This window comes from Pyrus communis, chromosome 13 (assembly GCF_041283825.1).
Source record: "Pyrus communis isolate YQ-2024b chromosome 13, ASM4128382v1, whole genome shotgun sequence".
NCBI lineage: Eukaryota > Viridiplantae > Streptophyta > Magnoliopsida > Rosales > Rosaceae > Pyrus > Pyrus communis.
In genome coordinates, this window is record NC_142577.1 from 6,014,055 (window position 1) to 6,158,233 (window position 144,179).

Consider the following 144,179-nt stretch of genomic DNA (forward strand, 5'->3'; position numbering starts at 1 on the left):
GAGTACTTGCATGGAGGTCTACTCACATGTCAAGCAAGTAACTCTGAAGGTTGGAATAATGTAAGTAATCCTTTGACCTAAGACATCATAGATGTCTAATGGTTAGGTCCTTGATCTTTGATCATGTCAAACGACATTCCATTGGAGTGTCCACGACATTGTTGGGGTTAAGGTATCTAAACATGTAGGCATGTGAATGATCAACAAGGAATCTCTGATCCTCGTTATGAGAGGAAGAATACTCTGAGATATGATTCGGGAATCTTCGGCCGAAGTCTCGAGCGTAATGAAGGAAAACGTTCCTATGCGACTCAATTGAATCATATAAGAAAGCATAATCACATTAGGGGTTTGACATAGTATATCCATACCCTAGTGATGTGATTGAGAGTATTGTTTTAGAGAAGGATCGAATTACATTGTAATTCCAACTGAATAGGTTCTCCGAATAAACTTCTACATTAGCTTGGGTAGCCATGATATGTGTTTAGATGTCACTCATGGCTTGTGAGTTCTTCTAGATGATTAAATGTAGTCATCAAAGAAGAAGGTGAATTAAAAGTAAGTTTTAATTCACTAAGTGGATGGATTAAATATAATCAATTGGATTGGTGCCAATCACCTCACTGCCTTGCTAATTAGAACCTAAAAGATTGTTCACCAATACACTCTTGTAGTGAGTAACTAATGGATGATGTAAATAATTAATTGGATTAATTAAGTGTTGTGATTAATTTAGAAAGTCTAAAGAAATCATAAAAGCGATAAAAGATCGTTTTGGGCTTAAAGAAATGTTCGGGTTTAATTGGGCCCATTGGGCCTAAACCCATTGGGCTTTTATTCAAGCCTTGGATGACTTGAAATAATAAAAGCCCAAGGCCCAAACAACACTAAGAAGGCCGGCCAAAGAGAGGGAGAGAGAAGGTCAATTGTTGACTTGTTTCTTTATGTTATAAAAGGAACTTTATAATGAAAGTTTAATGGGGGTTTTTGTTTTTGTGTTCAAAACAACAAAAGAGAAGAGAAAATAACTCTCTCTAACACTCAAAGGGCCGGCCACCATAAGGGGATTTTAGCTAATCATTTTATCACCCATTTGGTTATTCCTTCATCCTTCTCACTACACTAGTGGGTGAGGATCTTTAGAGGTTTTCAATTTTGGAAACTTGAAGAGGACCTAGGAGCACTCATTCTCAACAAAGTGGAGGAGGCAAGGAGGGAGGCTAGGCTCAAGGAGTTCAAGGAGCAAAGAGCTTGGAGGTGGTCCATCTTTGGTCTAAGATCTAGATCAAGAGGTATAAAACTACTCCTAAATTTTGTTCTTCAATAAATTATTTTTGATGCATCATAAATAAACCTATGAATCTTGAAGGGGATTTTCATGACTAGAGCTTTGATATTAATTGATGACATGCTTCCGTTGTTTTCGTATATAAATTTTGAATTGTATATGCATGCTAGTCAATAGAAATCCCACATAAATCTCATATTTTCCCTTCAGTCTGCAAATAGCAGGTGGGATAGAGTCGGACAAGAAGGCAAAGGAGAATCCTGGAGAGGGCACCCACCTCACATTGGCAATCGATAAGAGAAGAAAGTCCCTCGGTGACAAAGAGAAATAGATATGGAGATAAATGATCCTCTTGCCTTAAACCCTTTTTGGGCTTAAAATAATCACCACCTATTCCAGTGAAAGAAACCGAGAAGAAGACCGTTTTAATGTAAATCATGGCCAAAGGAACCCATCTTGACTGAAAACCCATCATAATTAGGACCACCTCTAAAAATTCCCATTCAACTCGGTCATATGCTTTATTCATGTAGACTTTCAGAGCCAGTTCAAAGCTAAATTTTGATTTTTTATGCTTATGTAATTGAAAGCCTTATGAGCAAAAAAATTGTTGTCTTGGATCTGGCAACCCAGGATGAAAACACATTGATGATGAGAGATAAGGCTAGGGAGGTGAACTTTAAGCCTGTTGGCAACAAGTTTGGTTAGGATTTTCTACGAGAAATTACATAGGCTTATTGGACGGAATTGGGTGATTGATTTGAGAGTGGCCACCTTAGGAATGAGAGCAGTATTTGTGTGATTCATTTTAGGCGCCAGAAGACAATGCAAAGAAAACGTGGAAATAGCCCTTGCTAAAATACTATTCGACATTCCACAGCAAGACTGATAGAAATTACTGTGGAACTTGTCGAGTCCTGCAGCTTTCAAGCCACCCATCTGAAAAACAACACACTTAATCTCCTCTAGCTCAAACAATTTGAGAAGATCATTATTTATAGAATCATGCACCACTGAGTCCAACCCGATAAGAACAAGCTAGAGGTCTTTCAGACCATTAAAGATAAACAAATTTTGAAAATAAGTATCAATATATGAACGGACTTCATCCAGCCCCTCTAACCAGATGTCACCCTCCCCTTTCAATCCAAGAATCCCATTTTTGCCATCTATCAACAATAGTTTGGTGGAAGAAAGAGAGTCTTATCACCCTCTTGAATCCAATTTATGTGGGAACGTTGAAGCCAATATAATTCCTCATTTCTCCAAGCCTCACCAATTAATTTAGTGGTAGAGCAATGAATAACCTTCTTGATGGAGATGTTGGATTGGTGGTCGTTCTCTTTTATGATTTTGAGAAGATGATTGATTGTTCTCCTGTTATTTGAAATTTTTTTGCGCTAAGAAGAAAGTTTCGAAGAGCAAGAAGACAAATTACAAGACCAAAAGTACATATAAGATACTTCCATATTATCATCCCATGCACTTTTTACCATATTATGGAACTCCGAGTCCCTAAGCCAAGAAGCTTCCATAGAAAAAAGCCTAGGGCTGTGAAAAACAGGTGATACATAATGAATGATTAGTGGTCTACAATCTGAAGCAATAAACAGTCTACGAGTATCAACAGTGTTTGACCAATTATGAATCCAAGAAGTGTTTATGATCGCAGGATCAAGCCGCTCCTCGATTCGACCACACTTCTCCTAATCACGCTCCTAGTTGAAAGAATGACCCGAGAAGCCTAAGTCAATCATGTCTTTTTTCTACATGAAATTTTTCAAAAATCTAGTACGCCTAACGTCCCAATCTCTGCCACCACGCTTTTCATGGGCCCACATGATTTCACTAAAATCACTGACACATAACCAAGGGAGCCCCAAAGCTAAAAGAGACGAAACGTCATTCTCCCAGAAGCTACGTTTTTGGTGATTGTGAGAGGTTTATAGAACTAAGATATATGGATAGGAGTAGCCACATTGGGCATTTGCAAAAAGTTATCAATGACAAAAGTAGTAGTTGAATGGACATGAACATAAATACAATCTTTCCACCACAGGCATAGACCACCCGACCTACCTAAAGTAGGGACAAAAAATTTCATTACTATAACCAAGGGAATGGCCCAACTTTTGAACACCGTTATTCTTGCATTAAGTTTTAGATAAGAAAATAATTGAGGGCTTATCTGTATTTGCTCAATTAAAGCATCCACTGTTAAGTCTTGCCTAATCCTTTAACAATTCCAAGCAAGGTAGATAATTTTGGCCATCGTGGCTCCCTCGGGCAATCCAGCAGTGCCCTAGAGAATAAATGAGTTCTCCAACCCCACAGTACATGCTCTGCCAGCTCCATCCAGGTAATGAGAAGATGATGCAGCTCACCCAATGTCATTTGAATCACTCATAGAGTAGGCATGCTAGGTGGTTGCGAGACAGGAGAGATCGGCACGTCCATAGCAGGAAGATTTATGACCGCAACCACAAGCAGTGGTAGTTGGTGCAAGGCTTGCAGGAAAAATAGTTTCCACAACCATGGGAGAAAGAATTTGGTTCCGTAAGAAAAGGGTCTTTGCTTTCTTTGCACTTGTGTCTGAGTCAATCCGATTAGCCAAATGCTTATGCACGTTCTTGGACAAAGAAGGACCAAGGGACTGACCACCTAGGGTGTTGAAAATGATGCTTTGGTTTGTGGTAGAGATAATGGGGTAGATGAGGCTTTGGGTGGGAGACATGAGATTGGGTATGCCACTGGTAGAAAGGTTCTCATGCTTGGATTTGGGTAAGAAAGAGGTGAGAGTGATAAGGTTGTTGTGATCCATTGAAAGATCCATAAGGCTAGCATTGGTACAAATGGCCCCATTGGAGAACACTTACTGGTAGAAAAAATGGCCTCTTTCATGAAAGGAAGATGAGGGAGAAGTAGGTGATAGGGAAGGTCGCATGATATTTAGTGCATGCCTCATGGGAGCTGACACAATGGGATTGCCTAAAATTGATTTGGTTGGGGACAAAAAGGATATTGGAGAGTGGGAAGAGTTAAACTGCCAGTTGGACTTTTAGGCTGACGTAGCTTTGTGATATGTCCTTTGCAGGAAGTCAAAGGCAGAAAGATTTAGTGAGAAGTTTGTGCTGGGTCCCAAATAAGGTGCCAAAGAAGTCTTGGGAAGGTGTAGAGAGAGATTAGTACTTGGTCCCAAAATGGTAAGATGATCTAGGGGTGACAAGCTAGAGAGAGGGAGGGTTCAGCCACCGCGTCATGCTCGTGGGACCCAAAAGGAGTCAAGCTTAAAGCTTCACCCATGGTAGGTGGCTAAGAGGACGAAACTGCTTCCCATGGAAGGCTATATGAGTCTTGCCGAGTTGACGATTTCTACCTCTGACCTCTGCGACTGGTAGCCCCAAATGAAGATGAAGGAACATGGTGGATTTTTCTTGGTCAGACATGATCACCCACCCTTTTTTTTTTTTTTTTTAAATACGGGTAATCAGTGTTTGCATTTACCACTTCAAATTCATAGTATTCGAAATGGCCAAGCCTTTCACACCAGAAACAGAACTTTAAGAGTTTTTTGTATTTGAACTCCACCCTTGTATGACCCCCATCTTGTCTTTGCAACCAAAACCCATTGGATAAATGGTTTTTAGCGTCCACCTTTAAACAAACAAGCAAGAAATCTTAGACTTCATTTGGTCGAACAAAAGGATCATCAACAACAATAACTTATCCTAAATGTTGACAAAAAGTTTTAGCATTATCAAATGAGAAATCTTCCAAGGGCACACCATACATTTGGACCCAGTAATAAACCCTAAAGGACCAGATTTCCTCAACGGCCAGACGAGAGGGCCTGCAGTGAATTGTTAGACAATCTGCAACATGTTGGAAATGTGCCCTAAAGCCAACCATATGATGATACTTTACAAATATTTCACATATTAAACTAATCTTGTTTAATATAAAGGGCAAAGATTATTGTTTAAAGCCGTCTCATATAAATATTGAAGGAAGATTTGTGAAAAACAAGTTCATTTGAGCAACATCAACAACATGCAATTAACAATTAAAAGACGGAATCATGTTTATATGCACTCAAAAACAAAACTTAACCCATGAACTTCAAAGCCTAGTAGATAGGTGAACCAAGACTCAACTCAAAACAAAGTGAGTTGAGAAATCAATACCTTTGTAGATTCCTCTTTGCATAAACAAAGGCTAATCACCCAAAGAGAGGGCCTTCATTCCTTGCATCTTAGATCCATGGATTTGGATGGATGAAAAGGTTTCTCCAAGTTCCCAAAATTGAGAACCTCTAAGTCTCCACACCAAGGCATAATGAAGAAGAAATGAGTGACCTTGAGGAAGTAAGATTGCTAGATGTTTTCCTCAAGGGTGGCCGAAATTTTAGAGAGAAAGGAGAGCTTGTGTTCTCATCCTTTCCCCAAAAATAACCCTTAATGAATTTTGGCTATTAAGTCACACTTATACCTTAATTCATTTGAGTGGCAAACTTGTAAATAAGTCCAAAACCCACTCTTTCTCTAAATGGCCGGCCTTAGGGTATTCATTGGGCTATTTGGGCCTTTGTGAATCATTATTCATTAAGTTGTCATACAACTTAAGTCAATGGACTTGACGTTCGAAGCCCATTGGGTCTTAAGGTCCAAAACTATCTCGAGGTCTTCAACGAACTAATTCGTTTGATTAATAATCATATTAATTAATCCTTGCCATAAATAATTAAACCATTTAATTATTCTTACTCATCTCCGTTGAATCTTCAATCTCTACCTTACACGGTGTACGATCCATTAGGTTCCTTTTAGCGAGGCAGTGGGCGATTCAAACTCTTTCAAATCGATTGTGAATTGAAACTTACTTTCAATTCTCCCGTTAGTGATAATACACTTTTAGGGCTTCCACAAACCATGGTTGACGCCTAGCAGCATGTCATGGTTACCCAAGCTAATCAGAAGAGGTGGAGAACCTATTCAGTTTTAGGATTACAAATGCAATACGGTCTTTCTCTAATACAATACTCTTGACCACATTGTTTGGTTTGATAGTTTATTCATGTCTACTATCCAATGTGAGTCTCGTGCTTATATGATTACCTTGAATGTGATTTGGAACACATTCCTAAATCTCATTCATACTTTGGCCAAAGATTCTTAATCATATCATAGAGTATTCTCCCTCAAATAGTTTGAAGGTTAGAGATCCCTTGTTGCGCATTCACTTGCCTCCATGGCTAAGTGGCTTAACCCCAACAATGCCGTGGACACCCTCCTGATGGAGTGACTTTGACATAATCAAAGATTAAGGACCTAACCACAAGACAACTGTGATGCCTCAAGTCAAAAGACTAATTTGCATTATCCCAACCATGAGTTCTCATGTGACATGAATATGAGAACTCTTCGTTGATCGTGTTCAGTGAACTCATTCTCTATTGAGCACCTACGTACTTGTCTTGATGTCACACACACCAATGACTCGAGACTAGTCACTCTCCCTGAGAGAAGACATAGCACGTACTGATCTTAACGGACTGTCAATGCCCAATTGACAATCCTATGATCAGGAACGTTTAGGATGTGTCAACGAAAGAATGGTCTCATGAATCTAACTTCTTTAGATCGCATTCTTCCAATCACATATTCCTTGGACTTATCGTTTAAGCATATAACATTTATATGAGACGGCTCAAACAATAATCTTTGCCCTTTACATTTAAACTACATTAGTTTGAAATGTCCGTAAAGTATCATCATATGATTGGTTTTAGGGCACATTTCCAACAAATATTATATGCTTAAATGATAAGTCCAAGGAATATGCAATTGGGAGAATGTGATCTAAAGAAGTTAGATTCATGAGACCATTCTCTTTCGTATACATATCCTAAACGTTCCTGATCATAGGATTGCCAATTGGGCATTGATAGTCTGTTAAGATCAGTATGTGCTATGTCTTTTCTTAAAGAGAGTGACTAGTCTCGAGTCATTGGTGTGATCGACACCAAGACAAGCATGTAGGTGCTCAATAAAGAATGAGTCCACTGACCGCGATCAACAAGGAGTTCTTAAACTCATGTCACATGAAAACTCATGGTTGGGATAATGCAAAGTAGTCCCTTGACTTGAGGCATCATAGTTGTCTTATGGTTATGTCCTTAATCTTTGACTATGGCAAAGTCACTCCATCAAAGGGTGTGCACGGCATAGTTAGGGTTAAACCACTTAGCTAGAAAGGCAAGTGAATGCACAACGATGGATCTCTAACCTTCAAATCTTTTGAGGGACAATACTCTATGAATGAGATTTAGGAATTCGTTCCAAATCACATTCAAGGTAATCATATGATAACTCATATATTTCATGCATTTATACCATCTATTTCTAGTCTCTTTGTGATGTTTTTGAGCTTAACTGGTTGCATTTTACCTTATTTTGTGTTAGTGTGCAGTTACATGTACTCTAGGATCAATTTGAAGGCAAAAGAAATGAAAACATGCCATTTTTGGGGTTGACCTTTATTCAAACGTGGAAAGAAGTTTAGTGGCCTGTTTTGAAGCCCAAATAAAGAATCCAAGATGAATCTGACTTGTTAGAAGACCAGGAATAGAATGAGAAAGGAATTAGGATATCTAGCCTGATTTGGAAGTACCAAATAAGGCAGAAACGTGCAAAATAAAGGCTAAGCTACTAGGATCACTTTGGAAAATCTTGCAGCCCCATTTAGCATATAAATACTAGTGTTTTAGATCACTTTTAGACAAGACCCCCTTGAGGGTGTCTAGAGCTCTCTCTCTCTTCTCTTTCTTTAGCTTTTCTTCTAGAAACACAATCCTATTTCCCTTCACCATCCACTGCTACCAAAGAAACCACACAGCCGAGCTGTTCTTGGAGAAGTTTAACATCAGAATTGCTTCAAGGGGGTTTCTTCTATGAACTTTAATTTCACTCATGTTATTCTTGATATTTACATATTTTGTAATCATGTTGTGTAATTAAGTTCATAGCTGGGGATTTCGATGTAGCCTTGCAAAACTACTGATAACTCATATATTTCATGCATTTATATTATCCTTTTCTAGTCTCTTTGTGATGTTTTTGAGTTAAATTGGTTGCATTTTACCTTATTTTGTGTTAGTGTGCATTTACATGTACTTTAGGATCAATTTGAAGGCAAAAGAAGTGAAAACATGCCATTTTTGGGGTTGACCCTTATTCAAACGTGGAATGAAGTTTAGTGGCCTATTTTGAAGCCCAGATAAAGAATCCAAGATGAATCTGGCTTGTTAGAAGACCAGGAGCAGAATGGGAAAGGAATTGGAATGTCTAGCCTGATTTAGATGAGCCAAATAAGGAAAAACGTTCAAAACTTTGGAGTAATGGTTGGAATCACCTTACAATTAGCTACAACCCCATTTAGCATATAAATACTAGGCTTTTAGATCACATTTAAACAAGCCCCCCTTGGGGTCGCTCAGAGCTCTCTCTCTTCTCTTTCCTTAGCCTTTCTTCTAGAAACAAAACCTTATTTCCCTTCACCATCCCCTGCCACTGAAGAAACCATGCAGCCGTGCTGTTCTTGAAGAATTTCCATATCAGAATTTCTTTAAGGGGGTTTCTTCTATGAATTTAATTTCACTCATGTTGTTCTTGATATTTATGTATTCTGTAATCATGTTGTGTAATTAAGTTCATAGCTGGGGATTTCGATGTAGCCTTGCAAAACTATTCTATGTTATTAAGTTAAAGCATTTGATTCATCAATCTGTTTTCTTGTTTCATTCACTGATTTTATAATTTAATTTGTTTGTTTATCTTAAGGTTTGATCACCATTAGGGTTTCTTACAGATTATTTGATCAAGATTATAGTACACATCATGCTTCATCTTAGTAGACATGTGAATGAATGAAGAAACTGCTATGCATACATCCTGCCACGTGATTTCTTTGGTCCTTTGAAGTTTTCTTGTTCTTAATGGATTCTTAGTTGGTAATCTAAGTGGAACATCACAACGAGGTTGCAGATTAGGAGTACTTGATCACACCCACACATCAAATGGATGATCTGATGTGATATATAATAGCACACAAATTAAACCCTCTTTTTGACAATTGTAGTATAGATATAAGTAGGGATCGTTATAGGCCGGGGATTAGGAGGGACTGCTAATCTAATGAAAACTGGCTCAAAGATACAAAAATATGCTTCAAAACACTTAAACAAACTCAAAAGACTCTTGACTAAACTTATATGACTCAAAACAAACTTAAAAGACTCAAAACAACACAAAACAATCAAAAAGACACAAACTAGACTCTAGGACTCAATTTGGACGAAAATAGAATTGGTTTTGACTCAAAATACTCAAAAACACACTTTAGGACAGATTTGAAACAAGTAAGTAAAGGGGATTGGGTTTTTGACGAAATTAGAATAAAAACAAGTAACTAAAAGACTTAAATGAGATTTGGACGAATTTGAGAAAAACAATGGATGATTAGATAGCTAGAGGATACTTTTCCACACATGATACATTCAAACACAAATTGATTTCCAGTTGCTTTTTCGATAAACCATGAACCTCAACACCCTAGATTAACCGTGACATCACTAATTAACCCTCAAATTTTCCTTTAGTTATTGGATTGGATGACATCATATGACAACCCAAAGCATTCTTCACAAGTTCCCTACATGACATCATAATAGAGATACAATCAAAGATCATTACGTTCATAATAGAGATACAATCAAAGATCATCCATTTCAAAAATTTGATGCGAACTAAGTAAGCACACAAATTAAAACCCTCTTGTGACAATTGTAGTAAAGATGCAAGTAGGGATCGTTCTAGACCGGGGATTAGGAGGGATTACTAAATCACTTGGAAACTGACTCAAAAACGTAAAACAAACGTTAAAAACAATAAACTAGACTCAAAGAATGTAAAACTAAACAATAAAATACTAAAACAAATCAAAAGACTCAAAGAATACAAAACACTTATAAACACAAACTAAGACACTTTCTAACTAAATTGGACACTAAAGTAAAGGGGGATTGAGGTTTTGATGAAAATAAATTAAATGCGCAAATTGTAATTTAAAGGCAGAAGTTAAATATGAATGTGATGAAATATGGAATGAATGCTAGCTAGAAGGTTCTTCTCCACACATGTCACACTTGCATACACTTTGATTTTCAGTTGGTCTTTCGATGAATTATGAAACTCAACACCCCGAGTTAATTAGGTCCGCTTAAATTAACCGTCAAGTTTTCCTTAAGTTAGTGAATTGGATGGGTTAGCGCAACGCAATTCAAAACATTCTCCAAAAGTCCTTTACGTGAAAAGCACAATAAAGATACAATCAAAGATCATTAAGCATCATGAAAACTATAAGTGTCGACGAGGCATTCGTTACTATGATGAGCATGAAACTAGTGCCAAGAATTCATTTAACGCGATTGTTTATAAGCAACCTCCACTACTTGTGAATATAAATTCATAACTATTAGGTGAAACTCACTTATATTCTAGCGTCATATTCATGCATGAAAATTAAGCGTGCACTCTCAATAAACATACATAAATAAGTTATCGATCAAGCAGTTAAACAAATTGAATTCACCAATCATGAAATTCCAACCAAAAGTAATCAATTCATATTGCAAGCATAAACATGGTTTCGAATCACCCCCTAGCTAACTAGGGGGATTTAGCCTCTCATATTCACAACAAGAAAAATAAAATTGAATTTAAACATAAAGAACAAAGGATGGATTACACCTAGAACGCCCAACGAATCCACTTGAATTTCTGCGCGTCGAAGCTCCTCTTTCCTCTTCTCCTTGCTGCGACAGTGAGGTTAAATGGTGATTTTGGGTGATTTTCTGGTTTAGGAATGGGTTTAGGGAAGTGTGGTGGTGTGGCAAGGGTGTGTGGATGGTGTGTGAAGGTGTGGAAGGTGGTGGAGAGTGGAGGAAAAGCTGCGGCAGGATAGAATATGGGATATGGTGGCTGCGGCAGATTTTGATAATGTGGAAGATGGCTCGGCAAAAATGGAGAAAAATAGGATAGTTGCGGCTGTTTGTATGAATGAATATATAGGGTTGAAATAATCTGAATGGTGGATGGAAGGTGGTGCGGACAGGTTGGGAATTATCTGATGGTGTTGCGGCTGTTAATGAATAAGGTTATATGGATGCTACGGATGATAGGGAGAAAAGGTATAAAGTGGTGGCTGCGGCTATTTTTTAATTCATTAGGGTCATGGTGGCTGATTCATGTTTTTCAAATGGATGCATGGTTTTGGGGGGTTTAATGGGAATAAGTGGCTGAATAAAGAATGGAATGAATGTGATATGGTAAGGTGGCTGCGGCAATGGAAGAAATTGGGAGAGTGTTGCGGCTGGTTGTGAAAATAAATTAGGGTGTGAATAATGGGAAAGAATGGATACGGTTTATGGAATAATAATTAAAATGAGATGGTGGCTGCATGATGTGAGAAAAAGGATGGGGTTTTGCGGCTAGGGTTAGGAAAATGTATGATTTCAGAAAACTAACCCTAGCTTATTTAAAATTAAATCAACGGCTTACGAAAATAGGAAATTAAAACATAAATATAAAGGTGCGGCTAGGAAGGGAAATAGGGCTAGGGCCTTGGTTTTGTGTCCTAAAGTGCCTATAAGGCCGTCAAAGTGGCTAGAAGATACGAACGTTTAAGTTTAGGAAAGGTTACCAAAACGGGAAACTTAGGGTTAACTTTCCTAAAATAGGAAACCTTGTTTGAGTAGGATTCCTCGTTTTGGTAAGAATTCATCGTTGGAGTAGGATTTCGTCGTTTCTTCAAGTCTTCAACTCATTCGTTCCTCTTTCGCTCCAAAAGACTCCAATTTGCATCTTCTTGCACACTTTGGCCTTATAATCTGAAAATACACAAAAGTGGCCTTAAACACTAAAACAACTAAGTAAACACAACATAAATGCACGAGAACAAGCTAATTAAGTCGCATGAATATGCTCCTATCAACATCACTAATTAACCCTCAAATTTTCCTTTAGTTATTGGATTGGATGACATCATATGACAACCCAAAGCATTCTTCACAAGTTCCCTACATGACATCATAATAGAGATACAATCAAAGATCATTACGTTCAATAAAAATCATAAGTATTGACAAAGCACTTGTAACTATGACATCATGATACTCATGCTAGAAATTTACTTAACATGATTGTGAAAACAACCTTAACTACTTGTGAATATAAGTTTGTGACAATTATGTGAAACTCCCTTATATCCTAGCACCAAATTGAAGCATGCAAATCAAGTAGGCCTCCCTAATCAACATAAAAGAATAAGTTATCCATCAAACAGTTAAGTAAATTGCATTCACAATTTATGAAATCACAACTGGACTTAATCAATTCATATCATAAATATAATCATGGTTTCAAAGCCTCCCCTAGCTAAAACGAGTTTAGCCACTCATGTTCACAACAAAACAAAGGAAAATTGAATTAAACATTGAAAACAAAAGATAGAGTACACCTAAAAACGTTCCAACACTCCAACTTGAATGCACAAACGTCCAAGGCTTCTTCTTCTTTTCTTCTTCCTTGCAAAGCTGCGACACAAGAGCTTTTGGGTAATTTTGGATGGATTTCTGGGTTGTGGATGGATTTAGGTTGGTAGGGGGGCGCGGCAAAGGTTTAGGGATGATGTATGGGTGGTTGGGTGAAGGTATGGAAGTGTATGAATGGTGGAAGAATGGTACAAAGCTGCGGCAAATGTTGGGAGACAGGATGAAGGATGGCTGATTGTGTGAGAAAGTGATTATGGATGTCTAGAGTCTCTAATATGTGCAGCATATTGTGTATATATAGAGGGAGAAAGGTTAAGGCAATAAGTAATTAATTTGGGAAGGTTTTAAGACTCCAAATCCTCCAAGAAAAGGGTAACAAATCAGAATCCTAAGAGAAAAGGAAAGGAAAGTTGCGGCATTGACTAGAAGAAAAGGGGAAAGAAGATATGTGGCAGATTTTGGAAGAAAAGGGTAAGAAAGGTGTGGCTCCATCTTGGACTGGGATTAGAGCTTTTAGGACATATATTTAAGTGTCCCAAATTGATTAGGAACCCCTTTTGATAGCTGGAAATTAAGTAGGAAATATTAGGATTGACTAAGTCAAAACAAGGAAGTTTGACTCATGTTTCCTTCTTTGTGATTGATTCCTTTTCTTCCAAGTCTTGAATTAATTTCTTCCATCTTCTTAGCAGATTCCTAGCCTCCTTTGGACTTCAATTTCGTCCATCCATCTTGCTCCAAGCATATGTTATCCAATTGATGCCCAAAACAGCTCCAAAATGCACCAAAATGCACTTTCTTGCTACTTTAACCATGTGGACCTACAAACACACGAAAATAGCTTAAAATACTAAAATAACTAAGAACTAACAACATAAATGTAAGAAAACAAGCTAACTAAATCACCTAAATATGCTTCTATCATGATCATAAATGAGTAAAACGAACCCTAGTTGCAGATTGGTGAGTTGAATGCGTTTTGACTTTATTTTCATGGAATTGGCTTGTAATGGTGAAATCGGTATCCGTAGTTCCATTCCCATTATTTCTAAATCAACCTATCATTTATCTTTATCTTGCATTTTAAAGTTATTTTAGTTTTCAATTGAAAAATCTAAATTCTGTTTGCATTTTCATTGTTTAGTTAGGGTTCACATAAAGCTAGTAATTTGTAGAGGTCTAATCAGTCACTGTGGTTCGACACCCTTACTTATGCTGTTATACTGTCCTTATATTTACACTTGAAAGGAGCACAACAAAATTTTGGCGTCGTTGCTAGGGACTGATTTCAGTCCCCTATAATTCCTTGCTTTATAAACCCTATATGTTTTTCTTTTCTTAGTTTAGATTTTTAATTTACATTTTAGGTTGTTTAATTTCAGGTGGTATAGAGAGATGTAAAATGAACCCTAGTAGCAGATTGGAGAGTTGAATGCATTTTGACTTAATTTTCATGGAATTGGCTTGTAATGGTGAAATCGGTATCCCTAGTTCCATTCCCATTATTTCTGAATCAATCTGTCATTCATCTTTATATTGTGATGCATTTAAGTTATTTTAGTGTCCAAAACAAAAATCTAAATTCAGTTTTCATTTTCATTGCTTAGTTAGGGTTCACATAAAGCTAGTCATTTGTAGAGTTCTAATCAGTCCCTGTGGTTCGACACCTTTACTTGTGCCATTATACTATCCTTGTATTTGCACTTGAAAGGAACACAACAAAATTTTGGCACCGTTGCTGGGGACTGATTTCAGTCCCCTATAATTGCTTGCCTTATAAACCCTATTTGTTTTTTTTTTTCTTAGTTTAGATTTTTAATTTACATTTTAGGTTGTTTAATTTCAGGTGGTATAAAGAGATGTACAACAAATGTCCGTTATGTGCTAAAACTGGCTATCCTCTTCAATTTTTCCCAAGGAGAGATGAGTTTCCTACGTTTGTCTGAGATCACTCACACAACATGTGTTTCTCTAACCAAGAGCCACTACAACCACTGTCAAACACATATAGCCCTGCTTGGAAGAACTCTGATCATGGCTCTTGGAACAACATACAAGCTCCAAATCAAACATTTGCACCTCCCCCACAATAGACCCCCTTTGACACTTCATTGGAGGACACTTTGAAGCTACTTGCTCAAAACACTTTTCAGGTTCAACAATCAACGAGTAGCATGATTCAAGAACACTCCACTGCACTTACCAAGTTAGAAATTCAATTGGGGTGGATTATCCAAGCGTTAATGAACAACAACCTTGGGGTGATGGTCAAGATGTGAACATTAAACAATCATTGGAATCTAGCTGTGCCTATATACATAGAGAAGATCTTGAACCTGAAGTTCTTTCCCAATTTGCTAATTCACTTGAATTTTTTTCAAAAGTTATGTTGGATTCTCCTTGTTATTTGACATCTTTGCAGGTGCCATCTTTGGAGTCTTTTGGAGATGATTTGCTGCCATATCAAGATGAAAACATATTGAAGTTGGATGACAAATCATTGCTGCCCATTCATTATAAGAAAGATGATTCGGAGCTAGACGATGAGATTGCTGCCTTGAACGAATTTCATTCATCCTTAGCAGCCACAAACTCATCCATTGAAATCATTGCTTTAGCCACATTTTCAACAATTTTTGAGGATCTGCTTCTTCACAAAGAGAGACGAAAACACCATCACAATCAAGTCCTTGTGGAAATTCAACGACCATATTCAAAGTCCCTCGAAAGAAACCACTTCTTTCGACCAAGGTTCGAAGGTACCTTGACTTCCTGCCACCCTAGGCGTTCATCCATCATACCAAACGAGTCTTGCCTAGACATTAAATAAAGCGCTTTCTTGGGTTTGTGGTCTTTCCTTTCATTTGTGTTTTTTAGTTTTATTTTATTTTCATTCTACATGCTCTGCGTATTTGCACTCCATGCATTCCATTCATTTTTAAGCATCAAGGACAATGCTTAGTTTACGTTTGGGGGTGTGGGATTGAAAATTTTCGTTTGTTTTTAGTTTTGTTTAGGTTTGCTTTTGCTTACTAATGTGAATGTATATGAGGGCTATGTTTATAAACAATACTACAGTGTTGTCATGAAAAAGTTTCATATCTTATTTTCTTTTACAAAGTTGTTACTCTAGGAATTATGATGGTAAAAGTAATATGCTCAAATTCTGGAAGAAGAATAGTGGAGACTACCCTAGTGAGTTATTTTGAGCCTATTTGCTTATTTGACAGGGTTTAAAGTGTTTCTGCTCCTATCTTTTTCTTTCAACTTCACTTTAAATGATCTCATTATTTCTTTTCAATTTAATGCTAAGAATAATCCTATGTTGTAGATACCATGTGTTTATTATCACCTATGAATGAACTCAATGAGACGATGTTAGGCTATGCATGTTTTAGCCACCAAAAGGCCAAATTCCCTACCTTTATGTGTGTACCATTACCCCGTTTTGAAGCCAAACACTTTTAGCCTTTTTCTTTTCTCACCACTATATTTCCCTACTCATTCATGTCAAACAAAGATACTTAGCCCATTACAGCCATACCCTATAGTCCGGGGAATACCAAAGTGATGAAGACAAAGATAATGATTAAGCTCTACATCAAAAAAGTGGCATGTACCGAGGTAACATGTGCTGGAATTGCAAAATAAAAGAAGTTCCAAAATAAAATGAGAAATGGAAAGAAAAAAAGAAGAAAAGAAATGAAAAAACATGATCAAAGAAAATGCAATTTCCAAATCCTTTCACTATCACACATGGGTCCTGGACACCAAGAACAAACAAGTAAAGTCAATTAAAGAGGTGAGCTCGCTGGTTTCACAAGGAAGACACTTTGGTATGTTCCAAGCTTTAGTATTTCCTATCCCTTTTTTTTTCCATAGCCCCTTGCCTAAGCCTTACATTACAACTGTGTGAAAGACCTAGTTGATCTTTGAGGATATATTTATGGGTGATGGTAAGTGTGTGTGTGTGTTATCCATATTCTTAGTGTTTGATTCATTTCATGAGTCAGTTCAGAAATTGTGCTTTTATTTCGTATTTCATATGTGAGAATTTTGATTCCCTTTCACATAATTTCACTCACATATGTTTGTAGAGAGACTACACCTTAGGATATGAGTGAAAATTTGAGTGATATCTGTGAGGAATAGAGTTGAGGTGAATTCTATCTTTAGCATTTGAGTATGGTGTCTTTGAAGTCATGAATCATGGAGTAATATTTTTACACTTTACGAGGATACGATTCTTTGAAGTGGCAAACTTTTGGTTTGGATGTATGACTAAGCTTTCATTGGTTCTTATTAGTTTGTTTCAAGTATGCTGATGCGTTACGAATGTGACACACAAATTAAACCCTATTTGTGACAATTGTAGTAATGATGTAAGTAGGGATCGTTCTAACCGGGGATTAACTAGGGGTGCTGAACACTTTAAACTGACTCAAATAAATAAAACTAACCTTTAAAACACTTAACTCACTTAACAAAAACTCAAAATAAGTCCACAAGACTCCAAATACTTAAAAACACAAAATAAGATAGATTGTAATGACTAAGACTAAACAAAATATGGGGGTGATTGAGGTTTTGACGAAATTAAACTAAAATGCACAGATTGCAATTAAGGGCAGAATGTAAATATGAATGTGATGAAAATATGGATGAATGCTAGCTAGAAGGTTCTTCTCCACACATGTTACACTTGCATACAAGATGATTTTCGGTTGGTCTTTCGATGAATTATGAAACTCAACACCCCGGGTTAATTAGGTCCGCTTAAATTAACCGTCAAGTTCTCCTTAAGTTAATGAATTGGATGGGTTAGCGCAACGCAATTCACAACATTCTCCAAAAGTCCTTTACGTGAAAAGCACAATAAAGATACAATCAAAGATCATTAAGCATCATGAAAACTATAAGTGTTGACGAGGCATTCGTTACTATGATGAGCATGAAACTAGTGCCAAGAATTCATTTAACGCGATTGTTTATAAGCAACCTCTGATAGGAGCATATTCATGCGACTTAATTAGCTTGTTCTCGTGCATTTATGTTGTGTTTATTTAGTTGTTTTAGTGTTTAAGGCCACTTTTGTGTATTTTCAGATTACAAGGCCAAAGTGTGCAAGAAGATGCAAATTGGAGCCTTTTGGAGCGAAAGAGGAATGAATGAGTTGAAGACTTGAAGAAATGACGAAATCCTACTCCAACGATGAATTCTTACCAAAACGAGGAATCCTACTCAAACAAGGTTTCCTATTTTAGGAAAGTTAACCCTAAGTTTCCCGTTTTGGTAACCTTTCCTAATCTAAACGTCCGTATTTTCTAGCCACTTTGAAGACCTTGTAGGTACTTTAGGACACAAAACGAAGGCCCTAGCCCAAATTCTAGCCTAAGCCGTGCCTTTCTCTAATTCCCTTCCCTTGCCGTGCAAGGGGGGGCACTTTTAGGCCCTTTTATGCATTTAAACCCTAACCCTAATAACCCTAGTTCTACAATAAGTTGCAGCCGCACCCTAATTCAAATTGTTGCACTTTAATTCATTTTTTTTTCAGCCACCATAATTTCCCACCTAGCCGTGACTACACACATAACCCTAATTCCCATTCATGCCATTTATTATTCAGCCACCATATCATTTTTTATTCTTATTAGCCGCACTTTTTCCCAATTAAATTTCAGCCTTTCTCCATATATTTCCCCCCTAAGCCGCAAGCCATTCCCTCAATTTCCCCCCCCAAAAACCGTGCATCCATTCTAAAAACATTAAGCAGCCACCATTGACCCTAATATTCTATTCCATGTTTCCTCCCTAAGCGGCAAGAATTCACACAAAACAACATAAAAATCTGCAGCCACCAACATTCCATGCACTCCATTCATTCCCATTATTAAAACCCTAACCCGTGCACTACCATTCAACCTAATAAACCAAAAAGAAAATCTGCCGCAGCCACCATATCCCATATTCTTTCCAGCCGTGCTTTTTCCCAACCATTCCAGCCACCATACCAACCTTCCTCCATCACTCCACCACCTTGCCACACCACCACACTTCCCTAAACCCATCCCTAAACCAGAAAATCACCCAAAAACACAATAAACCTTCTCTGCCGCAGCAAGAAGAAAGGAGGAAGAGGACTTTAAATCGCGCAGAAATTCAAGTGGATTCGTTGGGCGTTTTAGGTGTAATCAATCCTTTGTGCTTTATGTTTAAATTCATTTGTAATTCTCTTTTTGTGAACATGAGAGGCTAAATCCCCCTAGTTAGCTAGGGGGTGATTCGAAACCATGTTTATGCTTGCAATATGAATTGATTACTTTTGGTTGGAATTTCATGAATGGTGAATTCAATTTGTTTAACTGCTTGATCGATAACTTATTTATGTATGTTGATTGAGAGTGCACGCTTAATTTTCATGCATGAATATGACGCTAGAATATAAGTGAATTTCACCTAATAGTTATGAACTTATTTTCACAAGTAGTGGAGGTTGCTTATAAACAATCGCGTTAAATAAATTCTTGGCATAAGTTTCATGCAATCATAGTAACGAATGCCTCGTCAATACTTATAGTTTTCATGATGCTTAATGATTCTTGCTTGTATCTCTATTATGCAATTCATGTAGGGAACTTGTGGGGAATGCTTTGGGTTGTCGCATGCAATCATCCAATTCATTAACTTAAGGAAAACTTGACGGTTAATTTAAGCGGACCTAATTAACCCGGGGTGTTGAGTTTCATAATTTATCGAAAGACCAACTGAAAATCATTTTGTATGCAAGTGTAACATGTGTGGAGAAGAACCTTCTAGCTAGCATTCATTCCATATTTCATCACATTCATATTTAAATTCTGCCTTTAAATTACAATTTGTGCATTTAATTTATTTTCGTCAAAATCTCAATCCCCCTTTACCTTAGTGTCTAATTTAGTTAGAAAGTGTCTTAATTTGTGTTTATAAGTGTTTTGTATTCTTTGAGTCTTTTGGTTTGTTTTAGTGTTTTATTGTTTAGTTTTGCATTCTTTGAGTCTAGTTTAGTGTTTTTAACGTTTGTTTTACGTTTTTGAGTCAGTGTCCAAGTGATTTAGTAATCCCTCCTAATCCCCGGTCTAGAACGATCCCTACTTGCATCTTTACTACAATTGTCACAAGAGGGTTTTAATTTGTGTGCTTACTTAGTTCGCATCAACCTCCACTACTTGTGAATATAAGTTCATAACTATTAGGTGAAACTCACTTATATTCTAGCGTCATATTCATGCATGAAAATTAAGCGTGCACTCTCAATAAACATACATAAATAAGTTATCAATCAAACAGTTAAACAAATTGAATCCACAACTCATGAAATTCCAACCAAAGGTAATCAATTCATATTGCAAGCATAAACATGGTTTCGAATCACCCCCTAGCTAATGGGGGGTTTAGTTCCTCATACGTACAAGACAAAGATAAGTAAATTTAACCATTGAAATCAAGGAGAGAAAACACCTAAAAATTCCAACAACTCAAACTTGAATTGTATGAACGTTTAGGCCCTCTTTTCCTCCTCTTTGTTGTGGCACAAGGTCTAAGGACAGGTTTTGGGGTGGTATTTGTATGGAGGAATGGATGTGTGATGGTAGGATAGTGTTTTGGAGGGATGGGGAGTGGTTGGAGTGGCTGCAATGGAGGAGAAAAGGTGCAGAAAATGGGGGAAATGCTGGAAATGCTGCAATGTTATGCACGGCAAAGGCTTCCTCTCCATAGGTGATGGGATTGCATGGTTTTATAAGGAGAGAATGGGAGAGAATGTGAGAGAATGTGGCTGAATGATTAAGAGTGCATGTGGCTCTATGATTAAGAGTGCATGTGGCTGAAATAATGAAGGGAATGAATGGAAAAACAGCTAGGGAATATGGAAGTGAATGTGCTGCAATGATGATGGGAGTTGTGGCTAAATTATAGAATGGGAAAGCATGTGGCTGAATGGATTAAAGAGGGAATGATGATGGGAGAGCATGTGGGTGAAAGCTAGGGTGATTGGTGGCTGCAATGATGAAGTGGGAAAGTTGGAAATGCAAGGGGGGAAAGCTGGAATGGGTGGTTATGCACGGCAAGGGATGGAATAATGTTATGGTGGCTGCTAGGGTGAATTAGGGTGAAATAAAATATGAATGAAAGCGAATAAATCAGAATAGGGCTGCAATGGTTAAAGGGCTAGGGTTTAAGTGCATAAAATGGACCCAAAATGCTCCCCCTTGCACGGCAAGGGAAGGGAAATAGGGTTAAGCCCACGGCAAGGTTGTGTAATTGGGCTAGGGCCATTGTTTTGTGTCCTAAAGTGCCTACAAGGCCTTCAATTTCGTCCAACACTTTGGCTCCAAGCATAAGCTATCCATCCTTAGCCCAAAAGTGCTCCAAAAGGCTCCAAAATGCACTTCTTTGCTCCTTTAGCCCTTAGAACCTGAAAACATACGAAAATAACTTAAAAGACTTTAAAGAACTAAGAAATAACAACGTAAATGCACAAGAACAAGCCAACTAAGTTGCCTAAATATGCTCCTATCATATGCTCTAACCAATTTGTTTGCAGAGTCTGTAGATGTTTGTGGGGGTCATCACTGTAAACCCTTAAGAGACACAACTTCTCCGACAAGGGACAACTAGAGGTTTAAAGGCTTGTTGAACATGCTCAGTGAAATCGTTTAGTCAGCGAAAGTGGTATCGTTAGATTTTATTGTTTTTGTGTGTTTTTAGTTATAGTTTTGCTCGGGGACTAGCAAAAACCAGGTTTGGGGGTATTTGATCACTCATATATTTCATGCATTTATACCATCCTTTTCTAGTCTCTTTGTGATGTTTTTCAGTTAAACTGGTTGCATTTTACCTTATTTTGTGTTAGTGTGCAGTTACATGTACTTTAGGATCAATTTGAAGGCAAAAGACGTGAAAATATGCCATTTTTGGGGTTGACCCTTATTCAAACGTGGAAAGAAGTTTAGTGGCCTGTTTTGGAGCCCAAATAAAGAATCCAAGAAGAATCTGGCTTGTTAGAAAACTAGAAGCAGAATGGGAAAGGAATTGGAATATCTAGCCTGATTTGGATGAACCAAATAAGATAAAATGTTCAAAACTTTGGCTTAATGGTTGAGATCTCCTTACAATTAGCTACAACGCCATTTAACATGCTTTCAGATCACATTTACACAAGCCCCCAATGGGGTCGCTCAGAGTTCTCTCTCTTCTCTTTCTTTAACCGTTCTTCCTAAAACAAAACCCTATTTCCCTTTGCCATCCGTTCCTATGGGGTCCCTATTTCCCTATTTCCCTTCGCTTCAAATGGGTTTCTTCTATGAATTTAATTTCACTCAAGTTGTTCTTATATTTATATATTCTGTAATCATGTTGTGTAAGTAAGTTCATAGCTGGGGATTTTGATGTAGCCTTGCAAAACTATTCTATTTTATTAAGTTAAGGTATTCGATTCATCAATCTGTTTTCTTGTTTCATTCACTGATTTTATGATTTAATTTGTTTGTTTATCTTAATGTTTAATCACCATTAGGGTTTCTTACAGATTATTTGATAGAGATTATAGTACACATCATGCTTATTTTTATATATTCTGTTATCATGTTGTGTAATTAAGTTCATAGCTGGGGATTTCGATGTAGCCTTGCAAAACTACTCTGTGTTATTAAGTTAAAGTATTCGATTCATCAATCTATTTTCTTGTTTGATTCACTGATTTTATAATTTAATTTGTTTGTTTATCTTAATGTTCACCATTAGGGTTTCTTACAAATTATTTGATCAAGATTACAGTACACATCATGCTTAATCTTGGTAGACATGTGAATGAATGAAGAACTACTATGCATACATCTTGCCATGTGATTTCTTTGGTTCTTTGAAGTTTTCTTGTTCTTAATGGATTCTTAGTTGGTAATTTAAGTTGAACATCACAACTAGGTTGCAGATTAGGAGTACTTGATCACACCCACACATCAAATGGATGATCATAAATGAGTAAAACGAACCCTAGTTGCAAATTGGAGAGTTGAATGCGTTTTGACTTAATTTTCATGGAATTGACTTGTAATGGTGAAATTGGTATCCGTAGCACCATTCCCATTATTTCTAAATTAACATTTCATTTATCTTTATCTTTCTTGCATTTTTAAGTTATTTTAGTTTTCAATTGAAAAATCTAAATTTAGTTTGCATTTTCGTTGTTTAGTTAGTGTTTACATAAAGTGTAACATCCCACATCGACCAACGGAGAGGGCGTGATGTATCTTATATGTACATGCCCACCTCAATATAGCACGAGGCCTTTTGGGGACTCACTGGCTTTGGATTTCATCAGAACTCCGATATTAAATGAGTTTGGGTGAAAGCAATCCTAGCATGGGTGACCTATTGGGAAATTCTCGCGTGAGTTCCTAAAAACAAAACCGTGAGGGCATGGCCTAAAGCGGACAATATCGTGCTATGGCGAAGCCGGTCTGAGATGTGACAAAATGGTATTAGAACCACTCTGCCGTGTGGTGCGAGTGTGCCGACAAGGACGTAAGGCCCCTGAGGGGGGGTGGATTGTAACATCCCACATCGACCAACGGAAAGGGGGTGATGTGCGTTATATGTACATGCCTACCTCCATATAGCATACGACCTTTTAGGGACTCATTGGCTTCGGATTCCATAGGAACCCCAAAGTAAAGCGAGTTTGGGCGAGAGCAATCCTAGGATAGGTGACCCATTGGGAAGTTCTCGCGTGAGTTCCTAGAAACAAAACCGTGAGGGCGTGGCCCAAAGCGGACAATATCGTGCTACGGCAGAGCCGGTTTGGGATGTGACATAAGGCTAGTAATTTGTAGAGGTTTAATCAGTCCCCTGTGGTTCGACACCCTTACTTGTGTCATTATACTATCCTTATATTTGCACTTGGAAGGAACACAACAACTACTCTATGTTATTAAGTTAAAGTATTCAAACTACCAAACTGTGTTCTTGTTTCATTCACTGGTTTTATAGTTTAATTTGTTTGTTAATCTTAATGTTTGATCATCATTAGGGCTGCTTATGAGTTATTTTATCAAGATTATGGTACACATTATGCTTAATCTTCGTAAACATGTGAATGAATGAAGAAACTGCTATGCATACATCCTGCCAAATGATTTCTTTGGTTCTTTGAAGTTTTCTTGTTCTTAGTAGACATGTGAATGAATGAAGAAATTACTATGCATACATCCTGCCATGTGATTTCTTTGGTTCTTTGAAGTTTTCTTGTTCTTAATGCATTCTTAGTTGGTAATCTAAGTTGAACATCACAACTAGGTTGCAGATTAGGAGTACTTGATCATACCCACACATCAAATGGATGATCATAAATGTGTAAAATGAACCTTAGTAGCAGATTGGAAAGTTGAATGCATTTTGACTTTATTTTCATGGAATTAGCTTGTAATGGTGAAATCGGTATCCCTAGTTCCATTCCCATTATTTCTGAATCAATCTATCATTCATCTTTATATTGTGATGCATTTTAAGTAATTTTAGTTTCCAAAACAAAAATCTAAATTTAGTTTTCATTTTCATTGCTTAGTTAGGGTTCACATAAAGCTAGTCATTTGTAGAGTTCTAATCAGCCCCTGTAGCTCGACACCTTTACTTGTGCCATTATACTATCCTTGTATTTGTACTTGAAAGGAACACAACAAAATTTTGGCGCCATTGCTGGGGACTAATTTCAATCCTCTATAATTGCTTTATAAACCCTTTTGTTTTTCCTTTCTTAGTTTAGATTTTTAATGTACATTTTAGGTTGTTTAATTTCAGGTAGTATAGAGAGATGTACGACAAATGTCCGTTATGTGCTAAAATTGGCTATCCTCTTCAATTCTGCCCAAGGAGAGATGAGTTTCCTACAGTTATCCGTGAGCACTCACACCGTCTGTGTTTCTCTAACCAAGAGCCACTGCAACCATATAGCCTTGCTTGGAAGAACTCTTATCATGGCTCTTAGAAAAACATAGAAGCTCTAAATCAAGCATTTGCACCTCCATCACAGCAGGAATCCTTTGACACTACTTTGGAGGACACTTTGAAGCTCTTTGCTCAAAGCACTTTACAATTTCAACAATCAACGAGTAGCATGATTCAAGAACACTCCACTACACTTACCAAGTTGGAAATTCAATTGGGGCAGATTGTCCAGGCATTAAATGAACATCAATCCGGTGGTGATGATCAAGAACAGAAAGAAAAACAACCAAAGGAAGCTTGCTATGCATATTTTCATAAGGTTCCTGAGCTTTACGAAGATGAAGAGCCTTTCATTCCTCCCAAGCCATATGTTCCACCAATTCCTTTTCCAGGGAGATTTGTCAAACAAAAGCATGATGAGTCAGCCATAGATGTGCTTGGTGAAACTGTGCCGGGCATAGTGCTTGAAGCTTTTCCTCTATCCTCTAATTTAATTGAATGTTTTTCAAAATCTGTGCTGGATTCTCCATGTTGTTTACATCTTTTTAGGTGCCATATTTGGAGTCTTTGGAAGATGATTTGTGATGCGAACTAAGTAAGCACACAAATTAAAACCCTCTTGTGACAATTGTAGTATATGAATAAGTAGGGATCGTTCTAAACCGGGGATTAGGAGGGATTACTAAATCACTTGGAAACTGACGCAAAAACGTAAAACAAACGTTAAAAACACTAAACTAGACTCAAAGAATACAAAACACTTATAAACACAAATTAAGACACTTTCTAACTAAATTAGACACTAAGATAAAGGGGGATTGAGGTTTTGACAAAAATAAATTAAATGCACAGATTGTAAATTTAATGCAGAATGTAAATATGAATGTGATGAAAATATGGATGAACGCTAGCTACAAGGTGCTTCTCCACACATGTCACACTTGCATACACTTTGATTTTCAGTTGGTCTTTCGATAAATTATGAAACTCAACACTCCAAATTAACCGTGAATTGCACTAATTAACCCTCAGTTTTTCCACAAGTTATTAAGTTGGATGATTGCATACGACAACCCAAAACATTCCCTACAAGTTCCCTACATGAATTGCATAATAGAGATACAAGCAAGAATCATTAAGTTCTATGAAAAACATAAGCATTGACGAAGCATTTGTTACTATGAATTGCATGAAACTTATGCTAAGAATTCATTCAACGCGATCGTTTTCAAGCGACCTTCACTACTTGTGATTATAAGATTGTAACTATTTGGTGAAACTCCCTTATAATCTAGCATCATATTCATGCATGAAAACTAAGCGTGCACTCTCAATCAACATACACAAATAAGTTATCAATCAAATAGATGAACGAATTGAATCCACAACTTATGAAATTCCAACCAAAAGTAATCAATTCATATTGCAAGCATAAACATGGTTTCGAATCACCCCCTAGCTAACTAGGGGGATTTAGCCTCTCATGGTCACAAAAAGAGAATTACAAATGAATTTAAACATAAAGCACAAAGGATTGATTACACCTAGAACGCCCAACGAATCCTCGTGAATTGGTGCGCGTCGAAGCTCCTCTTTCCTCTTCTCCTTTCTTGCGGCAGAGATGGTCTATGGAATTTCTGGAGGTTTTTCTGATTTGGGAATGGATTTAGGGAGGTTGGGTGGTACGGCAAGGGTGTGTGGAGGTGTGGAATGGAAGGAGAATGGATGGTGGTGCTGCGGCAGAGAAGGAAAAACTGGAATTGGTGTTGCGGCTGTTGATAAAAATGGGATAATATGCGGCTGTTTTTTTTTTAGAGAATGGAAGTATGGTGGCTGCGGACAGGTTGAATCAATGGGAGAATGGCTGAATATTTTATTTAGGGTTTTTGGAATGCACGGGTTGTGAGGGAGTAAAATGGGATGGCTTGCGGCTTAGGTTAGATGATGCGGCGAAGAAGAATAAAAAATGATATATGGTGCTGAATAAGAAATGGCATGCATGGGATTTATGGGAGAATTTGGGAGAGTCTTTTTGGGAAGTCACGGCTGAGAAGAAAATATAAAAATCTGGTGGCTACGGCTTAGGGAATGAATTATGGGAATGTATGGTTATGGTGGCTGCGGCTAAAGGACTAAAAAAATTGGAGAGAATGATGGCTGTGGTTTGTGAATTAGGGTGAATAGAGTTTAGGGTTTAATGCATGGATTTGGGCCTAAAATGCCCCCCCTTGCACGGCAAGGGAAAGGACTTGGGCTAAAGCCCACGACATTGGGTGTTAAGGGCCCTAGGGCCTTCGTTTTGTGTCCTAAAGCGCCTACAAGGACTTCAAAGTGGCTAGAAAATGCAGACGTTTAAGATTAGGAAAGGTTACCAAAACGGGAAACTTAGGGTCAACTTTCCTAAAATAGGAAACCTTGTTTGAGTAGGATTCCTCGTTTTGGTAAGAATTCATCGTTGGAGTAGGATTTCGTCGTTTCTTCAAGACTTCAACTCATTCATTCCTCTTTCGCTCCAAAAGGCTCCAATTTGCATCATTTCATGTAATATGTCCTTTAACCTGAAAACACATGAAAGTAGCATAAAAGACTACTTTAACGAAGAAAACATAACAAAAATGCATAAGAACTAGCTAACTAAGGCGCATAAATATGCTCCTATCAAATTCCCCCACACTTAGCTTTTGCTAGTCCTCGAGCAAAACAAACAAAAGAAAACAAAACAAAACAAAACAAACTAACCAAAACAAAACCTAAACCTTCCAACGTTTGCCTCAGGGATTTCCAATGAAACATGACATGTCAAAAATCATTACTCACATAGCTTTTAGTCTTCCTTCCCCTCGAGCACATACTTAATCATAGTCACCATTCACTAGTTCGCATTTAATCAATTAAAACACATTTTGAATGTAGTAACATGCCTTAGAGAATTCCCTCAATTCCTCACTAGTTATGCACTCAATTTTCACTCAGATTTTCTGACTACACACCCTACACTAGTTATATGTGAGAAGATTGATGTAAACATGAAAGACTAGTACTCACATATGTTATAACAAAGAATCACAATTTCTGGAGTAATTAAACGTGTTTAGATATGATCTCATGAATGGAATGCTACTACTTAGATGCGAGAACCAGTGACACCATATGCTCATACCAAATTCAAACTCCACAATTGAAATGCACAACACTCAAGATAGAAGTCAAGGGTTGTAACGGGGCTTAGGGTATTGGCTAACAAGGAAAGGTAGGGAAAAACAAAAGTTCTTTAAGCAATAATAAGTAAAGTAATGAAATTAAGACCTAGAATTCCCTTAGAATGCAGAAATCAACTTTTAAACAAATAGGGGAGATTCAAACAACTCTTAGGGCCTAATTCATTGTTTTGGGCCCTTACTTCATCAACCAATACTTTTCAACTATTTTCAACTCTTTTTCCACTTTTTTTTCTTTTCTTTTTCTTTCTTTCTTTCTTTTTTTTTCTCTCTTTTTTTTTTTTTTTTTTTTTTTTTTTTTTTTTTAACCGTGCCTATGGCACAAAAACTCACATGAATACACTTTCCCGCACACTTATTTTCTGCACACATTAATCAAAGGGAATTCATTCATGCTTACTATGCTTCAAGAACAAGGGTACGGATGGTCCTAATCTAGGCTAGGTGAAGATAATGTGGGTTAACAAAGAAAGTAGGCTACACAAGGCTCAACGGGGTTAAATCCTACAAAACAAATGAAAAGGGAAATATGGCAATTTGGCTATGGTGTTCACTACACCACTTCATCTTGAATACGTGTTATGCAAATCAATGACATGCTTTGAATGAAATGGGCATGAGTTCTAGCATTTGGAACTAAGTGATGAAACGCCTTCTAAGTAGTAACCAAGCAAAGAATAATGAGATCATGCAACGACTTAGAAAACAATGATGCAAAGATTATAACTCTCCAAATAACGTTTAGGCTCAAGTCTCACAGGGATGTAGCGTTTGTTTAAGTTCCTTCCTTTAAGCATGTTACAAAAACTGATTTTTATCATTTGTGATTACATGTGAATTCGTAAACTATAACGACAACCAAGCATAAACCAAAGAGTATATCAAACGTCCAACCATGTTTGTAACTTTCTTTAACCATCATGCAATTAAAAACCAAATCCTCATCATTGTGTTGGAAGGTGACCTACGACACAAACAAACACACAAAAACAACTCTTTTTGGGTTTTTCAAAACAATTTTTCAAATTTTTATGGTATTTTCGGATTTTTAAGACAACACACTCTAAAACACTCTAAAATAGCTTAAAAACACTTAAAAACAGCAAAGAACAAGTTTAAACATGTTAGGTGGTAATACCCTACGAATTTCATGCACAAATATCTCAAAACAGAATGTTACCCCCCCCACACTTAAACTAAACATTGTCCTCAATGTTTTAGACACAATTAAAAACACAATACACATAACATAAAGTAAGCAACAAAGGAAAGGGTTTAGGGACGCAAATCTGTGTGTGGAGCGATTCCCAAGTTCTTCCTTTGTTGATTGCATGGGTTGCCTCCCACGAAGCGCTTGCTTTAACGTCTTCCAGCCGGACGAAACTTCCATTCAAACTTTACTAGGGCCCACGGCTTCCAAGGGTATGTCATCCACGGCATGCTCCACAAAGGTGTCATAATAGGGCTTCAAACGATGCCCGTTCACCTTGAATTCATGTCCCGTTTTCAAGCTTTGGATTTGGACTGCACCATGAACAAAAACATCAGTAATAACAAATGGTCCAATCCACTTAGAACGTAACTTACCAGGAAACAAACGTAAACGGGAATTGAACAATAGCACTTTCTGCCCAATTGAGAATGATTTCCCACGGATCATGTTGTCATGGAAAGCTTTGGTCTTTTGCTTGTAAATGCTTGCATTATCATACGCCTCGTGCCTTATCTCATCAAGCTCATTTAATTGCCATCTCCTTTGACTTCCTGCTTCATCGAGGTTCATGTTAAACTTCTTGATGGCCCAAAGTGCTTTATGCTCCAATTCAACGGGAAGATGGCACGCCTTGCCATAGACAAGTCGAAAGGGGGACATCCCAATGGGAGTTTTGTACGCCGTACGATACGCCCAAAGTGCATCATCTAACCGTAAGCTCCAATCCTTCCTTGTTGGCCCAACAGTCTTCTCAAGTATTTGCTTGATCTCTCGGTTGGAAACCTCGGCTTGGCCATTCGTTTGAGGATGGTAAGGTGTAGAAACCTTATGGGTGACATGGTATTTCCTCAATAACGCTTCAATGGTCCGATTGCAAAAGTGTGACCCTCCATCACTAATGATCACTCGTGGCATTCCAAACCTTGCAAAAATGTTAGTTCTAATAAACTCTGCAACCACTTTAGAATCATTAGTCCGGGTGGCCTTGGCTTCCACCCATTTTGACACATAATCAACCGCAAGCAAAATATACATGAAACCATACGATGAAGGGAAGGGACCCATAAAATCAATACCCCAAACATCAAAAATTTCAACATTTAGGATAGAAACCTGCGGCATTTGGTCCTTTGCACTAATGCCACCCATTCTTTGGCATTTATCACATGTTAAGCAAAATGTTCTAGCATCCTTAAAAATACTAGGCCAATAAAATCCACATTGTAACACTTTGAGGGCCGTGCATTGTGTGCCAAAGTGCCCTCCACATGCATATGTATGACAAAAACTCAAGATTGAATGACATTCAGAATCATGCACACAACGACGTATAATCTGATCGGGACAAAATTTCCATAAGTATGGATCATCCCACACATAAAACCATGCATCATGCCTAAGTTTATCACGTTGGTGCCTATTGAACTCACTTGGAATACGTTTTGACACCCAAAAATTAACTATATCGGCATACCAAGGTGTACTAACCTTTATGGACAGCAATTGTTCATCGGGGAATGTCTCTGCAATGGGTAGGGACTCCTCATTATGCACCATTCGGCTTAGGTGGTCAGCCACCACATTCTCCACACCCTTCTTATCCCGAATCTCAATGTCAAACTCTTGTAAGAGCAAAAGCCATCGAATTAGTCTAGGCTTGGCCTCCTTCTTCGTGAGCAAATACTTGAGAGCTGCATGATCAGTAAAAATAATAACTTTAGTCCCAAGTAAGTATGACCGAAACTTATCTAATGCAAATACCACAGCAAGTAATTCTTTTTCAGTGGTTGAGTAATTTAATTGAGCATCATTTAATGTTCTAGATGCATAATAAATAACATGAGGTTGTTTGTCCTTTCGCTGCCCCAAAACAGCACCAATCGCATAGTCCGAAGCATCGCACATCAACTCGAATGGAAGGCTCCAATCTGGAGGTGTGATAATGGGAGCCGAAGTGAGAGCCTCCTTGAGGTGCTTGAATGCCGTGGAACATGCTTCATCAAACTCAAACGCCACCTCTTTTTGCAGCAATCGGCATAATGGCTGTGCAATCTTTGAGAAATCCTTTATGAACCGCCTATAAAAACCTGCATGGCCAAGAAACGAACGAACCTCTCTAACCGAAGTTGGAGAGGGTAAGTGACGAACAAGGTCTACCTTAGATTTATCTACTTCAATGCCTTTTTCAGAAATAATATGGCCTAGAACAATACCTTGTTTAACCATGAAGTGACATTTTTCCCAATTGAGCACAAGATTTGTTTCAACACAACGGTTCAAAATCAAACTAAGATTACTCAAACAACCATCAAATGAATTACCAAACACACTGAAATCATCCATAAAAACCTCAATAATTTTCTCGACATAATCAGAAAATATGCTCATCATGCATCTTTGAAATGTAGCAGGTGCATTACATAAACCAAATGGCATGCGACGATAAGCAAATGTACCAAAGGGGCATGTAAAAGTAGTCTTTTCTTGATCATTCGGGGCAATAACAATTTAATTATAACCAGAATATCCATCAAGAAAACAATAAAATGAATGACCCGCTAACCTTTCCAACATTTGATCTAGGAACGGCAATGGGAAGTGGTCCTTCCTCGTGGTAGCATTTATCTTCCTATAGTCCGTGCATATGCGCCAACCGGTTTGGATTCGGGTGGGCACTAGCTCATTCTCCGCGTTCTCCACAACCGTCACTCCAGATTTCTTCGGCACACATTGGATCGGTGACACCCACTTACTATCCGAGATTGGATAGATAACTCCACAATCTAACAGCTTGATTATCTCCTTCTTCACAACTTCCATCATCGGAGGGTTAAGACGGCGTTGAGCCTCTCTAGTTGGTTTGGCCCCCTCCTCAAGAAATATGTGATGCATGCATGTAGCGGGACTAATACCTTTGATATCGGCCAACGTCCAACCTAGGGCAGATTTGAACTCCTTCAAAACACGCACTAGTTTCTCCTCTTCTTGTGCCGTGAGTGATGAAGAAATGATGGCCGGTAATGTCTCCTCTTCCCCCAAGAAAATGTACTTCAAATGGCCCGGTAATGGTTTGAGATCAAGGGTAGGTGCCTGAATGATAGATGGAAGCAATTTGTTAGTCGAAATGGGAATGGACTCACGGTTAGTATACTTACCATCAAGCTTAGGTGAGGACTCAAGGGCAGCCACAACTTCAAGTAATTCCTCACTAGGGGGCACGGCATAGGATGACTCTGTATGCCGTGGGCATGCATGCAATCTGTCCCCTTTGTTTTGAGTTCCATGCCTCGTGTAATGACTTTTTCAAGCGCATCGTCATTCAAATCGTCGAGATATCCCTGCGCCAAAGAGTCAATTATATCAATAGAAAAGCATGAATGATCCTCACTAGGGTATTTAATGGAATCAGAAAGATTAAAATTAACAACTTCCCCATCGAATTCCATGGACAAAGTTCCACTATACACGTCAATCTTCGTCCGGGCCGTCTTCATGAATGGCCTTCCAAGTAGAATGGGCAGCGAAGGAGCATGGTCCGATTCATCCATTTCAAGGACATAGAAATCCGCCGGGAAGACCAAATGATTAACCTGTACAAGAACATCTTCCAAAACTCCCTTTGGATAGGCGTTAGATCTATCAGCCAATTGTATTATTACCCCTTCATTTTTCAATGCTCCTAAGTTCATAGATGCATAAATGGAATATGGCATAACATTTATAGAAGCACCTAAATCAAGCATGGCAGATTCAAATCTAGTATTCCCAATGACACAAGGAATGGTAAAACTACCTGGATCCTTGCATTTGGGCGGTAGTTTGCGTTGCAAGATGGCGGACACATTCTCACCTACCTTTACCACTTCCTTGGTCGACATCCTCTTCCTCGTGTTGCAAAGCTCCTTTAAGAACTTGGCATACCTCGGGACTTGCTTGATTGCATCCAACAGGGGTATGTTCACTTGAACTTTACGAAACGTCTCAAGGATGTCCTTTTCAGCTTCTTCTTTCTTCGTTTGCCTGAACCTACTAGGAAAAGGGACATTCGAAGGGAAAACATTAGTAGGAACTGAATTTAACACATTTTTACCTTTATTGGCCGAATTGGACAATTTGGGGTCATTTGAAGCTTGCGGCAAAGGTATGTCCACCTTTGCTGTGGGTTGCCTTGATTCCTCCTCTTCGATTCTTCGTTTTTCATCCTCTTCGGGGCTTGATGGTGATGGTGTAGGACCTGCCCCGACTTCTTTTCCACTTCTCAATAGTATGGCCTTTGCGCTTTCGAAGCCTCCCTTCGGATTTGGAATGGTGGAACTAGGGAGTTGTCCGGGATCTCGAAACTTACCTACAAACTCGGCAATCTGCCCAATTTGTTTCTCAAGTTGATCCACCCTCTTATCTTGGTTTTGCATAGCCTTCGCTTGATCTTCCTGCCCATTAGACAACTTAGTTAGTATCTTAAGAAGTGCATCATTGTCAAGAGACGTACCTGAGGCACTTGGGCCGAATTGGGCTTGATTTTGGGGTGGGCCGTAGGTTTTGGGAAAGAACCCCGGAGGTTGTTGCCTAAAGCCTCCTTGGTTCTGAGGTTGCTGGGAATCCCTCCACTTGAAATTTGGGTGGTCTCGCCACCCCGGATTATACGTGTTGGAGTATGGATCATGTCTTGACTGATTTTGGCTTTGAAACCCAATGGCATTCGCACTCTCCCATCCGCCATTCTCGATGAGTTGAGGACACTTTTCAGAGGCATGTCCTTGGATAGAACATACGCCACATACCACAGGTCCTTGCATCTTCATTCCCTCGGCCATCTGTGAAACAATAGAAGTAAGATTAGCCAATTGTGAATGAAGATCGGACGTTGAACTTACCTCATGTACTTGGTGCCGTGGGGGTCCTCTTTGGCCTACTCCCTCATACTGTTGAGCATTCAATGCTCGGTTCGCGATCAAGACCTTGGCATCCCTGGGCGTTTTGTCCACCAATGCTCCACCCGCCGATGCGTCAAGCATTTGACGTTCTAGAGGTAGGAGCCCCTCGTAGAAATATTGCAAGAGCAACTCCTCCTTCATCTGATGCTGTGGACAAGAAGCAACCAGTGATTTAAATCGTTCATAATACGAAGGAAAAGACTCACCTTCTTCTTGCTGGATTCCGCTTATCTTTTTGCGTAGGAGGATGATGCGAGAAGTTGGAAAGAACTTCTCCAAGTACGCTCTCTTCATACTCTCCCAAGAAGTGACAGTGCCGGGAGCTAACTCATATAACCAATCTTTGGCTTTATCCATCAAAGAGAATGGAAAAGCCTTCATCTTCAAGATATTCCCGTCAACAGTGACGGGAGTCATACTAGAACAAACTACTTCAAATTCTTTCAAATGTTTGTTAGGATCTTCCATGGACAAGCCATGGTATTTAGGAATATGATGAAGCAAACTTGACTTTAATTCAAACTCATCCGTCTTACCATGGGCAGCCGTGGGGTATTGAATGCACAAGGGTGCGACATTATCCAAACCTGAGGCGGAAAGCTCCTTGAGTGTACGGTTGTCCACCGCCATGCCTTGGACTTCTTCAAATATCCCTACCGTGGGTTCCTCAAAGATCCCTGCCGTGGGTTCTTCTTCCTCTTCTAGGCCTTGTTCGTCAAGCTCAGGTTCCGGGCTTGGCGGATTTGATTCGTGATGCTTCTTCCTTCGCCTCAAAGTCCTCTCAAAGTCACTGTCAAAGTCCGAGATACGCTCACGAATCGGTTGAGAACTCCGAGTCATGCACTAGTACATAAAACAAGAAAAACAAAACAAAATCAGAAACTTCAACAAAATAAATAAATAAACAGAAAGTAAACAATCCAAGGGATTAGCAAAGTTGCTAATCCCCTGCAACGGCACCAAAAATTTGATGCGAACTAAGTAAGCACACAAATTAAAACCCTCTTGTGACAATTGTAGTATATGAATAAGTAGGGATCGTTCTAAACCGGGGATTAGGAGGGATTACTAAATCACTTGGAAACTGACTCAAAAACGTAAAACAAACGTTAAAAACACTAAACTAGACTCAAAGAATACAAAACACTTATAAACACAAATTAAGACACTTTCTAACTAAATTAGACACTAAGATAAAGGGGGATTGAGGTTTTGACAAAAATAAATTAAATGCACAGATTGTAAATTTAATGCAGAATGTAAATATGAATGTGATGAAAATATGAATGAACGGTAGCTACAAGGTGCTTCTCCACACATGTCACACTGGCATACACTTTGATTTTCAGTTGGTCTTTCGATAAATTATGAAACTCAACACTCCAAATTAACCGTGAATTGCACTAATTAACCCTCAGTTTTTCCACAAGTTATTAAGTTGGATGATTGCATACGACAACCCAAAACATTCCCTACAAGTTCCCTACATGAATTGCATAATAGAGATACAAGCAAGAATCATTAAGTTCTATGAAAAACATAAGCATTGACGAAGCATTTGTTACTATGAATTGCATGAAACTTATGCTAAGAATTCATTCAACGCGATCGTTTTCAAGCGACCTTCACTACTTGTGATTATAAGATTGTAACTATTTGGTGAAACTCCCTTATAATCTAGCATCATATTCATGCATGAAAACTAAGCGTGCACTCTCAATCAACATACACAAATAAGTTATCAATCAAATAGATGAACGAATTGAATCCACAACTTATGAAATTCCAACCAAAAGTAATCAATTCATATTGCAAGCATAAACATGGTTTCGAATCACCCCCTAGCTAACTAGGGGGATTTAGCCTCTCATGGTCACAAAAAGAGAATTACAAATGAATTTAAACATAAAGCACAAAGGATTGATTACACCTAGAACGCCCAACGAATCCTCGTGAATTGGTGCGCGTCGAAGCTCCTCTTTCCTCTTCTCCTTTCTTGCGGCAGAGATGGTCTATGGAATTTCTGGAGGTTTTTCTGATTTGGGAATGGATTTAGGGAGGTTGGGTGGTACGGCAAGGGTGTGTGGAGGTGTGTGGAGGTGTGGAATGGAAGGAGAATGGATGGTGGTGCTGCGGCAGAGAAGGAAAAACTGGAATTGGTGTTGCGGCTGTTGATAAAAATGGGATAATATGCAGCTGTTTTTTTTTTAGAGAATGGAAGTATGGTGGCTGCGGACAGGTTGAATCAATGGGAGAATGGCTGAATATTTTATTTAGGGTTTTTGGAATGCACGGGTTGTGAGGGAGTAAAATGGGATGGCTTGCGGCTTAGGTTAGATGATGCGGCTAAGAAGAATAAAAAATGATATATGGTGCTGAATAAGAAATGGCATGCATGGGATTTATGGGAGAATTTGGGAGAGTCTTTTTGGGAAGTCACGGCTAAGAAGAAAATATAAAAATCTGGTGGCTACGGCTTAGGGAATGAATTATGGGAATGTATGGTTATGGTGGCTGCGGCTAAAGGACTAAAAAAATTGGAGAGAATGATGGCTGCGGTTTGTGAATTAGGGTGAATAGAGTTTAGGGTTTAATGCATGGATTTGGGCCTAAAATGCCCCCCCCTTGCACGGCAAGGGAAAGGACTTGGGCTAAAGCCCACGACATTGGGTGTTAAGGGCCCTAGGGCCTTCGTTTTGTGTCCTAAAGCGCCTACAAGGACTTCAAAGTGGCTAGAAAATGCGGACGTTTAAGATTAGGAAAGGTTACCAAAACGGGAAACTTAGGGTCAACTTTCCTAAAATAGGAAACCTTGTTTGAGTAGGATTCCTCGTTTTGGTAAGAATTCATCGTTGGAGTAGGATTTCGTCGTTTCTTCAAGACTTCAACTCATTCATTCCTCTTTCGCTCCAAAAGGCTCCAATTTGCATCATTTCATGTAATATGTCCTTTAACCCGAAAACACATGAAAGTAGCATAAAAGACTACTTTAACGAAGAAAACATAACAAAAATGCATAAGAACTAGCTAACTAAGGCGCATAAATATGCTCCTATCAATTTGCTGCCATTTCAAAAGGAAAAAGAATTGAAGTTCGATAATGAGACCTTGCTGCCATCTCAAACAAAGGAAGAGGATATGGTCTTGCATTTTATTCACAAGGAGAGACACAAACGCCATTATAATCAAGTCCTTGTGGAAATTCAACGCACCATATTCAAAGTCCCTCGAAAGAAACCACTTCTTCCGACCAAGGTTCGAAGGTACCTTGACTTCTTGCTTCCCTAGGCATTCATCCATCATACCCATCGCGCCTTGCCTAGACGTTAAATAAAGCACTTGCTAGGAGGCAAACTAGCTGGGTTTGTGTTCTTTCCTTTTATTTGTGTCTTTTAGTTTTATTTTATTTTCATTCCACACGCTCTGCCCATTTACACTGCATGCATTCCATTCATTTTTAAGCATCGAGGACAATGCTTAGTTTAGGTGTGGGGGTGTGGGATTGAAAATTTTCGTTTGTTTTTAGTTTTGGTTAAGTTTGTTTTTGCTTAATAATGTGAATGTATATGAGGGCTATGTTTATAAACAAAACTACAGTGTTGACATGAAAAAGTTTCATATCTTATTTTCTTTTACAAAGTTGTTACTCTTGGAATTATGATGGTTAAAGTACCATGCGCAAATTCTGGAAGAAGAATAGTGAAGATTACCCTAGTGAGCTATTTTGAGCCTATTTGCTTCTTTGAGAAGGTTTAAAGTGTTTCTATTCCTATCTTTTTCTTTCAGACTCACTTCCAATTATCTCATTATTTCTCCTTGATTGAATGGCAAGAATAATCCTATGTTGTAGATACCATGTATTTATTATCACCTATGAACGAACTCATTGAGGCGATGTTAGGCTATGCATGTTTTAACCACTAAAAGGCCTAATTCCCATCCCTTTGTGTGCTCCATTCACCCTTGTTGCAGCCAAACACTTTTAGCCTAGTTCTTTCATCACCCACACCAAACTCTACTCATCTTAGCCCATTACATCCATACCTTATAGTTTGGTGAATACTAAAGTAATGAAGACACAGATAGATTGAGCTCTAGATCAAGAACGTGGCGTGTACCGAGGTAACATGTGCTGGAATTGCAAATAAAAAATAAAAAATAAAAGTTACAGAAAAAAAAAAATCAAAGAAGATGCAATTCCCAAATCTTCCCATTATCATGCATGGGTCCTGGACGCCAAGAACAAATAACAAAGGCCAATTCAAGTGAAAAGCCTGCTTATTTCATAACAAAGACACTTTCGTATGTCCCAAGCTCTAGTATTTCCTATCCTTTCTTTCATAGCCCATAGCCTAAGCCCTACATTATAGCCTTGTGAAAGACCTAGCTGATCTTTAGGGATGTATTCATAGGTGCTGGTAAGTACATGTGCTATCCATATTTTTAGTATTTAATTAATTTCATGAGATCTGTTCAGAAATTGTGCTTTATTTCACATTTCATATGTGAGAATTTTTTAATCCTTTTTACATAATTTCACTCACATGTGTTTGTGGAGAGACTACACCTTAGGAACTGAGTGAAAATTTGAGTGATATCTGTGAGGACTAGAGTTGAGGCAAATTCTATCTTTGGCATTTGAGTATAGTGTCTTTGAAGTCTTGAGTCATGGAGTAATATTTTTACACTCTACATATGATACGATTCTTTGAAGTGGCAGACTTTTGGTTTGAATGTATGACAAAGCTTTCATTGGTTCTTATTAGTTTGTTTCAAGTATGTTTTAACCAATTTGTTTGCAGAGTCTGTAGATGTTTATGGGCATCATCACTGTAAACCCTCAAGGGACACAACTCCTCTGAATAGGAACACCTAGAGGTTTAAAAGCTTGTTGCACATGCTCAGTGCAATCGTTTAGCCAGGGAAAGTGGTATAGTTAGATTTTATTGTTTATGTGTGTTTTTAGTTATAATTTTGCTCGAGGACTAGCAAAAACCAGGTTTGGGGGTGTTTGATAACTCATATGCTTCATGCATTTATACCATCCATTTCCAGTCTCTTTCTGATGTTTTTGAGTTCAACTGGTTGCATTTTACCGTATTTTATGTTAGTGTGCAACATGTGCTTTAGGATCAATTTGAAAGAAAAATAAACGAAAACATGCCATTTTTGGGGTTGACCTTATTCAGACATGGAAAGAAGTTTAGTGGCCTGTTTTGAAGCCCAAATAAAGAATCCAAGATGAATTTGGGTTGTGAGAAGACCAGGAACAGAATGGGAAAGGAATTGGGATATCTAGCCTGCTTTGGAGGTGCCAAATATGGAAAAAAACGTGCAAAATAAAGGCTAAGTTGCAGGGATCACTTTGGAATATCTTGCAGCCCCATTTAGGATATAAATATTAGGGTTTTAGATAAGTTTTACACAAGCCCCCCTTGAGGGCCCCCAAAGCTCTCTCTCTCTTCTCTTTCTTTAGCCTTTCTTCTAGAAACAAAACCCTATTTCCCTTCACCATCCACTGCCACCAAAGAAACCATGCAGCCGCGCTGTTCTTGGAGAAGTTCAGCGTCAGAATTGCTTCAAGGGGGTTTGTTCTATGAACTTTAATTTCTCTCATGTTATTCTTGATATTTATATATTTTGTAATCATGTTGTGTAATTAAGTTCATAGCTAGGGATTTCGATGTAGCCTTGCAAAACTACTCTATGTTATTAAGTTAAAGTATTCAAACTACCAATTTGTGTTCTTGTTTCATTCACTGGTTTTATAGTTTAATTTGTTTGTTAATCTTAATGTTTGATCACCATTAGGCCTGCTTATGAACTATTTTATCAAGATTATAGTACACATTATGCTTAATCTTGGTAGACATGTGAATGAATGAAGAAACTGCTATGCATACATCCTGCCATGTGATTTCTTTGGTTCTTTCAAGTTTTCTTGTTCTTAATGGTTCTCATTTGGTAATCTAAGTTGAACATCACAATGAGGTTGCAAATTAGGAATACTTGATCACACCCAGACATCAAATGGATGATCATAAATGAGTAAAACGAACCCTAATAGCAGATTGGAGAGTTGAATGCATTTTGACTTAATTTTCATGGAATTGACTTGTAATGGTGAAATCGGTATCCCTAGTTCCATTCCCATTATTTTTGAATCAATCTATCATTCATCTTTATATTGTGATGCATTTTAAGTTATTTTAGTTTGCAAAACAAAAATCTAAATTTACTTTTCATTTTCATTGCTTAGTTAGGGTTCACATAAAGTTAATTATTTGCAAACAAAGATTGGAAAAAGTCAATTTTGAATTTAATAATAATAAAAAAGAATTTTAATAAAAGTAATTTAGGGAAAGCAACTAATAACCAATTAAAAAGAAAACAAATCAAAGAGAAAGTTTTGAGAAAAAAATTTGGAAAAGCACTAGGGTTCCGCCATCCCCTTAATAATCCTATATAGACTTACTAATTACTTATGAATTACCCATGCAACATTGAAGGTTTGGTTTCCCTAATGCATATTCTGCTCATGGTATTCAAGCTAGAATGTATATCAAACATGTAATTCGTTCGTGGTATTCAAATCAAATATAAATATGCATGTGTGACATCCCACATCGTCCAGGGGTGTGATCCTTATATGTATATTCCCATCCCTACCTAGCATAAGGCCTTTTGGGAGCTCACTGGCTTCGGATTCCATGGGAACTCTGAAGTTAAGCGAGTAGCGCGCGAGAGCATTCCCAGGATGAGTGACCCATCGGGAAGTTTGATGCGAGATTTATACGCACACAAATTAAACCCTCTTCTTGACAATTGTAGTATAGATATAAGTAGGGATCGTTCTTAACCGGGGATTAGGAGGGATTGCTAAACACTTGGAAACTGACTTAAAAACTCAAAAACAAAGTTTAAAACACTAAACTTGACTCAAAGAATGCAAAACTAAAAGTTAAAACACTTAAACAAACCTAAAACCCAAAACAGCAACTAGAAGACTCAAAACTGCCTAAAAACACTAACTAGGCAGTTTCTGACCTTAAACCCAAATTTGGACGAAATTAAGTTGTAACTTGACTCAAGACTCTTAAAAACACAAACTAAATTGATTTCTAACTAATTTGACAATAAAGTAAAGGGGGATTTAGGGTTTAAACTAAATGAACAAATTGTAATTAAAACAGAATGTAAATATGAAATTGATGAAATGGAATGAATGGATGCTAGCCAAGGGGTTCATCTCCACATATGTTACACTTGCATAATAAAAAGATTTCCAATTGCATTTCAATAAACCATGATGCTCAACACCCCAAGTTAACCGTGATGCACTAATTAACCTTCAAATCTTCCTAACGTTATTGAATTGGATGATTGCATACGACAACCCAAAACATTCCCCACAAGTCCCCTACATGATTGCATAATAGAGATACAAGCAAGAATCATTACGCTCTATGAAAATTATAAGTGTTGACGAGGCATTCGTTACTATGATTGCATGAAACTTATGCCAAGAATTCATTTAACGCGATTGTTTATAAGCAACCTCCACTACTTGTGAAAATAAGTTCGTAACTATTAGGTGAAACTCACTTATATTCTAGCGTCATATTCATGCATGAAAATTAAGCGTGTACTCTCAATAAACATACATAAATAAGTTATCAATCAAATAGTTAAACAAATTGAATCCACAACTTATGAAACGCAATTAGAAGTAATCAAATCAAAATGCAAGCATAAACATATATTTCGAATCCCCCCCTAGCTAAGGGGGGGTTTAGTTCCTCATACGTACAAAACAAAGAGAATTGAAATTAAACATTGAAATCAAAGAAACGCCTAAACATTCCAACAACTCAAACGTGAATTGTATGAACGTTTAGGCCCTCTTCTCTTCCTCTTAGTTGTAGCATAAGGTCTAAGGATAGTTTAATGGTGTGGATGGTTTGGGGAGTGGTGGAAATGGAAGAAATGGAGGAGAAGTGGAAGGGAACCCACGGCAACAACAAGGTTGCTGTTTTTGTGTTTGTGTTGTGGTGTTGTGTATGAAATGAGATGATGTTGTGGCTGAAATGGATGCTTATTTATAGGTAAATAAGAGGGAACATGACAGCTAGGAAGTGGGTGGAAATGTGGCTGCAATGATGGTGAATGATTATGAGTGAATGCATGTGGATGTGGCTAGGTTGGAAAGCTGGAATTGTGATGGGAGATGCATGTGCTTTGACAGAAATGAAAGGGATAATGCACGGCTTTGAGAGGAATTGTGCTGAAATTGAATGTGAAAGCATGTGCAATGAATATGTGGCTGCATGTGTGGTGCAATGATGAAGGAATAATCTGAAAATGCAAGGTGAAATGAAGTGGAATGACAATGGCATGTGGAATGGCTGGAAAGTGTATGAAACTCACGGCAATGATGGTGATTTTCTGGTGGTGAATGGTAATGCAATGTGTTTGCATGTGAATTAAAGCTATGTGAATGATTAGGGTGAATGTGCATGTGCTTTGACAGCTAGGATGAATTAATTAAAGGGAGTGCATGTGGCTTGGCTGGAATGAATGGAATGCAATCTGAAATGGGAGATGGAATGGGATGCACGGCAATGATGGTGTTTGTGTGAATGATGGCAGATTGTGTGGGTGAGTGATTAGGTTGGAAATGCATGTGAATGCAAGGTGTGAATGATTATGAGTGCATGTGGGTGAATTAAAGGATGGAATGCATGTGAATTAGGTTGGAAATCTGATGGGAACTCACGGCATTAAGTGGAGTGAAATGATTGAATGTTTAATGGTTGCATGTGGCTGAAATGAAGTGTGTATGCATGTGCACGGCACAAAGGGAAATGGTTTTGGTGAATGGCTGATTAGAATCTAAGGTGAATGGTGTGTACGGTTTTTGGGAGAGAAAGTGTGTTGGATGATTTATGGAGATGCATGTGGATTAAAGGAATGCATGTGCAATGGATATAGGAAAGGTTTAAATGTCCTAGAACTAAAGGGAACAAGGTTCCAACACTTTGGTCTTCAATTAGGTCTTCAATTTCGTCCAACACTTTGGCTCCAAGCATAAGCTATCCATCCTTAGCCCAAAAGTGCTCCAAAAGTCTCCAAAATGCATCTTTTTGCTCCTTTAGCCCTTTGGACCTACAAACACACGAAAATAGCTTAAAGTACTAAAATAACTAAAGAAACATAACGTAAATGCACGAGAACAAGCCATTTAAGTCGCATGAATATGCTCCTATCAAAGTTCTCTTGTGAGTTCCCAGAAACAAAATCATGAGGGCGTAATCGGGGCCCAAAGTGGACAATATCATGCTACGGTGGTGGAGCGGGCCCGGGAAGTGGTCCCCTCCAGGGCGGGATGTGAAAATTTGGTATCAGAGCCTAACCCTGGCCGTGGTGTGCTGATGAGGACGTCGGGCCCCTAAGGGGGGTGGATTGTGACATCCCACATCGCCCAAGGGTGTGATCCTTATAAGTATATTCCCATCCTTACCTAGCACGAGGCTTTTTGGGAGCTCACTGGCTTCGGGTTCCATGGGAACTCCAAAGTTAAGCGAGTAGTGAGTGAGAGCATTCCTAGGATGGGTGACCCATCAGGAAGTTCTCATGTGAGTTCCCAGAAATAAAACCGTGAGGGCGTAGTCGGGGCCCAAAGCAGACAATATCTTGCTACGGTGGTGGAGTGGGCCCGAGAAGTGGTCCTCCCTCGGGCCGAGATGTGACACATGACTCATTACGCTTTGTGAAAACCATTTGAAAAACCATGCAACCCCTAGAACGTGGTATTCACCCTGGTGGTATTCTATCACATCCCGGCCTGGGGCGGATCACTTCCCTAGCCCACTCCACTACCGTAGCATGATATTGTCCGCTTTGGGCTTACCATTCCCTCATGGTTTTGTTTTTGGGAACTCACGAGCAACTTCCCAGTGGGTCACCCGTCATGGGATTGCTCTGGCCCCCTTCTCGCTTAACTTCGGAGTTCCTACTGAACCCGAAGCTAGTGAGCTCCCAAAAGGCCTCGTGCTAGGTAGGGATGGGAATATAAATATAAGGATCACTCCCCTGGGCGATGTGGGATGTCACATATTCCGATCGAATTGCATCCAATTACTTATCTAAACATCCTAATGGTCACGAATCATTAAGGCACAAAAATAGTTTAAAGCACAGTGATTAATAATTCAAAATATGCATGTATAATATCATAAGCAAACTACATATTCATGCTCAGGCTCAGGCTCAGAAATCACCCTAGCAAAAGAAAATTAGTTATGCATGCTCATAATTAAAATCAACATAATTGTATTAAACTAGAAAAAGATTGAAAACACCTTGTAAAATAAAGTTTGAAAATCTCTAAACTTTAGCCAAATTCTTCTCCCCAATCTTGCGTACGTTCCAACCCTAAGGCTGGCCAAAAAGGTTTATTTATACTACTCTAATTAAATCCTCCTAGTAAAAGCTCTTAGAATCCAACTAGGAAACCAAATAAATTCAAATAAAAGAGGAAACATAATCCCAAATTGACTTGGTAAATTGGCCCAAAATTCTGCACAGCCACGTTTTAGACCCAAATCAGCTTCGAAACTGGCCCAAAATAGTTGGATCTAAAGCTTGGACTATTCCAAACACTTCTCCACAAGGCCACGAACCTATCCGATGTCATCTTGGGCTCTAAAAATGCAATTAAAACCCAGATGACACACCCCGACCCAGAAAGTCCACTTGGAATCGGAATCGAGCTGTGCTGGCCGACACCTGGAAGGTGACGAAGCCATAAAATGTGATAGTGCATAAAAAGTGAATAAATTTGAATCTAAAAGTGTCTAAGTACCAGAGTGCGCTACGAGTGGGAGCGAACCCATTTCACACGCGATGCCAGAGCATAAGTAAGGTACAGTAGTGTGGGTAAGAATCATACCCTAAAAAATATCCATCAATACTAAGATTCGCCACAGATTCTTGTCGATACAAACTCAGCAGCTAAAACCTGGAGGGCACCAAACAGAAGGTGTGATTAAGCAATAAAACCAAGCTTCCCAAAGTTATTACCTCTCTAAAAGTAATGGCCCTAAATGTAAAACCCGTATCGTTTTCCATAAGACAGTAAAACATATATACATATATCCAAACCATACTCAGAAATGACCAAAACCACAGTTTGCCATCAACTCCACCATACATTAATAAGTAGGCCAAATGAACTAAATCAATACAAAGTGATATATCAGTCAGAGTCATCTAAAATGACTTGTACAACTTATCCATATCTCATCAATCATGGCTAGCATATAAGTCGGAGTCACCTATAGTGACCTGTACGACTTATCCACATCTCATCAATCATGGCTAGCATATAAGTCGGAGTCACCTATAGTGACCTGTACGACTTATCCACATCTCATCAATCATGGCTAGCATATAAGTTGGAGTCACCTATAGTGACCTGTACGACTTATCCATATCTCATCAATCATGGCTAGCATATAAGTCGGAGTCACCTATAGTGATCTGTACGACTTATCCATATCTCATCAATCATGGCTAGCCAATAGCTCAATAACTATACCTGCACACGAGTCGGAACCACCTAAAGTGGTCTGTACGACAGGACTGGGTGTAAATAAATACGCTCAAGTGCTACGATCACGTGAAGACTGGGCGAATAATCGCGGGTCACCTACGAGTCGGAACCACCTAAAGTGGTCTGTACGACAGGACTGTGCACCTACCTTGGATCCAAGGTGAGCGTGTGGTGCGGGAGGTGAACATCACGTGAAGGACTGTGCCCGACTATGGGCGGGAGCACTAACACCGAGGGTGCAGGTTATGAGCTCTCAATGCATCTCAATATAACATATGCAACTCATGGCAATCAGTACGACAGTATCGAAGTTGCCTAACTCATAACTGTAGTCATGCTATAACGCAATCGATTCAACTAGTACCATAAACTCACCTGAACTTACCTGGGTGTCCTGAGTTCACCTTTGCACTTGAAAGCATTCCCAATGATTATATGCAAGTAATATACATATGGATATATCATGATGCAATCTACTACTCAACCATGTCGTAGCATTTTCAATTATAAACAATATGGTGTGAAGTGTACAATCAGTAACGCCCTACTCCCAAACTACTTATTTTCAGGGATAATTATCCATGACAACCCAATTAACTCTAATTTAACTAACTAATTCACAAAACTAAAACTTGTCTTTACCAATTTCCTTCGCATTACTCAATTTCCCAAGCAAGGCTTTTGTCTCAAATATTTTATGGTTGCATCTAACGTCTCGTTAGACTGCCTACGTACCCTAGACAGGGATCAAGCCATTCGTAGTTCATATAGGTACTTCAAGCATTCACAATAATTATATGAAGGTAATATACCTAATCAATTTAAAAGTGTCGATAGAACTCTCAATAATATGCACAATAAAAAGGAAAAGATCCACTCACCTGGAGTCCACGCTATATTTCTCTAGCGCACGCATCGAGACGTCCTGAATGATCAGTCCCTGTGGCCAATTATCAAATCACATCTTAGAACTCTTATCCGTAGAATACGTAATTCACATAAAACACAACCTCAACGACATTCTAAAATAGTTTGATACCCATTGACCACAAGTCAACCGTCGATCAAAGATCGACGGTAGGGTTTACAACCCTGTATAACTTGACCTGGAAGATCCGCATATCAGATTTCCAATCCGCAACTCCCAACGATCCACAATATGTTTCTTGAATAACATATTAAAATTTCATTACGATCCAACGGCCAGATCTCCGCCAATTGCCTAAAACAAGTGGTCGTCAACATTTATTTTACTAACTTACAAATCCAATTCAGGAAGATCCGTAAGTCGGATTCCCGATCCGTAAATTCCTATGATCTTTAAATATTACGTATTATAATGTATCCAATTTTGGTGACGATCCAACGGTCGGATCATCGATTCACATTTTTATCAAGTAACGTATCGTAACGAATTTAGGTTCCAACTATCAACATACGTCATTCAAATGAAAAAACTGAATTCAAGACATTTTACATAGCCTAAAAATAGCATTGGCGGCTCACTGGCCACGCGCCGCCGCGGGTGGCGGTCGGTCGCCCCGACTCGCCGGAAAATCCAACTATTTCCAAAAATTCTCAAACTTCACAGAAATGAAGATCTCAGTGAGTGGAGAAACTTTCATACCTGCCACGAAGTCCAAAAGTGGCCGGAAGATGGTCAATTTTGCCCACAAAGCCGGCGGGTGCCTAAAACTTCCCGACGTCGATTCGTCGTCTACGGTGGTCCAACGGGGTCAAGGTTGGTTGGATTTTGCTCCTGGGATGATGGGCTACAAAGCCCAAGTGGTGGCATCGGCCATCGCTTTGCCAATTTGCCAGAAAATCGAAAAGGGTGGCCAGAGCACCATTGATTTTCGTCAACTTTCGTGGCCTCAAACCGCCTCATACCATGGTTAATCAAGGTGGTTCTTGGGTGGGTTTTGTAGAGGGGAATGAGAGCTTCAAGATGGTGGTGGTGGTATCGAAAAACTCCACCGGAGTTGGCCGGAATCGGCCTTGGAAAATGGGTGGTCGCGAGTGGGAAAAACCCACGGGAAAGCTGGGATTTTTTTTTTTTTTTTCTTTTCCTTTTTCTGATTGGGCTTCACCTTAAATAACCAATTTCTGATTGGGGATTTAATTTAATTAACACTAAACCTTGAATAACCAATTTCGAACGTCCGTAACTATACCGTTATAATCCGGACTCGCAAACGGCTTTCGCCTATGCGTTCACATCCACGAGTATTATGAGAATATGTTAAAAGAATAAGTTATATGTCTCTCTAGACGATGGTCAACAGAAGTCAAAGTCCTTGCTTCTAGGGCAATTTCGTAACTTCACGCTTTTAAAATAAAATAAAAACGTAAAATTTGGAACGGGTTGTCACACCAGAAACGCCACTTTCTAGCAACACGCACTGCTTCTGTAATAAATATCCAAAAAATAACTGCTTGGTAGAAAATTCCCAAATTTTGATACGAAGAAGCCAAGAGACACACGAATGTCCTCCAATTTGAATTACTCCAAAATTCATCGATTTGATCATATTTTGCTCCAGAGGAATTCGAATGTCCTATATTAAAAATATAAAGCAAAGTATCAAAATTCTACTAAAATAATTACCAAATTATACTAAGAATAGGATAATATATCATATAATATTGACTCATCAATATGCATCTATCATCACATAGTAGAAATATTTTTGGCTGCATATTTCAACAAATTATTCTAAACTCAGCGGAATAAATGTGAAAGGTTAAGAGAAAGTTGTGGACTAAGAAGGTTATGTTCCACAGGGAAGACTTACATCTTCGCTTGAGTCTCCAAATTGTGGCTGATGGAAGGTAACATCAACAGCAAACAGTAGTCCCACAGTGCTTTCATTTATATCAGGAACAGTGATTCCCTCCACAAAACTTGAGACTATGTTGTAAACACGAAAATTCTGCAACAAATTAAAGGAGAACACGTGTACAAAGAATATTTGTATTAATGAAAGTTGTAGGGCTTCAATCTCTATTTACAAGTTTCCTCTGATTCGATATCCAGAAGATGTGTAGATGTGTAGGTTGTTGATCTAAGGGTCGCGATAGCTTGATCTCAGATGAATAGTTGTGCAAGGTTTTGGCTTTTGGTGATTTGAAGGATCGGCACGGATAGTAGTGCTTGATGATTCTTTGAAGGCTTGATGAAAAACACATAACTATTTGAATTCTTCCAAGTATTTTCGGGATTTGGTGTGCTTGCGCTTTGGCAACGTCTGGATGCTTGAATGATCTCTCCATCCCTTTCATTTGTCTTGGGGCCTTGTGAGACACATGGTGCATGTCACGTATAGCTTGGCAAGTTGAAACTTTAATGCATTAGTGAACATTTATTTCACCAAAATTTTGATGTCTACAAATGTCCCCACTTCAAGGCACCACATGTAGAATGTGCATTTTGAAGTCTCTCTACATAGTGAATGTAATTTGACCATTGTACTTTGAAGTCCTTCAACGTCGATGTCAATTCAAGGGCCATTGAGGCTTGATCTTGAATTGGGCTGGAAATTTCTTCAAGGGTCGTCGAGACTTGATCTTGAATTGGGCTAAAAGTTTCTTCAAGGGCCTTGAGGCTTGGCCTTAAACGAAAGGGGACCACGAGGCGCTTCACGTGGTACGTGATCTTCAGCTTTGGTTGTGGATGAAACGGCACATGTTTACTGTGCTTGTTGAATTTCCTTGAGCTTGATGAAGAACACAGGTGTTTGCTTTGACCAGAGAACATTATGGTTTCCTCCAAAGGTCTGAATTTACTTCATTTCTCTAGAGCTAAATTTGATTTAAGGGTGGTGGTTTCTTGAACTTGAATCAAACTTGTGATTTCTTCAAGCGTCGTCGAGGCCTGGCCTTGAAGGAAATGGGACCACGAGGAGTTTCATGTGGTGGGTGGTCTTCGACTTTAATGTGGATGAACCGACATGTGTATTTGTTGCACTTGTTTATTCTCCACGAGCTTGATGAAGAACACGAGTATTTGTTTTGGCCAGAGAGCTTTCTGGAGTCAATTTGATTCAAGGGTGCTAAACACTTGATCTTGAGTCGAACTTGCGATTTCTTCAAGGGCTATCGAGGCTTAATCTTGAAGGAAATGTGATCACAAGCGGTTTCACGTGGCGAGTAATCTTCAACTTTAATATGGATAAACCAGCACATGTATTTTGTTCTTCATAAGCTTGATGAATAACACACTTGTTTAGATGTTGGAGAGATTTCTGGATGTTGAGGGCTTCGACTTGCTTCCTTTTTGGCTCTCCCACCCATGAGTGAGTGCCTAATATTTATAGGCAAAGAATTAGGCTTGATTTGAAATACCTAATTAGAGCATTAGGCTCAGCATGTTGCCCTGCCATGGTGTCGTACACACACACACACACGTGTGTGTGTGCCCGCATGTGTGTTTATAACTATATATGTGTGTGTATAATACGGCACCATGACCTTTTTTCCTTATTTTATTTTATTTTTTTGTTTGCTTTCCACACTTCACCATCACTTAATTTACTTTATCATTTTTTTTTCAAAATTTTCTTTTCTCCTCGAGATATTTTTTTTTTTTTTTTTTGCTCCCTTCATTGCCCTAAGTTGATTGCCTTATTAGTCTTCCTTCGATTGGCTATTGATTGCCTTATTGATCTTCTTCGATTGTCTGATTTGATTACCTTATTTTCTTCTTATTCCTTTTGATTGACAGAGTTTTTTTCCAATTTCTGTCCTCTTCCAAGCAACGAGGGTCAATAAATAGACCAAGTAGACCTAGCATTTTAGATCCGACTTGTTAACCCGACCTGACTCGTTAAAACCAGTATTTGGGTGGGTGCTTAACGGGTCAGGTTGCTAACGACTGAACCCGTTAATCAACCATTAAATAATAGGTCATTTGGGGTCAACTTGCCAAACCTGTTAGCCACCCGTTAACGCTAGTTATTGAGGACTTTTGTGTAATTTCAATAGACATAACGAAAAAAACCCTCGCTGACTCTCACCATCTCACACTCTCGCACACTCTCCACTATTCTCTGGCTCTCCTTGCTTTTATATCCCCTCGCACCTTGCTCTCTACTTTGTCTTCAATCTAGTATGACTCACCTCTTGTTCTTTGAATGTCATGAGGTTTTGATCATATTTTGTGTTTTCCTAAATTGGGTTTAATTCTGTATGTGAAATTTTAGTCTTGGTTAGTGGTTTTGGTTCTTAAAAGTTGCTTCTTGGGATTGAAAGTTGTGATCTGGGTAGTTGGGTATTGAATCCTGAAGGGCACTAATCAGAACTAAAGCTGATCTCCTGAGTTGCTGAGGAGACACCAAAGTTGCAAAATCCAACCAAAATCCTACATTTACACCTATATAGTTGATCTCATGAGTTCCTTATGTAAGGGTTATAATATTTGTATTGACTACTCTTTGTAAGATTTTATTATATTTATATGGGTACTTCTAAATGTGTTGGACCCTCATGCTTGAAATATTGATTAAAATATGTATAATTTGTATTGGGATGCAAAAGTATAAAAAAATAAAATAAAAAAGAATTAAAAAAAAAATTGTTAACGGGTGATCCGTTAGCTTAACGGGTTGTGTTAGGGTAACCTTTTATCTTCATCTGACCCGTTTTACAAGTGACCACACCCTTATCGCACAACCCAACCAGCTTTTCTCTAACGTGCGCGAGTATAAGCAGATAGAGTCGCTGAACGCATTTCACACAATCTCGCTATCGGATGGATTCAATTTGTCGCTACTATTCGAGGAGAAGTGTTGTGTTCCTTTCAAGTGCAAATATAAGGATAGTATAATGGCACAAGTGATGCGAACTAAGTAAGCACACAAATTAAAACCCTCTTGTGACAATTGTAGTATATGAATAAGTAGGGATCGTTCTTAACCGGGGATTAGGAGGGATTGCAAAATCACTTGGAAACTAACTCAAAAACGTAAAATAAAGTTTGAAACACTAAATTAGACTCAAAGAATGCAAAACTAAACAATGAAACACAAAAACGAATCAAAAGACTCAAAACTGCCCCAAAACACTCAAAACTGCCTTAAAATCACTTTCTGGGCAGTTTTGAGCACTTTGGTAACTTTGGACGAAATTGGGTAATAGAATGAATCAAAATGCTTAAAAACACAAACTAAGATACTTTCTAACTAAATTGGACACAAAAGTAAGGGGGGATTGAGTTTTTGACGAAATTAATTAAAATGCACAGATTGTAGTTTAAAGGCAGATTGTAATGAATTGAATGAAATTATGGATGAATGCTAGCTAGAAGGTTCTTCTCCACACATGTCACACTTGCATACACTTTGATTTTCAGTTGGTCTTTCGATGAATTATGGAACTCGACACTCCAAGTTAATTAGGTCCACTTAAATTAACCTTCAAATTTCCCTAGAATCATTGAATTGGATGAATATGCATCGCAAACAAATTATTCCTAACAAGTTCTCTATATGAACAGCATGATAAAGATACAAGTTAGAATCATTACGTTCTTTGGAAATTATAAGCATCGACAAGGCATTTGTAACTATGAAAAGCATGATACTCTTGCCAGGAATTCAATTAACGCGATTGTTTATAAGCAACCTCCACTACTTGTGAATATAAGTTCATAACTATTAGGTGAAACTCACTTATACTCTAGCGTCAAATTCATGCATGAACATTAAGCGTGCACTCTCAATAAACATACACAAACAAGTTATCAATCAAACAGTTAAATGAATTGAATCCAACATTCATGAAATTCCAACCAAAAGTAATCAATTCATATTGCAAGTATAACCATGGTTTCGAATCACCCCCTAGCTAACTAGGGGGATTTAGCCTCTCATGTTCACAAAAAGAGAATTACAAATGAATTTAAACATAAAGCACAAAGGATTGATTACACCTAGAACGCCCAACGAATCCACGTGAATTGGTGCGCGACGAAGCTCCTCTATCCCCTTCTCCTTGCTGCGGCAGTGAGGTTAAATGGTGTTTTTGGGTGATTTTCTGGTTTAGGGTTGGAGTTATGGTGATAAGGTGGTGCGGCAAGGTGGTGGAGTGATGTAGGGAGGTTTGTATGGTGGTGGAAAGTGGTGGAGATGGCACGGCAAGGCTTGGAAGTGGCTGGAATTGGCTGCGGCAGGTTGGGAAATATGTGGAAGTTGGTTGGAATGGCAGGGGAATGGCACGGCAATGGAGAGGATGGATGGGTTTTGGTGATGGTAGCTGCGGGTTGTGAATGAATTAGAGAGGAATTAGGGTGTATGGATGGTGTGGAATGGTGTATAAGGTGGCTGGAATGGTGGAGGTAATGCACGGCCAAGGTTGTGGGTGATGGTGGCTGCACGGTTTTGGGAGGAAATTGGGAGAGAATATGGGATGGTGGCTGCGTATGGATGAATGAATGGGAGCACGGCTTAGGGTGTGAATGTGTATGATGCACAGATTGATGGGCAAAAATGGGAAAAAGTGGCTGAATAGAATTTTTGTAGAATGGGAGTGACGGCTACAAGGTTGTAGGTTAGGGTTTATGAGTGAATGGCTGAGATGATTTTTGTATGAATGAATCAAAGGCTATGAATTAAAGGAAGAGTATGAGAGAGTGCGGCTAGAGTGGGAAAAAGGGATTTTGGCTGAAAATTAAAAGAATGACAAGTAATAGGGTGCGGCTGCATGTAACTAGGATGATTAGGGTTTAGGGTTAGGGTTTAAAGCATGAATTGGGCCAGAAATACCCCCCCTTGCACGGCAAGGAAAGGGAGTTGGGTTAAAGCCCACGGCAAAAGGTTTTAAGGGCCTATGACCTTCGTTTTGTGTCCTAAAGCGCCTACAAGGACTTCAAAGTGGCTAGAAAATGCGGACGTTTAAGATTAGGAAAGGTTACCAAAACGGGAAACTTAGGGTCAACTTTCCTAAAATAGGAAACCTTGTTTGAGTAGGATTCCTCGTTTTGGTAAGAATTCATCGTTGGCGTAGGAATTCGTCGTTTCTTCAAGTCTTCAACTCATTCATTCCTCTTTCGCTCCAAAAGACTCCAATTTGCATCTTCTTGCACATTTTGGCCTTATACTCTGAAAATACACAAAAGTGGCCTTAAACACTAAAACAACTAAGTAAACACAACATAAATGCACGAGAACAAGCTAATTAAGTCGCATGAATATGCTCCTATCAACAAGTAAAGATGTCGAACCACAGGGACTGATTAAACCTCTACAAATTAGTAGCTTTATGTGAACCCTAACTAAACAATGAAAATGAAAACTAAATTTAGATTTTTGTTTTGAAAGCTAAAGTAATTTAAAATGCAAGAGAAGATAAAGATGAATGATAGATTGATTCAGAAACGATAGGAATGGAACTAGGGATACCGATTTCACCATTACAAGTCAATTCCATGAAAATTAAGTCAAAACGCATTCAACTCTCCAATCTGTAACTAGGGCTTGTTTTACTTATTTATGATCATCCATTTGATGTGTGGTTATGATCAAGTACTCCTAATCTGCAACCTAGTTGTGATGTTCAACTTAGATCAGCAAGTAAGAATCCATTAACAATAAGAAAACTTCAAAGATCCAAAGAAATCACATGACAAAATGTATGCATAGCAGTTTCTTCATTCATTCACATGTTCACCAAGATTACGCATGATGTGTACAATAAGCTTGATCAAATAATTCATAAGCAATCCTAATGGTGATCAAAGATTAAGATTAACAAACAAATTATACTATAAAATCAGTGAAAGAAATAAGAACACAGATTGGTAATTTGAATACTTTAGCTTAATAACAAAGAGTAGTTTTGCAAGGCTACATCGAAATCCCCAGCTATGAACTTAATTACAGAATATATAAATATCAAGAACAACATGAGTGAAACTAAAGTTCATAGAAGAAACCCCTTGAAGCAATTCTGATGTTAAACTTTTCCAAGAACAACGCGGCTGTGTGGTTTTTTTGGTGGCAGCGGATGGTGAAGGGAAATAGGGTTTTGTTTTTGGAAGAAAGGCTTAAGAAAGAGAAGAGAGAGAGTTATGGGCAACCTCAAGGGGGCTTGCGTAAAAGTGATATGAAACCTTAGTATTTATACGCCAAATGGGGTTGTAGCTGATCGCAAGGTGATCGCAACCATTAAGCCAAAGTTTTGAACGTTTTTCCTTATTTGCCTCCTCTAAATCAGGCTAGATATTCCAATTCCTTTCCCATTCCGTTCTTGGTCTCCTAACCATCCAGATTCACTTTGGATTCTTTATTTGGGCTTTAAAACAAGTAACAACTTTATTTGGGCTCCAAAACAGGCCACTAAACTTCTCTCCACGTTTCAATAAAGGTCAGCTCCAAAAATGGCATGTTTTCTCTTCTTTTTTCTTCAAATTGATCATAAAGTAAGGTAAAATGCAACCAGTTTAACTCAAAAACACCAGAAAAAGACTAGAAATGAGTGGTATACATGCATGAAATATATGACTCATCAAGAAGAAGCGGCATGAGAGGGAACTACGGGAAATCAAGAGCAACTTTTCATCATTTTCAATCTTCAATTCTGGGTTGGAAAATCAAAGCAGGAGAGTTCCCTGGCTTTGTTCGTGGGCTTTGGTGGAGAAGACAAGGGAGCAAGTCAAGCATGTGGCCTCTGCTGTCGGTCGAGAAGACGAGGGAAAGCCAGCAAACTCCTTTGTGATGCCTTTGTTGTGTGATGCCTATTTTTCTTCAAGGAGAGGGCGCTTTCATTCCTTTGGGGGCCATTGCTGTTTGGTGGATATATATATATATATATGTATGTATGTATGTATATATTGCATCTATTTTTTTTATTTCTGAAATATTTTTTATTTTTGCTCTTTCTTCTGATAATTAGTTCTCTACAGGTGACAACACTTGTGGAATTCTGCGTCGTCCCCCTCGAATTCTAGTGTGTTTTACCGCTTGAGCCCATGTGTCATCTTCAAATACAATTTCCAACCGTAGGTGGCGCTTCCTTTCTTGGGTTTGTTGCGGCTTTCAGTATTGATTCTGTGATGCCTGCTGCTACGTTGCGACGTTGAACTATTGTCGTCGTTCCTGCTGTTTCACTATTGTCGTCGCTTTTACACTACTGTCGTCACTGCTGCATTATTGTCGTTGTTGTTGCCACACTATTGTCATCGATGCTGCACAGGAGTTGGAGTTGCTACACTACATGCACTGCCATTACAGCAAGGGAGTCGTTGCGCTACACGCATTACCACTACTGAAAGTGAGTCTTCTCGCTGCAAATAAGGCTACTCACCGCCAAGGAGGTTGTTCGCTGCAATGGAGTGTGTTCGCCATAAGGGAGTCGCTAGATTGGTCATATTACCATTGCTACAAGGGAGTTGCCAGCATTGTCATTACTTGCAAAGATGGGAACGCATTGTTGCCTAAGAGGACAAGGACGTGTCGTTGCCTGCGAACTTGATATTTTTTTTTGTCCTATCTTTTACTTGAGCTGCGCTTTCGAGTCTTTAACTCAACAGACTTCATATTTGTTTTTTTTGGTGCCTTACACAGTTTAGGCTTTTGCGGTCCAGGAGCATGTTTCTCTTCAAGTGTTGTATTGCTTCAAGTCACAAAACTCTACACAAGTGCAGAGTTACCCCAATTTTTTAAGGGTAACATTTGAGATCCAACTCGAGTTTGTGACCTCTTGAATGAAATCAACTTCAATCATTTTGTCAATCTCAGCTTCGTCCAGGCTTGAAAGTGCTTTGACAACGGTTTCTTGCCTCCTGTCCTCGAGTTATGGTGAAGCTTCTCTAATGTCTTCTTTAGAGACTTCTTCCTCATCGACCTCTTTGTTTGCAACATGGTAGATTTCTTAGACCATCTCTTATTCGTCATCATTTTCAACTCATTGGTTCAAAGATTGCCCAGTATGTATTATTGTGCGTTGTTTCACCTTTACTTAACCGTCCGAACTCACGTCCAATGTCGACTAACGTTTCATACGTGATGAGACTAAACTTCAAATCTTATCATCCCTGGTTAGGTTGATGAGTCTTTTTCCTTCTAAGATTGGCTGTTTTTCCTTAGACAGCTTTTTTACGACTTTAAGTCTCTCCAAGGCTAGCCTTCGTGGGGAAGAACTGGCTGCACTTTCCCATCCAGTTAGGTTGGTCAACCTATTAAACACAGAACCTCGAGAGATTAGTGCACATAGTTAATTGAAGACAGAAGTCTGGGTTTCATTATCAATGCAATCAAACACAAAAGTTCGCCCTTTTGAACCTTAAATTGTTCCTTCTGTGTCGGCTGTGTCACCTTCGTGGCTGCTCTGGGGTGAGTTTACTTAGTGTTACGGTGAAAACTTCCTTTTTGCCTTTCCTTCCTTGCTTGAGCAACTTGTGATTGCGGCTTACGCACCTTTGGCGACTCTGGCCATGACTTAATTGGTGATACAGGGTGAGCCTCGTGATCAAGGGGTTCAAGAACGACACTCGTCGTGTTTACCGTTGTCATTTCTTCAAATTCTAGCTCAATCTTTTCTTCTTAAGTGAGCTTCATGATTAATTCCTTAAGGACAAAGCTCTTGCCCAACAGATGACTAACGATGCGATGGTACTTGCAGTACTTCAGGTCTTTCACTCGATTTATTTCTTCCAGCCGTTTGCACTTGGGCAACTCGATCATTTTCTTATCGAGCAAACCCTCCAAAATTGCGGCCACATCGGAGTTAAGGAACAGGTAAGTCTTCCCCTTAAGCTCCTTCAAAGTGTGTTTGTACCTCTCTTGATCACAAAAAGGTTCATTTCACTTCACCTCCCTCTTCTTGTCTCTTGTGGAGATTTTGATGGAAGCTGTGTTGACCACCATTGCTTCCTTGGCTAGCTCCCTCATAGATTTTTCCATCTTCTGCCCAAAGACTTTGTCTTTTCTGTAGTCAACGATTGGGTTTTTCTTGCCATGATAAACGATGCTTAACTCTATGTCATGGGCGCGGGTGGTTAGCTCTTCGAAAGTCCAAGGCTTTATGCCTTGAAGAATGTAGTGTAATCCCCAACGCATGCCTTGTACACACATCTCAATTGTAGAGATCTCCAAAAACCTTTCCTTGCAATCGAGATTTAGTTAGTGTCATCGGTAGATGTAGTCGACGACTGGTTCGTCCTTCCACTATTTTGTATTTGTAAGCTTCATCAAGCTGATAGTGCAACAAATGCTGTAAAAGTGGTTCAAGAATTCTCGCTCCATCTGGTCCCAATTGTTTATAGACTAGAGTTCTAGGTTTGTGTACCAATCAAATGAGTTTCCCTTCAAATAACGGACAAATTGCTTCACGAGGTAGTCTCTCTCCGTCTCAACGTTGCTGCAAGTTTCAACAAAATGAGTGACGTTAAACTGCATAAACTTTGGTGGTTCGTATGCCGTCAACATCCACAAGCTATTAATCTTCTTGGTGTACAACTTTGACTACATCAATGCATCCTGCAAAGTGCCTCTGTATTGCGCCTTGATGGTGTTTGTGATGGATGGAAATGGAGCTTATTGATGTAGGTTTGGACTCTTGCTTTTGTTTCTCTCCAGCTTTGTCAACATGACGCACCTTCTCCTCACCATACTCCTCGCTATCTTGATTCTTCTTTGGGTCAGGGTCGACTTCTTCGTCATGATGTGACTCCAGCCATCATGAGTGTAGTGATTTGCATGTCCTTTTCCTCAACAGTCCTAGTCAACTTTGCGATGGTCTCATTCATCTATGCAAGTTGTTCTTTGATGGAGGTGACACTGATGGTCATAACCTGCACAGCTAAGGAATAGGACTCCCCTGCAGACATTAAAGGTGTTGGTGAAGTCTCCATGCAATAGTTGTTAGTTAGCAAGTTGTGGTAAAACCTTGCACTTCCACATTTGAACTCGATGACAAGGAGCACTCCCGTGAACTCTTTGACACGAAGGATCCTTGGTTGTCACTTCTAGATGCCCTCACGCGTGCCACAACAGTATGCTTTGGTGCCCCAAGTGAGGCCAGGTTGATGATGGGCTCGCACCTCTGACGTTCCCTTTGCTCCCTTAGTGGCACCAACTTTGAAGTGGGGTGTTGAAGCGTGGCGAACGCCTTTAGCTTGCTCCAAGTTGTGACTCCAATGGATTCTTCGCTTACAACGGAAATACTGACGCTCATTCCCTTGGTTGCGAAAGTGACTTGGCTCTTCTTCTAAGCCATCAATTTCGAAGTGTGTTTGGATTTCGAATGGAGAAAGAGATGAAAGGTAGAGATGGTCCCACTGGGCGTGCCAAATTTAGAAACACGAAAATCCTGCGACAAATCAAAGGAGAACACGTGTACAAAGAATATATGTATTAATGAATTTTGTAAGGTTACAATCTCTGTTTACAAGTTTCCTCTGATTCGATCTCCCAAAGATGTGTAGATGTGTAGGTTGTTGATCCAAGGGTCGCGATGACTTGATCTCAAATGAACGGTAGCCGCAAGGTTTTGGCTCTTGGTGATTTGAAGGGTCGGCACTGGTAGTAGTGCTTGATGATTCTTTGAAGGTTTGGTGAAGAACACGGAGAACTTTTTGAATTCCTCTAAGTGTTTTTGGGGATTTGGTGTGCTTAAGCTTTAGCAGTGCCTTGTGTTTATAGACTTTCCGAGCCTTGCCTACGGATGGATTTGGACTTGATTTGTGGCTTGGTTCGTGATTTATTTCCATCAATCATTCAATAAAACAATTATTTAATTTAAATAAAATCAAATAATCAATCTTGCCCAATCTGGCATTTCTATTTGCCTTAATTTAAATTAATTAATTTGTTTAATCTAAATTAAAATCAAATATTAATTTCCACCAATCGTTGACATGTTTTCTTGATGACTTGTCCGGTTGTGTTAAGTCACATGCCACGTATGCCCTGCCATGTTGAAACTTTAATGCATTAGTAAACATTTATTTCAACGAAATTTCTATGTCTACATGCACTTTAAGGCAATGCGAGATCCCGAACATTGCAGTCTAATACATGTTGAGCTGAAGTAGTATATATAGCTCCCGCAGAGATTGTATCTCCATTACCAGAAGACAATGCTGGACTATGGGCAGGGCTGGTCTGTGCACCACAGGGTACAAGAACGCTCAAATTTTCACAAGAAGAAAACCTTGCAGCATTTTTGGACATCACTACATCCATTTGGTACTCTAACTTGTGCACCCGAGAGTGCACTGTCTCGATTTTCCAAAGGACATGCTCCAAAGATTTGTCACCATCTCGATATGCAAAGAATGCCCAGTTATCACCAGTGCTAAGTTTATCAGTGTAATCCGCACTCTGTCCTGTGATTAATATCCCCTCGATAGTAATAAAATAAGTCTTTTCATTTCGGCGTCAATCTTAAGTAAACAATTATGCTTGGACAAGTGCATAAAGAAAACAACTAAACACAAGCATCAGAACACAATTTATAAAGCTGCTGTTAATTGGCAAGAATGAAAAGTCCTACAGCTATATACAAATATAGAAATACCATGCAAACGAACAATGAGGAAGAAATGACTAATGGTTAGAACTATACATGTATCACTAAAGTCATCAGCAACGGAAGTGCTATCAGGATCAGATCTTTTATTTTCTGCAATACATAATATTGCTATACTGATACAACCTGATTCGACCTTAACCGATTGCACAGGTAAAATGGAAGAGGAGTATGGAGCAAGAAGATGAAGCTGAGCGTCCAATATATTTTTGGTATATTAAAATTTTAATTCAAATGACCGTTGGGGAATAAAGGCCACAGTAGGCCGAATATAAAGTGCCTACACAAACTCTGCCAGCTGGCACTACTAACAAACTCTCATAAATACCAGCATATGAGTATCTTTTAACTAACTAAGTCACTAATTATGATTAGTTTAATCATAATCATGACATTGCCTACCCTTCAAGAACAACCTTGCCCTCAAGGTTACAACCATAAATTGAAACTACAACTTTGAACAACTGAAATAACAACTTAAAACTGGAAATTTGGAAACTGTGACACAAACTCTTAAAAATCTTCCCAAGTAGCTTCACTTTCATCCTTGCCGGTCCATTGAATCAACAGTTGCACTGCTGCAACATTCCCTTCTTGTACATTCTTCGCTGCAACATTGCTACAGGATCTGTGTGAACCATTCCATCTTTAATGACCTGTGGTAATATTGGAATCAAAGCAGCCTTGTTTCCCAGATGTTTTTTCAAGCAACTAACATGGAAAATGGAATAGATCCTGCCACCATCAAGCAATTGAATCCTATAAGCCACTAGACCAATTCTTTCCTTCACTTCAAATGGTCTATAGTACTTAGGATGCAACTTGTGGTATGAATGAGAAGCAAGGAATTGCAGTTAATATGGCACCAATTTCAAATAGACCCAATCACCAACCTCAAACTCCCTCTCACTCCTATGTTTATTAGCCTGCAACTTCATTCTATTCTGAGTCACCACTAAATTGGATTTGAGCATGGATAACAATTTATTCTTGGCCAATAGTCCTTGTTCCACCACCTCCAACTTTGCTTTCCCCACTTCATAAGAACCTAAGTGTGGTGGTGGATACCCATAAACCATTTCAAATGGTGTGAACTTTGCCGAAGTGTGGAAAGAGGTATTATAGCTCCACTCAGCCCAAGGAAGCCATTGTAACCACTTTTTAGGCTGACTACTTGTAAAACATCGCAGATATATCTCCAAGCACCTATTAACCACCTTTGTTTGACCATCACTTTGTGGATGGTATCCTGAACTCATGCACAACTTTAAGCCATAGAGTTTGAAAAATTCTTTCCAAAAAAAACTAAGAAACACGGCATCTCTATCACTAACTATAGTGGTTGGCATCCCATGCAGCTTAAACACTTGCTCCACAAACCTTTGGGCCACAATGGTAGACTTCCCTTTACATAGAGGTAATCCTATCACGTAATCCATATTGATATCTGCCCATACTTGCTGAGGTATTGAAAGAGGTTGGAGCAACCCAGGAGGAGAAACAGTTTCATATTTATTTTGCTGACAGTTTCTACATTCACCCACCCATGTTTTAATGTCCTTCTTCATTCTCACCCAATAAAACCCATTTTTTATTATTTGGTAGGTCTTAAGAACTCCTTCATGACCTGTCATTGGAGTTGAGTGATGCTCCTCGAATAACTTTTGTCTCTAGGGTGATGTAGGACTAATGACAATTCTTGATTTGTACCTAAGAAAGCCATTATCAACTTGGAACTTAGGAAATTAAGGATTCAACTGTTAACTCCAGTAGTGGCAGTGGTAAGAACCTCTTGAATTCTCTGAGAAATCCATTCATTATGTTCATTATTCCTCCTTAACTCATCCATCCAACCAAAGTAGGGATAAGTGATAGCTTTGCATTCCAGAATTTCTTCTTTTTTCTCATCAGAATCCATAGGCAAAGAACTAGAACTAGGTAGTCTAGATAGAGCATGAGCTACTACATTCTCAACCCAATGTTTATATTGTATCTCATATTCATAACCCAACAACTTAGTCACCTAGTTTTGCTGGAATGGTGTGACAGCCCGTTCCGAAGATTTTAAAACGTACACGTGAAAAGACAATTTTGCCCCTAGTGTGATTTTCGTTGTGTGGTTGTTTTTGGGTTTTTGTTGGCATGTTTTGGACCACACACACACTCTCCCACACCCCACACCCTTTTCCCCTGCCCTGCACCCTGTCCCGAGCTCCCTTTCCCTCTCATTTCCATCCATTTCGTACGGACACACCCCAAAACCCTTGTAATCTTCATAGATCGAAGAAACAAAGTGCATATCCATGCTCGTGAGGTCCGTAGGAGTCCATCCATACCCATTTCAGGTAAGGTTACCTTCGTTTTCACGTCGAACTCGAGATACTCGATTTTTGGCACTGTTCATGCACACGTAATTTCTTATGATTTTGGGAATTTCAAGCTTGTAGGAAGCATGGTGAGGCCCCTAGGAGGCTCGGGGTAGTTCGTTTGAAGGTTTTGGACGTCGGGATCGTGAGTTTCGAGATTGGCCGGAGTTGGGGGTGTTTTCTCGGCGAGATTTCATGGAATTTAGCACTTGAAAGTGGTATGAACTTGTTCCTCTCGTTGTAAGCTTCAATTTGGTACCAATTTTGTGAAATTTGGTTGAAAAACGAAGAAGATAGGACGATTTAAAGTTTTCCCGATTTTCCGGCGCCGGAGCCTCGCCGGAGAAGACGACGGAATATTCTGTCAAAACTAACGGAATATTCCTAACGCCGTTGACGGAAACCGTTAAAGATAACAGAATATTCCTGACAGCGTTAACTGACGCCGTCAGCGTGCTAGGCACGTGCGGCGGTGAAAATTTTTTTTGAAAATACGAGGATGTTCCTGAGGTTGAGTAGATCACGTTGGTGTATTCATACACCCCATTTGAGCATTGTATGAGAAGTTATTTCATAAAGTTGGTTATGTGCTTTAAAATTAACGTTTTTATAGTTGTTTCGCATATAGATGAGACCTATCCCAAGGACGAGCGTGGTCACTCAAGGCAAGGGGGTTACGACCCTTCTACTTATCAGTGAGTGGGCTTTTGGTTTTCTGTATATACCTATATACTTATACTTTTCCCAGAAATTGGTTTGAAACATTTATTCGTTTATATGCCATGCTTTATATTGCCATTTGTTTATACATTATTAGTGCATATGTGTATATATGTATGTGGGTGCTGTGGACACACAGGTAAGTGCCAGGTGAGTATGACTTATGTTATGTTTAGTAGTGTTTTGTGATACATAGAGAGCTCATAACCTGCACCCCTGGTGTTAGTGCTCCCGCCCAGAGTTGGGCACAGTCCTTCACGTGATGTTCACTTCCCGCACCACACGCTCATCTTGGATCCAAGTTAGGTGCACAGGCTTGTCGTACAGACCACTTTAGGTGGTTCCGACTCGTAGGTGACCCGCGATTATTCGTCCAGCCTTCACGTGATCGTAGCACTTGAGCGTATTTATATATTACACCCAGGCCTGTCGTACAGACCACTTTAGGTGGTTCCGACTCGTGTGCAGGTCTAGCTAGTGAGATAGAGATTTGAGCTCTAGATTCAGCCGTACAGGTCACGTTAGGTGACTCCGGCTGACAGATTATATGATATTGATATGACATTACCTGAGCACTTGCATTTTACTTTGAGGTTTTGGCATAGCATATTCCTGAGCATGACTCATATATATATATATATATTATTTTCTGCGAAGTATACAGGTTTTACAGCGAGGGGTTAGAACTTATTTATTAAATTGGTTTTTGAAAAGCTTTGTTTTTGCCCACTCACGCTTTTGTTTTGCACCCCTCCAGGTTCTAGTTGGCTAGCACGTTTGGTGGCTTCCCTGAGGATTTCCCCGGCATATCTGACAGACCACCACCAGTGTAGGACCACCTTCGAGTGTGCTTTTGTTGTGTCGTTTCCTTTTTGGACTGCATTAGGCTTCCATGCTCTGAACTTAGAGTCATGCTTGCACTTGTTTGTTATTACTTTGTGTAAAGCTAGTTTTTATTTATTCGTAATATTTATATTATTATTTTATTAGCTTCCACATTGTGCACATGGTTATGTCACTTTCACGTGACGGCCAGCATGCCCTGATCTTGATCGGGGTGTGTCAGTTTGGTATCAGAGCCTAGGTTTAGCAGTCCTGTACTTTTGTGAGTATTCTAATGGTTTTGGTGTCTTCTGTCAGAATTATGCCGCCTCGTCGGGAACCACGTCGCTCTGCTGAGCCTAGTTTCCCCGATATTGCTCAGCTGGGGAAAGCTATTGCTACAGCTATTCATTCGGCGATCCGCCCTCCCCAGAGGACTCCTCTGGAGACTATGTATAATTTGAAGTTGGATAAGTTCAAAGGCAACGAGGGTCATGAGGGTGCGGAGTGGTGGCTAGAGCATATTGAGAAGACCTTTCGTGTTTTGCATAGTCAGGGGAATCTCCCTGTCGAGAAGTGGGTAGAGACGACCTCGTGGTTTTTGGGTAAGGATTCTGCATCCTGGTGGGAACAGGAACTTCGTCGCTTGACTCCAGCTGAGAAGACTGATTGGGATGTTTTCAGTGAGTTGTTCAAGAGAAGGTTTGTGCCTCCTGAGTATATTGACCGTAAGAAACAGGAATTTACTGAGTTAAGACAAGGGAAGTTGACAGCAAATGAGTATTACTGGAAGTTCACTGATTTGTCTCGCTATCATCCAGATGTTGTTGGCAACCTAGCGGAGATGCTTCGCCGTTTCCATTTAGGCACCAAGAAGAAGTGGTGTTCGATGGCGACTACTACCCATTGTGATACCTACTAGGAGTTTTATGAGATTCTGCTGAGAATTGAGGGTTCAGAAAATATGCCGAGCGAGAGTGAGGAGGAAGAGAAAGACGGTAATCAGAAGAAAGATGATAAGGGTAAAGGTCAGGCGTCACTCGGGCCTCGTCGGACTCAGAACTTTAAGAGGGGTGGCACTAGTTCTAGCTCTTCTAGCGGTGGTTTTAGCGCCACTGATCAGGGTCATGGAGGTAGGTTTGCTGGTGGTGCTAGAGGCCAGAGGCAGGGTGATGGTGGTAGAGCAGCCCCACTTTGCCCAAGGTGTAATAATCGGCACTTTGGTGAGTGTAGGCGTGGCAGTAGTGGCTGTTTTACTTGTGGGCAGGTAGGACATCGTGCTGCAAATTGTCCCCAGAGTCAACAGAAGCCGCAGCAGACTTTCTTGCCACCACCTGCACCGATCCAGCAACTTCCTGGTCCTGGTAGTTATGGGCAGACGGGCCGAGGTGGTGCCTTTTACTATTAGGGCGATGCTGTTCCTTATGCCCCGGGACAGTATCAATATCCCCAAGACCCATATTCTCAGGGTGGTTATCCTCCGTATTCTAGCAACTATATGCCGTATCTTCCAGTTTCAGCAGGCGGTTCTCAATGGTTTCAGGGAGGACAGATTCAGCAGGGGGAGATTGCTACGAGTAGTGCGGGGTCTTCGAGGCAGTCTGGTTAGCCCAGTCAGGGGCGTGGCACTCAGAGTCGTGGTGGTTAGGCGAGCAGAGGTCGAGGTGGACGACAGCAGACCCAGGGGCGTATTCATAACATTTCCCTGCAGGACGCTCAGAACAATCCGGATTTGATCATGGGTACGTTAAATATCCTTGGTTATTTTGCTAGAGTATTAATTGATTGTGGTGCTATGCATTCTGTGATTTCTCATACATTTGCTCAAGTGACGCAACCTCGCCCCACACCTCTAGGGTATGATTTACAGTTCGTTATGCCTAGAGGGGAGAGATGTATTGTAGATCGTGTGTACCCAAGATGTCTAGTGATAGTGGAGAATGTTGTTATGCCAGCTGACCTTATCCCGTTGGATATTGTTGATTTTGATATGATTCTGGGCACAGATTGGTTGCATTTCTATCGTGCCAATATTGATTGTTACGGGAAAATAGTTACGTTCCATCGTCCTGGACTACCTGTGGTTACTTTCGTGGGTGAGCAGAGTGGGGTGAGACATGGCGTTATCTCTGCTATACGAGCGAAAAGGTTGTTATTAAAAGGTTGCCAAGGGTACTTAGCTCATGTGATGTTGGATGAGGCTGCTCCTAGTAGAGTTGAGGATGTGAGGGTAGTCAGACATTTTCCTGATGTTTTTCCTGAAGATTTACCTGGTTTACCGCCAGACCGAGACATGGAGTTCACCATTGAGTTGCTTCCAGGTACTAATCCTATTTCCTTGACTCCTTATCGTATGGCTCCCGCTGAGTTAAGGGAATTGAAAGTCCAGTTGCAGGAATTAGTGGATAAGGGTTTTATTCAGCCTAGTATTTCACCTTGGGGAGCTCCAGTATTGTTTGTGAGGAAGAAAGATGGAACTTTAAGGCTATGTATTGATTACCGGTAATTGAATCAGGTGACGATTAAAAACCGTTATCGGTTGCCACGTATCGATGATTTATTTGATCAGCTTCGAGGTGCTTGTGTATTCTCCAAGATTGACTTGAAGTCTGGATATTATCAGCTGAAGATTATTAGGGATGATGTTCCTAAGACGGCGTTCAGGACTCGTTATGGTCATTACGAGTTTCTGGTTATGCCATTTGGTTTGACGAATGCACCAGCTGCTTTTATGGATTTGATGAACCGGGTGTTCCAGCCATATTTGGATAGGTTTGTTATTGTTTTCATCGATGACATTTTGGTGTATTCTAAATCGAAAGCGGAGCATGTTTGACATCTTACTTTGGTGTTGAAAAGGTTGAGGGAACACCAATTGTATGCTAAGTTTAGCAAGTGCCAGTTTTGGTTAGACCAAGTTGCGTTTTTGGGGCACGTCATTTCAGCTCAGGGTATTTTGGTGGATCCTCAAAAAGTGGCAGCTGTGGAGAAATGGGAACAACCGCGAACCGCCACTGAGGTGAGGAGTTTTCTTGGTTTAGCAGGGTATTATCGACGGTTTGTTAAGGATTTTTCTGTGATTGCTTTACCACTGACGAGATTAACGAGGAAGGACATTAAATTTGAGTGGGATGATAAGTGTGAGCAGAGTTTCCAGCAGCTGAAATATTGTCTCACTCATGCACCTGTGTTGGCACTTCCGGATGATAGTGGTGATTTCGAGGTTTATAGTGATGCTTCTTTGAATGGTTTGGGTTGTGTGTTGATGCAGCATGGTAGGGTGATTGCTTATACTTCACGGCAACTGAAACCTCATGAGTTGAATTACCCTACACATGACTTGGAGTTAGCCGCCATTATTTTTGCGTTGAAGTTGTGCAGACACTACCTTTATGGAGAGAAATGTAAGATCTTTACTGATCACAAGAGTCTTCAGTATCTTTTTACGCAGAAGGAACTTAATCTTCGTCAGCGGAGGTGGATGGAGCTGCTCAGTGATTATGATTGCACGATTGATTATCACCCGGGTCGTGTAAAGCTTTGTTTTTGCCTACTCACGCTTTTGTGAATACGCCCCTGGTCTGCTGCCGTCCACCACGACCTTTACTCGTCTGGCCACCACGACTCTGTGCACAACGCCCCTGACTGGGCTGACCAGACTGCCTCGAAGACCCTGCACTACTCACAGCAATCTCCCCCTGCTGAGACTGTCCTCCTTGAAACCACTAAGACCCACCTGCTGGAACTGGAGGATACAACATATAGCCACCAGAATACTAGGTATAACCACCCTGAGAATATGGATCCTGGGGATATGGATACTGTCTTGAGGCATAAGGAACAACATCGCCCTGATAGTAATAGGCACCACCTCGACCCGTCTGCCCGTAACTACCAGAACCAGGAACCTACTGGATCGGTGCAGGTGGTGGCAAGAAAGTCTATTGGGGCCTCTGCTGACTTTGGGGACAATTTGCAGCCTGATGTCCCATCTGCCCACAAGTAAAGCAACTGCCACTGCCTCGCTTGCATTCACCAAAATGTCGATTATTACACCTGCGGCAAATTGGGGCCCTACCTCTACCAGCATCACCCTGCCTCTGGCCTCTAACACCACCAGCAAACCTACCACCACGACCCTGACCAGTGGCGCTAAAACCATCGTTAGAAGAGCTAGAACTAGTGCCACCCCTCTTGAAACTCTGGGACTTGCGAGGTTCGAGCGATGCCTGACCCTTGCCCTTGTCATCTTTCCTCTGGTTGCCATATTTCTCTTCCTTCTCACTCTCGCTGGGCATGTTCTCTGAATCCTTAATTCTCAACAAAATCTCATAAAAGTCCTGGTAGCTGTCACAAGGGGTAGTGGTCGTCATCGAACGTCATTTCTTCTTAGTGCCCAAATGGAAACGACGAAGCATCTCTGCCGGATTGCCAACAACATCCGAATGATAACGAGACAGATCAGTAAACCTCTGGTAGTACTCATTTGCTATCAACTTCCCCTGTCTCAACTCAATGAATTCCTGCTTTTTGCGGTCAATATACTCAGGAGGCACTAACTTTCTCCTGAACAACTCTCTGAATACCTCCCAATCAGTCCTCTTTGCTGGAGATAAACGACGAACCTCTTGCTCCCACCAGGATGCAGAATCTTTACCCAAAAACCAAGATGTCATCTCGGCCCACTTCTCAACAGAGAGATTCCCCTGATTATGCAGAACACGAAAAGTTTTCTCAATATGTTCTAGCCACCACTCCACACCCTCAAAGCCCTCGTGGCCCTCGAATTTATCCAGCTTCAGATTGTACATAGTCTCCAGAAGAGTCCTCTGGGGAGGGTGGAGCGCCGACTGAATAGCTGTAGCGATAGCTTCCCCTAGCTGAGCTACATCAGGGAAACTAGGCTCAACAGAGCGACGTGGTTCCCGACGAGGCAGCATAATTCTGATAGAAGACACTAAAACCATTAGAATACTCGCAAAAGTGCAGGACTGCCAAAACCTAGGCTCTGATACCAAACTGACACACCCCGACCGAGATCAGAGCATGCTGGCCATAATGCGAAATATATAAGCACACAAATTAAAACCCTCTTTTGACAATTGTAGTATATGTATAAGTAAGGATCGTTCTAAACCGGGGATTAGAAGGGATTGCTAAATCACTTGAAAACTGACTCAAAAACATAAAACAAAGGTTAATACACTAAACTAGACTCGAAGAATGCAAAACTAAACACTTAAAACACTAAAACAAACCAAAAGACTCAAAACAGCACCAAAACACTCAAAACTGCCTTAAAAACACAATCTGGGCAGTTTTGAGCACTTACACTAATTTGGACGAATTTGGGTGATAAATTGAATCAAAACACTTAGAAACACAAACTAAGACACTTTCTAACTAAATTGAACACTAAAGTAAAGGGGGATTTAGTTTTTGACGAAATTAAACAAAGCGCACAGATTGTAATAAAGATAGAATGTGAATACGAATTTGATGAAAATATGGATGGAATGCTAGCTAAAAGGTTCTTCTCCACACATGTCACACTTGCATACAAGATGATTTTCAGTTGGTCTTTCGATGAATCATGAAACTCAACACCCCGGGTTAATTAGGTTCGCTTAAATTAACCTTCAAGTTCTCCTTAAGTTAATGAATTGGATGGAATAGCGCATACACAATTCAAAACATTCTCCAAAAGTCCTTTATGTGAAAAGCACAATAAAGATACAATCAAAGATCATTAAGCAACGTGAAAATTATAAGTGTTGACGAGGCATTCGTTACTATGATGAGCATGAAACTAGTGCCAAGAATTCATTTAACACAATCGTTTAAAAGCGACCTCCACTACTTGTGAATATAAGTTTGTAACTATTAGGTGAAACTCACTTATATTCTAGCATCATATTCATGCATGAAAACTAAGCGTGCACTCTCAATAAACATACACAAATAAGTTATCAATCAAGCAGTTAAACAAATTGAATCCACAACTCATGAAATTCCAACCAAAGGTAATCAATTTATATTGCAAGCATAAACATGGTTTTGAATCACCCCCTAGCTAACTAGGGATTTAGCCTCTCATGTTCACAGAAAGAGAAACAAAATTGAAATTAAACATAGAGAACAAAAGATTGATTACACCTAGAACGCCCAACAATTCCACGTTGAATTTATGCACGTCAAGCTCCTCTTTCTTCTTCTCCTTGCTGCGGCAAAAAGGTTTTAGGGGGTTTTTGGATGCTATTTTGGTTTGGGAATGGTTTTAGGGAGGTGGAGGGTTGCGGCAAGGGTTGTGGAAGGTGTATGGAGGTTTGAATAGTGGCTGGAATGGTGGAAATGGTTGCGGCAGAGATGGGAGGTGGCTGGAATGGATGGAGAAGGCTGCGGATTGAAGGAAGAAGATGGAGGGTGGCTGCGGCTGATAGGTATTAGGGTGAATGAATAATAGAGTGATTCCAAGAAGATCCTAGGGTGCGGCTAGGCTTTAGATTATATAGGGTTTCAGAAAATAAAACCCTAGCTTATTTTTATTAACTAAAATTAAATCAAAGGCTTCTAGAATTAGGAAATAAAATCAGAAATTAAAAGGGAAGTGGCTGCAAGGTGCGGCTAGGGTTTAGTTTGGGCAGGATCATGTGTTTTAAGTGCATAAAATGGGACAAAATTGCCCCCCTTGCACGGCAAGGGATGGGGAGAAGGGAAAAGGCCACAGCAAAGGGGTTTAAGGGGGCTAGGGCCTTTGTTTTGTGTCCTAAAGTGCCTACGAGGCCTTCAAAGTGGCTAGAAAATACGGACGTTTAAGATTAGGAAAGGTTACCCAAATGGGAAACCTAGGGTTAACTTTCCTACTTTAAGTAGGAATCCTTGTTGGAGTAGGAATCCTCGTTGGAGTAGGAATTCATATTTCTTCAAGTCTTCATCTCATTCATTCCTCTTTTGCTCCAAAAGACTCCAATTTGCATCTTCTTGCACACTTTGGCTTTATAACCTGAAAACACACAAAAGTGACTTTAAACACTAAAATAACTAAGGAAACACAACATAAATGCACAAGAACAAGCTAATTAAGTCGCATGAATATGCTCCTATCAGGTCATCACGTGGAAATGACGTAACCATGTGCATAGTGCAGAAGCTAATAAATAGTAATAAAAGTACAAATAAATAAAAAACCCAACTATACACAAAGTAATAACATACATGTGCAAGAGTAAGTGTGAGAAACAAAGTTCAGAGCACGGAAGACCTAATGCAGTCCGGGAAAAACAACACTAAATAAACCCACCCAAAGGTGGTCCTACACTGGTGATAATTTGTCAGATAAGCGAGGAAAATCCTCTGGGGAGCCACCAAAAGTGCTAGCTAACCTAGAACCTGGAGGGGCGCAAAACAGAAAGCGTGAGTGGGCAAAAACAAAGCTTTTCAAAAACCATTTCATAAACAAAGTTCTAACCCCTCGCCGTAAAACCTGTATACTTCCAGAAAAATAGAATATATATATATATATATATATATATAAATCATGCTCAGAAATATGCCATGCCAAATGCCTCAAAATAAAATGCAAGTACTCAGGTAATGCCAAACAATGTCATGTAATCTGTCAGCCGAAGTCACCTAACGTGACCTGTACGGCTGAATCTAGAACTCAAATCTCCAACTCACTAACTATACCTGCACACGAGTCAGAACCACCTAAAGTGGTCTGTACGACAGGATTAGGTGTATATTAAGTACGCTCAAGTGTTACGATCACGTGAAGACTGGGCGAATAATGCATAATTAAACGGGCAAACATAATGCATGGCATAAAAACGTATAAACGTTTCATTTCACTTTCTGGGAAAAACATGAGTATATAGGTATATACGGAAAACCAAAAGCCCACTCACTGGTATGTAGAAGGGTCGTAACCCCCTTGCCTCGAGTGACCACCCTTGTCCTCAGGATAGGTTTCACCTATATGCAAAACAACTATAAATACGTTAATTTTAAAGCACATATCCGACAATACGAAATAACTTCTCATACAATGCTCAAATGGGGTGTATGAATACACCAACGTGATCTACTCAACCTCAGGAACATCCCCATATTTTTAAAATAAATTTTCGACGTCGCACGTGCCCCCACGCCCCGGCCAAGGCACGGCCACACGCGCCGCCCACGCGCAGGCACGTGCCTGGCACACTGACAGCGTCAGTTAACGCCGTCAGGAATATTCCGTTAACTCTGACGGATTCCTTTAACGCCGTTAGGAATATTCCGTCCAAACTAACAGAATATTCTGTCATCTTCTCCGGCCAAACTTCGGCGCCGGTGACGCCGCCGAAAAACCGAGAAATTTTCAAAACTTCGTATCTCACTCGTTTTTCAACCAATTTTCACAAAATTGGTACCAAAATGAAGCTTACAACAAGAGGAACAAATTTATACCACTTTCAAGCACTAAAACCCATGGGATCTCGCTGGAAAAACACCACCAACTCCGGCCAAACCTGCAACTTACGATCCCGACGTCCAAAACCTTCAAACGAACCACCCCGAGCCTCCTAAGGACCTCACCGAGCTTCCTACAAGCTTAAAATTCCCAAAAACATAAGAATAAACGTGTGCATGAACAGTGACCAAATCGGGGGATCTCGAGTTTGACGTGAAAATGAAGGTATCCTTACCTGAAATGGGTATGGTTGAACTCCTAAGGACCTCATGAACACAACTGTGTAATTTGTTTCCTCGATCGGTGAAGATTTCAAGTGTTGTTGTCCGTACAAGAAAATAGGAAAGGGAAAGAGAGAGGGACTCGGGACAGGGCTACGGAATAGGGAAGGGATGTGGGTGAGTGTGGGAGTGTGTGTGTGGTCCAAAATCAACCAAACAAAACCCAACAACAACCACACAACGAAACAACCATACTAGGGGCAAAACCGTCATTTCACCCCTACGGTACGAAAAGTCGAGGACGGGCTGTCACAAAAACGCCAAAACCCTTTCCTCCTTGGATTCAGCCATTTCCCCCTATATATATATATATATATATGTATATATATGAAATTCCTGCAGAGATTTAGGGGGTGCCATGCCTACCATTCACCCACTGAAGTCGCTGGAATTTTCAAAGTTCTTTCTATCTTTATTTTAATTTTCAATGTTTATTTTAGATTGTTTTTCAGTTATGATGAACATGTGTAAGTAAGTTTCTTTTTAGCTAGAGGTGAATTTGAAGCCATGATCATATCTTTTCTATAAATTGATTACATCCAATTATTGTTTCATAAAACATGAATGCGATTTACTTATCTGCTTTATAGAAAACTTATTCTTGTATATTTATTAAGGGTGCACACTTAGTTTGCATGCAGGGATTTGATGCTAGAATATAAGGGAATTTCACCTAATCGTTATGAACTTATATTTCCAAGTAGTAAAAGTCATTAGTCATGATTGAGTTAAGTAAATTCTTGGCAAGAGTATCATGCTTTTCATAGTTACGAATGCCTTGTCAATGCTTATGATTTTCACAAAACTTAATGATCTTTGAGAAGTATCTCTATCATACTTTTCATAGTTAGGGAACTTGAGAAGAATAATTTGGTTGCGTCACTAAGTCCAATTCAATGAACTTAGGAAAATCTGAGAGTTAATTAGTGATGTTCACAATTAATTTTGGGCATTGTCATTCATGGTTTATAGGAAGAATAACTGGAAATCAATTTGTATGCGTATGATTCATGTGTGGAGAAGAATCCTTTAGCTATCCTTTCATTCATATTTCATTCACAACTTAATTTACCTACTGCACTTTACTTTCGTTTTAATTAAATTCGTCCAAATCCCCCCCCCCAATCATTGTTTTGTTGTTAGTTTAACTTAATTTTCAGTTTTATAAGTTTAATTTGTGTTTATTAGCATCCCTTCTAATCCCCGGAATAGAACGATCCCTACTTACTGATACTACGATTGCATAATTTATATGGTTTAATTTGTGTGTTTGTTTCTCCACATCAAATTTTGGCGCCGTTGCCGGGGATTAGTAAAATTGCTAATCGCTTTATGTTTTTCATTTGTTTTTTCTGTTGGTATTTGATTTAGTTTTATTTCTTTGATTTCAGGTACTACAGAAACAAGACATGGCAATTGCTAATCTTCAAGCTGCGAATCTTACTTCTCTTATGTCACAGTATATTGAAAGGTCCACAATGCAAAGTGTCCCTACATTTGGTGTGTCCTATAGACAAGGATATCAAACTAATCAACATCCTCAATTAATTGAGAATGGAGGTTGGGATAGTGTCAATGCTTGGGGTTATCAAGGCCATAATCAATCAAGGAACAACTTGTTTTCCAACACTTACAATCCAGGTGGGAGATATCATTCAAATTTTATGTGGAGGGAACCTCAACAAGTTCAACAAGAAGGATATTAGCAACCATCTAAGGAGTTCTATTCAAAACCTATGCAGCCACGACAACCTCCCCCTCAACAATTCCAACCAAATTTAAGCATGTCCATGGATCATGTTCAAATTCTTCAAATACTAAATACTTCTTGTGCTTCTTTGACTCAGGATTTAGAAAACCAAGCTAAAGAGATGGTCGAATTGAAAAATCAACTTGGACAGATCGCAGAATTCATGGGACAAATTTGAGAACAAAGCGAACTCTCCAACTCAATTATTGTCAATTCAACGAGAGATTTTGAAATTGCTGAAGCTATCATTTTGGGAAGTGGTATGGAAGTTGGAGCTAAAATAAAGTTGTCCAAACATAGCCTAGAAGTGGACAAAGAGCTGTTGTCCAAAGAGGAGGAGGAAGACTCAACCACAGCAAGCTTAGAAGAGGCCTTGCCGCAGCACCTAATCATTTCTAATCTTATTGTCCCAGCTCCTCTAGCTCCACCACCACCAAATTTAGGCAAGGTTGTTCCAAATTCAATTCTTTCTAACCCCATTCCACCAAATATACCTTTTCCTCGCAGATTTATGCAATCCAAGAAAGAATAGGGAAAGAAAGACATCTTCGAAACCTTTCCAAAAATTCAAGAGAAAGAAGTGGCTAGGGAATATCTAGAATTCATCAAAGAGGATGTACTTGAGACAACCATCCCCAAGGAAGTTGGATTTTATAACATAGAACAAGTCACTACCCTCACACTAAATCTGGCTAAGTGCATTGAAATTTTCAAAGTAGTGTTTGTCCTTGAGTTCTTGTCGCAACACACAAGTAAGCCACCTCCTCAAATTTCAATTTTGTTTTCCACTAACATGTTGATTTCAATGATTCAGACACCCACTCAAGAATTTAAACCATTACCGGATCATTTCAACCTTCCATTCAAAGATCAACTCCATGCCGCTGGTCCTAGTGAGGAATAACTCTCTTTCTCTCTCATTAGCTTGAAATTCTCTCTCAATAGCTGCAGCTTTTGCCTCCTCTCTAGCCTTATCAGCCTCAAATTTCACCATTTCCCGCGCCAAAGTCAATTCACCTTGGCGAGCAAGTTCTTCCATGTACTTTGCATAATCATTCTTGGAAGAACTCCCTTTTCTCTTTGAAGCCTTCTTACCTTCATGCCTAATTGGATAACGGGTCGAACCCGACGCTTGGTCAGGGAGGAGCGTTTCGGGCACTTCTTCTGCATCATCTTCATGAACATGCGAGCCATAATCGGGTGTAGAGCGTAGAGGGGAGCTGTTCATGAAAACTTTTGGACCAACAGGCACAACTTTGAATTTAGGACAATCTTTGACAATATTCCAACATTCCCACCAATTGAATGATTTATTTTTGCTTTTGGTTTTGGCACCGTACCAAGCTTGTGCTTGAAGTTATTACACAATGCGGGAGAAGAAATAATTATAATGAAAGTAGGTAACAAATAAATAATACAAACAAATAATTATAATGTAAGTAGGTAACAAATAAATAATACAAACAAATAATTATAATGTAAATTTGGGTATAGTACAAACAAATAAATAATATATTGTTACCTGATTCGAGTAATTTTCCCCACTTTGAATATTAGTACTAGCTTGTGTCAAGGCGTCTCTCCACATACTAAACGATTGGCTAAGTAATTTCCAACGACCGAACATTGATTCTTTGGTTCTTTTCCCAACCATTTTCTCAAGATAATTGGTATGAGTAACTTCAACCCAGCTAGTACACAACGCAACATCTTCAAGAAGCGACCAATTCGTACTTGCATCAGTAGTCATTTTGTTGAAAAAAATTGAAAGTAGTTGAAAGTAGTTGAGAAAATATGAAATTGTGGTGTAAGGTAGATGATAATGAGAAGGTATTTATAGAAAAGTAAAAACAATTTTTTTTTTAAAAAAATTCAGAATTTTTTTTCGGATTTTTTATAGTTTTTTTTTCTAAATTTTTATTCAGCTAATTAGTCTCTACGGTTGGATATAAAAAAAATTTGAATTCCAACACTCCAGATTGTGCCACGTGTCACAACGGTAACTTTCCTTAATTTTAAAACTACTTTTTCTTTTATTTATTTATTTATAAACAAGATTAATATCAACCGTCGATCTCAGATTGAACGGTTGATATTAAATCAATTTTTTTTTTAATTACCATTGCAAATCGAACGACCCATTTTAAAGAGCCATTGAGATCGAACAAACAGATTGTGCCACGTGTCACAACGATAACTAAGGCAAACTGCACTGCGGGCTCCTGGGGTCTTAAATCTGTTGGCTGATGCGTCCCTACGAGTGGGTGAGGAACACGCGCCTAACAGAAAAAAAATTTAAAAATGGGACTGACGCCAGGCTGATGTCAGCCCTGCGTCAGGTCCACCTCGGGCTCGCAGGCTGGTGATTCCTCATAGGCCTGTTGCTCGAGCCTGCCCAGTCCCTCGGGCTCCCAACGCTGGAGGGCTTTAACCAGGCTATCAAGCCTTGTTTGGTCCACTGTCCCCCGAGAAATCCACAACGGTGGACTTACTCTAACAAACCCGCCTACAGAAAGCAGTAAACAAATTGAAAGCACAAAATATAAAAACAAAATATCAACCCTAGAAACTACTAGCAAAGGATGCTTCAAGTCTGGGCAAATAGTACATTAGAAGAGAGAGAGAGAGAGAAAAAAAAAAAAAAAAACTAGGCATTCAACCCCTAAATTTCAACCCCTAAACCCTAATCTAGAATTCCAACTCTAAATTAAATTTCACAAACCCTAATCTAGAATTCCAACCCTAATGGAATTTCAAACCCTAAATTAATTCTAAAATTTACCTGATCTAGGGAGAAGAGAATTGGTGCACAGTTAGTCGACATCGAGAAAGAAAGGCTCCTCTATTGTCTTTGAGGGATGAGAAGTCGAGAGAGACTCATAGAGAGATCAGAGATCACAAAGGTGATTCGTGACTCAAGTGAGTCACTTGTGTGGCCAGATTCGAAAACGAAGAGAGAAATCGGCAAGGAAGGTGGTGACGGTGAGCGAGGTTTAAGTTGAGAGAGAGAGAGAGTCAGTGTGCTGTCATGACTGTGTGTGTGAGTGAGTAGTTCTGTAACTTCTGTTCTTCAGTAGGTTTGATAAGATTCAACGGAATCAGACAGCTATTAAAATTTTAAATATATATTTAAAAATTAAATAATATATATATATGTATATATATTTCGGTTCGGTTCAGGATTATCGAAATTCCGAAAACTTTAGACCGATTCTTGTACTAAAATTTCAGGATCAGTTCAGTATTGGATAACGAAATTTTCAAGAATTTCGGTTTGGGATTTTTTCAGTTTGATTTCAGGAATTTTTTGGTTTGGTTTTGGAATTTTGGTATTTTTTGTTCCAGCCCTAAGTAAATGCATCAAAAGTAGATGTCAAAGCATTGTTGTCAAACAAGTGGGATTGCAATGCACCTTCTTCACAAAGTCCAGAAAAATTGTCAGTGTCGAACATAGTGTCAGCCAATGAGGTTGAAAATCCAACGGTTGCATAGGGATCGAGGTGGTCAGTTTCAAGATGCTGAGTGCTGTTCTGGTTACCTGTGCATTGAAGTATATCAATGCTATCAGTATCATCATCAACAAGTTGAAATATTCGACATTGATCGTATTTCTGAGAAAAAAAAGAGTTTAAATATCATAATCTCACTCCATATAATACTAAGGCCTTTTATGATAAAACTCCACACTTGACGGATTGTGTAGTTGGTAATTACCAAGTTGCCGACAATATCGATGTTATTGGAGGTGGGTCCTCGACCCTTCTCTTTGATCATTCTACATGATATTAGAGCCAGAGAGTGGGCTTCTAAACCCACGTGATGGGTGAGTCCTATTGGTTCCACGTGGTTGTCGATATGTGGATCTCTCATGTGCGACCCACTAATTGGTCCCATGTGAGGAGGTGTGTTAAAATATATCACATATACCGTATCTTTGAGAAAAAAAGAGTTTAAATATTATAACCCTACTCCAACTAATACCGAGGTCTTTAGTGATAAAATCTCACACCTGACGAATTGTGCACTTGATAATTACCAAGTTGAGAATAATATCGATGTTTTTTGAAAGTGGGCCTTCGGCCCATTTCTTTGATAATTCTACCACTTTTGGGTTGATAAATGGTTTACAGTCATGGAGTTGATAAGCCTCCATGAATGGTTGGGCAGGAACCATAGCCTCCAGCTGAGCTCAGTTTTTATGACATTAATTTACGAATGCTTCCGAAAAATCAAACATACCAACAGATTCAGGTGTAGAACAAAATAAAATGCAACAAGAAAATATTTCTTTCTATATTATATATATATATATGTTATATTAATGATGGACTATCAAAAGTTTAGGTCATTAGCATAACAGACATGCATAATTGACATACAGAGAGAGAAAGGTAGAGAGAGAGTACCAGTGAGTGGGAGTGAAACTGGGAGTGAGGAGCTGAAGAGAGAAGGTGGGGAAAGCAAGTAGCGACCTGAACACAAATGACACGATGAGCTCTAATTCCAAAGAGCATCTCCAAAGGACATGTCAAAATGTCCAAATCAGCAATAACGGTAACAAAAGACAGTATTAATGTTTTCCAACTGAGAAGCCAAATCTAATGTGGCATGACATGGATTGACATCTCTCCCATTTACTGCCAAATTCGACAACACCTTCAGATTTTTTTAATTAATTATCAAATGCTTTTTATTAATTTTTCATTGGTTTAAACCATTATCTTTTTGTTTCTTTTCATTCCCAATGCAAAGAAAATACATATGAATTATTATTTTATGTTTAAAATTTGAGATATCGGTTGGAGATCAAAAGTTTAAAAGATGCCAAAGTGTCACGTAAGTCTTTAAATTTAAATTTTAGGTTTAAAATTTGAAAGGGAGATGGTCTAATAGTTCCTAATTTCCCACTTATTCCTAGACAGAGGTAAAGTCTTCCTGCTTTTGCTAACATGTGAGAGCGTGCCTTTTGCATTTGTTAGCTTATTTTCATGTTTGCGAGAGATCTTCCAAGTTAACCAAAACACAAGGTGACAGTATACCAGGTGTTATAATATAAATGTCATGATTAATATGTTGATTTTATACTCTTCTATTCTTGGTGTGTTTTGGTGATTATTTTGGTGAGATTTTGATACTTTTTTTTTAATGTATTATCAATTTAGGACATGCGAATCATTTTTTAGCATAAAGTAATCAAATGGTGTAATTTTTTAGTGATTCCAATTGGAGCGGGTTCGTGATTCTGTCAAGAAGGTTGTGTCAAAATTTTAGAATTTCGTTCCGAAACATCTGACTGTGACGAATTAATCTATATCTAGAACGCAGTGTTGGCAGATTGGGCTGTAGAGCTTATTTGCAACTTTTGGGCTAGAAGATGATGAATTTGGACTTAGGCTCTTCTTGGAACTTGAAGAGGAGGTCCTAATCTTAAATTCAAGACGTTTTGGGCCTGTTTTGAAGTCCTAAAGATCCAGAAACGTGACTATTTATCTGCTAGGTAGATTTCCCAATCAGATTTTGATTGTATTTTTAAGTTATTCTTTTATTATTTTGTTTCCTATGAGACACTGGGAGAACTTAGTGAAGTTTTGGTGAATTTCAAACTTTTTACCTAATAAGGTGTTTTCAATCCTTTTCTACTTAATGATATTTTCTTTGGTTTTTAATATGAATATGTGTATCTAATTCCTTTTGCTCGGGCGAGGCTATGAGCCTTGGCATGAATATGTGATTTTATTAATTTACTTATGAATGGATGCATCTTGCTTTGAATTATTAATTATTGAGTTTAAACTATCTAACTAGGTTAATGCTTAGCTGCCATTAGGGTAATTAGACAAGTAATTTGTTGCAATTTCTGTTGGAACAACACCCTAAAATTGAGGAAGGCTTCTTGTAATTAGTAATTTGTATGTTCACTTAAGGCGAACATCACACTCTTAAGGGTTGCATGATTTTTCAAAGGATTTTCAAAAAGCTTAATGGGTCTTGCATATTTATATTTAATCTAAACATAACATACGGGTTACATGTTAGATATATGTTTTCGTTTGAACATCACGAGGAAAATATGCATTTGGACAACCTAACCTTCAAAGCATTATGTGGAAATTCATAAGTAATTGGTAAAATTGCATAGGATTGTTAATGGTGACGGCTAAAACCTAGTCTTTCCAATAATTGTTTTCTTCTAAAAAAAAGTTTTTCTTGCTTAGTTACCGTTTTGTGCAAATCTTCAGATTTCTTTTAATTTTTATTTTAATCTTTTAACTTTCAAAATCTCAAATTTTTTATAAAATTTGTTTTAATTAATTAAGGGTTAGTTTAATTACAAATTAGTCATTCAATTCTTGTGGAGAACAACTTTGCATGAGCAATTATATTACAATTAACTCTATTTATGTTGGTAATTAGAATCATATCAGTAGGCCTAAAAGAGTTTTAAGTTCACTAAATGAATTAATGGAGACTAATCACCTACACAAATCTATATATGAAGAAAGCAATACATACACACTCATCCGTCAACAAAGTGGATGATGACCACTTTTGAACGGAGACAAGTGTTAAGTAACAAAGGTGCTCTCTTAGAAAAGAGAAGTTGCATGCATGCATGTTATGTTAGGTTAGGGTGTGAGAAAGCACTGCAAGTTGTTTTCTCTTGAGCGATGTGGCTTGTACCCTGAAGCTTAGGAGAACACAACACATACGATACAAGGAAGAGCAACAAGGAAAGCTAGCTAATACCAACGAAGCCATATATATATATGTAATTCGGATATAGCAGGTACTATATTTATTCATTTAGGATCTATGTTTTATCTAGTGTTTAAAATATCGGTATCGATGAAAACATCAATGAACAAATTTGTGGAAATATTGACGTGTAATGACCCGTCTCCAAATTTTAAGGTTTTAATAATTTTAATTTGTGAATTTATGAAAATGCCCTTCAAAACAAATACGTTGACTTTTGTTGACTGCCTTGTCGTGTCACGTAAGATTCGTTTTCTTGGCGTATCCTCATAGTACTCATCGCTATGAGCGCGTGAGCGCAAACGGAATGTAATTTGAAGTTATAACGAATGAGTTATTAACAAACGAAGTTAGGGACAAAATCTGGAAAGCCACATGTGTGGCCCAGATTGAATAAAAGAAGAAATAGACAGTTGGGAGAAGAGATAAATGAGAGAAATGAGGGGCGGGACACCCATTCAGAAGATGAGAGAGAAGAGAGTGACCAATGGGTAAGGAGAGAAATGAAAGAAGGCGAGAAGGAAAGGAACCCGCTGTGATAGCCCGTCCCGGATTATTTGTACCGCAAGTGTGAAATGACGGTTTTGCCCCTAGTGGTTATGTTTCGTTGTGTGGTTGTTTTGGGGTTTTGGTTGGCTGCATCTGGACCACACACATGCACCCACACTCTCATCCTCATCTTCTGCCCTGTCCCGTGACTCTCTCTCTCTCTCCTTCTTCTTTTTCCTCATCCAGACAAGACAAAAAACCTTCGAAAACGTTGCAGATCGAGGTGGAAGGTTATACCCTTGTGTTCATGAGGTTCATACGAGTTCAACAATACCTATTTCAGGTAGGAAATCCTTCAATTTCACGTCGAACCATGGAACCCCGATTTTGATCATTGTTCATACATAGGTGAAATGTTGTTTTTCAGGAAATTTGAAGTTTGTAGGAAGCTTAATAAGGTCCTTAGGAAGTTCGGGGTGGTTCGTTGGAAGGTTTTGGATGTCGGGATCGTGAGTTGTAGGTTTGGTCGGATTTTGTGAAGTTTCTCCGGCGAGATTCCATTGGTTTTAGGGTTCCAAAGTGGTAAGGTTTTGTTCTACTTGTTGTAAGCTTCATTTTGGTACCAATTTCGTGGAATTTGGTTGAGAAATGAAGAAGATATGAAGTTTTGAAATTTTTTCCCAGTTTCCGGCAATGTTGACGGCGGCGGCTCTGGCGAGACTCACCGGAGAAGACAGGGGAATATTCCGTTAAGTTAACGGAATATTCTTAACGACGTCAGGTTAGTTTTAACGGAATATGCTTACTGTTGGACGAAATATTCCCTAACATTGTTAGGGATTCCGTCAACCTGCTAAGCATATGCCTGCACGTGGGCGGCGCGTGTGGACGTGCCTTGGCCGGCACGTGAGACATCGAAAAATTATTTTTAAATTATGAAGATGTTCGTGAGATTGAGTAGATCACGTTGGTGTATTCATACACCCCATTTGAGCATTGTATGAGAAGTTATTAACTAGTTTTGGTTATGTGCTTTAAATTGACGTTTTTATAGTTGTTTCGCATATAGGTGAGACCTATCCAGAGGACGAGCGCAGTCACTTGAGGTAAGGGGGTCACGACCCTTCCACATACCAGTGAGTGGGCTTTTGGTTTTCCGTATATACCTATATACTTGTGGTTTTCCCAGAAAATGAAATGGAATGTTTATATGTTTTAAAATGCCATGCGTTGTGTTTGCCTATTTACTTATGCATTAGTAGTTGCATATATGTGTGTTTGGTGCTGCGAACGCACAGGTAAGTGGCAGGTAAGTTATGGTTTATGATGATGTTTAGTAGTTATGTGAGATGCATAGAGAGCTCATAACCTGCACCCCCAATGTTAGTGCTCCCGCCCCAGAGTAGGGCACAGTCCTTCACGTGATGTTCACCTCCCGCACCACACGCTTATTGGATCCAAGTTAGGCGCACAGTCCTATCATATAGACCACTATAGGTGGTTCCGACTCGTAGGTGACTCGCGATTATTCGCCCAGTCTTCACGTGATCGTAGCACTTGAGCATATTTATTTACACCAGTCCTGTCGTACAGACCACTTTAGGTGGTTTCGACTCGTGTGCAGGTATAGTTAGTGAGTTAGGGATTTGAGCTCTAGATTCAGCCGTACAAGTCACGTTAGGTGACTCCGGCTGACATGTTACTTGCATTGTTTGACATTACCTGGTTTATTTACATTTTATGTGGTGGCATTCGACATGGCATATTTCTAAGCATGTTTTCTATGTATGTGTATATTCTACTTTCTGGGAAACTATATAGGTTTTAAGACGAGGGGTTAGAACTTTTGATAATGAAATAATTTTGAAAAACTGTGTTTTTGCCCACTCACACTTTTTGTTTTGCGCCTCTCCAGGTTCTAGTTTGGATTGCTCTTTTGGTGGCTCACAAGGAATTCTCTGCATATCTGATAGATTATCACCAGTGTAGGACCACCTCTGGGTGTGTTTAGTTAGTGTTGGTTCCTCTGGACTGTACTAGGCTCTCGGTGCTCTGAGTATTATTTTTCACACTTACGCTTGCACATGTATGTTAACTACCCTATGTGCAGTTTGGGTTTTATTTGTTCGTACTTTTATTATTATTCTTAGCTTCTGCATTGTGCACATGGTTACGTCACTCTCACATGATGGCCAGCAAGCCCTGATTTCGGTCGAGGTGTGTCACCCGCTGGGTTCCCTTTGACCTGTAACCGACCCGGCGACATCCGAGCTTTCCGATGCCATTCATGCGATTTTTCCAGTGAATCACGTCCTACCACCACTACCAAACATCTACCTAACCTCCCCTCGTTCATTTCCACCCAAAATCCACCTAGATTGACCCCGTTTTGAGGAAGAATGAAACTTGTGGGTTCCGAAGGTGTCACGGTGGAGATCCGCCCATCGTGAAAGCATCGTCGACCATCACCACTATTAAACCACTCACCTTGAACCTAAGAACAAAGCCCAAACAATTTTGGGGGCGTCGGAGTTCGAATCGAGGTCAAATCAAAGCACACCTATTATGGGGTTTCTGGCGGTTTGAGGATGATTTGGGGCATTTCCCAACCAAATTAGACTTAGCCATAGGTATAAAACCTGCTCTACTCATTGAGATCTTCATTTTTTTGAAGTTTGAGAATTTTTAGAAATAGTTGATTTTTCCAGCGAGTCGGGGCCACCAACCGCCGTTTACGGCAGCGCGAGGCAGAGGCGAGTGGGCTGAGGCATCCCTTGACTTTCCTAGACTAAATTTGATTCTCCAATTCTATATGTGAAGTCCGATTAACGAATTTCCTTCGTTTGAACCTAGTTCCAATAAGGTCTGTCATTTGATTATTATAATAATCGACGATCCGACCGTTGGATTGTCACCAAACTTTATTATGTTATAGTACGTAATTTATGAGGATCATAGAAACTTACAGATCAGGAATCCAACGTATGGATCTTCCCGAATTGGATTTGTTAGTTCATAAAATAAAACATTGACCGCCACTTGAATTTGCAATTGGCGGAGATCCAATTGTTGGATCGTAATGAAACTTAGTATGATGTTTTAGAAGCATAATGTGGATCTTTGGAATTTATGGATCGGAAATTTGAGGTGTAGATCTTTCGGATCGAGTTACGTAGGGTTGTGGACCCTGCCGTCGACCTTTGATTGACGGTTGACTTTTGGTCAATGGGTTTCAAATCATTCTAGAACGTCCTTGGGAATGTGTTTTACGTAAGTTACGTGTTCTATCGACACAAATTCTGAGTTGTGAATTGATATTTGTTCTAGGCCCGATCGTTTGTGACACCTTGATATTCGTGCTAGGGAGTTGTAGCGCGGACCTCAGGTGAGTGGGTTTTTTTCCTTTTTATATTATATATATATAAAAACTTTACGGTTTCTAGAAATGTTTTTTATTTTTTATTTTTTTTATTTTTTTTATTTTTTTATTTTTTTTTATGGAACCATGCTTTGCTTGCCATGTCGTAAATAAGTTACATTTTAAATATTGCATTGTTACACTTGTGAATTGTATTGTGTGATGATGCGGAGACTCAAGGTAAGTTTCAGGTGAGTATTATGTGATTGAATGGGTTGTATTGCATTGGTATGCACACATTTATTTAGAGCTTATCATGGCTGCACTCCAGTATTAGTGCTCCAGCCCAAGGCTAGGGTCAGCCTTCATGTGATTGTTCATCTCCCACACCGTACGCTCACCTTGGATCCAAGTCTGGTGCCAGTCTGTCGTACAGGTCACACTAGGTGACTTCGACTTGTGTGGTAGCCTAGATTGATGAGCTACAGGTCTAGTCGTACAAGCCACGTTAGGTGACTCTGACTGACATACTATTTTATATTGGTTTCACACCTGGATTACATTTATTATTATTGAGATATTATGACATGGCATACTTCAATTTTGCTGCTCTTGGGCATTGGTTTTTATACCTGCGTAGTAGTATTATTTTCTAGAAGCTATACGGGTTTTACGGCGAGGGGTTATAACACTTTCAAAAGGTTTTTATTAAAACTTTATTTTTAGACCCATTCACCCTTACTTTTCGCCCCTCTAGCTGCTAGTAGTAAAGTTTTCGTACCATGAGGATTATTGGCAAATCTTGGTGTAGGCGATTATCATTGATGGTATAATTCTCACCTTATTTTACCATATTGTACTTATGCTCCGTCACCATGTGTGAATTGGGTTCATTCCCGCTCATAGCGCACTCTTGTATTTAGGCATTTTTAGATTTAAATTTAAGGAAAACTAATGAAAAATGCTTGAAAACTTTGAGTTTAAATGATAAGGAAAAAATAAAGGATAACGTGAATAGTACGAGGATTGACTTTTTAATGTAAAAATGTTGTTTTTTGTTAAAGTGAACAGTACCGCGGGTTTTTCGTTAAAACTCCCTTAAATTTATTCACATTTTCCACATCACTACGCTTTATGGCTTCGTCACCTTCCTGGTGTCGACCAACATAACTCGATTTGGAGTCCTAGTTGACATTCCGGTTCGGGGTGTGTCATGACGGATATATCGAATATCAATATCGATATATGTTGTCTTCGATTGAAGATGATGAAAATTTAAAATAAAACTTTAGGAATTGTCAAACATTGGTTTGGACGAAATATAAGAGTTTCTTCAATATTTAACAAACATGCTAGAAATATCGACGATATATGTTGATTTTAAAATAAACTTAGGAGTTTATCCGATATGAAGTGAAGTTTAGACTTCACTCCATTTCCATACCTTTTTTTAATTTTTGAATATTTTCATAAAAATGTCAACCGTGTCGAATAAATTTAAATATTGGTTTTACCAAACCAGCCCAAGAAAGCCTAAAACAAAAAATAAAAAACAACTCTGACAAAAACAACGCTTAGTATTAAAATTGTCTCAGCACTCCTTCTACGACAAAATCAACGCTTAGTAAAATTCAACAAGCAATATTGCCGCAATTGGCTAAACAAAGGTGTGTGTGGAATATGAAAATTGCTACTACAACATATCCATCCGATATGTCAAATACAGGTGGAGGGACAAATACGTCTCCAACATTTGCTCCATCCGAAATGTTATGTTTAACTTGTAATTGACAGCAACATAAGAGACGTCAAAATTGACACAAAAAACATTCAGGCGTCATTTCAGTTTTTTAAACTAAATTAATTAATGCGGGCATTACTCTTAGCCGTCTATAATGTCGTCGTGTATTTGCATTTTATATTTTATATTCTACATTAGTTTTAGAATATGACATTTTTGACGTTAAACATGATTACCCTGTCTGTACTGGTGAGAAGGTTTATGATACGAACATTCTGCTACGATGGCTTTTTATATAATAAAAAATATGTTAATTTCTCTTTGCTTATTTTTGTATTATTGACACAAAATCTTATCATCATGGTGAACTCTATATAGGTTTCATCAGTGTTTAAAATATCGATATCGATAAAATATTGATATGTAAATTTGTAGAAATATTCGTGAATACATCAAATATCGATATTAATATTAGTTGCTTTCATCAAATAATAGAAGTTTATAATGAAATTTTTGAGATTGTCAAGCATTAGTTTGAATTAAATATAAAAGTTTCTTTGTTTAATAGATGTGTTAGAAATATTAACTATATATATTTGTAGCTTAAACTTAAAGATTTCTCCGATATAAAATGAAGTTCAGACTAACATTTCATATCTTTGTATAACTTTTTAAACATTTTTATGAAAATATCGACTGCGTTCAACGAATTTTAATTTGACATGAAATTGGGGACATATTGCAGGCGTTATTTACAAACCTCAGCTGTCTTTACCAAAGCGCCCCCGGAAACCGTTACAATCTCACCACTAAGAAGGACGTAACGCACCGTTATTACTACATGTTCACAAGGGTATTTTGTCAAGGGAGCTCCGATGATCGATGGGATTGAGACATATAAAATTAAACGCATTCAATTCAACCCAACGGTCCAACTTTGACTTCTCTCTGTACCCTCTCTCTCTAGGAAAAACTCCCTCTCCCTTTTTTTTTTTTTGGTCTCAAATGCTGGCCGGTCGCCTGGTACAAATTCAAGTCATCGCCTCGCATGGCAGTTTTCCCAAGCCCTGAAAACCCTAATCACCTCTTACTCAAAACCCTGTAATTTCTGATTCATTCAAAACTCCAACGCCATGATGGAAACGGTGTCGTTGGATTTCCTAGTCCCGTCCTTGTGGGAGATCAAGGTCACTGTGGCTGCCTCCGTCTTCGTTATCTTCGCTTACTGGTTTTTCACATTCAGAGGCAGCGGAGGCGGCTCTGCTGATCGCACACTTTCCGATAATTCCGGTGCGTTTGGGGATGCCATTGATGACAAAGACAAGGTCGAATTCACTACTTTTTAGCGTTCATACATGTGATTGATTTGATTTGATTTGATGCTTTCTGCTATGAGGAATTCTGGGTTTTCATCGATAGTCCGGTTGGTTTAGTCCTTGGTTGTTTATAATTATGTCAATTGGGGTTTTAGGCAAGTTTTGATTCGTGTTTTAACGTTTTACGTGGGTAATTTCGAGTTTCCATCAAGTAATTCTTTTGACATAGCACTGGTGAAATTTGGTTAGCTTTGTTGTAATCAGTTTTATGCATACAATTCGAGGTTTGTAGTAACTATTGACACTCTAGTGATCGAACAAAGTCAACTCAAAGTCATTTCTAATCTATCCTTGTGCGTTTCCCAACTTCAAATTTACGAATCCAGCAACCACTCCTTTGATGGCGTTAACTGAAACCAAGGGAATCTAGCTTTCTTTTTACATTATCTGCAATAGTTGGGTATAAAAGTGTCTTTGTCAAGGTACAGTGGAGCTTGCAGTAGCGAGCCCCTTTCAGAGAGTCCTGTTTTGCAGCAGAATTTTATTTTTGGAAAACAAATAGAAGAAGCATATCATTATTTTGATTTTCGGATAAAAATTAACACCAGGAAAAGGTTTAGGTTTATGAAATAATCCTTTCCCTTGGGAATGAAAAACTTCATTTGTGGGTTTTGGATACCTATGGAAAAGGTCAAACACGAAGTAGTTTTCAGTTACAAAACATGCAGTGCATTAGGGAATGTGAAAACTCATTCTGAGCTTGATTTGATCAAACAAGTACAAACTTAATTTCACTTTTTTTCTCTCGGTTAAATTTTATTTTTTGCTGTTATTGTTATTTTACTATTATCATATATGCATTTTTCTTTTCCAGTGTCCTTGATGCAAATTCACTGTGATTATAGGAAGTAAGTTATTGCGTCAGCGGACAAATGTGTAAAGAATCTAGTATTACCCTTTTGGTATAACTACGTTAGAAGTTCTATTTGTTTATAATTGCTCTACTTATTTAAAAACAAAACGAAGAGAAGCTTACTAAAGTAATGTTAGCCCCATCTACCTTCCTACACTTGTTGCAGCTACCTTTAGATTCTGTATTGTATGTGAGGGCTAATTATTAAGTACAAGAAGTTTTTTAGGGTAATAAATGTAAATCTTGATGCGATGACTGAACAAAATGATATTTTGGTTTTCTTAATTGTATAGTCTTTGTCCACTGTTTTTGAACATCCATTATGTTTGTGACATGCAGTTTCAAAGATAACGGTTTCCTTGAGTAATTTTTAACTTGTTTGACATGCAGTTCTGCACTTATTTTGTAGATCCAGTTAAAAGGAGATCTTCAAAACAGTTCTGCATATCTAATCAAGGTATTTCATGATTGATTCTGGGGTTTGTACTTCAATTGATGAAGACTTGAATATAAAAAGCCGTGTGCCTTATTTGTATATCTATTTATCTATTCATTTATGATGAGATGGTGCACTGGTTTCCAGCTGGAATTGTTGGCGGCTAAGAATCTCATTGGTGCAAACTTAAATGGGACATCGGATCCTTATGCTATGATCACTTGTGGAACAGAAAAGCGATTCAGGTTGCCTGATATTGTGTTCTTGTACCGTGCCACTTTTTGTTTAATGATGGTTAAGAACAGACACACACAATCACATGCGCACACACACACATACACACAATCATATACATATCTTATGTTTCATGAGTATGTTTTATGTACTCTTCTTGCTAATGCAGTTCAATGGTCCCTGGTTCAAGAAATCCCATGTGGGGAGAGGAGTTTAATTTTTCTGTTGATGAGCTTCCTGTCCAGGTAGGCATCATGTTTTATTACCTTATATAAAATACTTATCTTTGTTTTTCCAATAAGCTATATACAGGAAAGCTGGTTCTAATATATGTTTTTAAGGGTGCTGCGATTTCTGTGTGCCCTGCATTTAAATTAAAAAGCTAACCAATGCCTCTTGTCCTTCGGAGGGCTTTATTGATATTTTCAGGCTTGCTTATATGAACACCGATTTGTGGAAAATAATGGTGTTTATTATTTTTTTTGTATGTATTGACAGCAGTATTATGTTCGTTGCATCTGAAATTGTATTTCCTTTTGTTTGGATTAAGCTGAGAATATTGATTTTGTAGTGATCTTTTTATGTAGGATTGGTATGTTAAACTAATTTATTTTCCTACTGGCCTAGCAGATTAATGTGACAATATATGACTGGGATATAATATGGAAAAGCACTGTTCTGGGTTCTGTTACTGTTCCAGTTGAAACCGAGGGTCAAACAGGTGCAGTATGGTATACATTGGATAGCCCATCAGGGCAGGTAGTTGTTTTCTCTGCATATCACCTTTGGGTTTGGTTTTATCCTTCGTATGGCTATTAGTATTCTCACTATCCCTTATAAATTAAAATCTTGTTTTTTGCTTGTCAGGTGTGTCTCCATATAAAAACAATAAAACTACCTGTTAACTCTCCAAGGTAGTCTTTTTGGACTATTTTCCAAACCTTTTCTTTCAGTTTATCTTGAGAGGAGTTGAAGTCATCACTAGAGATTCTTGTGTGGATTCTATGGTCAAATAATTTTTCTTTTTATATCATGCCTGGAAATAAATATATTTCTCTGGGTTTCATGTGATTTTCTGTTTTGAGATGATACTACATATTGGATTTCAATCATGTTCACAGTTTCACTTTTCCCTTAACTGCACATGATGTGACCACAATTTTCTTATGCTACGGCAGCTCTTTTTCTTTTTTCTTTCTATGCATGCCTTGATTCAGTAGACTAGAACCTGAGTTAAAATATATTGCTGATGTTATTGTTGCTATCTGTAATTTATATTTCTTTATGATGTACTAATAACCATGAAATTAGTGGCAGGGCAATGAATGGCTATGCTGGAGCGAATGCTCGAAGAAGGGTACCTTTAGATAGACAAGGGCCTACGGTGGTTCATCAAAAGCCAGGGCCTCTGCAAACTATATTTAATTTACTTCCAGATGAGGTGGGTTGAGTGCACTAGTGTTTATATGTGGCACTCTTGATGATGTATATCTATTAGTATACGTGTACATGATTGTTTAATTATTTGGGTAGTTCCAGTTGAAGGATTAATTTTGGTATCTGTTTCAGGTTGTGGAGAATAGTTATTCATGTGCACTTGAGAGGTCATTCTTGTATCATGGCCGTATGTATGTCTCTACGTGGCACATATGCTTCCACTCTAATGTGTTTTCTAAGCAAATGAAGGTTAGGTTATCATTCCCTTCTTTTAAGCTTATCATAAATCATTATTTTTATATATCATGGAGAAACTAACTTAAACATATTGATGGTATATCTGATTTCTAGTTTTCTCCTATTTCTCATAATCTTTAATTTTCGTTAGTGGCTGAGCATATTCCTATATAAACTAATTTGGATTCTATAACCATCTTAGATATATCCTTTAGATTCACAAGGTCTTATTAATCTTTTCAGTGTCGTGGTGGTCAAACTTTTAATCTATAATGTTCTTTTTACTCTTTTAAGTTATGCTCATTTTGTCAACTTTGGTGCATTTTAAGTTGTTACAAGAAGCACGATAAAAAATGTTTATGAAGTCATACAGAACTGCCTCTTTTGGTGCACACGGATAAGCTCAAAATAGGCTGCTGACACTTGATTGGTTCAGAAAACAGGATGCCTTTTTTTTTCTATCCTGCCCCTGAAATATCTGAGAAATTTTGACAATTTTGATGGTTTCAGTAAAATTTTTGTGTGTCGGGTAAAAATCTTTCACTCAGTCAATATGTAGAGAAATTTTGATGATTTTGTGTTATATTCCTTGCTGGAAGATCTGAAACCTGTTTTTTCAGTTGGGTTTCTTCCTATTAATGAAATGATGTGTTTCGTTTATGTCTTGCTGTTTGGTTTGTGGCTATTTGACATATTGCATGGTGGTTTGACACTCTGTACATTTTTACAAACATGTTTATGTGATGCATAATTTGTTGAGTATTCTGCAGATTTAGTCCCTGAATTATCACCCAACTGAAACTTAAGTCCTGAAATATTTTTTTTTTCGAAAAAATCAGTCCGTAAAATCATTAAAAACTGCCAATTTAATCCCTACTATAAGACTTGAAGTTATTATATTCATTTTTCCGTCAACTTAAGTCACGTGACCTACATGTGATACCTTTTGAAGGGTAGATTGACAAATTTATAGTTTAAGGACTTATATTTCTGAAACATTAGAGTATGGAATTAACTTTGAAGGGTAAGTTAGCTATTAGATTCACAACCTATATGCAGCGTTAAGGTCTGATGGTCGAGAGAATGACAGCATTACCCTCTTAAGTGTGTCATGTGCAAGTCACGTGACTTAAATTGACAAAAAATAGGATAGAATAGCTTCGAACCTGTAGTCGGGGCGATATAGGCAGATTCTTATGAGTTTAAGAACTTAATTTTCTGAAAAAATAATTTAGGGACTTAATTTTCACTTGGATGAATATAGGGTCCTTTAACCTTTTATTTTTTTAATCTAATATACAACATTTATGGACACAGAACATCTGGTTCAGAGGGTTTGCATTTGCAAGGGCACGGTGTAAAACTTTTGATGAAGTAAAGATAAGATTAAGTATTTGTGATACAAACAATTATATTGATTGGAGTAGTGAATTATATTGCTTTATTGGCCAGACGCTGCATCTATTGTAGATACATTTTTCTAATATGAAAATGTAAAGTAAATAATGACTTGTCAAAGATTGTGCATGGGTATTTTTTTTATCATAAATGGTCCCTGAAAGTGGGATCCCTCATCATTTTGGTCCCTGTAGTTGAAGATCGGTCAATGTCATCCTTGAAGTCACTAAAGTACATTAATGTTGTCCTTCTGTTTGAATTCCTTAAAAAGTTATGTTTGTGTGCTCACTTGGCGCACGTGTAAGCATATGATGCCACGTGGATCATCCCACCAACCCCCACACCGCAAATTCCATCTCCCTTTCCGTCCCTCCCTTTTGACCCACCTTGACTCGTGATTTAATATTTTGGAGTTGTTTAAAAAAATCAGTAGCATAGCTGTGTTTTTTTTTCCAGTTTTCTCTACTATGTAATGTGTTGGGTTTTTTTTTTTTTTTTTTTTTTCTTCGCAAAAATAACTTTCAGGGACATGACCTAAAAGTCCCAAATAACTATGTAATGCTTCTATTATAGACTACTTATTTATTTATTTATTTATTTTTATTTCTTGATTCTTAGTCTTGAAAAGATAAAGATGCATGTCATTTGATTGATTTGTTGTTTAGTTGGTGTTAGTTTTGTTTCTATATGTTATTGATTGTTACCATCTATGTCAAGTAGAATCGTTTCTTTAATATCGTCTGTTTTTATTTACTTTTTGACAGGTTATCATACCGTTTGGTGATATTGATGAGGTCTCTCTCTCTCTCTCTCTCTCTCTCTCTCTCTAAGGCCCCATTGTTGATGTATTTTCAATGCTTAATCACTGGATATTTTTGGGTTCATGAAGATTCGGAGGAGTCAGCATGCATTCATTAATCCTGCTATAACAATTATACTGCGCATGGGTGCTGGTGGGCATGGTGTACCTCCTTTGGGGAGTCCTGATGGTCAGTGATCGGTTCTAAATGCTCTGTTTTTACTTTAGACAGAACTTCTCTTTTTTTCTTTGTTTCTATCATTCGATAGACTGAGTGGTGCATTGTTTTTACCAAAATAAAATATGGAGTTCTTTGCAAAAAAACAGGGTGAGGAGCTTCAGTTTTGCATTTCATTTCCTTTCTCTCTTTTTTTCTTGTTTCCCACTAATTGGTCCTATTAAGTTGGGCTTAGAACTTTGGAAATGTACTTGTTCAGAATGCAGATGTGAGGACAGTGCTTTGATTTATAGGTCGTCGCTAAATTGTGAATTTTGTTCCTAATCTTTAATATTTCTCATTTCAGCTTTCTATAAATATTGAATCATATGCATAAGATGTAATCATTTGACCTGAGTTGCATGAAGCTTCTGTAAAAGTGCCTCTTCCAGTTTCTTGATTGCATGTAAGCTTTGCAGTGTCTTTTATTTTTGGTCTTCTTTTTTCCCCTATTTTCTCCCTTTGGTGTTTGTCCTGGATATATTTTTGTTTGTACTTGCATGTATGATCAGATTGATTCACAAGAATTTGGTTTGGTGTCCCTTCTACAAAGTAAATGTACTAATAGCTGTCTGTTGGAAATTGGAATTTATCAAAAAGTATGTTCCCTTTTGTTACTATTGATAGTTAGTGGAATTTATAATTTACTCTTTCAATCATTTTTTGTCCTTTTAATTCTGCTTTGCCTTTTGTTTTCTTTGTTAGATTAAATGTAACTCTCCCTTGGTCCGGGCAAACAATGAATTTTCACTCTGTATTAACAAAATTGCTTGAACTTTATGATTAGAACTTGAAATGAAAGAAAACACCCCTTCTGTGTCAAGTGTTTGAACTTTCCCATCAAACAGAGGCCAAGTGTACAGGCTACATTATAATCATCAATCTCCTGTTCTAAATCTGGAAGTACAAAATGTCGGATACTTGTTTTATTTTAACTTATCCTCTGCTACATTTTTGTCACACTATGCCCTCTTTCGGTCTATTCCATTCAATATGCCCTCTTTCGGTCTATTCCATTCAATATGCCCTCTTTCGGTCTATTCCATTCAATCCCTGTTAAGTTGGCGTATGAGGCAGCTTGGCCCTAACTCTGGAAGTACGAAATGTCAGATACATGTTTTAGTTTAACTTATCCTCTGCTACATTTTTGTCACACTATGCCCTCTTTCAGTCGATTCCATTCAATCTCTGTTAAGTTGGCGTATGAGGCAGCTTTGGCCGAGTATTTTGGTCATTGGACACTGTTGTTGATGTTGCTAATTGGTAGTTGCCACATGGCATGGTGGGCCCACATCTCTCCATTTCTTTTTGTTTACCTTACCTTCCTCATTCTCTTGGTAATTTTGACAACCGGGTCTGGCCTCTGAGTGGAAAACCGAAGGAGTTGGGTGGTTAGGCCATGGCTTGCAGGTTGCAGAATTTGTGGGTTGGCAGATCAGATTTGGGATTGATTGTCTGGGGGGTGCCGGGTGGGTGGGGTTTGGGGTCAGGGTGGAGAGTTGGTGCGTGGGCGGGTAAGATTTGAATTGATTGCAGTTCCAATGGTCGACAGGGGGGATTGGACAGGTGGTGGTGGTGGATGTCAAGGAGAGGGATTGGGGGTTTGGGTTAGCTTGGGTGATTGCATTTGACAGCGGGTGGGGGAGACGGGTGAAGAAAGAGAGAGAAATTGCGGCCAGAAGGTGGAGTGGGTGGTCGGGGTTATAGTCTTTAGGGACCTATTTTTTTTCTTCAGTTTTTTGCTTTTTTGGTCAATCAGTTTTTTGCTTTTCAATCTGACTTCGTTTAGCTTTTTATAGGGCAAAGTGGGACAAACTGTGAATGACGGTATATCAGTTTGAGGGGGCAAATTGACTAGTATCAGGGGCCAAATGAATAATTTAACTTTCACTCAATGACATGACAGTTGGTAAATGCCATCTGTTTTAACTAGTGGACATTCTTTTGTTGGTTAATGTCTTGCACACTAGCATTTTGTTGACATGTTATTTCATATGGATTATGGTCTTTATGTTCTTTATTCTTTAGATTCTTTTTTGCTATATGAGTATTTATACTGTTGAGAAGCACCATTACAATGAATTTATCTGTTAATGTGCCATTTTCAGGTAGAGTCAGATATAAATTTGCATCATTTTGGAACAGGAACCACGTGTTTAGAGGTCTACTGCGTGTAGAAAAGAATTACCATACAATGCTAGAAGCTGAGAAGAAGGTTGATAGCATGTTTTTCATAAGTTATGATATTTTATATTAGCGATGATTATGATTATGTTGGTGTTGTATAAGTTGGATGTGGATATTTAATCATGCTCTTTTTATATAGTGCAATAGAAGCACCATTGATGGGGCGACTGGAATTATGTGGCTTTAGTGTTAAGTTGTTAACAAGATCAATTTCAGTGGCTTTAGTGTTTATAAGACCATGTTTACACATGCATTCTTTCAACATATATCTGGATGATTTTTAGCAGTAATACAACTCTGATATTTTCATATGTTATTTTTGTAGTAAATGTGAATTTCTATCTCTTATTTATTTATTTATTTATTATGCGTTAATTTACTGGTCTTTTTCCCTGCTTTGCTTGAATGGTTGGATGAAGAAATTTGTTTTTTCTGTTGTATAGGAAAAGGCAGAGTCAGCACTGCGTGCGCATAGCAGTTCTGTAAAAGGAAGTCAGGCTAAGATTCCTGAAGATATCATCCCCAAAACTGGAAAGCTTCAAGCTTTTATCAAGGAGGAAGCTGTAACCAGCATATATACTGTATGCATCGTTCTCTTTTGTCTGCCAAGAGATTAGTTATTTTAATCAGTTATTATTTATTAACAAACATTTCTTCTTCCAGGATGTTTTCCCATGCACAGCTGAAAAGTTCTTCAATTTATTGTTGAGTGATGATTCAAATTATTTGCGTGAGTATCGTTCAGAACGAAAAGACACTAATCTTGTTGTAAGTACCTTCTAATTTTAAGCAGTGCAAGCTTTGTAATTCAGAATTTCATGCATGTATTTGTGGGGCCTTGGTTACAATCTTTACCAATCCCAATATTGATTCTGATGGTTTGCTCGGCCTGGGATTATGATTGGGTTTGTGGTTGGCAAAATGTTGTTCAAGGAGAGTTGCTATCTATCTACATCTTTTGTTGATCGTTAATGTGGGATATTTGATGGTAGTGTAGTTTTTTCAATCGATGAGACTAGTGGCTTTTGCCGTACGAATTTCAAGTCTCATTTGTTGAATGAACACCGTGATAAAATATTGATGTATTTTTATTTCCTAAGATGCACATATTACTCATCGTTCTTTGTACTTTTATTTTTCTCTCTTAATGAAAGGTTTCCTATTGAAAGTCAAAAGTCTGAAATTTCGTCTGTTTTGACATTTGCAGATTGGACAGTGGCATCCTGCAGAGGAGTATGATGGTCAAGTCAGAGAAATAACATTTAGGTGCATTTGTAACAGTCCTATGTGCCCTCCAGATACAGCCATGACAGAATGGCAGCATGCTGTTCTATCACCAGACAAGATAACACTGGTGCGACGAATTCTTTCTTCCTCTGCTTCGATTATGTTGTTTCCAGTGTTCCATGTTCATAATATAAAGATAGTAACATTCTTCGTATTTATATAGTAACATTATTGCTGTATCATCAGGCCTTTCTCATGCTTTCAGCTTTTTCATTCTGGTTTCTTTCAAATTTCCTTTTGTTGTTCTGAAGCTCTTTGCTCTCAGTTTAAATATTTTCATTTCTTAATTTTTCGGAGTTTGTTCCTTGTTTAAGGTGTTTGAGACGGTGCAACAGGCTCATGATGTTCCATTCGGGTCTTATTTTGAGGTATCCAATACCTTGATGATTTTATTTTGAGGTTCAGTATCTTTTATTTTTTTCTGGGATGATATGGTGCATGTGTAATACTTTTGGAAGACTCAGATTGTTATTCCTGTCATTCATTTAAAGTCAGCTTATTGCATTATTAACATGAGACTTAATACCGATTAGCAATTTTTTTTTTGTTGTTATCTTTATCTAAATGTTTGCCAACGTTGAATCACTGTATCAGGTCCATGTTAGGTGGAGCTTGGACAGTATAGATGAGAACTCATCTAATATAGACATAAAAGTAGGTAAGGTTTTAAATACGTCTCGTATCCTCTTTGCCCTCATTAGACAGCAGTGTTATTATGCGTTATTGCTAATTACTTGTATAGTGGGATAGTTATGTTGTTGCTCCTGACGTAGTGGAGCTGGCGCATGAAACACATGAACGCTAGGCTGATATGTGTTGTTTTATTTTGGAATGTTTTGAAGAAAGTGGTTATGGGTTTTGCAACTTGTTACAGGTGTACATTTCAAGAAATGGTGTGTGATGCAATCCAAAATAAGGGCAGGGGCGATTAACGAGGTTTGTACCATGTTTTCTTGTCGTTTTAGTTGCGCGCGTTGCCTCAAGAATTGAATGGTCAGTAATAATTGTAGTCATTCATTGCAGTACAAGAGAGAGATTGATCTGATGTTGGATATTGCCCGTTCATATATCATCGGGTCGAGTAGTTCAAATGGTGAGACTGACAAACCCACGTCTTCCCCCTCGGTAACTCGAGATGGTAGTTAATTTATATGTAATGTATGTCTGTCTGTATGTAGTTTACCTCAAAAGAGACAAAAATGTGTATGTTGAGTCGAGCCGAATGAGAGCTTTAGTTACATCTTGTTATACACAAATAAATAGGTTTGTCTTGTATGTTCCAGAGTTCCAGTGTGGCTACTGCTATGTGCTTCCTTTTGTTTTGTTCATTTTTATAATTTTGACATTTTATATCACACTTAAAGTACCAACTTTTCAGAAAATTACCAACCACATCCATTACCTTCGGATTAATCCACAATTTGTGGGCCTTTACATTAGAGCAATTCCATCCTTAAATACTTTGTGCCAGCACCCAGCGCAATTATCTACTCAATGAACAGTGATAGACCCCAATGAACAGTAATAGAGCAAGAGCATCTCCATCTCTAAAAAAAAATAGCCTAGTCAATTTTATTAAATTATTATTATTATTTATTATAAAATAATAATTTTATTAAAAAAAAAAAGAGATAAGTCAGGAACCTTTCCACTAGAATCCGCTGTACTCTCCCTCTACATCCCCAACCAGTTCTCTCCCTCTCTCTCTTTTCCAGCTCATTCCTGTGAGCTCTCCTTCTCCTTCCTCTTCAAAACCTTCAATAAATCAAACACTAAATATTATTTTTGTAATCTCTGGAGCTCAAGGAACCCAACCATGGCCTTGCATGTGGCATCAGTGCATGGTGCAAGGTCCTACCATTGAAGCCGAGAGCTTGAGCTCTCAATCTCTAACCCAGGTGATGTTTCTATCACTGTATTGTGTTCTTGAGCTTTAAATCCTGTTGTGTTGCAATTTTTGTGGTTAATTTGAGGGCTTAATTCCTTGCATGTGATTTCAACAAAGGAAAACGGACAACTCCGACGAGTTCAAGGTCCAATCTTGGTGAAATCTCTTGCATTTCACCTGGGTAAGTTCTCAATCCTATTCTTATGGTTTCTAACATATAAATCGTGTTGGAAACCTATATGTTGATCCAAACATGTTGTCGGTGCATTTTTTTTAGATTTTCCGTCGAACTCGAGCCATCACTTTCAGGCCATTTGCCTTCTCCCTCTGTGGCTCCTTCCATCCCTGACGTTAGCATGGCGTCATACGAGCCGGTCCCAAGGTATGTCAATTTTGGGCTGGCCTGGAGACCAGCTTGGGCTGGGTGCCAGGCAATCCCATGGGCTAGAAAGACTTCCCTAGGTGCCGGGCCATTTTTTTGGTTGTGTGCCAGCCTATCCCACCCCCGGTGGAAGTGCTCTTAGAATTGGATCCCATCCGGATCCACTTTAAGATCTTCACATCTTAGCTATTTATCGTGTATTGTTCGTTCATAAATTATTTGACTTTTTTTATTTAAAATTAAACACAAATAGTATCTAACGACTCCACATCCTAACCGTTCATCATACATCGTGCGACCAGTTGCACATAAATACATTTACATTTTTGCTCTCGTGCACAACCCACGTGGCATCGGTGCAAGTGTGCAAAATTGTCACCGGTCACAGCCATTGGTCTTGAAACACTTCTAGTCACTGTTCATCAATAACGAAAAAAAGAAAAGAAAAATAGTAAATATGTGCAACTTTTCCTCCAATTATATTTTGTGGTGTGAGTTTTAGGGATAGGTTTGGTTTCATTCGGTTTGGTTTTTGATCGAAATTGGAAACCAAACCGAAATTACTATTCGATTCGGTTTTCACAGTTAGGTTCGGTTTTATTTTTTATTTTTTAAATAATAAACATTTCAAATTTCAATATTAACAATTCCAACTTGCCACCATTATAGATTGTTTCTTTTAAATTTATAAGAATCGGTATTTTGAAGTACATATGCATTGTAATTAGAAGCCACCATCACAATTTACAAAGCTATTTTCATTTCTTTTGATACAAAACAATATTCATATATTAATATATTAAATATATTTGATACATTAGATGCCACCATCACAATTCTAATAAGATGCCACCAGCAAGTAATAATGCTGATGAGCATTGAGCAACCACACTGGATCGGCAAATTACCCGCGGGTATAGGTAACCATAGTTACCCGTCCATTTAAAATTAACGATTACGGTTATGGGTAACCGTTTACCCGTGAAATATAAATGGGTGATTATAGGTATTATCAGCGGTTAAAAACGGGTACCCATTTGTCACATCCCGGTCCGGGGAGGATCACTTCCGGGGCCCGCTCCACCACCGTAGCACGATATTGTCCGCTTTGGGCTTACCATTCCCTCACGATTTTGTTTTTGGGAACTCACGAGCAACTTCCCAGTGAGTCACCCATCATGGGATTGCTCTAGCCCCTTTCTCGCTTAACTTCGGAGTTTCTACGGAACCCGAAGCCAGTGAGCTCCCAAAAGGCCTCGTGCTAGGTAGGGATGAGAATATACATTTAAGGATCACTCCCCTGGGCGATGTGGGGATGTTACAATCCACCCCCCTTAGGGGCCCGATGTCCTTGTCGGCACACACGCGGCCAGGGTTAGGCTCAGATACCAATTGTCACATCCCGGCTCGAGGCGGATCACTTCCCGGGCCCGCTCTACCACCTACCACGATATTGTCCGCTTTGGGCTTACTATTCTCTCACGGTTTTGTTTTTGGGAACTCACGAGCAACTTCCCAGTGGGTCACCCATCATAGGATTGCTCTAACCCCCTTCTCGCTTAACTGCGGAGTTCCTACGAAACTCGAAGCCAGTGAGCTCCCAAAAGACCTCATGCTAGGTAGGGATGAGAATATACATTTAAGGATCACTCCCCTGGACGATGTGGGATGTTACACATTTAATCGTTTGTTTTAATATTTATAAAATTAAAAACCCTAAAAACTATTTGATCTCTCCCAGACTCCCATTACCGCTCATCGTTCTCATCTCCGCCTTTGTCTCATCTCCGTCAAAACAGTTTTGTCGGTTTGTTGACCACTCTTAATCGTCGATTATGTGCGACACATCTCATAACCAAAATCTTCCAAAATCAATTTGCTATGCATCAAGACTCATGAAAAATACAAATCAAATAGTAAAAATATTATAAATTAAATAGTCAATGCAAAGAGTTACCAAAATTTGAAAACTCATGTTCTGTTTTCCCGATTTTCAGAATGCAAAGAGTGACAAACTTTTGAGAAAAATCAGTCTGCAGATTTGCCGCGGTCACACATATCAATTTTTTTTTTTTTTTTTTTTTGTCGAAAGGAAAACTTTATTAAATTCTAATAGGAATGTTTACGTCTTCAGCAAGAACATTAAATAAAAATTCCGGACCGATAGTGTCCCAACAGAACATATGAGGCTACAGCATGAGCAGTGGCATTTCCATTCCGCTTGACAAACCCAAACCTCACCCCCCGAAATTGAAATACCAACTAACCCTAAATATTTTTTTCTACCGTATCTGCTGTTGCTGCGTTCAAGGATGTAGCCTTGAGTTTTTCTGCTGTGTTCTTTGCAGCACAAACCGAGAGCTGCAGGGGGTAAGCACCTGCCATGGTTAGCAGGGTATTGTGTGCGTGTTTCATGGCAAGCGGTCAGGAAGGAATGGGGCTCAAATTGGAGGGTGGGTTGCATGGCGTGGCCAACAACTCAATTTTGAGTCCAGTTGTAATTCAAAGTGATGCTTCAAATGTACCGAATACTGTAAAACTCAATGGATCAAATTATCCTCTTTGGTCCAAAGTATTGGAGATGCATATTGCTGGGCGTGGTAAGAAAGGGTTCGTGACAGGAAGCATCAAAGAACCCAAGGAGAACAGTGCCGAGTATGAAGCTTGGGAGACCGAGAATGCCATTGTGAAAGGGTGGTTGATTAATTCCATGGATCCTACCAACATGGGTTTTTTCATCCATTGCTAGAGAAGTTTAGGAAGAAGTTGCTCGAACGTATTACAACGGGTCTGATATTTCTAAGATTTATGAGTTAAAAGTGAAGTCATTCAGACTCCGACAAGAAGGGAGGCCTATCGGTGTATACTATGCCGATCTCAAAGCCGTTTGGCAAGAATTAGATCAGAGGAGACCAATCAAGATGGAATGTGCGGGTGACTTGAAGACACTTCAAGAGGAGATCCAACTAGATCGTGTGTATGCTTTCTTGGCAGGGCTTGATGATATATTTGATAAGGTGCGTAGTGATGTCTTGAGATCACAACCTTTACCATATGTGGAGGAAGTGTTCTCTATTGTGAGGCGGGAAGCACAACGCCATGCAACGATGATGTGTAGTAATGGCGTTGGGAATCAGGGAGGAGTCTCTTCCGGGGATATGGTGTCTCAGCCATCTTCGGGTAGCTGGACCTTTAATCCTTCATCATCAACAACTTCTCGGCCATTCATTCGGGAAAATAAGGATGACTTGAAGTGTACTTTTTGTGGGCAAACCCGTCATACAGAAGATACATGTTTTCAGAAACATGGAGTACCTGACTGGTTTCCGGAATTGAAGAAAAAGTTGCGTGCCAAGGGGCGAGGTGTTGGTGGCATAGGAGGAGGCCGTGCATCCGTGGCTACTGTTCCCAAGGATGCCAGACCACCCTCTGGTGATCCAAGTCACAGTTTGCTGACTAGGACCACTCCTAGTGACACCCCGTCCATTCTAGGTAGTATGGGGCATGCATTTTTAGCCTATGATATGGAACATCATACAAGTTGGATTCTAGACTCGGGTGCAACCGATCATATAACTTTTGATAAGAATTTATTTACTAGTATGACAACGAGTTCGCGGAAATGTACTGCAACTGCCAATGGACAAACAGCACCGGTTTTGGGGGCAGGCACGGTGCACCTCACACCAGCCCTTCCTCTTCATCATTGCTTGCTTGTTCCCTCATTGTCTCATAATTTGTTATCTATTCCTCAATTTATTGAGCAATTAGATTGTGTTGTGCTTATGTATCCACTTTTTTGTTTACTTCAGGATATTCAAACCAAGGCGATAATTGGGCGTGGCACTAAGAGAGAGGGGTTATACTATGTGGATGACGTCGTTCTTGGCAGAGCTAATGCAGTTCGAGCATCCTGTACCAATAATTTATCAGAAATTTGGTTATTGCATTGTCGGTTAGGACATGCTTCGTTTGGTTATTTAAGGCGTATGTTGCCTAGTCTATTTCATGCAATAAAAGAATCAGACTTACATTGTGAAGTATGTATTCTCGCAAAGAGTCATCATGCTTCATTTCCTTCTAGTATGAATAAAAGATTATTACTTTTTGATCTTGTGCACTCGGATGTTTGGGGTTAGTACTTTGTTTGGCATTAAGTGGTTTGTTACCTTTGTAGATGATTGCACACGTATGACGTGGATTTATGTGATGAAAAATAAAAGTGATGTGAGTATGGTGTTTCGGTCCTTCTCCAAAATGGTTGCAACGCAATATTCCTCTGTTATTAAGGTTCTCCGCTCTAATATTGGAGGTTAATATATTGGTTCCGAGTTGTCTAACTTTCTCCAGGATTAAGGAATCTTGCATGAAAGTACTTGTCCTCATACCCCACAACAAAATAGGGTTGCGGAGAGAAAGAACCGTCATATCTTGGAGATTGCGTGTGCCTTGCTTATTGGTGCATCTGTACCTAACCGATTCTGGCATGATGCAGTCACTTATGCTGTGTATGTCATTAACCGTATGCCATCCCAGGTGTTGGACTTTCGTACACCTTTCCAAGTGTTAACGGAGTTTGTTCCAGTCGTGTCCACCCATACTCTTACTCCCTGTGTCTTTGGGCGTGTAGCTTATGTTCATATTCATAAGATTCATCATAGTAAGTTGGATCCATGTGCCCACCGGTGTGTTTTCCTTGGTTTTGCTCCTCAACAGAAAGGGTATAAGTGCTACCATCCAGAAACTCGCCATATGTATGTGACCATGGATGTTACTTTTTCAGAGTCCGAGTATTTCTTTGTTTCAATTCCATCACCTTCTGATCACCAGGGGGAGAATAGTATCGGTGATCTTGGGTGGTTGGAAACATGTGGCTCAAGGGAAGAAGGAAGCTGTGAAAGCTTTCAGCATACTGCAGAAATGAGCCGTGAAGGCTCACGGCAAGAGCCTGTCGAGCACTAGAGTTTTATTCAGCCACTTGAGCCTTCTCGGCAACAGCTTGCCGAATGTGATGAAGAAAGTCGGCATGAAGCTGCCGAGCTAGTCATGCCATTGCCTATCGAATCCGCAATACCCTCTCTCTTGACTTCGATAGTGCCACCCAATATGTCTCCTCTGAATATCCCTGAGGTAAGTACTACTGATACTCATGTAACTAATCCAAATAACATTGTGAGTACATATAAGTTGCCACCAAGGCAAAATCGTGGTGTTCCTCCTGACAGGTTTTCTTCTGAAGGAAAAGTGAAGTATCCAATTGCTAATTATATGTCGTGCTAGAACCTTGCCCCGGAACGCCAAGCCTGGGTAAATAATATAGAAGCAATCCAAGCACTAACCAGAGTTGAGGAGGCCTTAAAGGATCCTAAATGGCCTGCTGCAATGGATGAAGAAACGATGGCATTACATAAGAATGATACATGGGAGGTAACGGAGCTACCTAAAGGAAAGAAACCAGTTGGGTGTAGATGGGTCTTTACAATTAAATATAAAGCAGACGGATCAGCAGACAGGTATAAAGCAAGGTTAGTGGCAAAGGGTTATACTCAGACTTATGGTGTTGATTATCAAGAGACTTTTTCTCCAGTGGCAAAGATGAATACAATACATGTTCTAATCTCTTTAGCTGCTAATCTAAATTGGCCACTGAAACAATTTGATGTAAAAAATGCTTTTCTTCATGGGCATTTGGAAGAAGAGGTATATATGGATTTTCCTCTAGGGTTCAATACCGGACTGGAGTATGTAGATTGTTAAAGTCACTTTACAGACTTAAACAGTCACCTCGTGCATGGTTTGGAAAATTCACTCAAGTGATGAGAAGAATTGGGTATTATCAGAGTCACTCGAATCATACATTATTCGTGAAACGGGGAAGTGGAAAAGTGATAGCCTTAATTATTTATGTAGATGACATGATAATAACGGGTGATGAAGCAGAAGAGATGATGAGGCTAGAGCGAAACCTGGTTGCCGAATTCGAGATGAAGAATCTAGGAGATTTGAAATATTTTCTTGGCATGGAGGTTGCTCGATCATCTAGAGGTATTTTCTTATCTCAATGTAAATATGTTCTAGATTTATTAAAAGAAACAGGAATGCTGGGATGTAAACCGGCGGACACTCCCATCGTGGAAAAACATTATTTGGGGATTTATCCAGATCAAGAACCGATTGACAAAGGTAGGTATCAAAGATTGGTGGGGAGGCTAATTTATTTGTCTCACACTTGTCCAAATATTGCCTATGCTGTAAGTGTGGTAAGTCAATAACTGTAGACAGCAAAGCCTTAAAATTGCCTTTAGCTATCGCACAAACCCTAGAAACCAGGTCTCTTATTTCCACTAGGAAGCTAACTAATAATAAAATATATTAAAACATAAAGTCCTAATTAAGTTAGGATAAACTGCACAGAAACTGTCTAGCCACGTTTTAGCCTCAAATCTCCTCCAAATCTAGCCCAAGATAGCTTGTTCTAAAGACCAGGACGTTTTGAACAAATCTTCAGACGGCGACGAAACCATCCGAGGTCATCTTGGGCTCCAAAAATGCAAGTCAAGCCCAAAACATCACTATTCCAGCAGCGTGCATTGCTTCTTTATTTTATCGCCAGAAAATAACCGCTTGATGGAAAAATCTGATATTTTGATACAATCAAACCAAGTGACTCATGAACGTCCTCCAACTAGAATTACTCCAAAATTCGTCTATTTGGCCACGTTTTGCTCCAGAGGAAGTCAAATGTCCTATATTAAAAATACAATTCAAAGTATCAAAATTCTTCCAAAATATCAACCAAAATATACTAAGAATTGTGCTAAATATATAATATAAAATTGACTCATCATGTATGTTTTATATAAACTAATGAGTTTGCATAAAATATTAAATGCCATCAACTGAATGATTGTGGTGTAACTGATGCTGCATACTAATTCTAGTATAACTGAGTGATTGTGGTGTAATCGATGTTGCATGGTATAACTAATACTGCCTTCCCCTAATTGATTCAATCAAATCAAGAATAGGCATGTGACGCTCTTCAAAAATCATTGCGTTAAATGATTCTACAGTTGCATTACTCATTTCGCCCTACCGATTTTCTTGAAAATGTAAAATAGAATAATGCTCTGTAGGAAGATCATCTAAAAATGAATCAGAAATATCTCTGCCAACACTTCTCATTTTCTCAATATTCCTATCAAAATCTTCAACACTACATGCATATGCACTGTCACATCCCGGCCCGGGTTCCACCACATCTCCGGCCTGACTCCACCATAGCACAATATTGTTCGCTTTGGGCCCCTACCACACCCTCACGGTTTTGTTTATGGGAACTCACACGAGAACTTCCCAGTAGGTCACCCATCCTGGGATTGCTCTCGCGTGAACTCGCTTAACTTTGGAGTTCCGATGGAACCCGAAGCCAGTGAGCTCCCAAAAGGCCTCGTGGTAGGTAAATATGGGAATATACATATAAGGCTTACAGGATCCACTCCCCAGGGCGATGTGGGATGTTACAATCCACCCCCCTTAGGAGCCCGACGTCCTTGTTGGCATACCACGGCCAAGGTTAGGCTCTGATACCAAACTGACATACCCCGATCAAAATTTGGAGCGTGCTGGCCGTCACGTGACGGTGATGTAGCCAAGTGTGCAATGCGGAAGTAAAAGAGTGAAAATACGAGGAAATAAAGTCAACAGGATAATTTACAATAAAAAGATCAGTGAGTACTAGTGACAAGCATAGAAGGAAAAATGCAAAGTAGAAGTTCAAGTATCCTAGGTGCAGTCCAGAATAAACAAACACTACACAAGTGATAACTAGAAAATCCTACACGGAGGGCGCTCTGTCAGAACTGCCTTGATGCCTCGTTCGTCACCCACGTCCTCGCTACCTAAAACCTGAAGGGGCGCAAAACAGAAAACGTGAGTGGGCTTTTGTTTTCAGTATATATATATATATATTATGAATGGTATCTTTCCAGAAATTACGTTTTAATGGTTTTATAATTGAAATGCCATGTCGAATATCGTCGATATTATTATTGTGATTGTGTTGGTTATGCTTTGGTGCCGCAGACGCTCTGGTAAGTCAGGTGAGTTTGTTGTTAGTGATAGATGTGGTGATGTTGAGATTGAGTTATAGCTTATATTCCTGCACCTCGGTGTTTGTGCTCCGCCAGAGTAGGGCCTAGCCTTCACGTGATCGTTTACCTCCTGCACCGTACGCTCACCTTGGATCCAAGGCAGGTGTCAGCCTGTCGTACAAACCATTATAGGTGGTTCCGACTCGTAGGTGACTTGCGATACATCGCACAGCCTTCACGTGATCGTAGTATTGAGCGTATTTATATACACCAGCCTATCGTACAGACCACTATAGGTGGTTCCGACTCGTGTGCAGGATAGTGGTTGAGGAGCTATAGATTCAGCCATACAGGTTACTTTAGGTGACTCCGGCTGACGTACTGATATTACCGGCATATTGTGATTTGTTTTATCTCACCTGCTTGATGCTTATACTGTTTGATCGGATATTCTGACACGGCATATTCTGGCATGGCATATTTGAGTTTTATCGTTTTTAGCATGATTTGATATACGAGTACGTATAATATTTTTTGGAAAGTATACAGGTTTTACAGAGAGGGGTTATTACTTGGTATTGAAATGGTTTGGAAAACTTCGTTTTTGCCCACTCACGTTTTCTGTTTTGCGCCCCTCCAGGTTTTAGGTAGCGAGGACATGGGTGACAAACGAGGCATTAAGGCAGTTTTGACAGAGCACCCTCCATGTAGGATTTTCTAGTTATCACTTGTGTAGTGTTTGTTTATTCTGGACTGCATCTAGGATACTTGAACTTCTACTTTGCATTTTTCCTTCTATGTTTGTCACTAGTACTCACTGATCTTTTTATTGTAAATTATCTTGTTGACTTTATTTCCTCGTGTTTTCACTCTTTTACTTCCGCATTACGCACTTGGCTACGTCACCCTCACGTGACGGCCAGCACGCTCCAAATTTTGATCGGGGTGTGTCATGCACAATTTTTAAAATACTCACACAACTGATCATTCAAAAACTTATTACCCGTACATCGCCTCTCTAAATTTTTCCTCAAATGTATAATGCAGAAACCATGAGAATCAGTAGGGAAGTACTTCCGAATAGCATAACAAACCACATCCAATTGTCTTCATTTTCTATGTCGACAATACCATAACACACAGGAAAAATCTCTATATAAAAAGAATTAATAATTATATCATAAAACAGGTTTTGCATGTAAACATAACTGGTGCTGCACTTTAATAACAAAATATACAGATAAAGAATAAACTGAGTCATTAATTGTTTTTCTAAAATTGATGCTGCACAAATGCTAATCAAAAAGTTGAAATTCTTAAACATATATGGCCCCCTACCCATAAATTGATTCATAATCCATTAATTGTTTCCTAATTCATTGCACATTAATAAACTGCTGCTGCACATTAATAAACTAATACTGCAATTTAATAAACAAAATCTACACAAAAAAAATAACCTGATTCTCTAAAATAAATAAATATTGAAATTCAAAGCAATATCACAAATCTGTAATTTATAATAATTAAAAAAACTTAGCATTATTTGCATTTTTAGCACAACAACCAAGAAGAGTACCGGTATATATTCGCTTAAAAAACATACCATTAAGGAACAACATTGGTCTACATCATCGAAATCCTTTAACACAAGGTTCAAAAGAAATGAATAACCTTTCAAACTGATTACTATCATTATCAAGTTCTAATGCATAAAAGGATCCATCACTGGCATGCACAAACTCATCAAGATACCCAAGCAAATATCCAAAAGAGAGAGCTTCATCACCATTAACCTCGTTATACGCAATTTCTTTACCACACAAAGCTGCATGATATTTACATCAAAACTGTAACTCTCCTTCATTTCTCTCACAACATCCTTCACCTTGATAGATGGATTCAAACGAACCATGGCAGCCAACAAAGAAGACAAAACAGAAAGACCAAACCTTTTATTCTCTTTTTGACGAATACATCCACTACAAGTGTGAATATTATTTAATTTTTTAATAATAAAACAACCACTAGGCTGTTTCACAACAGCATAAACACGTCATTGACACCCCTCTGACAATTTCTTTGAGCAAACAACAATAACACGCTTTCAATCAAACCTTGTCTACTTTAAAACAAAACCAACCTCAATAGAGTATTGTGTACATTTCTACAAAACTCAACTACACCGTCTTCATAACTTTGACCCTCATAAGAAATATAACTCTGCCACTCATTTGTTGCATAATGGTGAGGTCCATAAGAGCCATACTTACCCAAATATTGGTTCTCATATCCATTACTAGTAGTTTTACTTAGACAAGAAGACAACACACAACTAATAGCAATAATAGACATCTCATTCTTAACATGAATATAAACATCAACAATTGGATTTGAAATCAAATTATTCACCAATAGAAGTGTCTGAATATCTTCATTGCACTCTAATAAACAATTTGGTTTGCCTCCGTATAATGAGTATTTCAATAGAAAACCTCCTGATGATAAACTTGAAAACCTAGAAGTTAATTGCCCACACAAATCCTCATAACTAGAGTGTGGTTAAAGAGGCACAACTACTGCACAATTTTTCTATACACACTTCAACACCTTCACAACGGACATGATCTACACAAAATAATAATAATAATAATAATAATAATAATAATAATAATAATAATAATAATAAACATAAAATTAAATTGATGCTACACATAAATAATTAGATATATACATGCATTCTAAAATGTAAATCTAATAATCAATAAAAACTAATGCTACACAAAGGTTTCAAAATGATAAACTTAAGAAGATTCTGTAAAACTGATGCTGCACAAATATTTTGTAACACTAATGCTGCACAAAATGCGAAATGATTAATAATCCATTGTCCTTCTAATAACTAATGTAAAATGATTTTGTAAATGACACGCCCCGACCCCGAGGTCCTAGAGACATCGAGATGGTCACGTGCTGGCCGACACCCGAAGGGTGACGAAACCATTTAATTAAAACAAAAACTGAGAAAAAGTAAACTAAAGTACGCAATAAAGGCTAAAAACCCCAAATAAAAGTTCAACTTCTAAAAATTGAAATTAGGTAAACACACAGCACGTCCAGAGCATAATTCTAATACAGAGTACAAACAGAACTAAGAATAAAGAAGTGCTATTACAATAAGTGGCGAAGCGGAGCGAATATGACACAAATCACTGGTAGGGGAACGCCTCGTAGCTTAGGTCGTACTCCTCGTTCCAAGGTCCTGAAGGGGGCGCAAAACAAAGGTGAATGGACCAAGTTTATATATACAGTACTAGTAAAACAGTTATCAACATACTAACCCCCAGGTTTATGAAAACACAAGTATAATGGTAAAAATAGGTTTTCCGAAATCTAGCATGTCGTGCAATGTCTCAAATCATAAATCGCATAAATAATAAACACTAGTGAATGTCCGATATAACACTTCAGGCCCCATGCCGGCTCCCCGTCTCTGAGCAGACAGTCAGAGGAAAATACACTTCAGGCCCCTTGACGGCTCCCCGTCTCTGAGCAGACAGTCAGAGGAAAATACACTCCAGGCCCTATGCCAACACCAAACCGTCGCCCGGGACGGACCGGATCTATCCCTTCGTCCCGTAGCGGAAAGGACCACTAGGTAAGTACAAAACCAGTGAACATACATATATTGAAAATCAACTTCATAGTATAAAGTCATCCATCATCTATACTATAAAGAAGTGTTCTAAACATGTTCTAAATATCATATCGTCATCCATCAGATATTCTATAAGAACATGGGTTATAGGAAAAATAGTAATAATTCAAACTAGCCTTAGTAAGCATGTTATCTCGTAAAACGTTCATAAAACATAATCGTAAAGTCATGCTTTTCTGTGTATGCAATTCTACCATTAAAACATGCATTTTTAGAAGGGGTCCACTCACCGTACACCGAGGGTGCAAGCTGTACCAAATAGGAATAATGGACTCACCGCTAAGAATCGCACCTAAACACATAATTGAGTACTTTCAGTCAAACTCCACTCAAACGATTGAATTTGAGAACACGGACATCGGAAACGGGTTTAGAACGTCGAAATTAGCCTAGGAGGGTCCCCGCACGAAAACATAAAAAGTCAACGGTCAAAGTCAACGTTGACAGTTGACTAGTCAAAGTCAAAAGTCAACGTTGACCGTTGACCCGGTCAACGGTCAACGGGTCAAAGTCAACATGTCAGAGTCAACGGGTCAAACGAGTCAACGGGTCCACGGGTCCGGGTCAGGGTCATGGGTCACGGGTCATGGGTCACGGGTCACGGTCATGGGTCACGGGTCATGGGTTTTGGGTTTAGATTTTTGGGTTAGGGTTTTGGGCTAACAGGCCCTAAGGCCTCAAATATGAAAAAGGGAAATGGGTTTTGGGCCGCAACCAAGGCCCTAAGGCCTTTTGGGTTTTTAAAATGAAATAACTAAAAATAAAAACTGAAAGGGTTGGGCTTTTGGGCTAAAACCCGAAATGGCCTAAGGCCCGTGGGGAAACAGAGATGGCCCGAAGGCCTGGGTGCCCGGAGAAGACCACCGGAGCTTCCATAGCTCCGGCCGACGTCAAAACTACAACCTAGACCCCGATCTAGGTATCAAAATGAAGCACTAGAGGAGAGGAGTAAGTTTATACCTTGGGTTCGCCGTGAAACGACTTGTGGTGGCCGGAAAATCCCTCGGAAAACACATACTCGCCGGAAAATTGGGTGTACCTCCACCCTTGCCAAAAACACTCCAAAACCTTGAAAATTCATGAACCCAACTTAGTAACTACATTTAACCAACCTCTAACAAGACTAAGAAGGGAGAAACCATGCTTACCCAACCGGAAAACAAACTAAATTCGCCGGAGGTGCTCGTACCCTCTTGGCGCCGTGAGCAAGGGAGAGAGAGAGAGAGAGAGCTAAGGTTTGATGATGATGATGGTGGCTGTGTCCTCAAGCAGGTGCGATAATGGGTGTGTGTGTGTGGGTGTTGTCACGGGTAGAAGAGGAAGAAGAGGAAAGATAGAGTTTTTGAAAGAGAGAAAGAAAGATGCAGACAAACCAAAACAAAAGAAAAGAAAAGAAAAGAAAAAGAAGAAGGAGAAGAAGAAAAAGGTGTCACGGAAGGGGGGGGACAAAAGAGAAAAAGTAAGGGAGTTAGGGTGCTGCCACGTGGCAGCCTAGGGTAGAGAAATCATTTAAATTTTCAGATCTTGATTGTGTAACAAAATGAGGACCAAAGTGATAATTCTATAAATTTTTAGGGAGAATTACAGAATTATCCTTATAAGCAGGGGCGGGTGTAACAATCTACCCCCCTTATAGAAATTTCGTCCTCGAAATTTACAACCTTAAGTAAATAAAAACGGATACTGATTTCTCATCAAGTCTTCCGTTTCCCACGTCGCTTCTTCAACAGCGTGGTTCCTCCAAAGAACTTTCACCAACGGAACGACCTTGTTCCTCAACACCTTATCCTGCCGATCAAGGATAGCCACGGGTTCCTCCACGTAGCTAACGTCTTGATTTATCTCCAGTGGCTCCACTTGAATAATATGTGAGGGATCTGATACATATTTCCGAAGCATAGAAACATGGAAAACGTTGTGAATCATCGACAACTCCGGTGGTAGCTCCAAGCGGTAAGCAACTGCACCAATTCTCTCAGTAATCTCATAAGGACCGACATATCGAGGACTCAGCTTTCCTCGCTTACCAAAACGAACAACCCCTTTCCAGGGAGACAACTTCAAGAATACAAAGTCCCCGACCTTATACTCACGATCCTTGGAATGTTTGTCCGCAATGCTCTTCTGTCGATCCTGCGCTGTCTTTAGATTTCTTTTAATCAGCTGGATGTTAGCATTTGTGGTGTCCACAATCTCTGGTCCCACTAACACCCGTTCGCCGACCTCTGTCCAACATAACGGCGTCCGACACACTTTTCCATACAAAGCTTCAAAAAGTGCCATGCCGATGCTCGAATGATAGCTGTTATTGTATGCAAACTCAGCCAACGGTAGATAGCTATCCCAATTACCCTTCCACTGGAGGACAGACACTCTCAACATGTCCTCCAACGTCTGAATGGTCCGCTCAGACTGACCATCGGTCTGTGGATGATAAGCAGTGTTGAACAGCAACTGAGTACCCATGGCAGTATTAAAAGCTTTCCAAAATCTGGAAGTAAATCTGGGATCTCTGTCTGAAACAATGGATACGGGTACACCATGAAGTCTGACGATATTATCGATGAACAACTTCGATAACTTCTCCAGTGAGTAAGTCTGTCGAACCGGCAAGAAATGAGCGGTCTTAGTGAGTCGATCCACAATCACCCAAATGCCGTCCAGTCTCGCCTGTGTCCTCGGCAACCCATACACAAAATCCATGGTGATGTCTTCCCATTTCCAAGCTGGTATCGGAAGATTCTGCATTAGTCCTCCAGGCCTTTGCCTCTCGGCCTTTACCTGCTGGCAAATGATGCATCTACTCACATAATCCGCCACATCCCGCTTCATTCCAACCCAGTTATAGAACGGACGGATAGTGCGATATAATTTGGTACTTCCTGGATGCATGGCATATGCTGAAAGGTGTGCTTCATCCAGAATCTCCTTTTTCACTGCTTCGTTATCCTTAGGCACGTACAACCTGTTCTCCAACATCAAGGCTCCATCCTTCCGAATGCTAAATTCTTTCCTTTTTCCCTCTGAAATCAAACCCTTTATGACCGCACACTCCGGATCAAGTTTCTGGGCCTCTATAACCATGTCCACCAAAACAGGTCTAACTTGGAAGTGTGCCAACCAAGTTCCTTGATCACCCTCGTTCACCACAACACCCGTTTCTCGAAGAGAAAATAGTAGCGGAACATGGATAGCTCTAAGTGATGTAAGTTGTCCATGATATTTCCGACTGAGTGCATCCGCTACTACATTGGCATGTCCGGGATGATATTCGATCGTGCAGTTATAGTCACTGATGAGCTCCATCCACCTTCTCTGCCTCAAATTCAAGTCTTTCTGTGTAAAGATATACTTGAGACTCTTATGATCAGTGAAGATGCGACACTTCTCACCGTACAAATAGTGTCTCCAGATCTTCAGAGCGAACACAACTGCACCAAGTTCCAAATCATGAGTAGGGTAGTTTCTCTCGTGGGTCTTGAGCTGTCTGGAAGCATAAGCAATGACTCTTTCATGCTGCATCAGTACACAACCCAAACCTGAACTAGATGCATCCGTGTAGATTTCAAACTCGCCGCTATCGTCTGGAAGGATAAGAACGGGAGCTTGAGTGAGACGTCGTTTCAGCTCCTGAAAACTCCGCTCACAATCTTCATCCCACTTAAATTCAACCCCTTTCCGAGTCAACTTACTCAAAGGCAAGGCAATTGCTGAGAAACCCTGCACAAAACGTCGGTAATAGCCAGCCAGACCTAGAAAACTCCTCACCTCTGTAACAGTCCTCGGTTGCTCCCATGTAGTTATTGCCGACACCTTCTGAGGATCCACACTAATTCCTTCGGCAGATACCACATGTCCGAGAAAGCTGATCTGGTTAAGCCAAAACTGACATTTGGTGAACTTAGCATACAGCTGCCGACTTCTCAACCTTTCCAGCACCAACCTTAAATGTTTCCTGTGTTCGTCAACACTTTTGGAATAAATCAGAATGTCATCGATGAACACAATCACAAACCGGTCCAGATATGGTCTGAAGACTCTGTTCATCAAATCCATGAACGCTACAGGAGCATTCGTCAATCCGAAAGGCATGACACGAAATTCAAAGTGTCCATACCTAGTACGGAAGGCAGTCTTCGGTACATCTTCCTCTCGAATTAGCAGCTGATGATAACCTGAACGAAGATCAATCTTAGAAAACATCTGAGCGCCTTTTAGCTGGTTAAACAGATCATCGATCCGAGGCAGAGGATAACGATTCTTCACCGTCACCTGGTTCAGCTGCCGATAGTCGATGCAAAGTCTCATCGAACCATCCTTCTTTTTAACAAAAAGAACGGGAGCACCCCAAGGAGACATGCTGGGTTGGATATAACCTTTATCCACTAACTCCTGAAGTTGAAGCTTCAATTCCCTCAACTCTGCTGGTGCCATCCGATAAGGTGGTAACGAAATAGGGTCTGTACCTGGAAGTAAATCGATGGTGAATTCAATTTCCCTCGCAGGTGGCAACCCTGGTAGATCTTCCGGAAAAACATCGGTGAATTTCTTCACCACTGGTACATCTTTAGGACTCAACGAAGGTTTATCCCTCGTCACTACGTGGGCTAGAAACCCTACACATCCCTTAGACAACAACTTAGAAGCGCGGATAGCAGAAATAATACTATTAGGAAGGATTCGTCGCTCACCCTGAAATGTGATCGACGGTCGTCCAGGCCGATTGAACGTCACAGATTTCTCCCAACACGCGACATAAGCACGATGCCTGGAGAGCCAATCCATTCCCAAGATAACATCGAACTCCACCAAATTGAAGGGAACCAGGTTAGCTTCCAGTGTTTCCCCTTCCACCACTACCGGGCAACCTCTAAACTCCCACTGTGCACAAAACAACTCTCCATGCGGCATTTGTACAAGCATATCATACCCAAGCGGTGTAGGTTGCGAATTTAGATTCGGTGCAAATGAGGAAGACACAAATGAAAAAGTAGCACCTGGATCAATTAGGACTCTCGCCCAATTACCACAAATAAGTAACGTACCAGTAATAACTTGGGGGTCCTGATCAGCCTCCTGCTGAGTCATGGCGTTGATACGTCCATGAAACTGGGGTCCTGCACCACCGTCACGGCCACCTCGAGCCCTAAAACCTCGGTTGTTACGACCTGCTCGATTTCCTTGAGGGCGGCTACCTGATGCTGTACCAAACTGCTGTGGCTGCCTCTGAGTGGAAAATTGAGAATTTTGGCTTCCACTCCCACTGTCACTTCGAGTATAGTTACCGCCATAACTGGAGCTCGGGTTACTCCCTCCACTGTAACTCGGCGCAGAAGCATAACTCTCGGCGGGTCGCTCAGATGGGCAATATCTGGCAATATGTCCCGTGCCTCCACACCTGTGGCACGTAATGGGGGATCTGAAGTGACTGAAGGATCGTCTCCCAGATTCATTGCCTGAGCCTTCGCTAGAAGAACCTGAACCCTGGCCTTGACGTTTGAAGGAATGAGAATGTCGAGGGCCAGCATAATTAGATGGACCAGCAGCTTCTCTCATGCTCCGGGATCGAAATCCACGACCCCTCTGGTTCTGGTACCGAGGTCGGTCTTGATACCTTGGTGGTCCCTGAAACTGTAACTGCGCCTGCGCCTGTGCCTGCGCCTGATGCTGAGTCTCCCACCTAGACTGTTTAATCCTCAAGCAAGTCTTAATCATGTCCTCGTAACTCCTGTGCCTTATTGCTGCCACTGCTTCACGATAATCAGGATTCAAGCAAATCAGTAACTGGACCATCCTTTCACTTGGGTTTCCATAAGTCCCTGCATGATGTCTCGCCAGACGCCGAAAAGTACAGTCTACCTCCGTGATACTCAAATCGCCCTGGCGAAACTCCAAGAATTGTTGCCTCATCCTAAGCTGATAACTGGGACTCAAGAAATAATCGCTGAAAGCCTTCCTGAAGTCAACCCAATTCATTGGATCATTAGGTGGACGAGGCCTCACCGATTTCCACCAAAGTTTAGCGTCCCCCTTCATAAAATACGTTGCAGTGTCCACCCATTCATTTTGCGGGCATCTCATGCTCTCCAAGGTGTCCTCCACCTGTTCAAGCCACTCCTCGGCCTCCGGACAAGCCCCAACTACATTAAGATCTGGAATACCATGGCTCCGAGCAATCTCAATATACGTGCGACTCGGTCGATTAGTGAAAGCATTCCGTATAGCATTTGTTAACTGCTGAATTCCTCCCCCTAAACCAGAACGAGTACGACGAGGCACATTCCCACCAGTGGGATCCATAATTCTGAAAAGAGGCAAGAAAGATTTAGAATAACTAGAGATTAAGAATGTAATGAGGATTATGACTACCAAATGGTGGAATGAAATCCTAAATATGCTCTGAACTAACCATGCTCTGATACCAATCTGACACGCCCCGACCCCGAGGTCCTAGAGACATCGAGATGGTCACGTGCTGGCCGACACCCGAAGGGTGACGAAACCATTTAATTAAAACAAAAACTGAGAAAAAGTAAACTAAAGTACGCAATAAAGGCTAAAAACCCCAAATAAAAGTTCAACTTCTAAAAATTGAAATTAGGTAAACACACAACACGTCCAGAGCATAATTCTAATACAGAGTACAAACAGAACTAAGAATAAAGAAGTGCTATTACAATAAGTGGCGAAGCGGAGCGAATATGACACAAATCACTGGTAGGGGAACGCCTCGTAGCTTAGGTCGTACTCCTCGTTCCAAGGTCCTGAAGGGGGCGCAAAACAAAGGTGAATGGACCAAGTTTATATATACAGTACTAGTAAAACAGTTATCAACATACTAACCCCCAGGTTTATGAAAACACAAGTATAATGGTAAAAATAGGTTTTCCGAAATCTAGCATGTCGTGCAATGTCTCAAATCATAAATCGCATAAATAATAAACACTAGTGAATGTCCGATATAACACTTCAGGCCCCATGCCGGCTCCCCGTCTCTGAGCAGACAGTCAGAGGAAAATACACTTCAGGCCCCTTGACGGCTCCCCGTCTCTGAGCAGACAGTCAGAGGAAAATACACTCCAGGCCCTATGCCAACACCAAACCGTCGCCCGGGACGGACCGGATCTATCCCTTCGTCCCGTAGCGGAAAGGACCACTAGGTAAGTACAAAACCAGTGAACATACATATATTGAAAATCAACTTCATAGTATAAAGTCATCCATCATCTATACTATAAAGAAGTGTTCTAAACATGTTCTAAATATCATATCGTCATCCATCAGATATTCTATAAGAACATGGGTTATAGGAAAAATAGTAATAATTCAAACTAGCCTTAGTAAGCATGTTATCTCGTAAAACGTTCATAAAACATAATCGTAAAGTCATGCTTTTCTGTGTATGCAATTCTACCATTAAAACATGCATTTTTAGAAGGGGTCCACTCACCGTACACCGAGGGTGCAAGCTGTACCAAATAGGAATAATGGACTCACCGCTAAGAATCGCACCTAAACACATAATTGAGTACTTTCAGTCAAACTCCACTCAAACGATTGAATTTGAGAACACGGACATCGGAAACGGGTTTAGAACGTCGAAATTAGCCTAGGAGGGTCCCCGCACGAAAACATAAAAAGTCAACGGTCAAAGTCAACGTTGACAGTTGACTAGTCAAAGTCAAAAGTCAACGTTGACCGTTGACCCGGTCAACGGTCAACGGGTCAAAGTCAACATGTCAGAGTCAACGGGTCAAACGAGTCAACGGGTCCACGGGTCCGGGTCAGGGTCATGGGTCACGGGTCATGGGTCACGGGTCACGGTCATGGGTCACGGGCCATGGGTTTTGGGTTAGGGTTTTGGGTTTAGATTTTTGGGTTAGGGTTTTGGGCTAACAGGCCCTAAGGCCTCAAATATGAAAAAGGGAAATGGGTTTTGGGCCGCAACCAAGGCCCTAAGGCCTTTTGGGTTTTTAAAATGAAATAACTAAAAATAAAAACTGAAAGGGTTGGGCTTTTGGGCTAAAACCCGAAATGGCCTAAGGCCCGTGGGGAAACAGAGATGGCCCGAAGGCCTGGATGCCCGGAGAAGACCACCGGAGCTTCCATAGCTCCGACCGACGTCAAAACTACAACCTAGACCCCGATCTAGGTATCAAAATGAAGCACTAGAGGAGAGGAGTAAGTTTATACCTTGGGTTCGCCGTGAAACGGCTTGTGGTGGCCGGAAAATCCCTCGGAAAACACGTACTCGCCGGAAAATTGGGTGTACCTCCACCCTTGCCAAAAACACTCCAAAACCTTGAAAATTCATGAACCCAACTCAGTAACTACATTTAACCAACCTCTAACAAGACTAAGAAGGGAGAAACCATGCTTACCCAACCGGAAAACAAACTAAATTCGCCGGAGGTGCTCGTACCCTCTTGGCGCCGTGAGCAAGGGAGAGAGAGAGAGAGAGAGCTAAGGTTTGATGATGATGATGGTGGCTGTGTCCTCAAGCAGGTGCGATAATGGGTGTGTGTGTGTGGGTGTTGTCACGGGTAGAAGAGGAAGAAGAGGAAAGAGAGAGTTTTTGAAAGAGAGAAAGAAAGATGCAGACAAACCAAAACAAAAGAAAAGAAAAGAAAAGAAAAAGAAGAAGGAGAAGAAGAAAAAGGTGTCACGGAAGGGGGGGGACAAAAGAGAAAAAGTAAGGGAGTTAGGGTGCTGCCACGTGGCAGCCTAGGGTAGAGAAATCATTTAAATTTTCAGATCTTGATTGTGTAACAAAATGAGGACCAAAGTGATAATTCTATAAATTGTTAGGGAGAATTACAGAATTATCCTTATAAGCAGGGGCGGGTGTAACAGTAAAACTGATGATGCACATATTTTAATCGAAAATTGAAAATTATTAAATGTTTATGGGGTGGCCCCCCCCCTTAAAAAAAAAAAAGAAAGCTTATGCCAACTAATACCACATGATTCTAAAAACTGATGCTGAATAATTGTTTATGGGGTGGGCGCACCCCCCCCCCCCAAAAAAAAAACTTATGCCAACTAATACCACATGATTCTAAAAACTGATGCTGAACAAGTATTAAGTTGAAAATTATTAAATGTTTATTGGAGGAAGAGTGTGACATCCCACATCGCCCAGGGGAGTAATCCTTAAATGTATAGTCCCATCCCTACCTAGCACGAGGCCTTTTGGGAGCTCACTGGCTTCGGGTTCCATAGGAACTCCGAAATTAAGCGGGTAGCGCGCGAGAGCATTCCCAGGATGGGTGACCCATCGGGAAGTTCTCGTGTGAGTTTCCAGAAACAAAACCGTGAGGGTGTGGTCGGGGCCTAAAGCGGACAATATCGTGCTACGGTGGTGGAGCGGGCCCGGGAAGTGGTCCCCCCCGGGCCGGGATGTGACAATTTGGTATCAGAGCCTAACCCTGGTTGTGGTGTGCCGACGAGGACGTCGGACCCCTAAGGGGGCTGGATTATGACATCCCACATCGCCCAGGGGAGTGATCCTTAAATGTATATTCCCATCCCTACCTAGCACGAGGCCTTTTGGGAGCTCACTGGCTTCGGGTTCCATAGGAACTCCGAAGTTAAGCGAGTAACGCGCGAGAGCATTCCCAGGGTGGGTGACCCATCGGGAAGTTCTCGTGTGAGTTCCCAGAAACAAAACCGTGAGGGTGTGGTCGGGGCCCAAAGCGGACAATATCGTGCTACGGTGGTGGAGCGGGCCCGGGAAGTGGTCCCCCTGGGCCGGGATGTGACAAAGAGGGGGATTCCCCCCAACCCCACTCCCCCTCAAAATTTATGCCAACTGATTCTGCATGATTCTATAAGCTTATGCTGCATAAATATTAATTAAAAAAAGTTTAAATACTAAACTAATTCATAATCCATTCGTATTCTAGCTAATATACATGATAACTATACTGCAAAAAACAAAAGCAACTCAATGAAAACAAAAGTGGCAAAACAAAAAATCACCTTCACCAACACTCGATCAATAAAAACTAAATCAAAATCTTCAAAGACTAAAAATCGTGCCTGCAAAAACCAAAAACAATCAAAAGAAGCTTAATGCGAACAATAAAAAATTGAAAAATTAGAGACTCGTTTTCAAAATCTAAATCGAAATAAATTCAAAAACACACAACTCATTCAAAATTGGAGTAGATAAACTTGCGAAAAGAAAATTTAAACATAAAACTAGAAGAACAATTTACCTTCGAATAAACTTGAGAGATAAACTTCGGAGAGGAAGAAAAATAGCAGAGAAATGAAAAAAGAAATTGAATGATTCAAATAGAAGAGATTAAATCTAAAGCTATATTTCCGTTAATCTTCGCTGATCACGTTTAACATAAAAGGGAAGGGTAAATACATAACTCCGTTTCTAATGGAAAAATAGGACATGATGTCAACTTACATGGGTTTAAAAAATGTCTCTCCTTGAAATGTTTTAAAAGTTTAGTCTCAATATATAATTAAGTATTGAAAGTATACTCTAAGTGTAATTTTTCCTATAATATTTTGGTTTGAATAAAATTAGGATAAATTACATTTTACACCCTTAAGTCTGGGGGCAATTGCAATCACATACAATATCTTTAAAACATTTCAATTTCATACATAAACTAGTATTTAGTTGCAATTTCATATATCCGTTTGTCAAACCGTCAATTTGACCGTTAAGTGATGATGTGGCTACTATAGGTCCTCATATTTTTGCTGACGTGGCAATCATTGTGCCAAGTAAATACAAATAAATTATTAAAATAAAATTTTAATGATTCAATTGGGAGCTTTATATATAGAGACAAAAACTTTCACTATATTTCGAGGAACTCTGTTAGTTTTTAAATATGTCAAGGAGACAAAAACATAAAAACAATTAAAGCCCAACCCAATAACATGGAACAATGCTTTAAATACAAGTCATACCCCTAAGACTTTAGGGCTGTTAATAGAACATAACCCTCACAATTCCAACAAAATTAATACGTGACATAAACTCAACTCATCCTCGACTATTTCTGCAGAATCAGTTTTGAAACTATATATAAAATCAATTTTTATCCTTTATTACTAGAATCAGTTCAATCTGTCCTCGATCGTTTTTGTAGAATCAGTTCAACCTGTCCTCGGCCATTTTTGCAGAATTAGTTCAATCCGTTCTGTTTATATTTGCATAATCAATTCAATCCGTTCTCGACCATTTTTGCTCTATTTTTGCAGAATCAATTTAACCTGTCGTTGACCATTGTTGCAGAATCAGTTCAACTCGTCTCGGCCATTTTGCAAAACCAGTCTAACCCATCCTTGATTATTTTTGCAGAATCAGTTCAACTTGTCCTCAATCATTGTTGCAGAATCAGTTCAACCTATCCTCGACCATTTTTACAGAATCAGTTCAACCCGTCTTCGACCATTTTTACAAAATCGGTTCAACCCGTGTTCGATCACTACGCAGAATCAGTTCAACCCATCCTTGATCATTTTTGCAGAATCAGTTCAACCTATCCTCGATCATTTTTGCAGAATCAGTTCAACCCATCATCAACTATTTTTGCAGAATCAGTTCAACATTTCATTGATCATTTTTGCAGAGTTAGTTCAGCCTGTCCTCAACTATTATTGCAGAATCAGTTCAAGCTGCCCTTAACCATTTTTGTAGAATCAATTCAACTCGTTGTTAACCATTGTTGCAGAATCAGTTCAACCCGTCCTCAACCATTTTTGCAAAATCAGTTCAATCGCCCCGACATCTGTTGCTTCGAGGTCAAGGACTCGGTTGAGAGGTTCGTCGTGCTTCAGTTTGGTGTTTGCCCCTTTCGTTGGAACTCCTTTAAGGGCTTTTAGATTACTCATTTAAATGTGCCTTTTGCTTTTCCTTTCTGGTTTTTTTGTTTGTGCTCAGTTTTACTGCTGAGAAAGTGAGGAAGAAAGTAAAGTACAGAAATTTAGGAATTTGCACGTGCAACACGACCTCGACATCGAATCAATGAAAAACGAAGAAATCGGAACAAAATTGAACTGGATCTGAGGGGCTTCTCACCGATTGCCAGTCTTTCAAGCTTTACTCTAACTTCACCTTGGGCCTATTGTGAAAGAAAAATTTTATTCGAACATAATAATTATCTTTCCATAGCCAATTTAAAAATTTTATCTTACAAACTTCCTGTTTTACCCTAAAAAAATGTTTGGCGTAGAAAGAAAATTGTTATGAAAAAAATCACAACATAGAAAATGCAATCACCACCAACTGTAGATCCCATGGTTGTTTGAGAGAGAGAGAGACACACACAGAGACAGAGACAGAGAGATAATTGATTCCTATGATAATCCCAGCCAAGCGTCTAATGTAGCACTTGGTCATCTTGCATGGCGACTACTTCTTTTATCACTTATCAGTTCAACATTAGGGTTTTGAAGGTAGGCCACAAATTGATGAATTAGAGTGGCTGGGAATAAAATTTGACCTTTCTTTTTTCTTTCCTAGGGAGAGAAAGAATTGAGAGAGAAAAAGACACTGTGGGTGCTGAAGACTCGATGACCGCCAAGAGGGTGGAGATTGTTGTCGTGTGCAAGTTTCTTTGCTTTTGTGATTTTTATTTTATGTTTTCTTTGATTAAGGGTTCCGACCAAAACAAAGTTTGATTAAGGGCTTAAGGGGAATAATGTAAAAGATTTTTATAAGGTGGGATTGAAAAGATAATACTTGAGTTTAAATAAAGTCACCTTACCACTATAAAGGGTATATTTATAACTTACACTCTAGAGAAAAAAGACTAATGATGACATCTTTTACATGTATTAACTTTTGTCATTCCTTGAAATGTTTAAAAAGTGTTGTTTCAATATAAAATTAATTATTAAAAATTTACTCTATGTGTAATTTTCATCTTCCCCGACCCACTGCTCATATTCCCCTCTCTCTCTTTTTCAGCCAGCAACATAAAAATGGTCGAATCTACTCTGCTTCGCCACATTCTTTTCACCATCTCTATTGCTTTTCGTTTCTATCATCCCGTTCTACCTCTTCTTCTACCTCACCTTCACCTCTAAGAAACCATCTCCACCATCCGCTTTAGAACCTCACCGCACCCCCCTTTGCTCCGATGCCACACTAGATTACTTCCTTCCTCTTCCCAATCTCATTTTGCAACAATGGAGCGAGTTGCTATGGCTTGTAGCAATGTCGCCCATTGGACCCCTGTAAGATTCTGGAGTCGACAATGTGAATCTTGGTGAGATGGCGGCAGCATCGTCGTCAAATCCGACAAAGAAGAATAAGGGATTGGGATGGATAAAGTGGGTGAGATCATGAGAGGGTGGTTGTATGTGGTGTGTGAGATTCTACATGTTGGGTGCCGATGCAAATTTCCGTTGTCTTCAGTCTTGACAAAAATGCACCTGCAAAACAATCAACTCCTTTGATCAGAGACCTAAGCCTCACGTGCACACGAGGTGGGAGAGGTGGGGTTAGGTCAACGGATCTCTGATGCCTAAGTTAGTTTCTCTAAGAGAGTAAAGTGTTTAAGGCTTCTTTAGGGTTGCAAAAGCCCTGAAAATTTGGTAGAATATGGGGTATTTATAGAGATAGGGCCGGCTATAGTGTTTAATGGAGAGATTGTTGATGTATTATTCCTTCCTAATGCTAGAATATGTTTAGTATAATGGCACAAGCAAGGGTGTCGAATCCACAGGGACTAATTGGACTTATGTAACTACTTGTTTTGCAAGAACTCTATGAAATGAATCAAACTAAACAAAATAGGCAGATTTGTTGTTGTAACTTGAAAGCATAAGAAAATGAAGTAAACACAAATAAATGAATCAACAACTAATAAAATGGGATAGTTCCAATGGAAATGAAGCTAGGGATTCGGTTTCACCATTACTCAACTAAGTCCATGTTTGTTAAGTTAGTTTGTACTCATTCATCTACCTATTTCTTGAGTTTGTTTCACTTGGATATGATCAACCATATGATGTGTGGATTTGATCAAATGTCTCTAATCATGAACCTAATTGTGATGTGCAACTTTGGTTCCTAATCAAGAGTATGTAATGCACAAGAAACTTTCATAAAACCAAAGGGAATAACTCGGCAGGATGTTTGCTAAACATTCCCTTCATTCATTCACATATCTACCAAGATTATGCATGATGTGTGTTTTAATCTTGGCTACACAACTTAGTGATTAATTCAAATGATGATCAAACATTAAAATCAACACACTAAGTCACCATAAAATCAGAGAATGAAACAAGAAATAGATGGACAAACTGAGCATTCTAACTTAATTACATGGCAAACTTTGCAAGGTTACATCGAATCCCTAGAGGAAGATTAGTTACACTTCATGTTTACAAAGGTTTAACATAAAAATAGATAACATGAGTGAACATAGAATTAAGAAGAAGAAACCCTTGAAGCAAAACTGATGTTGAATTCCTTGAGGAGTTGCCTTCGGGGTTGGTTCTCCAAGTGTTGTTGATGAAGGTAGATTGGTTATGGTTGAATGGTTTCTGCCCTTGGGACAGAAATGGACAGAAGATGAAGTGAAATGGGAGGGGTTATGCGTGTGTAATGGACTGAATGAAGAAGAAAAATGCGGAACCCTTGTTGTGTGAAGTGAGACTTGTTTTATAGAAAGGAATATGGCTCCAACATTCAGATTGGATCTCCTCTGCACAAGTGAGCTGGAAGAGCATAAAATGAGCTAGAATTGATGGGTTTCTGAGGTGGTGGACGCACGGCACTAAGGATTATGCATGAATGTTGTTTGTTTAATTGAGCTACATGTGCACTTGCTGCAACAAGTGAGTGGTAAATCTGGAAGTGGTTGTACAGGCTGGAAAGGGGAAGAAAGCACACGGCATGGACAAGGAGGAGCTGGAATCACATGGAATGATGGGATGAATGGATTTCTGGAATGATGAAGTGGAGAAAGGTAATGGAATGGAAGGTCAGATTGTGAATCATGCATGTGAATGCATGTTTTGGTGTTAGAACATGGAATCTGCATGGTATGATTGTGTTTGTTGGTGTCAAGATGGCTGAGTGAATTAAGTAATGGAAGTGCATGTTCTTGGTGCAAAAGGGAGCTGGAATGGCATGGGAAGCACGGAATGGATGTGTGGAATCTGTTTTAGAGCTAGAAGTGCATAAATGAGCTGGAATGGCATGGGAGTACACGGCAAGGTTGCAAACATGCATGTGAATGCATGTTTTGGTGTTGGAATCCCCTAATCTGACTTCAATGCTTTTGCCTTGCTTAGAATCACCCAATATGGCCGAATTGCACCACTTAACACTTCCACATCTTTTCCTGAAATTCAAGCAGTCACATGTTTCCTAGATTCTTCATTTGGACTTCAATTTAACTCCCTAGAATCCTCTCCACGTTTAGAATAATGCTCAGCTACCAAAAGGAACGTTTTTAATTCATTTGCCTTCCCATTGATCCAAATTCACCCTTGGCTGCACACTAACACCAAATTAGGTAAAATGCAACTAGTTTAATCCAAAACAATCACAAAGACGCCAAATAATGAAGATATAAATGTATACAAAATGTGACTTATCAGAGATGTTCTCTAAATATTCCCAAGATATTAAATAGGAAATAATATCTTGAGATAATGGTGTAATTATCCCTAAGTGATTTAAATTAGGATTACTTACTTGATTAGAGTTAATCTTCAATTGGGAATGTATTAAAGATAGGATTTGGGTAATTAATCCTTCTCTTTAATTCCTTGCCAAGGACAGGTGAGCTGTGGGCAGCCGTATTCAACTGTTGTGACCTCCAAAGGTGTGAGCTACACGTGGGAACTGTTGGAAATGTGCCCTAAAACCAATCATATGATGATACTTTACGGACATTTCACAAAGTTAAACTAATGTAGTTTAACTGTAAAGGGCAAAGATTATTGTTTGAGCCGTCTCATATAAATGTTATATGCTTAAACGATAAGTCCAAGGAATATGTGATTGGAAGAATGCGATCTAAAGAAGTTAGATTCATGAGACCATTCTTTCGTTGACACATCCTAAACGTTCCTGATCATAGGATTGTCAATTGGGCATTGACAGTCCGTTAAGATCAGTACGTGCTATGTCTTCTCTCAGAGAGAGTGACTAGTCTCGAGTCATTGGTGTGTGTGACATCAAGACAAGTACGTAGGTGCTCAATAGAGAATGAGTTCACTGAACACGATCAACGAAGAGTTCTCATATTCATGTCACATGAGAACTCATGGTTGGGATAATGCAAATTAGTCTTTTGACCTGAGGCATCACAGTTGTCTTGTGGTTAGGTCCTTAATCTTTGATTATGTCAAAGTCACTCCATCAAGAGGGTGTCCACGACATCGTTGGGGTTAAGCCACTTAGCCATGGAGGCAAGTGAATGCGCAACAAGGGATCTCTAACCTTCAAACTGTTTGAGGGAGAATACTCTATGATATGATTGAGAATCTTTGGCCAAAGTATGAATGAGATTTAGGAATGTGTTCCAAATCACATTCAAGGTAATCATATAAGCACAAGACTCACATTGGATAGTAGACATGAATAAACTATCAAACCAAACAATGTGGTCAAGAGTATTGTATTAGAGAAAGACCGTATTGCATTTGTAATCCTAAGACTGAATAGGTTCTCCACCTCTTCTGATTAGCTTGGGTAACCATGACATGCTGCTAGGCGTCAACCATGGTTTGTGGAAGCCCTAAAAGTGTATTATCACTAACGGGAGAATTGAAAGTAAGTTTCAATTCACAATCGATTAGAAAGAGTTTTAATCGCCCACTGCCTCGCTAAAAGGAACCTAATGGATCGTTCACCGAGTAAGGTAGAGTTTGAAGAAACAACGGAGATGAGTAAGAATAATTAAATGGTTTAATTATTTATCTAAGGCTAGGATTAATTAATATGTTAATTAATCAAACGAATAAGTTCGTTAAAGACCTCGGGTTAGTTTTGGGCCGCAAGGCCCAATGGGATTTGAATGTCAAGCCCATTAACTCAAGTTGTATGACAACTTGAATAAACAAAGGGCTTGAAAGCCCAATAAACCCTATAGGCCGGCCATGTTAGAAGAATAGGGCTTTTGGTCCATTAGGTCACTTATTTGAAGGGACTATATAAGTGACTTTATAGCCTAAAATTCATTAAGGGTTGTTTTTGGGGAAAGGATGAGAATACAAGCTCTCCTTTCTCTCTAAAATTTCGGCCACCTTGGAGGGATCATCTAGCAATCAAACTCCTCCAAGGTCACTCATTTCTTCTTCATTATGCCTTGGTGATGAATCATTAGAGGTTCTCAATTTTGGGAACTTTGGAGAAACCTTTTTTTTATCCATCCAAATCCATAGATCTAAGATGCAAGGAATGAAGACCCTCTCTTTGGGTGATTAGCCGTTGTTTAAATACAAAGAGGAATCTACAAAGGTATATATTTCAACTCACTTTGTTTTGAGTTGATTATTGGTTCACCATTTTACTAGGCTTTGAACATTCATGGGTAATGTTTTGTTTTTAAGTGCATGCTAGCATGATTCCGCCTTTAATTTGTTAATTGCATGCTAATGATGTTGCTTAAATGAACATGTCATCTTCCAAAATAATCCTTCAGGAACATCTGAGAAGCCTGCCCATTTATTGAGGGTAATCTTGTTTTTCTTGAATAAAAGTCCATGTATCGCCTCTAGAATTTTTGGATTATTTTAGGCTCCACAAATGCCCCCACACCTACTGTGCTGCATACAGGAAAATGATAGTAAGTGTAGGAATCCCAAGCTGCTTAGGCTTGTAGAATTCTTTCCCAATTTGAACTTGATCTTTTTTCTTGATTTGGAGATAGACTTCTTCAAGGAAAATGAAAATAATTGCCCCTAACACCTATTTAATTCTACATTAAGAAGGGGATCATATAAATTTGGAGAACAATCATTATTCTAACAAGGAAGAGAAGCCAGAGGAAATTTTTATTCCCCCTCCTTTAGCATTCTTCTTTTCTTGCCTTTGCAAAGAGTCGTCTCTCGTTGTAGTTCTTCTTCTCAGTGCTATACCAAGGTAAGAAAAAAATTGAATTTTCTTCTTCTTGAATTTTTTTTAGGAGTCTTGGGACTTGAAAAATTGGCTTGGTAGGTGCCAAGAAGGTGTGAGTGGCGTGGCAAGAATGCCACGGGGCTGCAGGTGGTGCGGCAAGAGGGTCGGCTTAGCTTGGCTGAGGTGTTGGCGATGCTAGGGCGTTGAAAGGTTGGCTCGGGCGGAACCTTGAGAGCTGCAAGGCAAAGGCCAGTGCAGCAGAGATGCGAGAAAAAGGGAGAGTTCGGCTTGGGCTGGTTCTTGATCTTTGGTGGCCTGGGTCGCATGACCCGACCTTGTTTCTTGGGGCCCTTAGTGCACGAGCGGAAATGGGAAAGGAGGCATGGGCCTCCCCCCGCGTTGGGTCGGCTTGCATGCAAAAGAGAGAGGGCCGAGAGGTTTTAGGCCTGGTTGGGATGCTTGGTGTGCGAGGAAGAGAGAGGGGAAGGAGGCGCAGGCCTCCCCCTTATGCTGGGCTAAAATGGCTTGGGCCATGGACTGTTGGACATGAAAGAGAGCATGAGGGCCATGAAGCCTAGCGCAGAGGCGCTAGGCTTGCAGTCCTTTTTTTTTTTATTAATTTTTTTTTAAATTTTCTTGTTGCGAGCTGCCTTCTAAATATTTTTCCTTATATTTTTTTGTAGAGACTTTGAAATGTATTCTTCCGATCGCAAAAGTGACGAATATCCTCCACCTTTGTTTCGGCAAGGTGGTTCTTCCGGTAAGGTGGGTTACTTCAAGGCTGCACATGTCAAGATCAATTCTGAAAAGCTGTTTTGGTATTTTCTTGAGGCATACAAGCATGCGATTCCATTAGGGGTTCGCATCAAGCGGGTGAAAGACGAAAGCGGCCATAAACTAAGCGGAGATGGTGCCTCTGCTAGGAAGAGAGCTATCAAATTCCATCCATACTACTTCGTGTTGGGATTTACTTTTCCCATGTCACGTCTTTTCCAGGAGGTGATCCGCGCCTGCTTAGTGCTCCCCAAATACAGTTCGTGCGATGGTGGGCTTCTCAAACTTGAGCAGGTTCTTTGATCTTAGCTTGACCATAAATGAGTTTTGGTACTTCTTTGAGATTGGCCACAAGGAAGGTGTGGGGCAGCTGAGATCTGGCCATAGGCTGCTTAATGCTTCTAGTAAAGGTGATCATAAGTGGGTGAGAGATACCTTGGAGGTGAGCGGAGAGTGGGAGTCTGACTTTTCTCCTGAGCTGCTGTCCTGACTACTTTTATCAGTGGTAAGTGAATTACTTCATTCTTGTCCTGCTTGAATTTTTGTTGAGCTGCTCCATAACTTCAATTAATTGATCATTTTTCTTACTTTGCGTAGATTCGAAGTTTGGCTCAATTCCAAGGACTTCGGTAGATATGAAGAAAGTGCATGTCGCCTTGGGCATTCCTGCTGAGTACTGTGAGTGGCACTGGCTGCTCAGCCTTCTTCGTCAGAAGAAAGGTGGTATGCCTCTGAAGGAAAAAATAAAGCGGGTAAAGGATGAGGTGTTGGCTCGTCCGATCAGTATTGTAGAGCCTATTGCCAATGATGATGGAAAAAAGAGGTATTCCTTACCTGCTTATGAGCCTTCGGATGAGAAGAAGCGAATGACTTCTTCTGCTGCTCGTGGGAGCTCGTCTGCTGTCGAGAAGCTTGTCATTGATCTAACTTCCCCTAAGGGGGCGAAGAAGACGTTTAAGCCTGAGCCTATGAAACCTGCTACTTTGAAGGTGACTGCATCCATTGCTGAGAGACTTGCCCAGCAGAAGGGTTCGATGACACCTCCGGTGTTCGGGTTTGTATCGAAGCGTTCGTCGAGAGTTAAGTTTGGTTCTGATTCTAAAAGGCTAGCCACTATGGGGAGCAGGAAGGTGGATTCTACTGCTAAGGTGACACCTGGGCTTGTTCCTCCTTATACAGTGACTGGCTCGTCTGCTAAGAAGTGGAAATCCACTTGCACGGGTAGTTGTGAGAGATCCACCAAGTTTGAGGTTAGAGGGTTTCCTGAGGTTGTGTGCTGTTGAAGACTGACCTGCTTGAGGACATCGATGTATGCGCCAAGTTCGTTGGCAGTGTTCAGAAAGTTGTCATCCTTTCAGACTCCTTTGAGAAGTGTTTTACCTACTCAAGGAGGTCTTCCCTGATTGCTACAATGCATAAGACTTTAATCCTGGCAGCTGAGTCTATGCACGTTGATCAGGATGCTTTCAAGTGTGCTAAGGAGGCAGAAGTGGCATTGGTGACTCAACTTTGCTCGGCTGTTGAAAAGATCGAAAAGCTCGAATCTGAACTTGCTGTTTTGAAAAGATCTGATGTCTCTGTCCCCACTTCTTTACAACTAGAGATCGCTCATCAGGAGATCACCCATTTAAATGCTAGGCTTAGTGCGACTCAGGCGATGTTGGAAGTTGCAAAGAAGGAAATCAGTTGTGTTTCTCCGGTGGTGGATAACCTTAAACGTGTCAATTCAGAGCTATGATCTGCTTATTTTGCCAAGGACGAGAAGCTTACCTTCATGCATACTGAAGTGCCTCGTCTTAAGGAGGTTGCCAGTAAGCTTGAGTCTAAGGAAGCAGATCTGCAAGGTGCGTTGTCTACTAGCGAGAACTTGAACAAGGAACTGGATGAGCTGTATGGTGCTCACACTGGGCTTGTTAAGGAAAATGTGTAGCTGAAGAACGAGAAAGATGGTCACAAAGTGGCACTCACTTCTTGTCAGGCCGATTTCTACAAGCTTGGCTATGTAGACCATCTTCAGGGTAGGGCATCAAATTATGAGTTTTCTAAGAAGGACTTCAAGACTTTTTCCATTTCTCCAGTTGATGTGCTTGATTTCTCGTTTGAGGTTGCCTTTGGTAGAGCAGCTGAAGGTCAAGCAGTCTAGGCAAGGGCGGCTGAGGATGAGTTGATGGAAGCTTTGGCTACTAGGAGCGGTGTGGCTGCTAAAGGCATGGCAGTCGATGAACCAGTGGTTGCATAGGCTGCCAAGGAGTAGTCGTTTTGCTTAGACATAGGAATTTTCTTCTTTTCCTTTTTGTTCTGCTTTATTTGAACTTTGTTGGTCTTCGAGCCAGTTTATCAATTTGCTAGAAATTTAATAAACAACTTTCCTTGTTTTATTTCAATCCTTCTATTTTGCCATGTTTTTTGGAAAACTTTATCCTAGGACGTTCAATTGGGTGAGTTGCCTTAATGAAGCAGCCGATCCTACGTCATTACTTAGGTTTTAGCTTTGTCTTCGGGGCCTCTAAAGCTTTACCTGCAAGAGTAAAAATGAGAGATTTCTAACTTATAGAGTTGGCGGCCGAACTCGTTGCCTCCGTAGGAAGTAGGCGAGTTCGCGTAGCTACTATAGCGGTGAATCTTGGCTTTGGATAGCTTCGTGAACTTTAGCCCTCTCATGGTGCATTGTGAAATTTTTAACCTATAGGGCCAGTGGTCGAATACATACTTCATGTAGAAAGCAGAGGAGTTCGCGGGGCCACTATGGTTGTATTTTGGCTTTCAAGTGACTTCTTGAGCTTTGGCCTTCCTGGGGCATGTTGTGAGATTTTTAACTTATAGAGCTGTCGGCTGGACTCGTGCTTCTCGTAGGAAGCAAAGGAGGTCCGCGTAGCTGCTATAGTCGTGACACTCGACTTTAGTGGCTTCTTGAGATTTGGCCTTCCCGGGGCATGTTACGAGATTTTTAACGTATAAAACAGTCGACCGGACTCACGCTTCTTGTAGGAAGTAGATGAGGTCCACGTAGCTACTATAATTGTACCTCATCTTTGTCCCAGTAAAACTTAAACCATAAACAATTGGCTGGAAGCGCTGCTTTTAAGTAAGTATGTGAGTCCACGTAGTCATAACAGGCGTAATTCTCGGCTTACGGATTACCTTGGGCTGCCAGCCGTTGGGTCATCTGTTGGGCATCTTACTTACAGAAGCAGACAACCCGCGTAACCACTTCAGGCGTTGTTCCTGGCTCTTGAAGGCTTTTTAGGCATAAGGTGTAGGCGAAATTGCACCTCAGAGTCTATATCCTTCCGAGTCACAACTTTGATTCCGTATGTTGCTTAACTAGTATTGCAACACTTTAAAGCCAAGTCACTTCATGAAGATTTTCACGTCGAAGATGGACTATCTTGTCACACGAATTTTTTCATGGGTAGGGGTCCTGCACTTAGCGTATCTTCCGATTAGAGACCCGGGATCTCGCGAAATTGAATCCTTAAGTTGGCTAAGTCTACTCGAGGGGAAGGACTATCGTGGCCAATTCTAGGAGTCGTCTGACTTAGGTAGTCGCTGTATTCAGGGTAAACTGAGCAGTTGTACCACCCAGCCACGTCTAGATATTTCGGATTAATTTACCCACTCGTATTGGAGAGCACAGGCCATGTCTGAATGGGCAGATGGCGTCTTCTGCTTGTTACATGGGTGGTTGAGGAATTACTTTACCCTCTCGTGCTGGAGCGCTTACGCCATATCTGCAGGGCAGCGGGCGTTTTCTGCTTGTCACAGGGTCGGTTATGGAATCAGTTTACCTTTTCATGCTGGAGCGCTTATACCATGTCTGTAGAGCAGCGGGCATATTTTGCTTGTCATAGGGTTGGTCAATTTGTTTATGCATTTAGCCCAGGCTTGTGAATAATTCCTTCAATCTTCATTGAAAATAAAGGCTTTATTAACTTTGCTCGTAGGTAGTAATGGCATAACAACTGATAATTCTTGGCATGCGAGGTCTTGTTCGTCAAGCTGCTTGAGTATTCAAACTTTTTCCGTCTTAAATAAGGTCCAAGGAATGGTGGGAGGTCACACGTAGTACTTTCTCAGTTTCTAGGAATTCCACTGTTTGTCGATTTTTTTGTCGCTCATAGAGGTGAGGGTGTAGCTGTCCCTTCTGCCTATGATAGGAGCATATTTAGGCGACTTAGTTAGCTTGTTTTCTTGCATTTACATAGCTAGTTTCTATTTATTATAATGATTTAAGCTATTTTTGTGTGTTTGTAGGTTTAAAAGATAAAGAAGATAAAGAAAGTGCATTTTGGAGCTATTTGGAGCAGTTTTGGGCTTGGAATGGATAGCTTGCATATGGAGCAAGGTGGATGGATGAATTTGAAGTCAAAAGAGGCTAGGAACATGCTACAAATCTAGAGAAACAAGTTCAAGACAAAGAAGATAAGGAAAGAGCAAGAAACATGCAACATTATCCAAACAACCTTATCTTATCTAAACCTTATCCAACCTTATCTTATCTTATCCTAACCTAATCTTGTTCCACCTTAATTCCAGCTGCAAGGAGGACTTAATTTCATATTAATTCACCTAAATATCAGGTTCTAGAAGCTCTATCCTTCTCCTACATTGGTGCCGCACCCCTTAGCCCTTGTTCTTCTAGAAACCTGCCATAATACCCTTTCTAGAAGGCCTACATCCTTGCCGCAGGTTCCTAACCTTTACCCCTTAGGATTGTGCAATCCTTTTCCTTTCAAATTTTGGTGCACCCTAGTCATTTTCCCACCTTATTTCTGCCAAACCCTAGACCTAATTTTGAGGGTTTTCAGCCCTGCATCACATATATATATTTAAGTGTGTGCCACAAAAAGGGGGAGAACCACAGAGAGCTTTTACATGAGAAAAATTCAGAAAAATACAAAGATTGTGCTGCAGGTTTTTGAGAGTTTTTGAAGACTTGTGCCGTGCAAGGAAGGAAGGAGAGGAAGAGTGCCATGCAATCTGCCATCCAAAGGGAGTATCGCAGCCTACTTTGGAGTGTTTGAGCGTTTATGGGTTCTTTTTATCCTTAGTTTTACTTTGATGTTTATTTCAATTTGGTTTTCAATTATGATGAACATGAGGAACTAATTTCTTTTTAGTTGGAGGTGAATTCGAAGCCATGATTATATGTTTTATATGAATTGATTACGTCCAATTATTGTTTCTTGAGTCTTGAATGTGATTTGCTTATCTGAGTTGTCAAAACTTGTTTATGTATGTTGATTGAGGGTCAACACTTAATTTGCATGCATGAATTTGATGCTAGAGTATAAGGGAGTTTCACTTAATCGTTATGAACATATATTCACAAGTAGTGGAAGTCACTAGTCATGATTATGTTAAGTAAATTCTTGGCATGAGTATCATGCTTTTCATAGTTATGAATGCCTCCTCAATGCTTATGGTTTTCAAAGAACTTAATGATCTCTGATATGTCTTTCTATCATGTTTTTCATAGTTAGGGAACTTGATAAGGATAATTTGGTTGCGATGCGTATTCCATCCAATTCAATGAGTTAAGGAAAATCTGATGGTTAATTTGTGCTGTCAAGGTTAACTTGGGATGTTGTCATTCATAGTCTAAAGGAATAATAACTGGAAATTGGTTTGTATGCATATGTCATGTGTGGAGAAGGACCCTCTAACTAGCCTTTCACCCTTTTTAATTCACCAAATTCGTTTTTATAAAGTGTTTTATGCAAAGTTTCTGTTTTAAGTTTTAAATTCGGCAAAAACAATTCCCCTTCCATTGAGTCTTGATATTTGAGTCAAAATCTGTTTTGTTTTAGTCTCTTGAGTCAAGTTAAGTCTTATTTTCGTAAAATCACTTGTTAGGTCTAGAATTGAGTCTTTTTGATTGTTTGTTGCTGTTTTGAGTGTTTTGAGTCAGTTTTGAGTCTATAGAGTGTAATTTAGTGTTTTTAAGTCTTATTTATGTTGATTAGCATCCCTAGTTAATCCCTAGTCTAGAACGATCTCTACTTACATATATACTACAATTGTTAACATTAGGGTTTAATTTGTGTGTCAAGTTAATTTTCACATCAAATTTTGGCGCCGTTGCCGGGGATTAGCAAAATTGCTAATCTTCCCCTAGTTTATGCCGTGTGTTTTTCTTTTGTGTCTTCTGTTTTGTTTTGTTTTCTGATTTTATTTTGTTTTGTTTGCTTTGTTTTAGGTACTAGTTTATGACTCGTAGTTCTCAACATGTTCATGACCATATATTGGAGTTTGACGACAATTTTGAATGAACGTTGAGAAGAAAGAGGAGGCATCCAGAACCTAGTCCACCTAGTTCTGAAGCCGAATCTGAAGAAGAAGAAGTGGAAAAGGAAGAACAAGCCATGGCTGTGGATAATCGAACAATCAAGGAACTTTCGGCCTCGGGATTAGACAATGCCATGCCCTTATGCATTCAATATCCTAGGGCAGCTCAAGGCAAGACCAATGAGTTCGAATTGAAGTCTAGCTTATTGCATCACATTCCTAAATACCATGGGCTGTGCATGGAAGATCCAAACAAGCATCTTAAAGAGTTTGAAGTGGTATGTTCGAGCATGACACCCATCAATGTCGATGGGAACATTATGAAAATGAAGGCCTTTCATTTCTCTCTTTTGGAAAAGGCTGAAGATTGGCTATACGAATTGGCACCCGGAACCGTCACTTCTTGGGAAAGCATGAAGCGAGCATTCTTAGAGAAGTTTTTCCCAACTTTGAGAGTCATTCTTTTTAGGAAAAGGATTAGTGGCATTCAACAAAGCCAAGGAGAATCCTTTCCAGTGTATTATGAGCGGTTTAAGATGTTAGTTGCATCCTGCCCATAACATCAGATGAAGGAGGAGCTTTTAATTCAATATTTCTACGAGGCGCTCTTTCCAATTAAGAGACAAATGCTCGATGCCTCAGCAAGGGGTGCTTTGGTTGACAAAACACCAGTGGCTGCCAAGATCTTAATTGCAAACCGAGCCTTGAATACACAACAATACGAAGGTGTTGAACAAAGAGACATCCCATGGAAGCAAGTCCATGAGGTAAGTTCAATAGCTGAAATTCAATCTCAATTAGCTAACCTTACTATGCTTGTATCTCAGGTTGCCGAAGGATATAAAGTGCGAGGAATTACACCAAGTCTGTGTGGCGTGTGCTTTATGCAAGGGCACCTCAATGATCAATGTCCTCAATTGATAGAGAATGGAGGATGGGACAACGCCAATGCCATAGGTTATCAAGGCCAAAATCAACAAAGGATTGATCTATACTTAAATACATACAATCCAGGATGGAGAGATCACCCAAATTTCAAGTCGAGAGAGCCTCAACAACTTCAACAACAAGGAGGATTTCGACAGCCACACCCTGGGATATATCAAAGGCCATTCACACAATCTCAACCTTAATCACAAACTGCTCAACCAAACTCAGGTTCGCTATTTGATAATGATCAAGCTATTCAATTACTAACTTCTGTATCGCAGGGCTTACAAAATCAAAATAATAGAATAGCGAACCAAGACAAGGAGATGAGTGACATGAAGAAGCAAATAGGGCAGATTTCAGAGTTCCTCAGGCAGTTTCGAGAATAAGGCAAACTTCCTTGTTCAATCGTTGTGAATCCAAAGGAAGGCTTTGTAACTGCCAAGGCCATTACGTTGAGAAGTGGCAAGGAGCTTGGAAATCACCCAAAACCATCCAAACAAGGCTTTAACAAGGATGAAAAGCTGCTGCAAGAAGAAGAACAGGAAGCAAGGGCCACGGCAAGGGAAGACCAATCCTTGCAGAAGCCCTCTAAGGCCTCAAAACCGTCCTAAACCACTAAGGTAAGTCCAAATAAGAATTTTTCTAGTTCTATTCCACTAAATGTGCCCTTTCCTAGAAGGTTTAGGTAATCAAAGAAAGAAGAGAATGAGAAAGACATTCTGGAAACTTTTAGGAAAGTTCAAGTCAATATCCCGCTCCTTGATGCAATCAAGCAAGTTCCTAAGTATGCCAAATTCTTGAAAGAGCTTTGCACAACAAGGAAGAGGATTTCAAACAAGGAAGTGGTCCAGGTAAGTGAGAATGTTTCTGCGGAGTTACAAAGGAAACTACCACCTAAATGCAAAGATCCGAGTAGTTTTACAGTTCCTTGTGTTATTGGCAACACTAAGTTTGAACATGCTATGTTAAACTTAGGAGCTTTAATTAATGTCATGCCTTAGTCAATTTAAGCCTCTATGAACTTAGGAGGGCTTAAAAATGATGGTGTGATTATTCAATTGGCCAATCGTTCTAATGCATATCCGGAAGGAGTTTTGGAAGATGTTTTGGTGCAGGTTAACAATTTGATCTTTCCAGCTGACTTTTACATGCTTGACATGGAAGATTCAGCCCATTCTACCCCATTGCCGATCCTCTTTGGGAGACCTTTCATGAAAACAGCCCGCACCAAGATTGATGTGTTCAAAGGGACTTTAATGATGGAATTTGATGGCAAGATTATTGATTTTAATATTTCTGAAGCTATTAAATATCCTAAAGATGATCATTCTTGTTTTTCTATTGATGTGTTTGACTCGTTGGCGCAGGATTATCTAGATTCGTTGGGCAAAGATCCCCTTGAAACAACAATTGCCGAAGGATTGGGCCTAGAACCCAATCTGGCCGTGCCTAATGATGAAATTGGCGAGATGGTGGCTACCCTAGGGGCATTGCCATAACATCTTACTAAGTCTCCAATCCCAATTTCAATTCCCGTTTCTACTAATAAGTTGTTACCTTCAGTGATTCATGCCCCGATTTCTGAACTTAAACCATTGGCAAGTCATTTGAAGTACGTTTATTTGGGAGACAAAGAAACGTTGTTGATCATAGTCTCTTCAACACTCACAGCATTAGAGGAAGAAAAACTGATTCGGGTGTTGAAAGAGCACAAAACAGCCATAGGATGGACCTTGGCTGACATTAGGGGTATTAGCCCTACAACTTGCATGCATCGTATACTTCTAAAGGAGGGGGCTAAACCAACTCGAGAGGCTCAACGCCGACTCAACCCTTCAATGATGGAAGTTGTGAAGAAGGAAATTATCAAGCTTCTCGATTGTGGAGTGATTTATCCTATCTCGGATAGCCATTGGATTTCGTCGGTTCAAGTTGTTCCAAAGAAATTGAGAGTTACAGTGGTGAAGAATGCCGAGAATGAGCTTGTGCCAACCCGTATTAAAATAGGTTGGAGAGTTTGCATTGATTATAGGAAGCTCAACGCCACCACAAGGAAGGATCACTTCCCCTTGCCGTTCATTGATCAAATGCTTGAAAGGTTACCCGATCATTCTTTTTATTGTTTTCTTGATGGTTATTCAGGATATAATCAAATTGTCATAGCTCGAGATGACCAAGAAAAGACCATTTTCACGTGCCCCTTTGGTACCTTTGCCTATCGTCGCATGCCATTTGGTTTATGCAATGCACCTACCACATTTCAACGATGTATGGTAAGCATCTTTTCAGAGTTTGTTGAGAAGATTATTGAGGTATTCATGGATGAGTTTAGTGTATTTGATGATTCGTTTGATAATTGTTTGGATAATCTCACATTAATCTTGAAATGATGCGTTGAAACTAACCTTGTTTTAAATTGTTTGAAACTAACCTTGTTTTCTTGGACATGCAGGATTCTGTAGGTGATTCATCAAGGATTTTTCAAAGATTTCCAACCCCCTTTGCCGTCTTTTTCAGAAAGATGTACCTTTCAAGTTCGATGAGGAATGTGAGAAAGCCTTCAAACACCTCAAGGAGATGCTTACTTTAGCCCCCATCATTGTTCCACCAGATTGGAGCCTTCCTTTTGAGCTTATGTGCGATGCTTCCAATTATGCATTAGGTGCTGTTTTGGGACAAAGAATGGACAAACAGCCACACGTCATATACTATGCCTCTCGGATCTTGAATAACGCTCCATTGAACTATTCCACAATGGAAAAAGAACTTCTTGCTGTTGTTTTTACTTGGCACTAAAGTTATTGTTTATTATGATCATGCAACATTGAAGTACTTACTTACGAAGAAGGAGGCCAAACCAAGGCTTATTCATTGGATGCTTCATCTCCAAGAGTTCGATATCGAAATCCGGGACAAGAAAGGAAGTGAAAACGTGGTGGCTGACCATTTGAGCCGTATGGTGCATGAAAAAGATGCCGTGCCTATCCCAGAGACATTCCCTAATGAGCAGCTGTTGTCCCTCGAGGTAAGTGAGCCATGGTATGCCGATTTAGTTAACTACTTGGTCATTAAACAAGTTCCAAGCACTCTAAATAATCACCAACATGATAAACATAAGAAAGAGGCTCGTTTTTATGTGTGGGATGATCCTTATTTGTGGAAATACTGTGCTGATCAAATCATTCGTATGTGTGTGGATGATTCTGAATTTCATTCGATTTTAACTTCTTGTCACACTTATGCATGTGGAGGTCACTTTGGGACTCAAAGGACTGCACATAAAGCACTTGAATGTGGTTTTTATTGGCCTACTATCTTTAAGGATGCTAGAATTTTTTGCATAACATGTGATCGTTGTCAAAGAACCGGAAACATTGGTTCAAAACATCAAATGCCGTAGGCCCCTATCTTTTGTGTCGAAATTTTTTATGTTTGGGGCATTGATTTCGTGGGTCCTTTTCCTTCATCTCATGGTTTTGTTTATATTTTACTTGTGGTTGATTATGTTTCAAAATGGGTGGAAGCAAAAGCCACCCGTACTAATGATTCCAAAGTGGTTGCAGATGTTGTGAAAACTAATATATTTGCAAGATTTGGAATGCCAAGGGTTCTTATTAGTGATGGGGGTTCCCATTTTTGTAATCAAAACATTGTGGCGTTGCTTAAGAAGTATAACGCCACGCATAAGGTGGCAACACCTTATCATCCTCAAACAAGTGGGCAAGCCGAAGTTTCTAATCAGGAAATCAAACAGATTTTGGAGAAGACCGTTGGGCCAAACTGAAAAGATTAGAGCTTGCGTTTTGAATGATGCATTGTGGGTGTATTGTACGGCCTACAAAACACAAATTGGAATGTCCCCATTTCGGCTCATCTATGGGAAACCATGTCATCTTCCTGTTGAGTTAGAGCATTGTACACATTGGGCAGTCAAGACATTCAATATGGATATTGACGCCGCTGGAATTCATAGGAAGCTTCAATTGAATGAACTTGAAGAGATTCGGAAAGATGCGTACGAGAACGTTCTTATTTACAAAGAGAAGTCGAAGGCATTCCATGACAAGATGATTCGTACCAAGACGTTTGTCGTAGGGCAGAAAATGTTACTCTTCAATTCCCGCCCTCGATTGTTTCCAGGTAAGTTACGTTCTAAATGGATGGGCCCGTTTGTTGTTACTAATGTCTTTCCTTATAGTGCAGTCCAAATTCAAAGTTTAAAGACCGGAAACGATTTCAAAGTGAATGGACATCGTTTGAAGCCATACTGTGAGCACTTTGAGGAGCATGTCGTGGAGAATATACCCCTCCAGGCTGTGGGCTCCAATGAAGCTTAAAAGGAGGTATCGTCCGGCTGGAAGACGTTAAAGCAAGCACTTCTTGGGAGACAACACATGCGTTCAAATAAAGAAGACCTAGGAATCTCTGGCTCCACAACTAGATTTGCATTCCTAAACTCTACTCTTTATTGCTTTTACTTTACCATAATTGTCATGTTTGTTAGTTGTGTTATTTGGTTGTTTGTTTGTGAGTCTATGTTTGAAACATTGAGGACAATGTTTGGTTTAAATGTAGGGGGTAAACAAATGATTTTGCATTGAATTTCGTCAGATTTTATCACCTATCACTTCTAATGTTGTTTCTCACTGTTTTTAAGTGTTTGTAGTGTGTTTTGAAGTGTTTTAATGTGTCTTAAACAGAAAATACGAAAATTTTAAAAAAAATTCGAAAACAGTGTTGAAAAACCCAAAAATAGTTGTTTTAAGAGTCGTTTTTGTGTGTTTGTTTGTGTCTTAGGGTACCTTCCAACACAATGATGAGGATTTGGTTTTTAATTGCATGACTATTAAAGAAAGTTACAAACATGGATGGAAGTTTGATTTCCTCTTTGGTTTATGCTTAGTTGTAGTTGTTGTTTACGAATTCACATGTAATCACAAGGAAAAAAAATCAATTTTTGTAACATGCTTGAAGGAAGGAACTCAAACTAATGCTAGTTCCCTGAGAGACTTGAGCCGAGTTATTAATCTGTGATGTTTTTGTTTTCTAAAGTCGTTGCATGATGTCATTATTTCTTTGTTTGGTTACTACTTAGAATACGTTTCATCAGTATAGTTCCAAATACTAGAACTCATGCCCATTTCATTCAAAACATGAAAGTGAGTGCATAACGTACAATAAGATAAAGTTGTTTAGTTAAACCATTGCCAAAAAGCCTTACCCTTGCATTTGTATTGTAGGTTTAACCCTTTTGCGCCTTATTTAGCCTATTTTCTTTGTTAACCACATTATCCTTACCTAGCCCAGAATAGGACTATCCATACCCTTGTTCTTAAAGGATAGTGAAGCATGACTTAGAGGGAATTCCTTTGGATCTACAATATGCAGAAAAACAAGTGTGGGGGAAGGGTTTTCATTGAAAAAAGAAAAAAAAAAAAAGAAAAAAAAAAACGTGAAGAAGAAAAAAAAAATAAGAATAAAAAGTTGAGAAAAGAAGGAAAAAGAGTTGAAAATAAGTGAGAATGAACTCACAAGTATAGGCTGTTGAAGAAAGGGTCCAAAAGTTTGAATCTGGCCCTAAGTGTTGTGTGAATCTCCCATGCGTATTTAAAGTTGATTTCTGCATTCAAAAGTGAATTCTAAGTGCTTATTTCATTACTTTGCTTACTATTGCCTTAAGAACTTTTGTTTATCCTAAGCTTTCTTTGTTAGCCAATACCTTAGCCCCGTTACAACCCTTTGACTTCTATCTTGATTGTTATGTGTTTCAACATGTGGAGTTTAAAATTGGTACGAGTATATGGTATCCCTGGTTCTCGCGTCTAAGTAGTGGCATTCCATTCATGAGATCATATACATATGTATTAATAATTCCAGAAATTGCCTTCTTTGATTATACATATGTGAGTGCTTGTCTACATGTTTACATCAATCTTCTCACATATACCTAGTGTAGGGAGTGTAGCCAAAAAATCTGTGTGAAAATAAAGAGTATATCCGGTGAGGAATTGAGGGATTCTCTAAGGCATGTTACTATATTCAAAATGTTGTTTTAATTGATTACATGCAAGCTAGAGAGTGGTGACTACGGTTAAGTATATGCCTGAGAGTAGGGATAGCTAAAATCTATAGGAGTAGTAATTTTTAACATGTCATGTTTCATTGGAAATCCCTGAGGCAATTGTTGGAACATTTAGGTTGTGTTTTGTTTTCTTTGTTTTGCTCGGGGACTAGCAAAAGCTAAGTGCGGGCGACTTTGATAGGAGCATATTTATGCAACTTAGCTTGTTTTCTTGCATTTACACAGTTAGTTTCTATTTATTATAGTGATTTAAGCTATATTTTCGTGTGTTTGTAGGTTTAAATGGCAAAAGAGGCAAGAAAGTGCATTTTGAAGCAATTTGGAGCAGTTTTGGGCTTGGAATGGATAGCTTGCAGATGGAGCAAGTTGGATGGATGAATT

General features: G+C 39.4%; 5 protein-coding genes, 2 long non-coding RNA genes and 1 pseudogene across 10 annotated transcripts; 5 read left to right on the top strand and 3 right to left on the bottom strand.

The window, feature by feature from the left end:
- Positions 1-24,837: 24,837 nt before the first annotated feature.
- On the bottom strand, positions 24,838-35,083 carry LOC148691661 (uncharacterized). Its single transcript, XM_088683376.1, has 2 exons — positions 33,272-35,083; positions 24,838-24,933 (listed from the first exon to the last, which is right to left on the bottom strand). Exons 1-2 carry the CDS (start codon positions 35,081-35,083, stop codon positions 24,838-24,840), a joined length of 1,908 nt encoding a protein of 635 aa, XP_088539502.1.
- A 29,518-nt stretch (positions 35,084-64,601) lies between these two features.
- LOC148691662 (uncharacterized) lies at positions 64,602-68,297 on the top strand (annotated as a pseudogene).
- A 373-nt stretch (positions 68,298-68,670) lies between these two features.
- On the bottom strand, positions 68,671-76,527 carry LOC148691663 (uncharacterized). Its single transcript, XM_088683377.1, has 3 exons — positions 76,299-76,527; positions 75,620-76,136; positions 68,671-69,235 (listed from the first exon to the last, which is right to left on the bottom strand). The coding sequence occupies exons 1-3, from the start codon at positions 76,525-76,527 to the stop codon at positions 68,671-68,673; spliced, it is 1,311 nt and encodes a 436-aa protein (XP_088539503.1).
- Positions 76,528-88,030: 11,503 nt separating this feature from the next.
- On the top strand, positions 88,031-98,964 carry LOC137737528 (C2 domain-containing protein / GRAM domain-containing protein). Of its 4 annotated transcripts, none has more exons than XM_068477040.2 (18): positions 88,031-88,446; positions 89,760-89,807; positions 89,934-90,031; positions 90,190-90,265; positions 90,651-90,779; positions 90,888-90,934; positions 91,338-91,461; positions 91,590-91,706; positions 93,857-93,886; positions 93,982-94,081; positions 96,217-96,323; positions 96,739-96,876; positions 96,959-97,063; positions 97,503-97,649; positions 97,897-97,950; positions 98,177-98,240; positions 98,457-98,518; positions 98,606-98,964. In XM_068477040.2, exons 1-18 carry the CDS (start codon positions 88,255-88,257, stop codon positions 98,726-98,728), a joined length of 1,761 nt encoding a protein of 586 aa, XP_068333141.2. In that variant the 5' UTR covers positions 88,031-88,254; the 3' UTR covers positions 98,729-98,964. The 4 variants fall into 4 exon arrangements, with proteins under 4 accessions (XP_068333141.2, XP_068333140.2, XP_068333142.2 ...); XM_068477039.2 differs by having other exon boundaries at positions 88,047-88,446; positions 91,332-91,461; XM_068477041.2 differs by having other exon boundaries at positions 88,048-88,446; positions 89,766-89,807; positions 91,332-91,461.
- A 406-nt stretch (positions 98,965-99,370) lies between these two features.
- On the top strand, positions 99,371-100,107 carry LOC148691664 (uncharacterized). The gene is made up of 2 exons (XR_015954669.1): positions 99,371-99,651; positions 99,748-100,107. It is a non-coding gene; the product is annotated as an uncharacterized LOC148691664 (long non-coding RNA).
- A 2,179-nt stretch (positions 100,108-102,286) lies between these two features.
- Positions 102,287-104,814, top strand: LOC148691665 (uncharacterized). Its single transcript, XM_088683378.1, has 4 exons — positions 102,287-102,546; positions 102,686-103,526; positions 103,665-103,767; positions 104,348-104,814. Exons 1-4 carry the CDS (start codon positions 102,287-102,289, stop codon positions 104,812-104,814), a joined length of 1,671 nt encoding a protein of 556 aa, XP_088539504.1.
- Positions 104,815-111,002: 6,188 nt separating this feature from the next.
- On the bottom strand, positions 111,003-112,081 carry LOC137744639 (uncharacterized). Its single transcript, XR_015955277.1, has 2 exons — positions 111,894-112,081; positions 111,003-111,207 (listed from the first exon to the last, which is right to left on the bottom strand). It is a non-coding gene; the product is annotated as an uncharacterized LOC137744639 (long non-coding RNA).
- Positions 112,082-141,660: 29,579 nt separating this feature from the next.
- On the top strand, positions 141,661-142,053 carry LOC148691666 (uncharacterized). Its single transcript, XM_088683379.1, has 2 exons — positions 141,661-141,856; positions 141,920-142,053. The coding sequence occupies exons 1-2, from the start codon at positions 141,661-141,663 to the stop codon at positions 142,051-142,053; spliced, it is 330 nt and encodes a 109-aa protein (XP_088539505.1).
- Positions 142,054-144,179: the final 2,126 nt, after the last annotated feature.

Excerpts from the sequence above, each read along its gene's own strand:
- LOC148691661 (XM_088683376.1), bottom strand. The coding sequence starts at position 35,083 with ATGACTCGGAGTTCTCAACCGATTCGTGAGCGTATCTCGGACTTTGAC. Across the intron at positions 24,934-33,271 it reads AGACGTTTCGTAAAGTTCAA|AGCTTCTATGTTTTTCTAAG; the intron begins GTGAACATACCC and ends TGCTTGATTTAG.
- LOC148691663 (XM_088683377.1), bottom strand. The coding sequence starts at position 76,527 with ATGACTACTGATGCAAGTACGAATTGGTCGCTTCTTGAAGATGTTGCG. Across the intron at positions 76,137-76,298 it reads GGAAAATTACTCGAATCAGG|AACTTCAAGCACAAGCTTGG; the intron begins TAACAATATATT and ends GCATTGTGTAAT. Across the intron at positions 69,236-75,619 it reads TGGAAGGTTGAAATGATCCG|AATTATGCTGCCTCGTCGGG; the intron begins GTAATGGTTTAA and ends GTCTTCTATCAG.
- LOC137737528 (XM_068477039.2), top strand. The coding sequence starts at position 88,255 with ATGATGGAAACGGTGTCGTTGGATTTCCTAGTCCCGTCCTTGTGGGAG. Across the intron at positions 88,447-89,759 it reads CCATTGATGACAAAGACAAG|ATCCAGTTAAAAGGAGATCT; the intron begins GTCGAATTCACT and ends CTTATTTTGTAG. Across the intron at positions 90,780-90,887 it reads TGGATAGCCCATCAGGGCAG|GTGTGTCTCCATATAAAAAC; the intron begins GTAGTTGTTTTC and ends TTTGCTTGTCAG.
- LOC148691665 (XM_088683378.1), top strand. The coding sequence starts at position 102,287 with ATGGGGCTCAAATTGGAGGGTGGGTTGCATGGCGTGGCCAACAACTCA. Across the intron at positions 102,547-102,685 it reads GAGAATGCCATTGTGAAAGG|ACTCCGACAAGAAGGGAGGC; the intron begins GTGGTTGATTAA and ends GAAGTCATTCAG. Across the intron at positions 103,768-104,347 it reads TAATGCAGTTCGAGCATCCT|TCACTTATGCTGTGTATGTC; the intron begins GTACCAATAATT and ends GGCATGATGCAG.
- LOC148691666 (XM_088683379.1), top strand. The coding sequence starts at position 141,661 with ATGGATATTGACGCCGCTGGAATTCATAGGAAGCTTCAATTGAATGAA. Across the intron at positions 141,857-141,919 it reads CCGCCCTCGATTGTTTCCAG|TCCAAATTCAAAGTTTAAAG; the intron begins GTAAGTTACGTT and ends CTTATAGTGCAG.